The 143,798-nt window shown below is 45.6% G+C and overlaps 5 protein-coding genes across 9 annotated transcripts; 2 read left to right on the forward strand and 3 right to left on the reverse strand.

The window, feature by feature from the left end:
- Positions 1–5,473: 5,473 nt before the first annotated feature.
- trappc1 (trafficking protein particle complex 1) lies at positions 5,474–9,424 on the reverse strand. Its single transcript, XM_035410506.1, has 5 exons — positions 9,269–9,424; positions 8,477–8,575; positions 7,728–7,798; positions 7,214–7,352; positions 5,474–5,909 (listed from the first exon to the last, which is right to left on the reverse strand). Exons 2-5 carry the CDS (start codon positions 8,573–8,575, stop codon positions 5,781–5,783), a joined length of 438 nt encoding a protein of 145 aa, XP_035266397.1. The 5' UTR covers positions 9,269–9,424; the 3' UTR covers positions 5,474–5,780.
- A 401-nt stretch (positions 9,425–9,825) lies between these two features.
- Positions 9,826–12,921, forward strand: psmb6 (proteasome 20S subunit beta 6). Its single transcript, XM_035410505.1, has 6 exons — positions 9,826–9,984; positions 10,332–10,399; positions 11,198–11,329; positions 11,841–11,970; positions 12,205–12,349; positions 12,630–12,921. Exons 1-6 carry the CDS (start codon positions 9,892–9,894, stop codon positions 12,755–12,757), a joined length of 696 nt encoding a protein of 231 aa, XP_035266396.1. The 5' UTR covers positions 9,826–9,891; the 3' UTR covers positions 12,758–12,921.
- Positions 12,922–13,548: 627 nt separating this feature from the next.
- LOC118223665 (platelet glycoprotein Ib alpha chain) lies at positions 13,549–18,911 on the reverse strand. The gene is made up of 2 exons (XM_035410504.1): positions 18,764–18,911; positions 13,549–17,318 (listed from the first exon to the last, which is right to left on the reverse strand). The coding sequence occupies exon 2, from the start codon at positions 17,296–17,298 to the stop codon at positions 14,917–14,919; it is 2,382 nt and encodes a 793-aa protein (XP_035266395.1). The 5' UTR covers positions 17,299–17,318; positions 18,764–18,911; the 3' UTR covers positions 13,549–14,916.
- A 1,928-nt stretch (positions 18,912–20,839) lies between these two features.
- Positions 20,840–68,092, reverse strand: LOC118223453 (kinesin-like protein KIF1C). The gene is given in 24 exon segments (XM_035410003.1): positions 20,840–27,228; positions 29,014–29,211; positions 29,213–29,575; positions 30,722–30,820; positions 31,242–31,314; positions 32,007–32,187; positions 33,073–33,156; positions 33,911–34,005; positions 34,611–34,690; positions 35,015–35,090; positions 35,450–35,529; positions 35,667–35,920; positions 37,406–37,557; positions 37,979–38,057; positions 38,990–39,068; positions 39,714–39,779; positions 39,976–40,053; positions 40,489–40,600; positions 42,253–42,431; positions 42,821–42,886; positions 43,319–43,498; positions 44,130–44,206; positions 50,590–50,740; positions 67,365–68,092. Coding segments are annotated over 23 exon segments (3,972 nt in total). The 5' UTR covers positions 50,705–50,740; positions 67,365–68,092; the 3' UTR covers positions 20,840–26,022.
- An 11,576-nt stretch (positions 68,093–79,668) lies between these two features.
- camta2 (calmodulin binding transcription activator 2) lies at positions 79,669–119,973 on the forward strand. 5 transcript variants are annotated; one of them, XM_035409143.1, is made up of 23 exons: positions 79,669–79,810; positions 86,656–86,767; positions 86,877–86,980; positions 88,459–88,526; positions 89,332–89,467; positions 89,861–89,932; positions 90,998–91,148; positions 92,500–92,640; positions 93,447–95,845; positions 96,853–96,979; positions 97,366–97,500; positions 107,093–107,274; positions 108,721–108,899; positions 109,319–109,397; positions 109,524–109,815; positions 110,106–110,533; positions 110,907–111,097; positions 111,521–111,803; positions 112,429–112,500; positions 113,476–113,496; positions 114,155–114,348; positions 115,571–115,645; positions 119,781–119,973. In XM_035409143.1, the coding sequence occupies exons 1-23, from the start codon at positions 79,676–79,678 to the stop codon at positions 119,842–119,844; spliced, it is 5,640 nt and encodes a 1,879-aa protein (XP_035265034.1). In that variant the 5' UTR covers positions 79,669–79,675; the 3' UTR covers positions 119,845–119,973. The 5 variants fall into 5 exon arrangements, with proteins under 5 accessions (XP_035265034.1, XP_035265036.1, XP_035265037.1 ...); XM_035409145.1 differs by having other exon boundaries at positions 111,566–111,803; XM_035409146.1 differs by having other exon boundaries at positions 115,571–115,651; positions 119,781–119,918.
- Positions 119,974–143,798: the final 23,825 nt, after the last annotated feature.

Below are 143,798 nucleotides of genomic sequence, written 5' to 3' on the forward strand. Positions count from 1 at the left end.
TTCATGCTTTTTGCATCATATTTACGGGCATGTTGCCAGGCATGTGGTTAAAGAAACTTGATACTGTGTATATTACTCACACCTTCTGTGCAGTTAGTGTGTGGTGCTGCTGTGGAGGTTTAAATATTTGAACGATTGTAGCATGCGCTGCTCCTGCCAGCCCATTCAACTTGGCTATATGCATGCCTGCTGCCAGCTCTCCACAGACAGTAATGAGTCTCATTGCACGTTGTCACAGGGCTGCTTGTCTGTGTGAATGACCCCTAAGGGGATTACAGGACCTTGGTGTAAAAAAAAAAAAAAAACCGATGACCAATTTAATGGTTGGTTCTGTCAGTATTGCTTCCACAGGAGTGGCAGCCGGGTCAAGCTGAACGTGTGAAAATGTTCAGGTATATCATTTATTATTTATTGCATTACTGGGAAAAAGGAAGAGACTTTGGGTGTGTGAGATCCACATACTTGGTTAGTCTATATGTGAATAACCGCAGACAAATTCCTAAGAAATATGTATATGTAAATGGGGGTTATAATATTAAACATTTTTTTTTGCATTTTATTACCTGTAAAAAGAGGTAATATTAAATGTCGGTTATGTATATGCGTTTTTTTCTGTGTTCATACTGATCATACTGATTCAGTGTTCATGCTGATCAGCGAGTCCATCATGATTGCCCATCAAATCAGCGGCAGTATGTTTTCAACAGATTACGTGCAGCACAGATTAAATTACAGGCCTCTTCATCCTGGATTATGCCAGATAACGTGCAGAAGGCCTGGAGCATTGTAAGGGACAAACTTTATAAAGCTCACAAGGTCAAATAATTCTGCAGTATTGCGAGGCCTTTACACAGCTAAGGACTCAAAAGCGCTCTCATTGCCATCTCCACCTGTACCTGTTGGAGATGAGATGCTAGTGCAGGCCTGGAGCGGTGGCCCAGAGCAGTAGTTAACACTGCCACACTATTTATAGTTTTTAAACAAACAAGCAAAAACCTTCACCCTTTCCTTACACAGGTTCCGGGCACAATAACAAGCTAAAACAACAAAGACAAAACAAACCAAACGGTCGAAGCTTTTCAGGTTTCTGCTTTTCTGCCATCTAACTTTTCAGCTTGGTTCTTGTAAGATTTGTTTTGTCTCCTCCGTAGACTCGCTCTATCTCAGAGCGGTGTGTGGGTTCCTAGTCTTCCTAGCTAGTTCCTAGCTTCTTGCCGTGAAGAGTGAGGACACCTTTAAGCCCTAGGCTGACTAGTGAACTGGACTGAGGGACACCTGAATACTGTAGAGTCCTTTCCCAGGAGCAGTACTGTCCGTATCTTTGCAAAGATGAGCAGTGGTTGAGTAGCAATGCAGCTACTTAACCTAAATTGCTTTAATAAAATATGTGGCAGTGTACTTGTTCAATGGATGAGAAGAAGCCATTAGGTCCTCTGGTTCCAGGGCAGCCCTAAGCACATAAAAATTTAACATAACAAGCTGTATCAACAGGAAAGTAACAAAGAATGCAATGTGTTCACTTGGCAGAAATACCCTATTGCAGGATTACAGGAATGTCCTTGTTCTGATAGGTCAGAATCACAAATTTTGTGGTACTCCTGATTCCCTGTTTATGAAAAACTCCACTTAAAACTTTCCACTTAAAATTATATTGATGCCATCTCTCTAGAAACGTATTATCATACAAGCAAAGGACCCACTACTTATACTTCTAAAATGACCTGATGCAGGAAAAATGTTTCATTTCAGATTCCTCTTAACCTCTGATCTGCTTAAGAACCAGAACAAGGTTATACCAGACACGGTAATCTATGGAAATAATTCAGTTTTTATTATTCCTGATAAACCTTCGTTTCTGTTTTTAATTCTACACTTCTTTAAATGAGTGTGATGTTTAATGTCACTTATCTGTGAATATTGCTTTTAAAGATGCGAATCGTGGGATTAAGGCTTTCCCTAGTGTTGTGGACATACAGAATGCCTTGGCTATCAGGTCTTTTGATGTTTGGGGGCGTTTTATAAAATGCTGGTGTATTGTACACAAGCTATAACACAATGATGATTAAGATGTCTAGCCAAGCTTTATATTTATGAGAAGTGCTTGTTAAAATCACACCAATCCATTAGCAAATTTAATGAAACTAAAAAAAGGAAAGAAACTTAAACCTTCCAAAGCTAAGGCAATTCAAATTGGTTGGGTTCAGATATTGAGTTTAGTAACATTTTCATTTTAAATTGCATTGCCTTGCTTATGCAATAAGAATGGAAGAAATTCAAGCAAATAAAAGAACTAACTGATTTCTCTGCCTCATTTATAGAAGCATCATTTTTAATGGTTAGATGTTTTCCCACACATATGTTTCTTGAAAAATGAATGCATTACAGGATATTAGATATGATGGAAAGGAGATATACTGAGTGTCTAGGGGAGCTGGATTGGGTCAGATATTCCCTGATAGTAGTTACAGGAGGACATTACAAGTGCGGGCTCGGCATTGCTTATCTTTTCATGCTCATTTGCATGCAACCCATTAATGTGCTGCGAACTATCACACATTCTATGAATAAAATATGTAGTAGCAGATACCACTGAGGGCTGATGTTGCTGTCACAATCTGACGGGGGAGTGCGTGTAGTGCAGTGGATGGCATCTCTTCTTTTTTTTTTTTTTTTTTTTTTTTACATAATCGGGAATATAACACACAATTCATGGGAAATTCAAGTTTCCTCTGAAAATCCCACAGAAGTGCATATTGCCTACATGGTTTAGCTAGGTTATCAAAGTATTTTCAATGGCCTATGCATTTGTAATTTCTCCAGTTTTTATGCTATGGAACACATCCGCACAGACAGTAAGCACACCCAGAGTGTAAACATACAAATATGATTTGGCTGTGGTTCAAAGTTGTCATTGCCCCCTGCAATTTCACAGTCCCTCATTTATGTATGTAAGGGAGCAGGGTATGGTGTAGGTCAGTAATAAAAAAGTGCTGTGTGTGAGGGAGCCTGTGATGTCATGCTGGCAGTAAGGATGATGAGCATGTAAGTGTGGAAAAGGAGCACCACTCTCAGTACACAGACACAACCACACCAGGGCCTTTATGTAATTATTTGATGGGGCACGATATGGGCTGGGGCTAATCTGGCAGTTGCATAACAGAGACAAGATGTTCACAGTGCCCAGGGCCAGAGAACCCGTTCTCGCATGGATTAGTCCCAACAGCAATTATCTGTGCACAAAGTCACACACTCGCCCTCAAACACTCATGCATTACAAAAGACTCCTTTTAAAAAGTCCTTGAAGTGACCAATACAGGTACTGTGTTCGCACCCACTGGAGAACTTTTGGGGTACCCCAATTCTGTCACATTCAAGCAAAGACATCCACTCATTCTAATGGTATACAATCAAAATGGCCTTAGACAAAGGCAGACACACTACACACATATGTGCACCAAACATAGCTGCATATATAATTAAAAGCAGAACTGCAACCCCATATTCTACGCAACTCAGAATGCACACACAGGCTTCTCATGCCTGAACAGCAGCAGCCAAAAGCATCAGACGTCCAGGCCTATTTTAACAATCTTCTCTGTGCCACAAAGCCGTGTTGTCTGAGCATACATCTCTGTTGGCAACAACTCAAAAAGGCAGAGTTGATCAAAAGATTTCTTGGGCACGCTCAGTGATTTCCTTTGGGACGTCAAACAGCACACTCAAGAAAAGTAGCCAGCATCTATATTTAATGCACAAAATAGCAACAATGAGTACGCCAGAGCCTGAAATAATGCGCTACTGAATGTGCAGGTGAAAGGCAGGACATCAGCCTACGAAATGCACAGAACCGCAGTCCACGGCACTGAGGACGTCTTAATGCTGACATCTGCCGCAAAGCATGACACAAGACTGAACCCAAGTGTCAGTGTCAGGAGGGCAAGGATGAACAGAGCCGGAGAAGCTCAGAGCGATTCCCGGCTTTCGACACGCGCGATTATAACTGTCAGCGGCGGAGGGGGCTACAGCGCGGTTTACGCGCTCCGCTACTGCGTTATAGCAGGGGCGTCGAACGCATCGCACGGACAGACATGCAGGGGGCGCTTCAAGCTAATTTCCTGAAGGATAGTGACAGGCTAGTATTTGTCCTAACGTGTTGACATGCTGATCAATTTCACTAAGCACTGACTGTTGGAAAGTAAGAATTGTCAAGGGAAAAAAACTATATATATGGTTCAAAGTGCTAAATACCTACAAGATTCTCTTTTTTGGGCCGTGTGATAAAAAAACCGTCTTAGGGCAATACGACAGACTAATTAACATGCTTGTGAAATAGGTCAAAAATAAAGGCCTCCAGGGATTCAGGTTTAACACTGAGCACATCTGACATTAAACACATCCTGTTACTATTCTGTTCTTAAATTAGCTAGGAGAAGGTTTTATGCTGTCTATTTTAATGGAACATGCACTATACTTGGTGCAAAAAATGTGCCTGCGTTTTTTAATGTCTTCTATGGTGGAAAATATAAATGACCTAAATAACTGAAAATATATAATATATATTAATACACAACTTAGCAGAAAGGTGAAGAGACGACCTACGTCATTAGCTGGATTATGTATGAATTGATGGTAGTACCTCATCATTGGGCAATATCTGAATGGTATTTTGTCCAAGTTAATAGGCGCATATTCTACGGGATTTATGGTATTAATTTATCCTTTCTTTATTGTTCTTTGTACATTATTAACATCCAGGTAACAGCAACCAATGAAACCTTGCATGCTAATTAGTACACCAATACATTAGACTGTATAGTCTTAAGTTTATATCATCAGTGTCTGAGACAATTTCTAAGGATTCTTGAGGGATAGGATACATATAATATGCAGGATCTCGGGTGCTGTAATGGTACTGTGGACTGTGACAACAGAATCTGGAAGGAGTGTCCAAGATTAAATATGTACATCATTGGCTGAATTTTGAAACATGCATTGCAAAGGAACTAAATATACAATGGGGTAGTGATTGGCCTCAGAAAACTTCCTCTTTGCAGATATTTTTAAACATTGCTAATGCATCATAAATGTGTATATTTTCAGGAAATTATCACATTATCCAGGAGCTCCAACAGGACAATTTCTCCTTTTTGCCAGGGAAATAACCTCAACCCCAGATACAACTCATGCACATTACATTGAGTGCCGTGTCTGAAAGGGCCAATGCTTTATGAGTAAAAAATACCTCAAGAACAGAAGTGTATTTTACATATTTATTTAATGTTTTTGGGGAGGAGGGCATGTAAAATAAATAAGTACAAACAGTATGCCTCTGCAAATCCGTGAGTGCCAGTCAGTTCAACTGGCTCGGTGTTTCACTTTGTCTCTGTGTGTCACTTTCACACCATGTCCATCGAGTCCCTCCATCAGTGTAAGACAGCGCGTATGTGTGCATTTGTCAACGTCATGTGTTTAAGAAATGACAACCACCCCCCCCCCCCCCACCACACCACAAGAGTCTTTTCCCACTGGTAAATCCACAGTTCACCCACTGTGTCTCTCTTCCTCACTCCCTCCCTCCAAACCCCTCGGTCCTTCACTCCCTACTACCCTCAGCTTCCAATACATACCGTCACTCACAGTTCTCACTCACAGAAAATCACAGCTCACTGATCGCACAGGGTAGTAGGAGGCGAGGGTGCGAGCAGTTTGGAATTCCCAGCGCACCTCTCTCTCTTCATCAGCTTTTTTTATCCTTCCGCTTCCTGCTGGTCCTCCCTCCTTCAGCCAGCGCGAGCGCTGAAGAAAGGCAGAGCTCTGATGAAGGACTCCAGTCTGCTGCTGAAGAGCTCGCTCTGCAGAGTCTCCCCCAGAGGACACAGCGGGTTCTTCACTATGTACTCCACATACAGCTGCAAACACAAAGACACGGTATTAATACACTCTGCACACAGCACTGATACACACCAATACAGCGCTAACACACTCCACATACAGCTGCAAACACAAAGACACAGTATTAATACACTGTGCACACAGCGCTGATACACACCAATACAGCGCTAACACACTCCACATACAGCTGCAAACACAAAGACACGGTATTAATACACTCTGTACACAGCACTGATACACACCAATACAGCACTAACACACTCCACATACAGCACTAACATAGCACTAATACACCCCTTATACAATATCACTACACCCCACATACAACATTAATTCACTCGACATACTACTGCAAACATACAGACAGCATTAATAGACTTTAACAGTCATTGATACCCTTTATATAAAGTCTTTGAAATGGTCACAGATGCAAGAAAACATATTGCATTCATACAAAGGGAGACAATGTATAAATCGAAAACCAGAAATACGCAAATCTAAATGATCTGAGTTGACATTTACAAAACAGGGTTCCCATTTTTTGACAGGGTCAGGAATGCTTTGAAAATCAGGACAGTCTACTGATCCTAGCTGACTTTTAAATGCTCTTTAGATGCTGAAGTGAGAATAATGAAGTCCAGCAGTCACAGTAATGTTCTGTTCATTATGAACACTTCATAATTAACATCAGTTAGCATTTGTGTTTGCATAGTTCAGATGGGACACGTGGCTATTCAAATAATAAACATTTCACACTACAAGAGAGATATAGAGGCTCTGGAAAAGGTTCAAAAAAGGGCAACCAAATTGATTCCTGGTAGGAAAGACAAAAGCTATGAGGAAAGACTTAAGATGCTTAATCTCTTCAAGCTTAGTAAAAGGAGACTTAGGGATGGTTTGATTGAGGCTTTTAAATTCATAAAGGGGATTAACAAACTCAACTAAAAGGGGACATAAATGGAAATTAGTAAAAGAAAATTCCGTACAGATATTAGGAAGAATTTTCTCACGCAGAGAGTAGTCAATATGAGGAACAGCCTGCCAGGTCATGTAGTAGAGGTAGAACCTCTGGGGATTTTCAAGAGCAGGCCTGATATAATCTAGTCTGTAGGGAATCAGAGCACTAGGTACAATTAAGTCAGGAAAATGGCGAGCATTATTGGGCTGAAAGGCCTGTTCTAATCATTGTTATGTTATGATAGATTCCCTTGTTTTTCGGCAACAAACACACACACACAAGCACACATGTATACACAAACACACGAGCGCACACACACACACATACACATGCGTGTGTGCGCACACACACACACATCCTCACCGTGCTGTAGATCTGATGCAGGACGTCCCTGCAGTTGGGCACGCCCAGGTCAGTGTTCATCACTATCTTCACCCCAGTGGGCGTCTCATAGTAGTGAAGTTTGTAGCGGCTGGTCTGGAAAGCCAGAAAACCATCCTTCCTGCAGGAATGCGGGAGTCAAGGAGAAATTTGGAGGGGAGGGTACAGTCTCTCAAAATACACACACCGGTCAAATCAACGTAGAGATAAATGAGAGAGCCAGGTCTCTACATACGTACATCCAAACAGAAAAAGAAAGCACACCCAAAGGAGCGTTCTAGAGATAGAGTCCAACATCCATTACAAATATATACTCAGGCAAAGAGACAAATGAACACAAGTGGATTCCAACCAAAGCACGTCAGCCTGTCAGATTTAGGCTACTGAGAGGGAAACCAAAACATGATTCCCAATAGATTATTCCATAGTATTCCATGACATGGAAAATAAGCCACACCCATACTGAGCCATATGCACCAACAGGCTGCCAGGATACATGTCGAGAGGAGACATCTTGCTGACGAAAGAGCGTATGGAGAACAGCATCCCATACATCAGTTTATACTCCTGTGAAAGACATAGGAGAAATACATGAATCTGAACAAAATCCTCATTAGTCATCATCCTAACCAAAGTACTGTTCCTGATGCCACAAATACGGATTCTAAATGAGATATAGCATCAGTACTAGCATCTGTCTCACTACAAGGCAATTGTGCAAAATCAAATGTTAGATGAATTAAATGTTTCTGAGATAATAGTTAGGAAACCATTGCCATTTTATTAAACAAACCTTTGATTACATGCAGGGGAAAGAAAAGGGTATGTCATTTTACCAATAATCTTGCTCTTCAATGAAAAAAGGCTGGTTACCAACTTTAAGCTTCTGTAATGTAGATACAATCCAAGGTACCCAGCATTCTTACTGCTTACTAATGTATAACATATAACATAATTCACCAGCCAGGGGTCCACATTCAACTAAAGCACTAGTATTTGGTGCAATACCAAATTCTGATTGTAGCCAATTGGCCATAGTGCCACCCAGAGTCGGGTGACACAGTTTTGACTGCCTTACCAAAATATTTGAGAGAGATATGTAGTAGCATGGGTTATACGAGAAAGCATGGAATGGTAAAGGCAAATGGAAGAGAGCACACATGCTAATCCAAACGGATAAGGCCTGAGAAAGGGAAAACAGACAGGTTATGCACCCGTTTTACACTAAGGGTGCGCCTGTGCTACCTCCTCCTTGGAGATTCCAGCCTGCTTCTTCCGATTCCACTCGCTGTAATGGAGACAGGTGCCATTTCGGTCAAAGATGTACAGGTTGTGGACAGTCATCTGGTCAGAGTGAAAAAATTAAAGATGAAAAAATGGTCAGTTCCTTCAAGACATCGCTTCTAAATCTTAACTGTAGTATATACAATATTGATACCCTTTTTAAGGCCAGTTGGGGTAGATTGCAATTTGTAGTAGATGCTGATAAGAAAATGGTAGGTTGAGAAAGACACACATATAGACCAAGTTCTGTTCAACAGATGGGTTTGACAAATGCAGCAGAGGGATAAATAAAAACAACAACTCAGAACAAATAAACATTAGCGTTACTGTTACATAAAGTAACAAGACAAATAACATTAGAGCAATATTTTCCCAATAATAAAGGAAATGTTCAGTGTATACATACTGCTGTTTTCTGATTTCTGTTATCAGCCAGCAAACGTATTCGCATTGATGTCTCTAACCAGATGCCGTGCTATATAAATTTATATCTTCCATTTTACAGTAACTTAGCTTGGAGTACAAGTAGCTTAAATAGCGAAGTCGCATTTTGTTTATGCACCAGCTAGCTAGCTAGACAATCACTGTCGAACAGCCATCACAAATACTATGCTTAATACTTTGAAATTGATAGCTAGCCAACAAAGCGCATATCGTCTCATATTTGAATTCGAATTATTAATTAAACTTTTATTGTAGCAGTAATCAATAAGCCAGAAAAGAATATATATATTAGAGTAACGTTTACCATACCTCAGCCTTCCTGTTTCTCTATCGCTACCACCATAGCGGGGGTGTCTTCTCCATTGCCAGTACAGCTAGCTAACATTTAGCTGTCAAAGTCGTAGACGCCAGTACCAAGATAGATATATTATATCCAACAGCTTGTGTTAAGTAACAGTGCTGAGTGATTGTGAATAGCACAAACATTTGTGGCCTTGGTTATTCCTATGACAGGATAATGTATTCATTCCGACAGGCATTCAGGCGAACAGCTTAGAGCCAAAATGGAACAGAGAGGGTTCCGTTTCTACTCATCACAGTCGCACAATAAAATAAAATGGCAAAAAAAACGTATTACTGGGTTATGTGACATATCACTGTAAGTGCACCCCTTTTCTGTTTCCTGTGGATCATAAGCAATGTACAACTTTTGAAAAGTGTAAATTGGGATAGCTATAATATTGAGCGCTATGCGTATCTCCTGGTTGGTAAGATACTTTGATCACATGACATGACTCACAACTATACAGCGTAAAGCCCCAACGATTTTTTTACGCTATTTGCGTAATATGTAGAAAACGGGGGAAGATCGTGGCAAACTACTCCACAAAATAGAGATTCACTATGAAGTAGCTCACAAATAGGAAAACAAGATGGCAACGGCTATGGCAATGAATCGGATTCAGCATCTCTCTGGTTCCAATAATTTGGTCCCTGACTGGCTGAGCAAAGAAGTCAGCACTGGGGTAAGATATTTTAAGATGATCTATTTGGAACTAGCTTTTTACAATTTGGAAATAGCGTTTCACAAGTTGAGAAGGGAAAGGGGAAAACTGATTAGGGCCCTCCTGTATGAGACAGCAAATCTGCTCGTACACATTGCAGTAGCTAGCCTAACTTTTAATAAAATTAGCAGTCTTCATATGTAATGCGTTAACATATTTGAATTATGAATATCTTAAATATTCAAGATCTAAGAATCGCCGCATAGATAAAGTAAATATTACTCTAATGTAGCTAACTTAAGGTTACGTAGGTAACCGTAAGCATTCAACGCTATTGTAATTGTACTGGTGACTTTTCTGTCTTGTAGACCACGATCATGGCGGTGGAGTTCGATGGAGGCGTTGTGATCGGCGCAGATTCCCGGACAACCACTGGGTAAGAGTCAGACCCTAGGATGTGCACAGTCTTACTCCGATCCGTACTCGACAGGTTAACTCCCTAACTCGCTGATCACTAACATGTAGCATGTAGGTAGGTTCTGTGCATAATAAGTTGGTCTCTGATCGGTGCACATTGTGTTAAATTAACGTTAAATTATTAGCTCTGATCGGTGCACAATAGTTTAACAAAGCACGACGTAATTATGTCATTAGTAAAAATGGAAGCATTCTACATACACTATATGACCAAAAATATCTGAACAGCTCTTGGTCTAGGGCTGTTTTTCATGGTTTGCGCTAGGCCCCTTCGTTTCAGTGAAGTCTAATTTTAATGCTGCAGCATACTATGACATTCTAGACTGTTCTGTGGTTTCCAAACAGTCTGAGGGAGGCCCTTTCCTATTTCAGCTTGACAATGCCCCTGGGCACACACTGAGTTCCATATAGAAATGGTTTTGTCAAGAACGGTGTGGAAGAAGTAGACTGGCCTGCACAGAGCCCTGACCTGTTGGCCCTATTCAACACCTTTGGGTTCCAATTGGAAAGCCAACTGCACAACCTCACTTATGCTCTTCTGGCTGAATGGAAGCAAACATCCAACATCTAGTATAAAGCCTCCCCACTAGAGGTTGTTATAGCAAAAATAAGCTCTAAAATCAATCAATCAATCAAACTTTATTTATATAGCAGAAGTCATACATCAAATGCAACTCCAAGTGCTGAACATAAAAAGTGGAAAAAAGAGTAATGCATCTCATTTTATGTCTGATTTCTTCTCTCCCTTATTCTGCAGTGCCTACATCGCCAACAGAGTAACCGATAAACTGACCCCAATCCACGACCGCATCTTCTGCTGCCGCTCTGGTTCAGCTGCTGACACACAGGCCATCGCAGATGTTGTCACCTACCAGCTGGGCTTCCACAGGTGAGATCTGCATCACTGTTTCAGTTCATGACCCAAACGCCTGGGTCACCTGTTAGGAATCATCTTAGCATAAGTATTTATAACACCATGTGCTTCAGAGTTACATACAGTACCAGGTTTTCCCCTATCTGTGAATTAAGAGTGAATGGATATAATCAGAATTTGAGTGTACCCTCTTTTAATATAAATATGTATAAGACCTGCTTTGGCATTGGTTATAGAACCGTGTTTACCTCAACTACCATTGATGCATTGCATCCACCTGGGTGATAGACAACAGCTGTTTTGCAACATGAGTTCAAGGTCAGGACTTATCAGCTATGTGGAGAAGGAAAGTTGCATTCATATAGTTATACTTTGTGATGAATATGTGGTTTCATTTAGATTTGAATTTGGTTGGAATTTTTCTGGACCCCTCCCTAGTTGCAGTTGAATTGTATTTTAATGGCTCTCATAGACATAGGATGGAGTTTTATGTTTGTCTATAATTAATTTGCTCTCATTACTTTAGTATTGAATTGGATGAGCCCCCACTGGTGCAGACAGCTGCCAATCTGTTCAAGGAGATGTGCTACCGGTACCGGGAAGAGCTGATGGCCGGGATCATCGTGGCAGGCTGGGATAAGAGGAGAGGTGGACAGGTGAGTGATCTTCCTTTTTGTTTGACCCATAGTAGCTACACATTGCTTCTTAAAGCGCTTCTATGTTTATTATCAATTATCAAACACTTATATACAGTGCAATCAGTTAAAAAGTTAAATAGAATTTATATTTTGTGTTATCCAACATTTCTATTTTGATTGTGTGGTCATGTGTCCAGTGACTACTCGTCCACATGTTGTGTTACTAAATTAAGTGTAACCTCCGCCCTCCAGGTTTACACAGTGCCTGTGGGAGGGATGCTGGTGAGGCAGCCAGTGTCTGTGGGTGGTTCTGGCAGCACCTATGTCTATGGATACGTGGACTCAAACTACAAGACTGGCATGAACAAGGAGGAGTGCCTGCGCTTTACTGCAGGAGGTGAGAGATGAGTAGGAGAATGGTTAGGCTGTCACTTTTTGAGCATACAAATCATTCACTTTGGTATGGAGAGCAAGAGAACTCCACACGCATACATGCACATGCACACACACACACACACACACATACATGTTGGCTGCCTAATTTAATATTTTCAGAATGTCTTCATAATGATGTCATCAATGTATAATATAATGAGTGAGTGTTCTGTAAGCTGCCAGATTCATTTGAGCTGTTTTGGCTGAATGTTTCTTAAATTTTCTGTGCCCTCTCTGCGCAGCCCTTTCTCTGGCCATGGAGAGAGACGGCTCCAGCGGGGGGGTGGTGCGCCTGGCCTCCATCTCTGAGGAGGGGGTGGAAAGACGGGTCATTCTGGGGAACGAACTGCCCAAATTCTCCACCGCTTAGCTGCAAAAGTAAAGAAGTTCCACAGAATTGCTCTGCCTAATGTGCTGTGCTTTCATTTTCCTGTGTAAACATACTGAAAGACCATTTAATTGTTTTGTAATGCTCTTTGATGAAAAAGAAGCAGAACAGTTTTTTTTTCAATAAAATCATTTAATGCAAAGGTATTGAGAGTCCTGATGATACTTGCAGATCCTATGGAGCAGGGCTGCCCAACCCTGTTCCTGGAAATCTACCGTCCGGTTGGTTTTCACTCCGCTCTTAACAAAGCACACGTCATTCAACAGCCAGTAATCTCTCTGAGCTGCTAACTAATAGAGTCAGGTGTGCCCAATTAGGGTTGAAATGAAAACCAACAGGATGGTATATCTCCAGGAACGAGGTTTGACAGCCCTGCAATGGAGGTTTTCTGTTCCTTCGGTTGTTGGGACAAGATTCCCCTGAGAGTTTGTGAATACATTAGCTTTTCTGTTTTTGGTAAAATATGAGTTGTTGTTGATGTTCAGTATTTTAGGACTGTACCCAATCCCCTGCAATAATGAATAGAGAATTGAACATTACAATGCTAAAATCATCCTTTTGATTTATACAAAGCAGGACCTCAGATTGCTTGGAAGGTGATACATAATTGGAGTCACAGTTAGATGGTTGAACACAAAGCTATCAACCTGGTCTTTCCAAAAACGTTTACCCAAATATAAACACTTCTTGACTTTAGCTTGATGCCAATTCTCGACATTTTGTATTTCTAAAATTAATCCATGTTGAAAAAAGCGAAAAGTAGACATCAAAACTGGAATTTCCTGGCTGTTGTATTACTTTTATTACAATCTTACAGAAATTGATATCTGATCACAACCGATGAAAGATTTACAAGATTAAATATATGAATACTTGATTTTTCATATCTTCTAAGAACAGAAAGCTTGGGAGCATACTCTAAGCTACATTGTACAAAACGGAAGTTTTACAATTTTTGGTTGTCAAACACCATATATACTGTATATGTTTAAAAGCACTTGGATTAATCAATAGTTATCGCCCTGATAAGAATGAAGTCGTTGGAGAGCAAGAAAACATCCTATCGCAATTAATTCCTTCAGAAAAACTGACAAAGCAATGCACAGGGCACAAAACAGTATACCACACAGCTACTTTGAATACGTTTAATAATGGTTTAAATCAGTGAAGCCCTAGCAGAGTTGGAAAAAGTTAGTCTACAGGGCGTAGAAAGACATCTGGCTTTGTAATGGCCAGTTTCAGCATCGATGACCTTGCTGTTGTTAAAGACATAGGGGATTACACAGACGTGGCCAAACGTGAAGGAAATATATTTGATCTGGGATGTCTGATATGTCAGATGCTTCATGACACCAAAGATTGGTAGCTCGTCAATATGCCATTAGTAACTCGCTGATTGCTTTAGACCTGTTTGATTTCTATACAGCAATGATACTGCCGAAATAGGCCCATTTGTAAAATAGAAATAATCAATTTTATTCTAACTTCCTATTACCATAACCTTTAATTTATCATGTGTCCTTTTGTTTATTTGTAAAAAAAAGAAAAGTTCTTGTGTTTATGTCTGAAAATGAACTGGTGAGTATATTTTTTTGTATAACAAATCAACTCAGCCTTCATTCAGGGATGCTCAGGATATTTTAATTATGATTCTGAAGCAAACATCAAGCTATTCTTTTATTATTTTTCTCAAGTAAAATGTACACATTTATTTTCTAGATAATGCTGATATTGCATAAATGCAAGGATTTAGCAGGAGATAAAACAAATTCATATGAATGTGGGACCCAAAGGCAAAGGAGATGAAAGATCTCATGTGCCAGCAGTCAGAAGTAATGGGCAGAGCAGGCTGGGAAGAATGTCCAGTACAGAGCTCTACAGCAGGGTTCTACAACAGCATCCATGATTCACTGAAGGGATCAGTAAGTACTATTCATGATTCAATTCTGAAAAAATGTTTCATTTGCATTCAAATTCAGACATTTAGCTTGACTGACATCAAATTATGTTGTTCATTCGTTCAATGTATGACTTAATTTACAATTTACAACTATTTCCTGCATTTCCAGGCTTGATATGTGACCCCTGCTTTATATGTGTCTGGTCAAACACACACAGGCAAAATGCATACGTGAGGATGTTTAGAGACGAGTCTCTGAAGTGATGTCATTGCTGGTGGTGGAGCTGTCTCCACCTCTTGGTTCAAGGTCAGTGCTGCTTGCAATCAAAGGCATCAATGACCACCAATCCTCCTCTCTTGTATCCCCTGCTGCAGCCTCTCCCCCTCTGTCTCTCAGCATCCACTCTCTTACAACCCACTCATTCCCAATGGAGGGCTCCCTGCTCCTACTCCTTCCCCATTCCTCCCCTTCTACTCGCTCTTCTCTTAAGATCAAGCTGTACCTCTTTTTGAGCTCACTGCTTCTCCTGTTTCTCTCTGACCATCCTTGCATCACTCTCTCCGCTTGCTCATTTTGATTTCCTTCATTAGACTTCTGGCTCATATCCACATCACTCCATCCTGTTATCTCTTCCTCTCGGCTGATCACCTTGTATAATGTCTTCCTGTGCACCTCCCCCTTTCCTCCCCCTCCAATGTCTATTCTTCCAATACCTTCACTTATCATACATTCTTGACTTGTAGTAGGTCCATCTTTCCTCGCTGTATCCTCAGATTTTACTGCCTCACACCCCTCCTCCCCCTCCCCTTCTTTCTTTTCCCCAGTCTTGTAGACAAAAAGCACAGAGCGAAACAAAGCTTGCACCCCCTCAGCACCCTCCAAAGGCAGTGAAATTGTCCCTGCCTGATCACCCACCTTCCCTCTCCACCCAGCATTCTCTTCCCTCCCTTCTGTGTCCTTTCCCTGTCTGACATGATATCCCAGCAGCCTCGCTGTGTTTCTCCTCTGCTCCTGTTTCTTTCGCACTAGAGGCAAATAGACTCTGAGGTAGACTCGAAGGGACCAGAGGGAGATTATGCACAGCCAGAAGACCAGCAAGACACACAGACAAAGGTAACCAATGAATAGCCACCAACAGTAATACACCACTGGTCTCTCCTGTATCCTACTGTCCAAAACCACAGAGCGAACAGTGAGAGACTGCTTTGTGGTCCAAGGAAAACCAGTCGTGGTTTGATGATGTTCGGTTGTGGATGGAGACGTGGACAGGGGTTTGGATGTGGGTGTGGATGTGGATGTGGATGTGGGTATAGTTGTCATTTGAAAAGTGGTAGACATAGTGGTGGGTGTGGGTGTGGGTGTGGGTATAGTTGTCATTTGAAAAGTGGTAGACATAGTGGTAGGCTCTGATTCCATCCCCTCCTCAGCTACCATCTTAGACGTGGCAAACTCTGTTACATAATATTTATACCCAGTCCATGTTCGGTAATAACTTGTTATTGCTGTTACAAACCAAAATGTGTAACCAGTGGTGTGAGGCTGGGTGGGTGTGGTTGTTCTGATAAAGGTGTGTGTGTTGGGAGAGGTCTGGGTGGACGTGGTGGTTTGGATTATTGTGGGTGTGGTGGTGGTTTTGGCCTGGTTAGGAATGATGGTCGTTGTCTGGGTGGCTGCAGCGGTTTGGGTTGATGAGGGGATATACGCAGTAGAGAGAATCCTACGGATGGCCGCGGTGGTGGATGGTGAGGCTGTAGATTGGAAGGACTCTGTCCGCGAGATGGCTGCAGGGGCTCCAGTGGAATCCATGTCACCAAGGGGGGAGGGAGGGCAGTATTCATCCTCTTGCAAATCAATGATGGCCCGATCTTTTAGTGAACTCGGGCTGTCACACACCACACTCTCTGGGTCATTTACAATATTGGATGGACCTGTGTGCACGTAGACGTTGTGACCCTGATCCTCTAGCCAGCGTGACAGATAAGCCACCTTGCAGTTGCAGACCCAGAGGTTCTTGGACAAGTAGACATATGGGATGTCAGGTAACTTGGAAAAGAACTCGTCTGGCATGACCTTGAGACGATTGTCCTCCACATCAAAGGTCTTGAGGAATTTGGTGTTAATGACGGCCAGCAGCGACAAAGGCAGCACCTGGATGAGGTTTTGGGAGAGGTCCAGGACCTCCAGTTTCTCCAGGTCCTTGAAAGTTTCCTCGTTCAGAGTGCGCAGCTGGTTTGCACGCAGGAAGATCTCCATCAGCTTGGATGCAGCAACAAAGGCAGATGCTGGGAGTTCCTGGAGCCGGTTACCCGAGAGACGGAGGATGCTCAAAGAGGGGAGGATCAGGTCTGGAATGTTCTCTAGTGATGACACTTTGTTCCGGGAGAGGTCTAACTCATGCAACTTATGGAAGCTCTGGTAAGAGGTCCAGGACAGGGACGCAAACTCATTGTCTGTAAGAACTATGACTTCAGTAGCTGGATCAATTGCAGGTGGAACATTGCTCAGAGTCATCCCGGTGCAGTTGACACGTGGTCGGTTATCCGGATTCCTGTCACTACGGCAACAACTAGTCATAGTCAAGTATAAGTTATACAAAATCAGGAGAGAAACGGTGAACCTCATTCTGATGACAGCGACGGCACCTGCCAGGTGAAAAACATATAAGATTGATATAATGTAAGTTATTATTTTTTATTAAATAGCAGTATATGATTTTTTTTCCGGGCCACTTGATATTAAACAGTTAATTGGGGGGGCACCTCAGGGAAGTTGTGTGCAATCACCTGCACTAGATTTCCTTTCTTCAACAAACATAATCAAGACAAGGCTTAGATTTAAAATGATCATTTGAAAAGCAATATTAAACAGAAGTACAATCTTTAGCTTTAAATGTGTGCGCCAGGTTATTAAGTAGTTCCTTCGAAGCAATGACACACATACATTGTGCTTTAACCTGTTCTGGGTTACTGTACTCAAAATTGCAACCAAGAAATTTGGAATACATTTCTGATACTGATCATTTATAATATAATATTTACTCATTTCAAATTTCAAATTCAGAAATTTGCAGTTGAGCTATTTTTTGAGAGAGTATTTGAAGAGATGTGAGTGGGGACCTTGGAATGCGATTTGAATTTACCACACCCATGGCTTCACCCTCAATACCAAAATTATTGTACAGTAAGTCACCCTGGGACAGAGCATCTGCTTAATTACAATTATTAGCAGTGCTGTTTTTGCCCAACGATGGATAGTCATTTGAGCTTACTATGTTGTCAAGCCTAAATATTTTAAACTAAGAAATCATAGGATAAGCACTGTAACGATCAACACAACTTCTAAGACAAGTACACCATCCTTATATCCATCCATCCATCCATCCTTAAACAAACGGAAGAATCAATTTTACTTAAATAACATGCTTCCCTGCATAACTACTTGCAGCTTGAGTAGAATCCACAAAGCCCACTATAAATCTTTCTTGTCACAGAGTGTAATTTGTATTCATCTAGAGTTAATAATTCATTAAAACCATCAGAATGTGTGAACTGTTCTATTTGAAAAAGGATCTGTGGAAAAAGTGGCATTGTGTCCACAATATAATTTATGTATGACTAACTCTCTGCCAGAGATTGATGAAAGACAAATACACATATTATTTATAAGCTGAACCTCTGATTGTATTGTGCCAAAAAACTGTTCACAAGGATTTCCAGCAAATACTATACTTATTACTGGGTATCAGCAAGTGTAAGATCTCCCGGTAGCATTGGTGTAGATTTAACGTGACACCAACCACTGAAATTAATTAGTCTGCTAAGTGTTGGCTTTTGACTAGATCAGCTTATAAAGCCATATTTCCTCAATTAATGTTTCTGCTTTTAATTTATTTGGTCCTCTTATGTCAAGGTGATAAATGCATATAGGTAGAAGGCCCAGTTCTGCTCTGCATGGAAAATACTGTGCTGAAGTGGAAACCACTTAATTTTCCCAATTTTGTTGTCACAAAAGCCTGAAATGACCCTACAACATATTCAATGTTTGTTTTGACAGGATGAAAGTAGAAAATAAGATGAAATGTCCTTACTTTATTTCTCTTCAGTTTTTATCAATCATGTCCCCACAACGTTATTTGTCCATGAATCTGCAGTCACTTCTGTTCTGCTTACTTCTATGCTGCCCTAAAATGTCCTTTAAAGGGTGTCTGTGTGGTTATTAGGGGCTGTGTGAGTGGGTGTGTGTGTAAATACAAAAGATCTTCTCATAAACAGGTTTCCTTATGTATGCCATGGACTTGTGTTCCAAAATGGATTATCTCAGTTCCTCCCCATGTTCCCATGTCACTCAGTCTCCCTGACACAGCTCTAAAGAGCCCAAACCCAGGATGAGAGTCAGTGCACAGCGGAAAAACATAAATAGCATCAGCAAATTTGCCAACAGCCCTGAGGCGAGAGTGATATAGCCTATCTGTGCCCAGCATACCAACTGTATGGGGCTGCATCATCATCAGACATACGGCAGATAATGCAACCACACACACAGACTGCTTGGAAAGTCAAATGAACTACGCTCATTAACATCCCAGGAACTCCTGGAGACAGTGACAGTATAGAGACGTGTGTGGTTCATGTAGTAGGTGGAATTAATTTACCTGTGGGTTTTTGTTTTTTAGTTGAATCCATTTCAAGGTGTAGAAACAATGTTACGAATGTTAACAGCAGCTAAACCAAAAGTGATTACCATTTTCAGGCACACAACTAGGTCTCAAAGGATAAACCATGAGAAATGAAATCCATAAAACAGAATTTATACATTGCACTGTAATCCCCAGTGATTTTCGTCCAGCTGTAATGACCATGCATCTTTTCGCCCTAAATCCTATCCAATAATCCATCACACAGAAAGATTTTGCATGCACATTATAGTGTTTTAAAAAAAACAAAACAATGTACTGCCCAAGTATATACAAAATGTATGAGGGAGTGAGACTGTATGTGACAGTTCTCAGGACTTTCCCATAATACCTTTGTACACCAAAACCTTTCTGTAGTTCTTATGACCTCTGTTCTCAAGCTTTGATTAAATTCCAGGTACAGATAAAGATCTAAGCAATGGAGTAAAGCATTTTTCTTCCTGGCTCCCTGGTCCTGACTGAAATAATCTTTGGAACACTGGAGAGTGAGCCTCATTTAAGTAAGAGTAACAAATGAAGAATACAGGAAGTATTGGCAGAAGTGTGTAACTGTATTTAATCATTAGTATTGTTTTTATTGTGCATTACAATTCTTACTGTATAATTTTGTGTTGAGCTGCTGGTCAGGTCTCCCTTGTACAAGAAATTGTGTATCTCAATATGTCTGCCTTGTTAAATAAAAGGATAAAATTTTAGAAAAAAAAGAAAATTTAGTTAATAAGCTAAAGACATGGCAACATTCCTAGCACAACAAAGAAGTCACAGTACACTGGTTTGACTGTAAAAATAAAGACTTCAGACCTTGCATCACAGAGCCAGCATGCTCCTTCTGAATGTGGACACAGCTGACCATGTAAAAACATGACCCAAACGTGACCCACTCTTAATATCGTAGCACATAAAAGCTGTATTATCATTACGTCCACTGAGGAAATGCACTACAGTCCAACAAATTAAACGTATCTAAACAGGCAAACGGATCATGCGTCCCTGCTTAGATAAAATACACATTTAATCCAGGATGAGACCTTTGGCCTCTTGAACTGCAGCTGCCTCTCACTTGCTGGTAACGGGAGCAGCAGATGGGCTCTTCCCCTATTTTTAATGTCCATTATTCCTGCCGTGATGGAACGCAACCAAGTTAAATGATGTTCACAAAGCTGGTTTTCTGGGGCATTTAAGCGCAAGGGGACCACAGTCCTCATTACAATCTTTTAATCTCCCTTTCCACACTGCGTTCTACTCCTACGGTTACTCTCGTACAACAGGGAGGAAGGCACCTCTTCAAAAACACACCTTTAAACTCGAAATAACATTCCTTTACAGGAACAGTCATGATTTTCAGTGCGAAATAATGGAAGGTCAGTTCTAATTTGGAAGAAAATTTCATTCAATAGTGTGCCCATCTAGGAGAAGGACAAGGCATTCTGAACATGGTCTGGAAATACAAAAACACAGTTCATCATTGGCCATTTTTTATATTCCTTTATTTAAGTTTCATGTTTTCAAGCTCGGGTTACCATCAACTTATACAGTTGTGCCTTTCCCAGTCTTTCCCAATCAAGAAAAACAAATAAGTGAAAGGCCAACTAAAAAAAAATAAAACAAAAAATAAAAAAATGAAGAGAGCGAGACCACTTTGTGTAGGTTCTGTCCACGAGAGGTCTGGTTCAAGGCTTAGTACAGGTTAGGCAGGAAGGAGGTGGGGTTCGCTGGTTCCATTCATAGTCTAGGAACGCCAAAACAAAATGGCTGCGAGCAGACGAGCTCAAAACGTCGCAGAACTGAGAGGGAGAAATGATTCAGTTCGATCACGAGCCAGGCTTTCAATCAAAGACCTGAAGCCAAAACCATCAAGGCAACTGGTTTTACACTTGAATCCTTCTTCTGATCACGTGATCCTTTCATTTTGCTTTAAAACCCAGTTACAGGCATCCCTCAGGCAGTCAGCACCCAGGCAGGGAACAAAGTAAGGAAACGGCGGTTTCCGTAGCAGCTTCCCATGCGCTGGGGGAGCGGAGCACTGACACCACAGCATTATGGGAAATTACTGGAAAAGCAATGACACAAAATGATCATAACATGGAGGTACACTGGGTAATGGAGAAGACTAATATATTAAAAAAACATGGAAAATGCACACACGGTAAATTGGGGGTCGAAGCAGATATTAGGGTGCTGCAAGTTAAACAGATATAAAAGCAAAGTGAAAGAAGAATCCAAAGGAAGAAAAAAAAGCACAAACCCAGAAATTCAGAAACACACTGTAATAGATTGTCCTAAAATAAAAATGTTTTAAAAAAAAAAAAAACTGAAAATTTAAAAGAAAACTCACTTCGTTCACTGCATAATAGCAATACATTAACGCCCTTCCTCCATTGCATCTATGAAATTGCATTTTTATGTGGGGCAGTCCATTTAATTCTGAACGTTTTCCCACATCCATTTATTTCTCCTCCTGTTTTTTTTTTTGTCTCAGCTGTGCGTCTCATGCACCTGGTAACAGCACAAGCCCATGGCCTCAAGTCAAACCAGTCACTCTCATTTGGTTCAAATGATCGGATCAGTAAAATTGCATTCTTGATGGAGGGGGAAAAAAGAAAAAAAAAAAAACTACTCTACTCCCAGTGGACCCTCTTTCATCCAGTCAAAAAGTAAATGTTAAAATCCTTGTAGAGCCTTTAAGGAGCTCACTGTCCATCTCATTCGGTTCTGCCGGATGCTAGTTTGAGGGCCAGTAGCCAGTTACTGTGTAATAGAGTAACATAATCCCAGCTGAGCCATCAGCAGCCAGGTTGGGCAGGCTGTGGTTACACAGTCCTCCTTGATTCCACAGTCGAATTAAAAAAATGGGCACTTCTTAAAGCCTCCCTGTCCCACAGAGACTTGGTTCAGAATTGAACCTGCTAGAGATGCACACCATGGGGTCACAGAAAGCTCTGACCCTATGGGTGTGTTCCCAGGTTAGAATTTCACAGTGGTGGAGATTTTCTGAACACTTCTTCGCTGTGCTGCTGCAAGCTACATTTTTCAGCTCTTATGCGGTCTAATCCATGTGACTCACGAGGCCATGGGACTTTCCAGGTTGTTGGAAACAATAATCCATAAATTCTTGATGCCAGGCCTACCCAGGCAGGTAATTAAAGTATAAATTAAGATGAAATGCTAACAGGATTAGTAGCCCCAGGAGGATGAAAAATATGACTTGAGGATTCGGACATAAATGCGAAGTCTAGCTCGCCTTTCATTGCTGTGGTTTAACCGAGACTTACTCCATCGTTCCTGACATCTGTGACTAACGGGGACTCAGTGTGTGTGTTCCTAAAGTAAAACCTCTCCTACAGCAGGAGGACTTGCACTCCTGTCGCTGGTCCTGAATCAAGCCTCTGCACTCACTTTCAGTTCCACAAACCTGACACGGGCAAGGAACTGCACTCTTACAGAGATTATCTAAAAGAGAATACTCCTGCATGGAGCAGCTTGGGAGAGAAAAGTTCTCCCACGGGTGTGAATAAAGAAGTTTTCACGCCCTCGCGTCAACGCCCACATCAGCCCCTCTCCTCCATACGCCGCGCTTTCAGATTCATTTCACGTTCGCTGACCAATAAACTAACCTTGCCTGACACATTCTACCAGCTATCCAGCTTATGCGTGCACCTAATAAACCCCTCTAATGGCTCCATTCAGACCTGCAGGCTGCCTCTGGTTCTGTCGGGGATGACTGACAGACCTAATGAGAACCCTATTGCACAGGGCTGTTTGAGCTCGCACGGGCTCCGCTCTCAGCCCTCAGTACTGAAATCTTTCTTCTCCAACCACGTTCCCAGCCTCTTCCAACCCGTCCTGTGCCAGATGCACTTCGGTGGCAAAGATTTGCTATTTAAAAGGCACCATGAGGACTATCCTGTAACACTGACAAACACCCCATGATTTCAAGCTAAAAACCATGACGTCATATTGCATGGCGGGCCATCAATCAATTGAAAAGACAAAACTGAATTTAAATTATACTCAACAGCCACTTTCACACCCCGCATCTACTTCCCTGTGTATCTACGGTCTGTAGGTCTCAACCTGGTGTCTACTTCCCCGTGTATCTATGGTCTCTCGGTCTCAACCTGGTGTCTGATGCCGGTACAGATCATTGCCATCTGCTGCTCAGACTGCTCTCCATAACGGCACGTTTTCCACTCCGCACACGCGGGTGAAGCAAAGGCCTAGCTTGTGCAGTGCGGCACTGTGCCGCTCACTGCCATCCTGCCTAACGGAGCACAGTTAGCCAGCTCCCTGTGCAGAGTAGCACTCTGGTGCCCTGTGCCTGCTCACACCTCCTCAGACCAGTCAGTGAATAGCACAGGCTGCTGCATTCAGACAGTGTAAAACGCCACTGCCCCAGCATCTGTGAGGTTTCATAAAATAGACGTTTAACTTGGCTTGTGACTAGTGTTTCTCTGCATTCTTACAACACCCCCTCCCACCTTAACCAGTAACCGCTGCTGCGCTCTCAAACAATTATCTACTTACTCAATTCTTCCTTCAGCTGGCAGTGAAAGCAAACGGCAGAGATAATCGTCTCTTAAAGAATACGTCGGTCATTACTGAGAGGGGAAGTCCTCTCCTCGCGGTGTCTCCCATTGTAGTGTCCAAACGGGGAAAGAATAAGGTAACGGCGAGCAGCGTCCTGCTCCAGTTAATCTGACCAATAAAATGAAAGCACGACGCCCCCGCTGTGAGAGGGGGGACCCACATGCACACCACAGACACACAGTAAAAGGCCCCCCCCCCTCTCACACGTCTGTCAGTCTGCTGCTCCTCTTCCTCTCCAGATCAGCTTCGCCACTTTCGTCACCTGTCCATTATGAGACACGACTTAAAACTCGACGCAAATTCATTTCCATTTGAAAAAAAGAAAAGAAAAAATATATAGGGTTTACAAATTGCTTAATTTATCAACACCCTCAGCCCACAAATTCAATCCAGCAACATAAAAATGAACAGCTAATAGTGATGAAATCATTTATGGATTAAAAAAAAACAAAAAAACTAAACAAAACAAAACACTTCATCTAACAGCAAACAGAAACGTTCCGAGCTTAACGGCATTAGTGTCGTGAAGGAACCCAAGGTGCTTTTGATGGGTTGAGGTCAGTCACACATGACACTTGTGGGTGTGCAGCTGAACTGACTGATGGGGTCGATGATGTAAAAACACCTGGGCTGGAAAGGCACCCTTTTTTTTTCCTTTTACCTCCACCCAACACCCCCATCTTTAACTGTCACCAAATACAGTATGTCTAGACCTCCCATAGCACTGCGGAGGCTGTGCCACTCTCAAACATCAGTCTAAAAAACTTAAAAAAACAAAAGAAAAAAACAGAAAACCTAAAATATCAACAGCAACTCAAGAGTAAAACAGCATCACGTTACAGTTTACAGACCGTGTACGCTCTGGTGCCGAGGCCGACCCGGGTAGCCACGCCCCTTTCGGGGGGGGGGGGACGGCCAGGTTCCTCCGACACAGGACAAACATTTCTTTGGGTGTCTCAGTAGCTAAATGTTAATTTGCCCACCCGTCCCCATTTCCTCCCCTCCACAGCATTCTACAGCAGCTTGCGGTAGACTCGCACATCGCACACAAACGCATATACAGACACAGCACTCCGACAGACGCAAACACCAGTCTCCCATACTCATTAGCTATATATATATATATATATGATCTGTGCACGTGGGGGGGGGGGGAAGAAAAAAATACATTTGTCAAAATACACCTGCTCTTCTGTGTGTCCTCTCTACTTAATTCATAGAGTGAAATATAATGTAGGGTTCTGAACGGTTATTGTCAAGGGCATGGGGAAATGAGAACGGGGAGGAAGGAAGTTGTGTGTTTGTATGGGATTTGTAGTTTTAAGGGCCAGCATTTTCTATACATGATTACTGTCCTCTGCTCACTGTGCATTTCAACACTGACCCTAACGCAGGGCGTTGACAGAGTAACTGCCAGTTCTTGTTCCGAGACGTTCCACATGTGAAGCATGTCTCTGTCTTCACTGGAGCCTTATTCTTGTGTAGTGATGAACCTAACCCTAACTGAGGATTTCAGAATTCCGTATTAAATTAGTGTCTCTAGTGTAAACCCTGTAGTGCTCCACAGGCCCTTTGAAAGCATGGTACTCCTGCATTATTCAGCATTAATGCCCCCGCTAAGGGGATGCAGTTCTTCCACGTGTCGTTGGAAGGGCCTGCTCACTTGTTGACTCCTTTACCAGCTCGGTCTTAAAACAGACATAAACACTGTCATGTCCTCTTCAGGCCAGCATTAATGCCAATTAATACAACAGCTACCTTCCCATGTGAGCCATGCCCTTACTGTGAGCCACAGCTGGGCCCTAAACAGAGAGAGAGAGCGGGAGAGAGGGAGAGACATAGAGAGAGACGTGCGTGTGTGTGTACGTGTGTTTTTGTGCAAGGAGCACCGAGAGGAACAGAGGGGGAAAGACACACACAGTAATCAGGACCTGGATGAATAAGGACAGTAATAACGGCAGGTGGAGAAGGACGTGGCCCGTGCAGGGACATAATCGGGGGGGTTCGAGCGTCCTCCCCAGAGGACCAGCGCTGTGGACGTGCGGCGGCAGAGCAGCCCCCCCCCCTCAGACGGGCGTCTCCCTGCTCTTCAGGTCGGGGGCGCTGAACTGCCGACGCATCCGCGGCGGGGTGGTGTAGCCCTGGAATTTGGGGTTGGGTCCCCAGCCCCCGCCTCCCCCGGGCCTCTCCTGGGGGCTGTGGTGGCGGTGCGGGGGCGGGTCTCCGTTGGGCTGGTAGCGCCCCCCTGCTCGCGGGTGGCCGTACTGCGGCTGCTGGCTGTAGTAGGGGTGGTGGTAGTGTTGGTGGTAGCCGGGCTTGCGCTGGTCGGGGTAGCCCCCGTCCCGGGGCTGGGCGTGCCCCTCCCTCTCCTGCCCGGGGTTGGAGGACTGCCGGCGGTAACGGGGCCGCCCCTGGTGGTTGGAGCCGTTGGGGGAGCCGTTGGGGTTGCCGTGGTTGTTCGGGTTGTTGGGGCCAGTGGAGCCATCCAAGGAGTTTCTCCGGTACCTGCGTGGCTGCTGCTGCTGCTGCTGCTGTTGCTGGGGGAAGTGGTTGCCGTGGTTGCTGTTGCTGTAACTGCGCTGTTGCCAGGCCCGGTGGGGGCTTGGCGTGCGCATGCGGTGGCTGCCGGGGCTCATGATCACGGGCACGTGCATGGGCAGCGGGAAGGGGAGGGGCAGCAGGGGCATCGAGGGCATGGGGTTGGGGGCGGAGGGAGGGGGCGGGGGCGAAGGCGTGTTTTTCCCACTGGCCTGGCCCTGTGCGTCTCCGTCTCCCTGCACCTGCTCACCCCCGTCTCCTTCTTCTCCTCCATCTTCACTTCCTCCTCCTCCCTCCGCCTGGCCCTCCTCGCCTCCCCCCATCCCCAGCATGAAGGCGGTGGCGGGGCCCCAGGAGTAGCGGTGCTGGGGGTTGCTCTTGAAGGGGAACTTGAGCTTGCAGTCCTGGGGCGGGATGAAGCGACCGGTGCCGGGCAGGTGTGGCCCGGCCCCGGCCCCGCCCCCGGCCGCGCCCTCGGCCCCGCCACCGGCCCCGCCGCGGCGCAGGCGCTTGGCGATCTGCTGCTGCTGCAGGTTCTGCAGGCGTGTCTGCTCCTGCTTCAGCCAGCGCAGCCGGCCCCTGCGGAAGGCCGGGTCCTCCTCCATCAGCTTGCTCACGCGCACCTCCTTCGGCAGGTCCTCCTGCGAGCCGCGCCCGTCCTCGCTCTCCGGCCCGCTCCGGGGCGCGCCCCCCTCCCCGTTCTCCAGCAGGAAGTCCTCCAGAGAGCCCTCGTCCTGCCGTGGGGGGGGGAGCGGGGGTTAGAGGTGAGGAGCAACAGGCCAGCAGCCTAAAAATCTATCCCAGTATTTTGACCCAGTCATCTGGATTTGCTAATTAGCACAATTAAAACTAAGTGAAGTCAGCCGGCTGAGCTCATGGGTGGAAGAAACACATTTATACTATATGACCCCTGCACTTTCCACCTCTGGGAGTTTCAGCTGTCTAATGCTCTAATACTATAAGAGATTCAGTCTGTAAAGAGTCCAGATTCAAACCTACAACAGACAACGCAAGTCAGATGGTAAAAATGACTTTCTACATACAAATAGCCACTTTCTACATTTGATTTGGTGTCCATCTTGTCTTGAAGGTGCTGCCCATAATCAACACAAAATGTCCTGGTGCCTCCACTCTGAGCAATTCAGAAATGACTGTATAAATGAATGAATACAAAGTTTCATCCATTCATTCATTTATTCAGGCAAACAAGGTAAAAACAAGGCCAGGCAAGGAACCACGCACTGAACTAGGGTAGGAATTCATTAAATCCCTCAAGGAAAACAGGAGAAAAAAGATCAATACCCCAGTGTGAACAGAGCATGGCTTCATCCATCTTGTTTTAATTTTCGTAGAGTAGTCCGAGCATTTGACAGGCTTGCTATATAGATTTGGAGGCTTTCCCACTTAATGCTATACAAGAGTGTAACATTAATTGCAAGCCAGAAAAAGCATTGTGTAGCACATTTATGAAAGAGCGCGGCAGCACACTTAAAATATAAATTTAGGTCACCATTTTGGGACAAAGTTGGTTGCCAATTTATCACAAAAGGCAAAAATACACTTCTGTAGTCAGCGATTCTACAGGAGCTGAGAGGAACGTGTTGTGCTCTGGTAATGTGCTTTCAGTGCAAACTGACACGGTTGCGTCTGGCTCCTGCCCAGATTGTTGTTCTCCTGAGCTGACCTTGTGCTTCTCAGCCACGCTGTGTGGTGACCTGTCCACGGCCCTGGAGAGCCTCACTGCACTGCTGTCCTCCTCCTGCAGTCTTCAGCACACAGACGGGCTAGTAGACCTCGTGCTCTTACCATAGACCCCCTAAAGCAGCGCTGCCTTATCCGAAAAGGGCCGGTGAGGGTGCAGGTTTTTATTTTAGCCCAACACTATGACACCCGATTCACCTGAATAACTAACCATGAACTTCAATCAAGAACTTGATAAATAGAAGCAGGTATCTTCGTGCTGGGCTAGAACAAAAACCGGCACCCACATCGGACACCCCAAGATTGGACACCCTATTCTGAAGCCTGTTACGCCTCTTGCCTTCGTGAGTTTTGCTCCCCTCCTCTGAGAACCTGCCCCTGAACCACACTGTCCCACCAACCTGCTAAAACCACCACTCATTAAAGAGCAGATCACACTCTCTCACACACACACACACACACTCTCTCTCTCTCTCTCTCTCACACACACACACACACACACACACACACACAGAGCGCAGACAGGCACACACACACACACACACACACACTCTCTCTCTCTCTCTCTCTCACACACACACACAGAGCGCAGACAGGCACACACACACACACACACACTCAGACACATATTTTGACACAGTCATGGATGTCATCTGACAGTGAAACTAACAGATGCCATGTCCATGACTTGCGCTAAAATGTGTGTCTGTGTGTGGGTGTGTGTGTCTGTCTGTACTCTATGTGCGAGTGTGTGTGTGTACTGTGTGTGTGTGTGTGTGCGTGTGTGCGTGCATGCAGTGTGTGTGTTTGTGCGTTACCGGCTGGCCCACGGCGGGGATGATGCTCTCCATCTTCACCATGCGGTCGCGCAGCGCGCGGATCTCCTCGTCCTTCATGTTGTTCTGCAGCTTCACCTCCTGCAGGATGTCCGTCAGCTTGTCGATGTGGGCCTTCAGGTCGTACACGCCGGCCTTGCCCCCCTCGCCCTCGCCCCCGCCCCCCCCCCCCCCCGCCCCCGCCGTTCCCCCCGCCGCCCTCCTCGCCCGGGCCGCGCTCCTCGCCGATGCCCACCGTGTCCCAGACGTCCTGCGCCACGCTGCGCCAGGTGTCGCGCTCCTGCGCGTCGCGCTTGGCGTACATGCGGCACAGCTCCTTCATCTTGACGATGGCCAGGGCCTCGATCTCCTGCCGCGAGTGGCGGAAGTCGCCCAGCGCCACCTCGTAGCAGATCTCCTTCACCGCCTGCATCTTCAGGTCGGCCAGCGTCAGGCGCTTGGGGTCCTTGCTGATGCGCCGGCGCTGGGGGATCTGGTAGACCCGCAGGGGCTCGCGCTTCTTACCGCTGCTGGGGAGCCCGCAGCGCTTCACTATGCACTGCACCTGAGAGAGGAGGACCAGCGCACGCGTCACACTGCTGCTCCTACTGCTATTCACAGAGAACCAAGACCTACAGCAAAACCTGTTAGCACACGTAGCGCTTCACTATGCACTGCACCTGAGAGAGGAGGACCAGCGCACGCGTCACACCCTGCTTTCCATAGAGAACTCATAGGGTCTAAGTCCATTAGCGTATGCAAAACCTGTTAGCACAAGTAGCGCTTCGCTATACACTGCACCTGAGAGAGGAGGACCAGCGCGTGTCACACTGCTGCTCCTACTGCTATTCACAGAGAACCAAGACCTACAGCATGGCCAAAACCTGTTAGCACACGTAGCGCTTCGCTATGCACTGCACCTGAGAGAGGAGGACGAGTGCACGTCACACCACTACTTTTCACAGGGAATTCATAGGGTCTAAGACCATTAGCGTATTCAAATACCTGTTAGCGCAAGCAAAACTAATAACACAAACAATGATTGGTGCGAAACAAATACCATAACCAATTACACAGCGTGTGCTAAAAGGTTTTGCACATGCTAAAGCTCGAACACTTTAAAGACAATGATCTCACGTTAAAGTGAAGCACTTTTTCATTTACTGAAGACATTTTTTGATTGATAATTCAGTAACCAGTTAGGAACAGGAGTATCTGGACCATAGAAAACATGTGGCAAACGCAGCAGAACTACTACACTAGGTTTGTATTGCAGATAGGATAGGCGCTGTATTTCTACGGAGAGTGTAGTAGAGTTTAGCAAAATGGAAAAAAACCAAGAGAAAATCAAAGCATCTTCTGGCAGTCTGCGAAATGAATGTACTTTCACAACTTCAGAATTCTCCATATTTGAAATCTGTGCAAGCTGTTTTTTGTGAGACAGACGGGAAGGCGGGCTGTGACATTCGCACGTTTGTGAGAACGCAGACACAACATGGGCCCGGGCGCTACACTCTGAGTGCTGTACTGTGAACGTGTGTGTGTGTGTGTGTGTGCGCGTGAGCGTGTGTGCGTGTGTGTCCGTGCGTGTGCATGTGTGCGTGTGTGTGTGTGCGTGTGTGTGCGTGCGTGCGTGCATGTGTGTGTGTGTATGTATGTGTGTGTGTGTGTGTGTGTGTGTGTGTGTGCGTGTGTGCCTGTGCTCTCTGACCTTGTTGGCCGGCAGCTTCTCTCTGAGGGAGGAGATGAGCCTCCAGCTCTCCTCACAGGAGCGCTTGTCTGAGTCGTCCCCGCTGTCCGAGTCGGCGTACTGAGGAGGAGGAGGAGGAGGAGGGGCACAGAACAGAGCTCACACACTGAGGGAAACCTGCCTGCAGACAGCCGCCAGAACAGCCTGCCAGGGCAGGTAAGAGTGAGTGAGTGAGTGAGTGTGTGTGTGTGTGTGTGTGTGTGTGTGTGTGAGTGACAGAGAGAGAGAGAGAGAGAGAGTGTCAGTGTGTGTGAGAGGGTGAGTGAGAAACAGAAAGAGAAAGAGTGTGTCAATGAGTGTCTGAGTGTTTGTCTGTGTGTGTGTGAGTGAGAGTGGGTGAGAGTGCAGAGACAGAGAGTCAGTGTGTGTGCGTGAGTGAGTGAGTGAGTGAGTGAATGAATGAAACAGAAAGTGAGAGAGTAAGAGAGACAGAGAGAGAGAGAGAACACTCTGTAGAGAATGAGACAGGTGAATCTCTCACCAGTCTGTGTTGCTCCAGTAGTAAGTCAGCGTCCTCCTTCTCTTTGCGGTACTGAGTCTCCATGTCCTGCAGCCTGAGAGACAGAGACCACAGTGCCTATGAGAACAGGCCCTTCACCCCAACACAACTCACTGTGTGCCTTTAAGCTAGAGTCACCCTTTAAACTAGAGCAAATCTGTCACTTAAAGCATCCCCTCATCTCTGACATCACAAATCACAAGTTACTCCATGCTTACTGAAAAAAGTATGCACATTAGTGTCAGTCTGAAATGCAACAAACTCATTCACACTAGTGCATTCTGGTCCGGCTCAAAGACCAGCTGTCTTAGCCTCCTTTATTTAACTTTGCCTCTTATTCGTTTGTCATCTTTGCATCTCTTTGCCCTAGATCATCTAAATTACATAAGAGACAAAGCTCCCCATATCCATGTAGGATTCCACTTTCTTTGCAGCCCTATTCCAATCCAGTCACTATTATTCACTGTACATTCCATACTACAGAAAATGATGAACTGTTTGAGAGAGAGCCAATTTAATTAATCGGGCCAGGAACCACTTTTACACAAGCTGCATTTAAACACTGAAGAGTCTGACAGAAAAACAAACCTGACATTAAAGGAGGATTTCTGGGGGCTACTTTCAGGAAAAAGAGGACCCTGTCGGCAGGCAGGTCACAGATCTGATGGGTTTGGTCTGGATCTGGATGACAGGAGCACAAGAAGCCTCTCCTTCCCTCTCCCTCCTTTCCTCCCCCTCCTTTCTTACCTCTTCTCCATCTCCAGTTTGATATCGATACCCTGTTTCTCCAGCAGCTCCTTCTGGGCGTAGTTCCAGTCCACCGTCTCCCCCTGCTGGTCCATGCTGGCGCTGCGCTCGCGCTCCAGCCGGGCCTGCTCCGGGTGGTTGAAGCGGAACACGTGGTTCTTCCCCATGACGATGCGGTTACCTGACGCAGGAGACCCAGGAGGAGAGGTAGCGTCACACAGAGGGCGAAAGAGATGGGCTGTTAAGCACTGATCTTAAATAAAAAGGCCCTTTATGGTACCACTGGTTTGCTGAGCGCTAATGGCTGGCTCAGCACAGTGAACTGAAGGCTGGAGAATGGAGGCGCTTTGGGGCCTTGTCCAGGTGCGCTCCCACCACTGACCAGGTGTGTGGAACTGGAACACTCAGTGCCCCAGGCGCACATTTACACTGTCTGTTCTGAGAATGTTAAACAGCACATTCCCACTGTCAGCAGGTATATTTATGCAATGTGTTGTGAACAACTTCCATTGCTCAACCACCCCACCCCCTGCCACATACTCTCACACACAGACAAACGCACAGACACACACACACACACGACGCGTGCGCACACACACACACACACACACACACACACAAACACAAGCGCATGCGTGTGTGGCAGTGTGTTAATGAATCCAAATGACAGAGAACAAGAGCTGGCTCTGGGCACTGACCAATGAATCCTCTAGATTAAAACCACTCAATTAAACCCCCACAATTAGGGCTCATTTTAAACAGGAAACCCCCAGAAGCTGTGCGCCCTGGGGACCTGAATGAGGAGCTCCTGTGGCACTGAACTGCACCATGCTCAGAAGGGCTTTGTTGAGAAATTGTACGAAACTTTCAAAACAAAGTTTGGCTCTGTTCAGAAGATCCATGAACACGTGCTTTTGATCCTCATTTCTGTGGAGACGACTCGTGCAGCGCGATACAGAGTTATGCAAGTCAGCAGCTCTCTGCTGGAGCGGGCTGCTGCGTGACCGTGGCGGCGTTCGCCTGCGTTCGGTGAGGTAACGTCGCCCCCTGGTGGACTGAGGCGCACCTTGCTTGAGCACCAGGGGCTCGGTGATCTGCTTCCCGTTGACGTAGGTCTCCGCTCCCTCCAGGGGCTCCAGCGTCACGTCCACTGAGGAGAGGGGGGGAGAGACGGAGCGCGTTAAAGAACGGGGGAGAAAACGGGCGGCTCACAGGCACGAAGGAACGCATGGGGGGGTTAGGGTGGGGGCAGCAGTATCACGTCCCGAGGTCCAGGCTAACGCACACAGCGGGGGGGACACGGGCTGGACAGGATAAGGGGCAAAGCACAGTTGCACCAGACACAACGCCGAAAGAAGGCTCACACTCAACAATACCTGAATTATTTCCTGGCAAGCTTTACCAAGAGAGCCAGAGAGAGAAGAGAAAGAGCATCAAAACACACAGGCTTGGAATCTGCATTAACATAGTTCTTATGGACAAAGTATAAATGCTGAGCTGAACTGTACTGAGTGACAGAGAGAGAACGACATTAATAGATCGAACAAAATAAAGACCATCATGGTTCATGGCCAATTTCGTACGTTTTTATATTAGATGTGGAATTCTCTTTCTTTGTTGGGCATGTTTGCTGTAGATCAATTTGTTCTTGCTTAGTGGTTATCTGTTGATTATGTCAGTATGTGCTTTGGCAATGTAAGTGAACCCTAGCCATGCCAATAAAGCTTATTTGAATTTGAGAGAGAGAAAGGGAGAGCTGACCTTGGGTCAGTTTACAGAAGCAGCTCTTCAGAACTGTCCTTCCTTGCTGTGTGGCCGCACACACATTTAGCTCCATCGAGCACTACTAAGGGCAACAGGAAGTGAGGGGGGGAGGTTTAAAATGGCTCCCCAGCCTTCCTCACCCTCTCCGCTGTCGTTGGCCTGGCTGTAGAAGATGCAGTGCTGTTCTTTGATGAACTGGCCGCTCAGCCGGATGTCCACGTCCTTCTGTCCCACCCTGGACAAGCAGAGAGAGAGGACACGTCTTCAGACACACAGCTGGGCGGGGTCCACACCCACACACACACAAACACACACCCACACACCCTGTGCCATCATCCCTGCTTTTGTATTCAGTAAAAGCTCTTGGACACACTTACATCTGGTCTTTCATTTTGTGTAAGATTAAATTAGGTGTTCAGTTCCAGTACGGGAATTAACAGCTGGCCAGCAGCCGGCTTACCCCACCCCCCCTTACTTAGCGCTGTTATAGCCAGAGCGAGACATACTTTCACTTCATAAAAATAACAGTGGTTTCAAAAAGCCCCATTTCACCATGCTATTTTGAATCTTGCCCAGTCTTAACTGATATATTTAAGTTTCCCACACTCCCCCCCCCCCCCTTAACCCTAACACACGTACATCATGTTTTAGTCCAGGGCTTTTCCTTTAGGGTCTGTGTGAGTGAGGCGTGTTCTTTATACTACAGCCTAATTCAATGCAAAAGGTGTTCTACAATTCAAATGAATTATAACGTTGCCATCATCATCACATGACATACTGAAGGCGGCTCTACGGCACGTGCTGTCAGATGAATGACAGCCAGAGCAGCGAGTGTCTGACCTGGTCACGCCCTCCTTGATGTAGTACAGCAGGCACTCTGACATCAGCGGGTCCTCGTTCAGGTTCACCAGGTGGGGCGTCTGAAACGGGACGGGAAGAACACCGTCACCCGGGCGGGCGGGGGGTTACCCAACGCTGGAGGTTACCCACCCGGGCAGGCGGGAGGTTACCCAGCAGGAGGTTACCCACCCGGGCAGGCGGGAGGTTACCCAGCAGGAGGTTACCCACCCGGGCAGGCGGGAGGTTACCCAGCAGGAGGTTACCCACCCGGGCAGGCGGGAGGTTACCCAGCAGGAGGTTACCCACCCGGGCAGGCGGGAGGTTACCCAGCAGGAGGTTACCCACCCGGGCAGGCGGGAGGTTACCCAGCGCTCGGCCAGGGAACCAGCGGGCCAGCCACTCACCCCTTTGGGAGAGAAGACTCCCACCGTCCCTCCATCTTCCTTTATGGACACTCCCATCTCCGCCAGCAGGGACTCCCTGAAGAGAGGAGAGGGGCGGAGAGGAGAACGAGTGAGGAGGTCATAGAGGGAGAGAGGAGAAGAGAAAGAAAGAGTGTGAGTTTAGTGTGGATAAGGACAGTCAGGTGGCATCAGGGGCAGAGCTAACGGGGTTGAACAGGGAAAGCTTTCCCAGGCACTAGTGGGTCCAGGGGGACTCTAGAAGTGCGCGTGCAGGGGTAGGGGGCGGAGCTTGGCTTGTGGGTGGTGCTTCGCTCATATTTTTTCCCCTGCTCAAGTCATTTCTAGCTCCATCCCTGGATGGCAATGGAGGGGACTTGGGCGATTCTGGGGGATTGTGGGTAGGAAGAAGACAGAGAAGGCAGAGCTGCACCTCACCTGTCCAGCCGAATGGACTCGGTCTTCCTCAGCTTCTCCTCCCACGTCTCGTTCAGCTCCGCGATGATCTTCTCCGTTTCCTGCAATGGCGGGGGGGCGAGAGGGGGGGCAGGTTACACACGTGGCCCAGCGAGGGCTTTGAGAGGGCGACACACGGGCAGGACGCGGCAGCGACACAGAACGCCGATCAGACGGGAGGAAACCGCCAGAATCGCACCTTCAGCCGCTCCACGGCCTCCTCCTTGCTGATTGGCTCCTCCGGGGCGGCGAACTCGTCCTCCGGGGTGAGGGCTACGTCGGCAGCGCTGGGGTCAGAGCCGGGGGCGTGGTCAGAGCCGGGGGCGGGGTCTGACCCGGGGGCGGGGGGCTGCTGGGAGGGCGGGGCCTGATCGCCAGCCATCGCGGGGCCGAGGGGAGGGGCTCCCGCGGCCCCGCCCCCGCCCGTCACGCGGTTATTGTTCACCTCGTTGCCTGAGGGAAGGAGGAGACGCAGCTCCGATCAGAAAAGCGTACGCCCTCTAAGGATTACACAAACGAGTAATAAAACACAAAGCCTGCGCGTAATGGATTGGATAAAAGCGTCTGCCAAATGAATGTAACGTAATGTAATGATTGTCTTCACTGTGAATCATGTATTTTGATACGTGCGTAGTTTAAGGAATGTGTAAACTGTACATGAGTGGGTAATTCAGTGTGTGTTTTAGACAGCTGAGGGCGAGCATGCACACACAGTGAAGTGCATATTTGTACTGTACAGATCACACGTTTGCATGCGTGTGCTGTGTGTCCGGTGGGTTTCCAGTATAGAGCACGCATGTACGTTCGCATACATTAAAGAATGTGCGTAGAACAGAACACTCTTAAGAGAGTGTACCGTTTGTGCTATAGGGAATGTGTGAGTGAGTGTGTGTACATGGGTATGTGTATGAGAGGCAGTGCGTTTGAGTGTGTACATGGTGGGTGTGTGTACCTGGGTGTGTGTATTGGGTGTGTGTATGAGAGACAGTGCGTTTGAGTGTGTACCTGGGTGTGTGTATGAGAGACAGTGCGTTTGAGTGTGTACCTGGGTGTGTGTATTGGGTGTGTGTATGAGAGACAGTGCGTTTGAGTGTGTACCTGGGTGTGTGTATGAGAGACAGTGCGTTTGAGTGTGTACCTGGGTGTGTGTATTGGGTGTGTGTATGAGAGACAGTGCGTTTGAGTGTGTGTACCTGGGTGTGTGTATTGGGTGTGTGTATGAGAGACAGTGCGTTTGAGTGTGTACCTGGGTGTGTGTACATGGTGTGTGTATGAGAGACAGTGCGTTTGAGTGTGTGTATTGGGTGTGTGTACCTGGGTGTGTGTATGAGAGACAGTGCGTTTGAGCGTGTACCTGGGTGTGTGTATGAGAGACAGTGCGTTTGAGCGTGTACCTGGGTGTGTGTATGAGAGACAGTGCGTTTGAGTGTGTACCTGGGTGTGTGTATTGGGTGTGTGTATGAGAGACAGTGCGTTTGAGTGTGTACCTGGGTGTGTGTATTGGGTGTGTGTATGAGAGACAGTGCGTTTGAGTGTGTACCTGGGTGTGTGTACATGGTGTGTGTATGAGAGACAGTGCGTTTGAGTGTGTGTATTGGGTGTGTGTACCTGGGTGTGTGTATGAGAGACAGTGCGTTTGAGCGTGTACCTGGGTGTGTGTATGAGAGACAGTGCGTTTGAGCGTGTACCTGGGTGTGTGTATGAGAGACAGTGCGTTTGCGTGTGTGTATTGGGTGTGTGTATGAGAGGCAGTGCGTTTGCGTGTGTGTATTGGGTGTGTGTATGAGAGACAGTGCGTTTGCGTGTGTACCTGGGTGTGTGTACATGGGTGTGTGTATGAGAGACGGTGCGTTTGCGTGTGTGTATTGGGTGTGTGTATGAGAGGCAGTGCGTTTGCGTGTGTGTATTGGGTGTGTGTGTGTTTGTGGCGCTACACACCGGCGGCAGTGATCAGCTCGGTGCTCAGGCCCTGGGAGAAGAGCAGGTCCCTCAGCCGGTTCACCTCCTCCTTCAGCTCGCGGATCAGCCGGGCGTTGGGGTCCTCGTTGATCACCGCGTTGCAGCGGATCTGTTTCGCCCGGTCGGCGTACCTGAGGGGAGGACACAAGAGCTCGGGGTGGACACGGGCGGGGGGCGGGAACCAAACCCCTCTGCCAAAGGTGGGGATATCTGCAGTCCAACAACGGCATTTCGTTGGCTCTACTGGAAAACCCACAATGCAACTCAATATCAGCTGTTTAATAACAGCGTTTCTTTGGCTGTATTGGAAAACCCACAATGCAACTCTGCTACATCTGAATTCTAGAACAATGGCAGTCCCACAACAAGTTCACCCACAGATCTGCCCACTGAAAACATAACTACCTACACAAAGCACCGATTTACTTCACCATAGGTAAGAAAGAAGCAACACATTCCCATCTCTGTTCTGACAAATCGCTTCTGAACTGAGCCAGCGTATAGAGTCAGGCCTCCTCCATGTGGAGCAGAGGGGTTCAGGGGTGACTGTACCTCAGAGTGCTCAGGGTTTCCTCGTAGTTAATGTCTGCTGGGCTGAGGGCTGCGATCATGGCTGTGCGAGAGTTTCCACCTGCAGGACCGACAGGCGCAAGGTCAGACGTAAAGACACAGGATCAAACGTAAAGACACAAGGTCAGACGTAAAGACACAAGGTCAGAGGTAAAGACACAAGGTCAGACGTAAAGACACAAGGTCAGACGTAAAGACACAAGGTCAGACGTAAAGACACAGGGTCAGACGTAAAAACACAAGGTCAGACGTAAAAACACAAGGTCAGACGTAAAAACACAGGGTCAAACGTAAAGACACAAGGTCAGACGTAAAGACACAAGGTCAGACGTAAAGACACAAGGTCAGACGTAACGACACAGGGTCAAACAAAGACACAGGATCAAACGTAAAGACACAAGGTCAAACATAAAGACACAAGGTCAGACGTAAAGACACAGGGTCAGACGTAAAGACACAAGGTCAGACGTAAAGACACAGGGTCAGACGTAAAGACACAAGGTCAGACGTAAAGACACAGGGTCAGACGTAAAGACACAAGGTCAGACGTAAAGACACAGGGTCAGATGTAAAGACACAGGGTCAAACGTAAAGACACAGGGTCAAACGTAAAGACACAGGGTCAAAAGTAGAGACACAGGGTCAAACGTAAAGGCACAGGGACAAACGTAAAGGCACAGGGTCAAATGTAAAGACACAGGATCAAACGTAAAGACACAGGGTCAAACGTAAAGACACAGGGTCAGACGTAAAGACACAAGGTCAGACGTAAAGACACAGGGTCAGACGTAAAGACACAGGGACAAACGTAAAGACACAGGATCAGACGTAAAGACACAAGGTCAGACGTAAAGACACAGGGTCAGACGTAAAGACACAGGGACAAACGTAAAGGCACAGGGACAAACGTAAAGACACAGGGTCAAACATAAAGGCACAAACGTGGAACAGTGAGAGAAACAGGACGACCCTAAAGAGCTGTGTCCCCCTTACCCAAGTTCTCCTTCAGGAGCCAGGTCAACACAGAGTCTCTGTAGGGGATGAAGTCAGACTTCCTTTTCTTGCTGCTTTGCTGTAAGTAGGAGAAGCAGGGGGAGGAAGAGGAGGAGGGGGAATGTTTATGTAATTTCTCTACATCTGACACAACAAATCACTTTGGATAGAAGCGCTTGTTACTTGAAAGCCTGAAGTGTTTTACTGGATTTATAACTCAGTTCCAGAATCAATACCCTGCTGGCTCTCGTTACCTTATGAAACAGACCCGTCTGATACAGAGAACTCACTTCAACATGTATTTGCTCTCTTGAAAATTAAATCACAGGGAGCTCTGACAGGACACAATTAAAACACTCGTTTCTGAATCTCAGCCTGGTATGGCCATTTCTGACCAGCTTGGCTTGACGACCAATGTTGTTATTTGCCATAACAGGTCTTCTTTTTTTTACTGGACAGAAGATATCCAAATTCACAACAGAAGGACAACAGAAACAGTATTAATCTGTGTGTGTGTGTGTGTGTGTGTGTGTGTGTGTACATACAGGCAACTGATTTCAGGCAGTATGAGAATTTTGGGAACATCGCTTCATACTCTTTTATTATTGTGTACAGAAGGCTTTCAAAAATAAAATTGCAGGTGTTGTGTGTGGAAACGGGGATATGCAGGTGGGTGTGTGTGGGAGCCGTGTGCAGTCTGAACGAGTGTGGGGGGGGGTCTCACCATTTCAGCCAGTGCAGAGATGACCTTCCCCAGCGTGGTCAGGGATTTGTTGATGTTGGCTCCTTCCTGCAGGGGGCGACAGTGTACACTCTCAGTCAGATCATGTCACATAGTTCTGACGGTCAGGCATGCGAGAACCTCTTCAGCTCACTTTAAAAACACTGATTTAATGCATTGCTACCTAAATCTAATCACACGTTATCAAATGAGCTGACAGGCATTTTGTCATTCTCCGACCGAGATCGTCGATCGCTCGGCTCACCTTTAACCTCATGCCCTTTGCCCCCGAAGAATCGGCTCTCTCGCTTCCAGCCAGGTCCACAAGACTAATCTTACTGACCTGAGTGTGAGAAGAAAAAAAAAATCAAGCAGGCAGAGTTAAGGAGGACCAAACTCTGAGCACCAAGAACACATTAGTCTCAGTTCACACTGGCAGAAAAATAGAGCTTCACACGGTGTTCTGTGAACCACATGGCAGTCGTTTCAGAATTACACCACCAGAGGGCAGCAGAAAAAAGCAGTACCTTTGAGCTTTCTGGGGACAAACGCCATGTGACAACATACTCCACGTGTGTGGACACACAGGGCCCTTCGAATGTACACACAATTAAGAGCAGAACCACGGCCCAAAAAATCCACAGCTAGCTCTGAGTAAACTGGAACTCACAGATAAGCTAAAATAACAGGGCAGCTGAAGCTATCCTAAAAACAGCGTAATTTGATTGACGAAATTGGATTTTGGTTCCATTTAAAGAATCCAGACGCAGACACGCACCTTCTCCGTGTCCAGATTGGTCATCTGGTCGTGTCTCCGCTGGGTGAAGACGATGGTGAAGACGGCGTGAGAACGGCTGCTCGTCTCGTTCATGTTGGTCGCCGCCACCGTCCTGAAACCCCAAAGAAAAGGAACGACGACTTCAACGAGGTGTACGACTGCCTTTGATTTCCAGAGGTGGACAATCCAGGTTCAGAAAGTAAAACATCCGCCCCAGTACTTTGTACCAGTCCCCTGGATTTGCTCATTTGCACAACTCTTCAGCCGGGAGGGAAAACTGCACTTATTTCATTTGCAGTTGAGGCGAGTCCAAAACCCTCTCCATCTCCTGAAGCTTGGCTACGTGCAATGTGGACTGCTTAAAGTTGTAATGAAGTCCTCCCGAAACTTCTGCATTTATGGTGCTTTCTCTGCTGCCAGATTAGGTACAAGTGTCAAGGGGTGAGCAATAGCACAACGTAACGATGTTCGCCCCTTTCATACCACTAAAGAGTACCTAGTGCTGGGTTTACCTACAAACTAGACAGTGTCTAGCACCGGAACTCAGAGGTGGAAGAAACACATGGCAGGACTTTTATTTTCTGACTCCCTGGACTTTGCAGCTCTGTTGATATCTTACCTCTGGCTATGAACATCTAAAATGATCTTACGAAAGAGTGCTCGGTAGAACATCAGTTATTATTAGAAAAAATGAAGGATTTAGTCAGGGCGTTTAGTGTACATGCTATGAAAGGTGGGATCTCCCTCGCAGCTGTTTTTCTGCCCCCTGAGCTCCTTGCCAACACACTGACCCCAGATCAGTGCTCTTCAGCTTAACAAGCCTGGGTGGCATCAGCTTTGGGCAAGATGCCCATGGGTAAAGACTCACCTAAATCCCTGGCAGCTACTAGCCAGCTTACTAAACTAGTTAGATTACCAAAGCTGCCTGAGGTTCAGGTGCACAACTGATACACACATAACAAAACTTGTATATTTTAGTGTCAATCTAGAACACAATTTAGAATAAAATATAAAGAGGATGTTCAGAGACACACAGTCATGAAATTCCTAACACAGTGCTTTGAAACTAGTGCTAGTCCAGTGCTCTCTTAAATGATTCATAATCGTGATGAAGATGAGGATAACAAACATCTACTGGCCCCAGGGCTCTTGTTAAGGTCGATGGAATCGTGAACTCCAGCAAGCGCCAAAATATTTGGGCCAAGAATCTGGCATCTACACCAGGAAGCTCCAACATGAACGCAAAATAATCTTCCAGCGAGACACTGACCTCCAAGCGCATCCCAAACTCAACAGAGAAATTGTTAGCGTACCACAAAAATACTGTGGTGCAAATTAGCATCAAACGAAAATGTTTGGTTTTAATTACAGAGGGCAGAACGCAGTCCAGAACGCAAACGCGGAATGACTGATCTGAAGGATCTTGAAAGATTCCATATGGAGGAATTGTCAAAGGTTCCACGCCCTCCAATAAGTTCACTCAGAGTTTTCCTTGTGAAGGGAAAGTGCAAAAACTTCTTAAAACAACAGCGTGAATTGTGACGTTATCTATTTTAGGGAAAAAGACTATGAGCTAAAATATTTTTCTCTTTGCCTAGCTCAAAAAAATATTATTTTTCCAATTTTTAAGCATACAATATACCTCATTAGCTGAATTATGTTAAAAGGCTACTTAGATAGGCTACTTGGTCCTTCCTTTGTAATTCACCTAACTAATCACCATTCTTGCGAAGCGAACACAGTGAAATAGTAGCTTGATGTTACCTGGCCTTGTTGCCACAGTCCATGAGGTCGGCGATGTCGTTGAAGTTGGTAACAGCCAGCTTGGAGAGGTCCTCCACATAGGGGCCCATGATGGGGTGCTCTCTCACCCTCAGGGAGCTCTTGCTTTTGGGGTTGAGCAGGTCACGTACGCGCTCGCAGTAAATCTCCATGTATGACACCTGGAGGACAGGTACGGAGACAGGACGTTACGCAACCTGTAGCGAGAGCTCAAGCCAAATTCTTCTAATCTAAAAACAGTCTAACCAACAGACACACCCATAAAGTAAAGAAGGACGCAATGGGTGCAATTAAAAACATAGTAGTGTGGAAATAAAATCATAGTATGTGTTTACACATCCTGGTATGAGGGCGTGGCAGAGAGAGATGGCACACAAACACTATAGGAAAGACTGAAAACAGATTCTGGGTGAAGTGCTTCAAATCTTTTGGTCTAAAGAGTCGGACAGCATACAACCAAAATGATGAACAACCGTTCCTCGTGATACAGGAAAACTGACAGACATCACCTCGTAGGCAGCGGATTCCTTAACTGATGCTGTGACCTCACCTCCACAGAGAAAGACAAGTCTGGGCTGGCGTTGTCCAATGTGCGTTTGAATAGATCTTCACAAAGCTGTCCGATTGGGGGAGGAAAAAACCCATGTATGAGGCGACCACACGTACATATTCACACATGCGCAAACAATAAAATGCATTTACGGTATGTACATGAACAGACACTCGTGCATACATTTTTTGAAGGACAAGGTTGTCACTACCCCTTTAACTGGTGACCAACTACAGTCCCCTCTGCTTCCTCAGAGGCCACAGTAGTTTAGCTAGATGCAAATCAAGACTGTTCCAAAGGTCTCCTCTACCGCTGATGTTAAAGTATATAGAAAAAACTATTTCGGGAGCAGTGAATTTACAACGCAACACATATTGTGAGTAAACAATCTCTACATGCAGGCAGGTACATTGTCTCCATTGTTTCTCTCCTCATTTAGCCCAGCGTAAGCACTGAGAACTACAGTTCCCATCGTGCTCTGCCCACGCCATGTTGTACCTGTGGGATGATGCCCTGCTGGCCAGGCTCCTGTTTGCCCATCATTGTGTAGGACTTGCCAGCGCCAGTCTGCCCATAGGCAAAGATGCAGACGTTGTAGCCTTCAAAGGCGTGCAGCAGCATCTCCTCCCCTATGTCCAAGTACACCTGCCGCTGCGAGACAAAGCTTGGGTCCTCGGGCTAGAAAGAGAGGAACAGTCACCCACAAAACCTTACAAACATGAAAGGTGCACCCACATATTTCATATTACATTTGCAATAACGTGTGTATATATAGACATCTTCATAAGCACTACATAAACGATCCATAAACGCTTATGTCAGGTACTGAAAATGTACATAGCGTGCTGTGTCCCCACCGATGTAGCAAGTGATATTACCACAACATACTGAGGAGCACACATCATGTGACTATTTGCAGTCACGGGCATAAGAATTTGTCTACGTACTGCACATCAAAGTGTCACATTGTAAGAAGTGTGTTGCCATTTTGAAACATCGACTAACGAAAGTGTAACATCGTATGAAGTGCGTTGCACTTTTTTAAAATCAACTACTCACTGCCCTCAAGAGGACATGACTACAGAAATAATCATCTTTATCATCGGTTGAAATGGAAGAAGTGATATGGAATGTGGCGTCTGTCCAGTCCCCAGAGAGCTGCACTCGGGGGGAGGAGCTCTGCGATAGAGCCCGCGTGTGACATCACCGCCCCCTTTCAGTGGCAGGTCATATGGGGCAGTGGCACCTGACTGTCACAGGGACCGCTGGTGTCCGGGGTAAAGGTGGAATGGACCCGCAGCGCCCTTACCGTTGTGTGTGACCAGTACGAGTAGTCAAACGTGAAGTTCTTGGCCGCATCTTTGGGTTGCTTGGGGTTTGAGATGCCTGCGACAACATAAACCAAGAATGATTAGGGACTATACGGTTACAAATATTACATCGGTAAGGGAGCCTCCTTAAGACTTGTGGACACACACACACACACACACACACACTCCCTCTCTCTCACACACACGCGGACACACACACACACACACATACTCTCACACACACGCACAGGATCTGAATGCAACTCTGCCGTAACCTGAGTTCGAAGACCTGAAAACAATTACCCATGCGGTCAATATCAGATCAACTGCAACTGTAAGCTAAGGTTTACAAAAGGTTTAGCCAGGCAATTGAGAGCTTGGCAGGAGAACAACCAGGAAACGGTAGAATAGAGATCAAGCAGCAGAACGGGGGGTTTACAGAGAAAGAAAAAAAACAAAAACAAACAAAACAAAAAAAAAAAGGAAACGTTATTTGCTCTGCTCATTCCATTCCTGTAACGTTAAGGAAGTGAGTCACTGAGGCTGTATCAGTGAGTCGTTTACAGGGAGGTTGATGTAATAAGTCCTTGGAAGAGCAGCGGTATTCACTTCATGGGACCCAGGACGGGCATGAGTGTGTGTGTGTGTGTGTGTGTGTGTGTGTCTGTGTTTGTGTGTGTGTGTGTGTGTGTGTGTGTGTGTGTGTGTGTTTGTGTCTGTGTTTGTGTTAGTGACCTGCTGAGTGTGAGAAACTGTCCCCATATAGACGGAAGATCACTGACAGAACCCTCACTGAATGTCTTCAGAGTTCCAGAGCTCATCATCAGAGCTGTCCCACAACCTGTGACTCAGGTCTGAGAGGAACTGAGTAAGGGCCCCCCCCCCCCTTAATAAAGAATAAAGTTACAATCGGAGCGGACGGGACGTTCTCAGAAATAGTGAGAGACAGTCAGTCAGAGATCTGACTGCAAGCAAAGTAAACAAACACCGCCAGAGTCAATGGAGAGCGGTGGGGGAGTGCAGAGGGCCAGAGAGTGAATATTTCAGACTCATACGGCCCCCTGAAAGGCATTCTGGGACGGCGGTGGCTCCTTTCCCAGAGCACACATGTGCTGTGTTGAGGGCCGTTTGCATGGCGACGGGACAGCGGCACGCACCGCCTCCCCCCCCCTCCCCTCCCTCCTCCCTCCTGCCTCCTGCTATTTTTAGACAGGGGGGTGCAGCTGGCCTCTCACTCAGCTCTCCTCTCTGGGGCAGACCAGCAACGTGGTCTGGCGTCGACGCAACCTAGCCCGCTCTCCCTCACGTCTCGCTGTCTCGCGTACACAAACACGCACACGCACCCGTGCGCTAGCGAGCTAATTGGCTCGACACTTCGCCATCGTGCACGGCTGCAGTTTGGTGGGGCACACGCACAGACACGCACAATTTATGTGTTAGAAATATCACACGACTCCAAATATCACGTACGCTGAAAACTGCAACAAATGTCAAACGTTTCCTTATTTTTGTGCGTTTACTTTTCCCACAGTTTCCTGGTGGGAACAGTGAAACAGATGCCACACTAACCCAGATGGCTCCTTGCTTTCAGCTCATAAATACTCTTCAAACGTAGGCTGCCTGCTCAACAACAAAATCATCCGTCAACTCCTGGCTGTCAGGGACGTTGGCTGTGTGCAGTTAAATGCTGAAAAATGTGTTCCCTTTGGCCTGGTGTTACATAAATCTTGGCAGTACAGTGGCTTACGGCACTTGGGTTTTAAACCTGGATTCAGTGATTCACTGAAGTGGATGCCACAAGGCCCTATACATAGCACCTCCACTACTGGACATGCCCCGGCTCCCAGGCTCATTCACACTGTGCACCGACAGTTGATCTTCAAGTGACTGCCAGTGCCTCTCATTCATATGGACAAAGTCCCACAACATACAGCCCCGATGGCAGCAGCTGTCTCCATTACACGCTGGTGGAGACCACAGCTGCAGAAATCGCGCACCTGAATGCAAATATAAGCAGACTCTGGACCTCAGCGCAAACACATTCGGGGAGGGGCAGGTTCACCCTGCTCACAGGCATTCACAAAGCTGACCTCCTGACCCCAGCCAGCCCTCAGGAGACCACACACTCTGCACAGAGGGCACAGCACCGACACCCACTCGGTCCTCGACCCTGATTGGTGGAGCAGGGTGCTCGTTTTTGGCGGAGGGAGGGAAGACGTGAGGCAGATGGTGTGGATTGCACGGCTCTGAGAGTGCCCCCCCCTCTCTCTCTCTCCTCCTCTCTGGATTCCTGGTTCCTCCCCCCCCTGTCCCGCACGCAGGCCCAGGCCTGTCCCCGTCCCCGGCCCGGGACAGGACCGTCGGACAGGCACGTGGGGAGCGGGGCGGGGGGACGTGTGCGTGCACGCACAGCCGGGGCGGGCCATGCAGCCACGCCAGGTATGCGCCCCCCGTCCTCCGTCATCCACATGCTAACAGCATCACGTTACATCTGACGCATCTGAAGCACTCAGCACTGCATGAGCAGGGCATTGTACCGCATCCGTGGGGCCTAGCGTAAAAGGCTGCATCTTCTCCAAAACAGCCATTTAACGCAACAGAGTCCAGTTCACCAGCTATCCGCCAGAGCTTAGCTATCCTTGGCCTACGATAAACGTCTAAAAATACTCTGCAATGCTGCAGTCTCTCTTCCTCCTACATGGAGCCCTGCCGAAATTGGTTTCTGCAGAAGCCTGGTTCTGCGAACTGCTGTACAGCTGGTGTGCTTCATTCTGGATGGCCTGTTGCCGGGTGACCCTGAGCTGTTGTTTAAGACAAGGTTTTACAACATGAGGCAGGGCCAGAGCTTCCCCCTCTCTTCCATCACCACCTCACCACTCCAGCCTGCATGTAACCCAACTGTTGTGCTTGGCACATGCATGTACATACATGCACAAAGCACGTCAGTGTTCACAGTTCAACCTCGGATCCGATTTTAAGAAACAAAGTTGGCCAACGGCCTTCGTGGCTGCTATACCATATCCTTGCATTCAGACATGACGCCAAGACATTCAAGTTTGTTTCTGTGCCAGTTATGTAACCCACAAAATGGTCTAAAAGAAATGAGAAGAAAAAAAAAAAAAACAAACAAAAAAATGTCTAGATAAGAAGGGTTTGTAATTGGAAACACTATGCAAATTACTGTACCGTGAAAGTATTTGTTTTGTACTGGAGTCAACTGAAACCTCAGCTGCCTCCAAAGAGAAGCTGATGCTTGGGGATGCCAGAGGCACAGATTATCGGGGGAAAGAAATCCTCTGGTTCAACTGGCCCGAGACTCTCGAGATGAAAACCGAGACAGCGCGCTGGCAGCAGAATTAACCGGTAAAAAAACACAGGCTTTTCAGGTGTGCTTTCGGCCCGTTCCCCGTAACTGTGAAAAGTGTCAAAGTAAAGGCGGATAGAGTTCATTCCGCGATTGTTTTCCTCAATGGGCACCCAGATCAGGTGTCTCTTCTGCTCTTCCTCCCTTTCCCATCAGCACAAAAAAGAGCCCAGAACAGACAGGGGAGGGAGGGAAACACAAAGAGAGAGAGAGGGAGGGAGGGCGGGAGAGCGGAAGGATGAGTCACAAAAGCAGCAGGACAGGTCTGCAGGTCCTGCCCCTCTTTCAGCAGCCGCTAGCCTCAGTCCCTGAGCTGCAAGCTGGTCGGCGGACTGTAGTTTCCATAGACTCCAGGGATGCATGAACCAGGTGTTGCATGTGTGTGTGTGTGTGTGTGTGTGCGTGTGTGCGTGCGTGTGCGTGTGTGTATGTGTGTGTATCCAGGCACAGATGGGTGATGAAGGGACAGAAGGCCAGTGGCCTGGAGGAAATGCCGTTGGAAAACACAATGAGGAGGAGGAGGAGCAGGATGCAAAATCAAAACAAAATTATGAAAATTCAATTTCAGCAGGAAAAGTAAAGATTTTTTACAACTCAAACTCTATCAAACATAGTCAGTAGTAAAATATTGGCTAAAATATTGATATTTTAAAATGCCCATACTCTCATTTGGACAAAAACATTTGGGCTAAATCCAAGGAAATACACTGTGGGAAAAGAAGGAGAAAAGAAAGGAGAAACTCGAGTTGGGAAAGTCCAGTGAGACAGATGAAGTAAATTAAAAACCGAAATAGGAGGAGGAAGAACAAAACAAAAAAAAAACAACCAAGAGGGGGTAAAAAAGGGAGAGCAGAAAAGCGTTTTCTGCACCCGCTGCCTGCAATGGCCTGGAAAAGGAGCTGAAATGTCAGGATGAATTTAAAGCCATAGGAGTGTACATTGAATCATAACATATAATGTCGTGAAAAAGTATTCACCCCCTTCCTGATTTCCTCTATTATATTTGTTACACTGAATAGTTTCAGATCCTAAGACATGTTGTTTTAATTTGATTCCCTACTTCCCTAGCACTTCTGTTGTATAGCACTTTTAGCTGGAGTGTTGGTTTGATTTGAGCTTTATTGTTGTGTATGAAACTACTGGAGTCCTACTTGGTCAGGTCTCTCCTGGAAAATAGACTTTAATCTCAGTGACAATATAACCTGGTTAAACACAAATAAATAAATAAATAAATAAATAGTTAGTGATGAGGGAGGGAGAACCTTAATTTTTTAAGTTGAATCATTTCCATATCCTTTAAGATTTTGTGACTGCTAAGTTACAGACAATGAACAGAACACGATTGGTTCGGCCAAGACAAAGTGTAGTAAGAAGTTTCAGCGCTGGATTGACAGCAAAGAGGAGAGAAGACAGAATAAGCAGAGCAGCATGCCGGGAATGGCAGCCAGTTATCAGTAACATATGAAAGGGTGTAGGATTTCACTGGGGTGTGTCACTCAAAGAGCGATGGTCGAGAAGGAAAACGTGTCTTGACCAGAGTTGCGCCATCTGTCTCCTGCTATGTGGGGTAAGGGGAGCGTCAACATTTCACCCATAGTCCACGAGCACACAAACACAGACGGACAGAGAGACGGAACACAAAATAGACAGACAGAAAAACACAGACAGACAGACAGAAAAACAAAGAGAAAGACATCCAGACACAAAAACACAGAAAAACAGATACGGAAAAGCACAGAAAGACAGACTCGGAGAGTCAGAGTCATATCCTGTGTCTAAGTTAATTCAGAAAGCACAGGGGTTTGTGTATTTAGGTCATACCTCAGCTTCTCAAAACTATTAAGGTGCAAGACCCTGATGAGGGATGGAACCCTACTGCTATTTTCCCTCTTCCAGAAAAATGAACATAAGTCTTTTCTTGCTTTTTATGAGCTTTAGCCAGTAGGCCCAAAGTCATACCCTCACATCAATTTTGATGCTCAAAGTCTTTAAGGGGGTGCAAAAACAAGCAGTCAAAGTCAAAACTTTGAGAGGCCTTAACTTTTGAACCGTCTAACAGAAACAGATGTTTGTAGTGGTCCCTAACAAGTTTAAAAAGGAAAAGTCCCTACATCAGAAAACCACCAAGCGGCACGCAAGTTAATCAGTACCATAAATATCTACATATGCAAATGAAGCAGTGCCAATCATCATTACGTTAATCATTCTCAAACTTGGTGTGAGTCAACACAGAGCTATGGCACAGAGGTGCACCAGGTTTGAACAAAATCAGATAAAAAACATGGCTGCCAAAAGTGATTCAAGATTCTGCGTTCTCTGGCCATTTTTAAAATATAAAAACCGATGTCATGGTAATTAAAGCCAGGCTTGGTCTATTGGCTTAAATCGTACTCTGAATGAAAGGGCACAACATTACGAACAAGATAAAACGGAATTGGTGTCAATTCCCAAAAAAAAACAAAGCTGTTAAGAGTGGCTGAAATTTCAGCCTTTACACCCAATGTTCCACATTGAAAGATAATAGTTAAGGATCTTCTTCTCGTGAAGTGTATTTGAAACTGATACGATACGTGGCACAGATCAAGTTTTTACTCATTTAACTCATTTAAGTTGCTTCATGAAAAAAAAAAAAAAACATGGCCAAGGCAAGCACCACAGAATGCTCCATAGATGTCAAGAAGAAGCCTATTCCTAAACCCCAACGCCACATTCCCTCCCTTTCCCCTGTTGGTCTGCTGAAGGATTTGGACAGCAAGCAGGGTTTGATGAACACTTATCCCCACTGAAGGCTGCTTGGTGGATAAAGGAGGAAGCCTGAGAGAGGAACTTATACTTATATTCAGCTTCTGAACTTGGAGGTTTTGGGCATGAGGGATGTTTTACAAGTCCTAATAAAATGCCAAAAAAACCTCATAGCCCAGGCTAGAAAGAGGACCACATAAGCTCTGTGAATCCAGAGTACGCAAAACCCAAAACAAGGATCAAAACACTGGCTCCATTTCCAGTATGGTTCATCATACTACGCCCTCCTGATCATCCAATCCCTGTCATTCATCCAGTCGCCCTGTTCAGCGATGAGGCTGTGTGTCACTTACAGGTGGAGCTGCCCTGCATCTGGATCACACACTTGGCATCGCGGCTGGTTTCGCGGGAGTTGAAGGGCCGGACCCTCACCGCCACCTTCACAGAGGCGGAGGCCATCTTGGTCATGGGGCGGGGCGATCAGAGCGTCGTGATGATGAAGACCTGGGGAGCAGAGAGAGGAGGTACATTCAGACGCTCAGCAGTGACAGGAACAGCGAGAACCAATCAAGGTCCGACAAACAGAGAGAGATACAACACCAGCGATGGAAAAGACTTCACACAGCTCAAACTACAAAGAGCACGAAACAAACAAAACCTACAATGGCATGTTTTTTTCTTTTTTATCTGCCTCTGCATTCCATCCATGGTAAAGATCAATCCCGATTCCAAATTTTGCAAGTGCGCAAGTAGAAGATGTGATTTAACCTTAGATACTGAATACATTAATGCAAGGTGAAGGATGGGGTACAAACAGACAGCCAGGAAAAGCAGCACTGGTGCATCACCAATCCACTGTGTCACAGACCCAAGGGACACCATAATGAGGACAACCTAAAGCAGCCAAACAGCACGGGTGCAGGAGAACCCACAAGCGTGTCCGAGCGGCAAATCCGTGCCCCCCCCCCCCCCCCCAGCTTCTCATCCCGGCGCCTCCCTCAGAAGCACAGGTATCAGCTTCAGCCATTTCAGGTTTCGCCAGGTGCAGGAGGAGGAGGAGGAGGAGGAGGAGGAGGACCGCACAACAGGCAGCAGTATCGAGCGATGAGCTGCAGACACGCAGACAGCAATGTGGACAGGAATGTCACTGGCGTGACGACAATGGCGGCATTATGTCCACGGAGCACGTGGCCCGCTGGAGGGGGAGGGAGTGGGGGAGTCATGCACTGCTGCAGGGCATTTGTAGCTTTCGTGAGCAGCGATATGCTGATGCCACAATTCCTGATGCCTGAGAGGAGCACTTGGAAAACTCTTATTTGGGACCACTGACTGCTAGAGACGATTACTGCAGCCATTAATGTTTTTATGTGTGATTATACAGTATTTCAACTGCAGCAGGTCCACCGTTATATGCACTCAGCAAGAAAGATAGCAGGCTAGTCTGCATATTAGCATGAGCCCCAACACTGGCTGACTGTTGACACAGTATATTGACTGGGACTGTCCTGAGAGTTTCGGTCCAAGGTTTCCAGGAGATAATGGAAACAGCAGAGAACACCTGCAAATGAACAGAACCATTTTCCACATGACACACAGCTCATCCAGCAGTGCTGGGAACTTTTTTTAAATTTTTTTTTAGGGCAAGACAATTCACTAATGCACCAATGCCAAATCAGAAGGCAAATCTAAATAGGCACAAGGGCATGAAGGCCAAAACGATGACTGTACAATTAGAGAAATATTTCTAGAAGGGTTATGAGGAAAGGCACAATCAGCTGTGCAGGTATGCTTCTTTTTTATTTTTTATTTTTTTAAAAGGATATTGTGATAAAGAGCAGGCCATCCACGGTAACGGCCAGATGGCTGGCTGCTGTGTCATTTATCTCTGTTGTGCACCAATCAGGGCCCACAAACAGAGCACTGTCTCTGAAGCAGCAGCCACGTTTGGTTAATGTTCTTTGGGGCTCTGTTTCTGTGAAATATACACTGGCTACCCATCATGGCCTAACACAATCAGGTCACCAGTCCACACAATCACCACCATCACAAATGATATCCAGAAAATGAAATGTATAGAACAAAATAATAGAAATGCTATAAATGATGAAACAAGGCATACTGTCACTGGAAAAAGAGGAAGACATGGGGAAAAAGGATAAAGGGCACAGGATCACAGAGGAGAAAGGTGCAGAGGGGAAGGGTACAGGGCAGAGGGGAGAACGGTGCATGAGAAAGGGAGGGAAGGGTGCAGGGCACAGGGGAAAGGGTGCATGAGAAAGGGAGGAAGGGGAAAGTGTACAGGGCATGAGAAAGAGTGAATGGGCACAGGGCACAGGGTCCCAGGACCAGAAGGTAGAGACACTGCTACTGCTGTGTGACACTGCTGAAGCTCTTGTCCTCGCTCACAGTCTCCCCAGCCTTGACAATGAGAGAATTGTGTACACAGAGAAGGGGGGGGGGGGGGCAGGGGGGGATGGAGGGAGAAAAAGAAAGAGGGATGGTTAAAAAAAACATCCCTGTTCCCTTAGTAACACCAAAAGACAAACAGAGAGGTGCTACTGTAGGGAGCGAGGAGAGACAGCTGGAATGTGCAGCTCAAACAGAAAGGGGCAGGAATGGAGATGTGTGACTGGGGGGGGGCAGGGGGGGCGTGAGGTCACATGAATGGTGAGGGGAGCGGGGGTGGGGGTAAGGGCACGGGCAGTCTGTACTGCTGCTGCTGAGTCAGGCCTTGCAGTACAGCTACAGCTGTGGTGCAATAGACTACAATGCCGCTGGCACACTGGCATGCAGGCTTAAGAACCTGGCTTTTGGGTACCCTGCACGAGAGAAGGGATACCCACTACTCGCCCAGTGAGGCCTACACAGCTCTGCCTCCCTCCTCCTCCCCAGCACTGCACGGCTGAAAAGACCTGACTCATTCTGCCCTTGCCCAGGTGTGTAAGAATGCTTACATATGAAAAAAATGCAGGGGGGATGTTACATGCTTGCTCTCAATCGAACTCTTATCTTATTCAAACATAGGCCATAATCCAAACATTCCTCTACAGGCTGCCATCACCAATTATACCTGGTCAGGGTCACAGGGAAGGGGGGGGGGTCTGGAACCAAGGGGCGAGAGGCAAGAATACACATTGGACAGGTCGCCAATCCATTGCAGGGCACACACACATTAATTCCCATACCTACAGGCAATTACTGTATATTCTCCCACTGGCCTAACCTGCATGTCTTTGGACTGTGGGTGGAAACCTCGAGCGCCGGGAGGAAACCCATGTGGGATAACATGCAAACTCCACACCAAAGCAGAAAGAGGATAAAGTTATCGTGTACGCTTACTGGCCCAAGTGCGTGCGCACGACGTGGTTGGCGGTATCCAGCCCGCAGCGCCCACGTGCGTATCCGCAGCGACCGTGAGCACGAGGTGCCGCTGGCAGTCACAACATCTGCGTAAACAGCCAATAAAAGGCGGCCGCTACGGTCCGCAGCAGCACAGCGCAATGGGTCAGGAGCCAGCTCTTTCCCCCCCCCCCCCCCACGCTCCACGCTGAGTTAGCTGCAGCGGTACGACCCTGGCTGTCAGCGGGGGGGCCGTGACCCTTCAAGTGCTCGGGGGGTTTGCTGCTGTGAAAGCACTTGGCACGGGGTCACGAATCCACTGACCCGTGGACAGCACGGACCTGAGAGAGGGGCGGGCGGGCGTGGGGCCTCCCCGCGCGACTCCGCTGGTAAAGGCGCTATAACCGCCAGGACCGGCTGGGCCAGGGCTCTTCCTGTCGTGGAGTATCAGTTCCTCCAAACAAAGCGCCGCGTACCCGCAGGGCACCTGCTGACATCAGCAAAAGAATCCTCTCTCCTCCAATCAGCAGGCACTCCGTTGCTAACGTGAGGCCTTTAACGTGGGAAAGGATTACTGGCTTGTTCCGCGAGTTTTACAGAGGTGTGTACGTACGGGGGGTTACGAGGGTCAATCGCGAATAGCGACACAGGCGGCTAAAATTCCACCGCAGAACCGATCGCGCCACAGTGACATCCAGGTGTGTCTACTGGGCCTTTTGGGATGAGCCTGGAGATGCCTAAGATTTGTGCTGGGATGGTTACTCACGGCTGCCATGGCTCGGGTTAGTCACAAACAGAAAAGGTCTGAGTCATGACTGCGCAGGTTTTAGTGCTGACCAACGCACACCGAAGGTGTTTGGCAAACACGGCTGACGACGTTCCTCCTTTCACCGCCCAAGTTTCTTCCACCGCCGTGGCTCGCAATGACAGGCCGCCACTGGTCAGCGAATGCTCCATAACCCCGATAAACGTCCTTTTGTATCGTTCGCTACACAGTATTCTTCGCCTGTGCTCTTCCCTCAGACTCCCTTATTTTCTCCATGGGAGACGCTTGGCAGCCGAGCCGAAAAGGAGATTAACTGCTGACAGATATTTAACCTCAGGGAGCAGTCACAGACTGCGGAGTACAGACTTGTTACTCTTCCCTCAAACCGTCTTTCACCCAATGGGAGGAACAGCCACACCGGCCCGGGTGAATGACAGAGAGGGGGAAAAAAAGGAAAAGAAAGAGAGAGAGAAGGAGGGAGGGAAGGAGCACCGGCGAGGGAGAGGTGCCAGCGCAACGCGGCCGGCGGCAAAGACAGGTGTTTCCGAAGCGCGAGGGTGAACAGGTGAGCGGCGCTGGCAGGCTGCCCGACGTGTAATTACAGAACCACAGGACATGCAGACAAGCAAAGCTGTCAAACGCACACAGCCGGATGAGGATGTGCGCACACGCACACACAGGCACACGCGCGCGCACACACACAGACTGAGAAAGAGCAATAAATACAGTTTGCAAAGAGACCCGCTGGGTAGTCTCAGATATGCCGGGAATAACTCAGTTGCTCACACTAACCCAACTCAGATATGCCGGGAGTAGCTCAGTCGCTCACACTAACCCAACTCAGATATGCCGGGAGTAGCTCAGTCGCTCACACTAACCCAACTCAGATATGCCGGGAGTAGCTCAGTCGCTCACACTAACCCAACTCAGATATGCCGGGAGTAGCTCAGTCGCTCACACTAACCCAACTCAGATATGCCGAGAGTGGCTCAGTCGCTCACACTAACCCAACTCAGATATGCCGGGAGTAGCTCAGTTGCTCACACAAACCCAACCCTCAGGCACTCCCAAGCGCAGCCTGAGTCGAGCGTACACGCATCCCCTGATCTATTCTCAGACCCATTCTGCCCCGGCATCGCTTGCGTAACGCACATAGCAGGCATAGCTCTCGCGCTTGGGAGCGAATAACAGCGCATGCGATGCAGCGGCCGCAAGAGGAACATGAGCAGGGGGCTGCTCTCAACCTCGTGCGCTGCATCCTTCTGTTTCTTTCCTGTCATTAGACGGGGGCGGGGTCATGATTAAGCAGGGAGGGGCAGGTGACAGATTACTCCGGAATGGTGGGGTCTAGTACCCAAGGGCACTCCGTCATTTTCAGAAGATCCGGTTGAATTTTCCCGTCCTCTCGTGGAACCCGGTTGCCCGGTTATGGGTCAGGGCACTCCAGTATTTTAGGAGCATGCCCACTAATTGGGATGCATTAGTCTGCTCATAAATTTTTCGACACACGTGCTCCTTGGACAAAATGTTAGCGTAGAGCCCTGTGGGTGTCTGATTAAAAGGCTAGGCTTCTGTAAGAAAGGACAGGAACACTACTGCTGTGACTTCACAGCAAGGAAGGGCTTCCCAGACAATTTCTCAAGATGGGAGAGAGAACAGCATGTCGCAAGCCTCACACAGTGTGAGGGGGTTAGCGCGCTCCCATCAACTGCCGTTCTGACTCTCCCGGTCCAGTCTGGGACCTACTGATCACTTTCAAACATGTCCGATATTTTCATTGCTGTTCCTGTAGTGTGGCAGGTATAAGGCGATTTTTTATGTTGGCCATTGAGAATTAAGCAGTATACGGAAACAATGCTACCAAAATGTTAATGACAGATTAACATTTTCATAAACCCACAATTGTACCTGACGATAACATAACGTACTATACAGGGCTGCTACCTGTAACATTTTAAAGCTAAAATAAGAATAGTTATAGCTACAATGTGACAAATGAACCCATCTAGTGCCCCGATTACTATGAGTATTTCCGATCTCTCACAACTCTCTTTTAACTACGGAGAGCCTGTCTTGCCCATGTCCACCCCAACTATCAAAGTGCCCTATTTCTTCTTAGCACACAGAGGCTCAAGGCCCCCAAACTAAAACTGGCACCAGTTGCTCCACATCCATGGCAACCCTCTAGTTCTAGTTGGCAGCCAGCGCAAGCAAAAGTCACTCCCGTGTCACTGTCTCGCAACACGCGGCCTCGCCTCATTGGCTCATCTTACAGTGTGTGCGCAGTCATGGCCAGTATACGCGAGACGTCATGTCCGGTGATGTTAAGATGTAAAACCTCGCGTCTACCCTGAGATAAAGGGCACTACGTCACCGATCAGCACACAGGCCAAGCCCAATATGGGAAGATTGCTGAACACAAAATACAGTTTAAATCATGAAAATGGCGGTTCTTGTTCAAGCAGGAACAAGCCAAACGTTAGCCTGTCCCACAGGTATTTGTGACACCTGTATGCTATAGCCCTTGAGCTGAGCCAAAGGGAGGGGGTCTGAGAAGGGGTAAAACACTCCATGGTAAATTATGAAAATCTTAAAATGTATAGAATACCAGCAGGCCTATATTAAGTCTATTTCAAGTCAAAAAGATTTGAGCGTTATTCTGGATTTTCATACTTGACTACTGAAGCAAATGAAAAGTAAAGGTAACACCTGACTGCACATTTTGCACATACACTGTTTCAATTACAGCATGTGCAATATGTATGTTAATGAATTTACCGTCATTTATTCATACCACTACATAAAAGAGCTGCATGAAATATTTTCAGATAATATTCTCAAAAGAAATCATGAGGCCACGTTGAATATTAATGGAACCTCTTTAGTGAAAACATAGCCTTGCCAGCCAAACGTAATTATCAATAATAATAGCCTAAACCTTACATGTAAAACTTTTTTACAGCCAACATTTTCCATGCTGAAAAAAGGTCAATGGAAAAATCCTACAATTCCAAAAGGTCAGACATCCATCAGTTTGAAATACGCCAAACATTTATACTGCCTGAAAACCAGAGCCTGGAGATAAACCATAAAGTCTGCCCCTCGCTCCCAGAATTATCTTATTAACATCACAATGAATGACTCTAGCAGCCTCACAAAATGAAGGTTAGCAAGTCTAACAAATGGGATAGCACACTTATATGAAGCTTTCAGCAGGCTGTATAAAACAAAAACATTATTACATTTTTATTTATTAATATACTAAATTAGGGCCACTACTAGGGACCTTGGCATATACTGTATAATACTGAAACACCAGAAGGAATGGAATACAATTAGCCATGCTAATAAAATAAAAAATGTTTTCATCAAATAGGAAAAAAGGAAAAAATGTATATTTGTGAACAAAAACACTAGAACAGCTTGAATGCTTTGACCTCTTGCAAATGCACATGGAAGGACAAGTGCCATGTACTCACAAGGACCACTTATCACGCCTTTCTGTCTTGCATCATATAGCTCTGCTTAAATGGAGATGTGCACCTTTCCTCCAGCCTAGCTAGAGTTAGCCCTTACAACCCTCCTCACAAGGAAATGAGACAAAATGATTCAAGGGGGCCTCATTAGTGCCATTTGAGTTGAGAGATCTATTTAAAAAGGTGGCGAGCACCACTTTCTGCAAACAGTGAAAGGCATTCCTGTTAGCTTGGCATGTAAAAACACTTTTGGATGTGTTCCTAATTGATATACTGGTCTGCTAGGCGAGGTATGACTATACCATAGACTGTATAAAAATATAACTATACACTAGAGGAAATGAACACTAGACAAGAAGCACTGATTTTAAAGGCTGTCCTTTCATTTCTGCATAATTAACAATTAAACTGTAACCAGCACTAAAGTTCTTTAATCAAGCAACTTGCATAGAGGATCAGTTGAAATTACATTCATTGACAGTTTAATGCTTTTTCTGGATTTGGTAAAATGTTAAGATTTCGTATTTTAGTTTAAAACTGCTGAGGAGGCAACAGCAGGAAACATCAAACAGCACTGAACTTTGAAAATCACAACGTCACAATAAGCTCCAGTGAAGATCAAAGCATAAGACTGGCATTGGATGTGACAATACCTTCCACCATTAATGCAATGTGACCTGGTTCACCACCAAAAAGAAACTTCTCTATCTGCATGTATATCCATCACCCTGTGACCGAAGGCCAAAGGCTGGAAAAACAAGTCTTACAGCTTTGAATATAGCTTCCATGTTAGACTGTCCAGTATAACCCAAATGTAATAAGGTCTAGTTTTTTAACACCATTCTAATGGCACTAAAACTGAATGGACATTAAATGAGAAATAGTATTTCAAACTTTCATCTGCAGATGGATGAAATCCCTGCATTAGCCTAAGAGTTGCACATTTTTTAAATAATTATTTTAAAATCATGCACGCACTGAAAATATTCCAAGTTTAAACATCCTCTTGCTTCTGAATGACCTTTTTACCCCACTGATCCATAGCAAATCAGGTTTTGAATTTTAAGAAAATTTCCATGGCTGATTCAAGTTCTGCAGTGGAGGTCAGAACAGCTGAGACCCTGACTCACTTCAAGCGACAACTGAAGACTCACCGCTTCAGGCTGCACCTCTCCCCATCCCTCCCTACCTCCCTGTAATCTCTAAATTGACTGTAAGCTTAGTGTTAGAACTAGGTAGCTGTGTTGTAGTTGACTTAGTTAATGCACTTGTGTCTTAACTACTGCTTGTATTTTTGCATAGACTACGTTGTTGCTGTTCTTGTTTGTGTTAGTGTTAATCAGTTTAAACTACAGGGTCCAAGTTAATGCGGTTGTTCCCTGCACTTGGAACGGTACTTCTCTCTAGGGGTTTCGTCATACTTGTTCCTGGTTATGGTTATACACTTTGTTGTATGTCGCTCTGGATAAGAGCATCTGCCAAACGCCTGTAAAGTAATGTAATGATGAATGACCATACTAAATGTGTAATAAATGCCTATTTTTAAGGGAAAACATTTTTGTTTTATAATTGACGTCAAACATATTATTTTGCATTTGGATTATTGTATTCATGATATTTACCTTGATTTCGATCCATTTCAAATTGTTTTTTTTGATGTTTTCAAAGGTACCAATGGCTTCAAATAGGGTTTAGGGCTTAAACTAGGGTTAGGGTTAGGGTTAGGGTTAGGGTTAGGAAAACGGTAAGTCTGAGGGTAGAGGCGAGTTCACGGTTGTGTTCAGCAGCTTGAAGAAAAGTTAGGACATGGGTTTGTTAATGATTTTGAATGAATCAAAAAATTTCTCTGGTAGCATGTGTGCCTATGACCATACAAAATGCGTAATAAATGCATAATTTATTAGGGAAAACATTTTTGTTTTTTAAATGACCTCAAACATATTATTTTGCATTTGTATTAATGTATTCATGATATTTACCTTGTTTTCAATCCATTTTAAATTGGTTTTCTGATGTTTTCAAAGGTACCAATGGCTTCAATTAGGGTTTAGGGCTTAAACTAGGGTTAGGGTTAGGAAAACGGTAAGTCTGAGGGTTGAGGCAAGTTCACGGTTGTGTTCAGCAGCTTGAAGAAAGGTCAGGACATGGGTTTGTTAATGATTTTGAATGAACCAAAAAATTTCCTGGAAGCATGTATGCCTATAACCATACAAAATGTGTAATAAATACATATTTTTTTAGGGAAAACATTTTTGTTTTTTAAATGACCTCAAACATATTATTTTGCATTTGTATTATTGTATTCATGATATTTACCTTGTTTTCAATCCATTTTAAATGGGATTTTCTCAGGACATGGGTTTGTTAATGGTTTTGAATGAACCAAAACATTTCTCTAGCAGCATGTGATGATGACGATGATGATGATGAAGAAGAATGGAACGGAAGTGGTAGAAAACCTCAGGCTGTAGGAGGTTCCCTTAAACTGCGCAGCAAGTGCACAAATCCGTGAGAATTCCTGCCACAGCTGTTCAAGAAGAGTGCATTTTTTCCTCAAACAGTAGGAACAGAAAAAATAAAAAATGCACAATGCTTACTTTGATCCCAGGGGATGTTTTAGGAAAATAGGCCTACTCTCTAAAAGTATCCCTTTTCTTCCCAACCAATTTTGTAAGTTAAGCTCGTTTTTACAAACAGTTATATTCTCAGTCAATTCACCCACAGTCAATAAGGGTTAATCAATCCTGGTTTCTGTTCTGTCACTATCCGCCCACAATTTAAGCAAAGATTTACAGTGGAATGTATAACAGGAGGTGCCTCGGTATATAGTATACAATTTATGGCAACAGAGTAGTGCAACCTTTGCAATAAATTTATGAATATAATGACATATGACAGCACAGTTCACTAACCGATGTAACTGCACTAATTAAAAACAGCAGCTGTTTCTTAGTCACAACTAGAATTTTATGACTACAGTAGAAATCCCATTTACTTTTTCACAGCAAATTCTGAAAAGTACATTCTACCAACACCAAATCTCCGGCAAAGGTATGACCCGTTTTCAATATGCATGTAAAAATTAGAGTAACAAATGCAAAACATTCATCTTTGACCATTTCAAATTTCAAACCGACGGGTAAAATCACAAAAAGAAGAACCGAACTGTAGCATATGCTACAAATACAACAAAGTATAAGATGTGCCAGATATGAAGATAGTTTAACAGTTTGTGGTAACCCGCTTTTAACTGCAATTTATGGCAAAGGAACAAGAAAAATCAGCAATTCAAAGAAAGACAAACAGCGCCAAAACATCATAAATATGGCCCGACTTTTCAGACCCTTCAAAGTGAAAATATGAGTGTAACTGACTAGACTGTATACTTTCAGGACTCGTGTGTGGACAAGCAGAGAGAGAGAGAGTAGCATGACACACAGGCGGCTGCACTCGCATGCAAAGCCAGGGTTCCGGCTCTCATCCATACAGGAAAAACAAGCCCCTGTAGGTCACATGAGAGGAGAAGGGAGGAGGTGAAAATGCCGGACTCCGCTTCTGACAGGATGCGTAATTATGAACCATCTGCTTCAAGCGCGCTCTGACGAAGAAAAACAAACGAAAAGTGTGAAAAACGTTGTTTGCCTGAGGGGGGAAGGAGGTTATGTGAACAACGTGGTTTGAGGCCCTTATTACAACACCTCAGTGGACTACAAAACCCAATCTCGGTACCGCTTGCAATGGTGGTGGGGAGATCGGCCAAGTGCACCTTAACAACAGCATCCATGTACAACTCAAAACAGAAGCTATTCCCAAGACTTGGTTCACAGGGTTCCCGCTCATCCACATGAACAGTCAAGCATAAAGTTACTGTCCTTTTCAGGGTCATTAACCCCAATGATATCCCTGTGATCCAAGCAGATGGGCAGTGTAACATTTGTACAGTACCAGCATAGCAGCAAGTAAACAACTCTAGCGTATCATGGCAGCCATACCTCCTAACAGTGAGAAAATATAACAGGTGTATTTGTTACTTCTCACTGAGCAAGTTTCAAGTGTTTTGTGTGTGAGGACCAAATAAGTGTCAATGCCAGTAAAGCAGGAAGTCATGATGAGGCTAAGAAATCTGAATAAATCGGTCAGAGATCAATATAGGTATGAGAGAGAATTAAGGAATGTTCTTTTGCTGTGTCATTTGAATGTCCAGAGGGACAAATCCTTAAGACCTGTGGATAGCCTGTGCCCAATGAACATGAGGTAGGGTTTACCAAAGGAAATGTCCCGCACAATGAGTGTATCTTTTTTTAAATTAATAAACTGACAAAAAAAGACAGAACATTTAACTGGGCCATAATGGCACTGCCCATTTAACTTCAACGGAAAGTTTCCTCGAGTGTGCTTTCAAACATCTGTGGTCAGGTCCATTTCTCAGGAGGCGTGGGGGTGGGATCCTGCTGACAGTGCCTCTTGGTGAAGAAGCACTGGAATGCACCTCTGTAATTAAAAATGTTTCCCCTGTAATGAGGTCCCTGCCTGTACACCCTTTAAATGGAGTCTTCCTCAGGCAGACGGGAAATTCCGTCTCCTACGCACTTAAAGGCCCACACTGCAGTGTGCACAACCCAAAAAAAACCCCTCAAGTCTTCCAAGTGCCTCTGGCTCTTTAAAGGGGTTTTAATGCAATTTAGCTTCCTGGAGCTGTGGGGAAACCGTTGAGGAGTCACCACTCAGATTTAAGAATTGTTCTAACCAGACACAGCTGGACACCTTTCACCATTTTGTACCTGTGGCTAATTACACAACCCAGATAGAACTATTTTTCCAATTACCAACTTCACTAATGGCTCAGATTAAACCGCAAAGACTTCAATTCATATGAAATATTTCGGAAAATAAATCATAGTTTTCTTGCTAGGATTAGTGACAGAGTTTAATGTTCAGGTTCCTGGCTAGAGATAAGAGAAACATTTTTCATTACTTGACAATGAAATTAAGAATTTTATTATTTATTTTTAATTTTTTTCTATATACAATTTTCAAAGACATAATTTCTGCAATAAGTTTCACATGAAACAAAGTTCATTTGAGGGTGGGTGGAATTAGCCTAGATTAAAAATATTTTTGTACGCCCAGAGCTGTCAAAATACTTTAAGGGTGACAGTTCCAAAGACCCTTAATTGAATGCATTTCAAATTTTAAGATTCTCTAATATTTCATGGTAAATAATATTGCAATCAAGTAGTTTGCTAGCAAGCTGGTCATTTGTATATTTAAGTTTTACTCAACACGTACTAAATACGATAAGCCTAGGCTATATGTTTTGCTTCGTGAATTTATAAATGCAGTGATGCATTACCATTTTAGACAACAGCTGAACTCATTTACATTTAAAGAAATAGTTTATGCCGCTTTCTTCTTTGAGAAATAGCCCACAGCTATGCCTTCAGTTCCTGATTAGGTATATTACCATTCAGCAGATGCTGTCTGTGGATGGACGTACCTAGTATTTCACAAGATGATGAGCATAGCATCACATTAGGGCCAATTAAGCTACATGCTGATTGCAACATTCCTACTCCAGCTGCTATATTTTACATTTGGAAGGTAGGTGTAATATTCCTATCTTATGTAGGCTACTGTAATACATTAGTGTAAAGCACAACAACCATCTCTTCAGTGGCAGCTCAGGAATGATATGAACCTGAGGGTTACAGGAAGTGCTACTGAGACAGCATCCTAATATTTACTGTGAAAATAGCAAAAGGGCTGTTTAAATGTATTGTCCCAAGTTCAGAACAAACTTTGAGTTGATACCTTGATACCTCACGAACCCCACACATACACTGGGACAAACCGGCTCTCAAACAAACACGCAAAGTTTTAGTTCACGCAGAATTCAAACAAACGTTTGAGGCATTGAGTGAATGCATTACTGACTCCACCTGCAATATATACATATATATATAGGCCTACTCATATTCATCACGTTGAATATAGTGTAAGCTGTATTAAATACTGTATGACCTATTAAATACTTAGTTGAATATTTAGAACTATAGCTTCAACACTACAAAAGAAGTTGTGTTGATATACACAAATTATACATTTGGGCTTAATTCTTATTTAATGAATAACTCAATTCAGATGCATGTTATTTGTTCAGTGTTTTTCAGAGACATTGTCAGAAGGCAGCTTCACAGAAACCACCACACCCAAAAAAATTGGGAAGAAATCTCAGTAGGAATCTGGCTATAGAGGGGGAGCTGGTCAGCACGGAGCCAGTAATTAAAGTTTAATTAATGCTGCTACTCAAAACACAAAATCTAATCTCTGAAAGGATCATTACTGTAAGTACTATAAGTCTTACCCTCACTGGTATTTTATCAAGTGAAAGTGCAAGAATGATTGGTTTAATGTGTTTCAGTTTGCAATACTGCAGATACACTGATAACACACAAAAAGACGCAATACATTTTAAATGCACCATCACAGTAAATAAACACAATTTAAGACCAATCAGATGGTGGCACATGGAGTTGATAATAGGTAAATAGCCTACTGTGACTAGTGTCTATGGTGTTCATAATGTAGAATTACTGCTAATTTGCTTTTAAATAAGATCATCTACACCATCGCCATGTCCAGTACTTAAATGAGACTGTAGTATACAATATGCATAGAGCAGTACAAGATTGAGATGAACAGTTGAGAGATTACATCAACAGATGGCCCTTTAAACTAAACATGGCACCTTCAAAGTCAGACAGAGTTTTCAAAGCACTGAACAGTATTCATCAAACTGAACCGAAGTCTTATCGGTATAATGTGTCAAAATGGAGGTGAAACGGAAACATGTTGAACTGGACGATGGAACCCCTGCACATACTCGAGGGCAGATACTCTAGTCAGCTACCCTGCAGAATGTGAGCCAATTCAGGGGGAGTCTGATTTCGAGTCTGTTTATGTTAGAAGTGTGTCTGATGTTGGTGTGGACAGGTCAGCCACAGTTCAATGGGACTTGTGTACGGTGGGACCATATGACAGGTCACATGTTACTACCCTCACACACAAACACATGCAGAGCACAAAAACAAACAACAAAACAGTTAAGAAACAGAAAAACGAACAAAAACAGTATGCAAATTAAACAATGGTTATGACAAACATAGGAAGACAAAACAAAGAGGCTAACTCAGTAACTAATGGCATCACTGAGCCTCACTTTACTTCTACATATCAGAACCAGAGTACAGCAGAAGGACAGAAGGACTCCGTTGTGAAGAATTATCTCATGCCGTTCGAAATGTGAGAAAAGATATGCTGACTAGATCAATACCAGCTTGCCTCAGACATGCTTAATCATTTAACTAATCATTTAGCTACATCATGGGTGTCAGACTCAGGTTCCAGAGGGCCACCGTGTCAGCTGCCTTTTCCTGCATTTCAGCACTTAAGTGATTCATTTCAGTCAGTGATTGGCTAAAGAGTTCACACACTTTCTTCCCCCACAAGGCCTAAGGTCCTGCCGATCGAAAGGAAACCACAAAAGCCTGTGGACACTGAGAAATGAATCTGAAAACCACCAAGCTCCATAAAGCGAAATAAATCATCTTCATCAACAGTCTACCCATCTTAACGCCACAATCAAGCAAACAGTGTGAAGCTTGTTTGGCAGCAAAAGTCAGTTTCACAACAACCGGACAGCAGCTGACTGTGACCCGTCAGTCACAAACTGTAAACACATACTCTGTCCCGAGCTAATGCCCCCTTTGTTTACAGTCAGACCAGTGCTGGTTGCAGCATTAAGCACTCCAAACTCCCTCCAAGTTTGGCAGTACAGATATCAAAGACAATAGACTGGTTTGGTTTACTTTTCATAAGCCACTATGATGAACATTGTTAAAAAAAAAAAAAAAAAAAAACCTTTCACCTTCGCTCAAGTCTCTATGTCAGGATCAGATAAGAGACACCACCCAAATATCAACAGCAGTACAATAGCAGCATGCTTATAAGTGTGTGTGTTGACTGTAAATTTCCAGTCATCCCTTCACACAATCTTTGGGCAAAGAAAAAGACTGTACTGCCAGGAGACATTGGAATGCTACTGCTGGGGGGGGGGGGGGGGGTCGTGCTTACATCACAGGACAGGCATTTTAAACAAGACCAATTTCATGTTTCTTGCTCCGTTCAGTAAATTCTAGTTTTATCTTGCATCTCAGGAGCAGACAAACTTGACCCTGAAATGCCAAACAAGCTTTTGGTTTATGGTCTTCCCAACCCCTTCGTTATATAACCAGAATTAGTATAAGACTAACGATAATCTAGCATCAGAGTAGACATCAAATGTGAAAGACCAAGACTATGACGCAACTAAAAGTCATGGGTGATTGGAAATTTGAGATTTGAAACACAGTGGCGTTTTAATTTGCAGAGAGAGAGAGACAGAAAGAGAAAGAGAGAGAGCCCGGCTATGGAATGTGAAAATGAATGCTCTTCTCTCCGTCGGCCGCCGCTCCAGCTGTCACAATGCTGGCCCAGTCAGTCCAGAATCCGCCTGCGGTCTGTACGCCCTGCGCTGTGCACACAATCGGGAACTCGTCACTCCACCGCATACCTACACCCTCTCTCCCTCTTCATTTGCTAAAGATAGCGGCAGACTGCAATGCAGCCTTTAAAAAAAACCCACCACCACAAAACATACAGACCTAAAATAAATATTTTGCTTGCGGCCGAAGTGACCAGCAAATAGTCAATACGAAGCAATCGCTACCAAACTACGCAGCCAACTATCCGTGATAGCTTCAAAAGTCGCAACTCGACAACCTTTTTGCCAAATAAAGTCAAACGACAGTTGGATGCTCGAATGAACAGATGGCACAAGGAAAAAAGGAACGTGTCTTCCAATAGAAAAATAGCTCCACTTCACTTCTCCATTACAACAGGCCAGATGTAGCTCAGCTTGTTAGCTGGCCAAGTTAGATCATTTGATTTAACTAGCCCAAACACCAACGGCAACTACGAAGTGATCTTCACATTTTCTAATCTAGGGACCCCACAAACAATTTATATCACCCGTGCGGGACACAGAAATTAGCGGAAATAACGTTACATTATTGGGATCGCACCGTACGGAAAACATTAGTCTATGAAAGTTAACACGGCGCAAAAACCACATGGACAATTTGACTTCGGGGCTTCTGTTGTCGGTCGAAAGTTGAACCTGAACCACAAGTTTTATACTCGATATCTCTCCTTCCCAGCTTTGACCAGGCTGACCATCTGAATGGGGGAAAATTCACCAGTCGGCTACTCTAGGCGCACCTTGAGATATTAACATAGCAAGTCACAAGAAAAGGGAATAAGTGATTTTGGTAACGTCATTGGGTTGATATTTCCATTAGTAACTTTTCATGTGCGTTTACCCGTGGAAACAAATAGTCTTAAATGAAAAGCTTGTTCACGTAGTTTAACCATAGTTCTGCTAGCTAGGCTACCTGTGGTCCGGCTGCTAGCTAAGCTAACTTATTAGCTTGGCAAGAAGTCGACTTACCTTCTCAGAAATGGAGGACAGCCTCTTTTGTTTGACTTTTCTTCCGACACTCAATCCGGTTTAATAATGCACATGTCCAGTACTGTTAATTGAACACATCTAACCAGAATTAAATATAGAAAACAAAAAGTTTACTTATTACTATTCCCCCTTTCCGCGACCTGGTATTGACCCCCTCTCATCAGATTCGGACGGACGGGACACGGCAATGCCAGCCTTTGAGGGGGTGCAGAGGGTAGTAAAAAGGAAAAAGTTGGGTGGGGGCGCTCTGTCCTTAAAAAATAAAACAATCCTCGCAAATAATACTTTGCTAAAGCCAAAATGGTTCTTTAAAAAAACTATTTCTCGGATTCGCGGAGTATAACAAAGTTTAAAGCGAAAAGGGGAAAAAACAGTAAAAGTTGAACAACTGTTGACAGGGAGTCGAGTCCCTGCTAAAAACTAGGACGAAATCTTCAATCTCCGTTTCTCGCTCCGGACAGGATAACGCAACTGGTGACCTCGCCTCCTTCTATACAAGGTGGACAGAGTAACAAAAAGTTTGGTGAATGAATTAGGGTAGTTTTGATTATAAATGGAAATAAAAATAAAAAATAAAGTAAAAAAGTTGCCGGCAGCCGCAGTGTCTGCGTGCGGCCCGTCTGTCTCCCTCGCCTCGCGCCCCCCCTTCTCAACTCAGCGGCTGAAGCCGGACGCCATCTCCCGCGTGACGTCAACCTAGGAACGAAAGGATCAGGCAGGATTCTTAAAGGGAAAGCGTTCACGTTACATGTGTTCAGCTAGTTCTAACTATCCTCCTGGAGATATTTGAATTTGCAGGACACTGGGATAGGAAGAATTTACTGACGTGTGGTGAGAGGGTTTGTGTTATAAATGTAAATGATGTGACATGAGGAGTAAGATATTGATAAATTATGGAATATTATATGAATATTTTTTGGAATAAAATGTGGGAATGGGAAACTATGATCATTGTTTTTTTTAATTTTTAATTTTATACTACATTTAGAATTAATAGGGGCCATGGTTATTTTTCTTGATTTTTGTGAACTTGTGTGCGCTGGACAATTTTATTATAGTAAACATGATAAAGGAACCCACTTAAAACCCACTGATTTGCTCTAACATATGTGTGAGCAAACTATACTATTGTAAGTACCGTTGTGATTTCGCAGATTGGCATGATTGTAAATATAGAAATCCATTCAAAGTTATGATCCTTTTATTCGTACTGTTTCCAGGAAGTTAGCCGATACATCAATTAGTCTTCTTAAGTGCTCAATGTAATATGATTAAACACAAGGCAGACTATGACTATTGAACACAAGACAGACTCTCTCTAGGACAGGGGGAATGGATTTAATTACTGACAGGGATGCTTGTGTGGCCCCGCTGCAACATTTCTCTCCCCAAATCTCAACGTTACCTGTTCCACAATCAGCTGTAGAATTTGGAACAAATTCCATTTCCTCAGGAATTTGGCAGTAAGGGTAGGGACCTAAATTATGGAAACCTTGCGTCAAGTGTACACGTGAGCGAAACACTGACTTGCTAAGCTTATGAATTTATGTCCTGTTGGTATTGTTTTACTTCAAGTTATAATAGCATCATAGATTTTAGAAAGCAGAATACGAAAGTCTTGTCGATATATACAAAAAAACCTAGCTGTTAACAAGGTTTTTTTTGTCTGTAGTACTCTAGGGTAAGTCTCTCTCATTATTATGGATACTGCTTTAAAAATGTTACCAGGATATGTGCAGACCTGATTGAAAGTCAGTGATTGTGCAGACCTGGCCCTGTGCAGGTCTGAATGTCTGTGGCTGTGTGGGGGCCCTGGGTGTGCAGGATACCAGGTGCTTCCTGACCCGGTTACCCACCCTCTGCACTCCCCTACGCCACTCCAGCGCCGCAGAAACAAAAGACCCCGTACAATGACCTGCGCATTCCACTCTACTGCCAAACCTGCGCACGAGTCTGTAACCCATTAGGGGCCTGCCAGAAAGTGGATGAGTTGCTGTGCTTACATTTAAAGCCATTCTAGAACAGCGCCATCTCTGTCCAAGCCGGTGTAATAATGCAAACAATGTGCAAATCCAGCCACAGAGAAAATGGGATATGCAAATTCATTGTTTGATCACTGTAATACTTTCCGCACTCACCGGAAAATCTCCTCCCTCCAATTCAGAACATAGCTTAAGGTTTCTGCAGTAATGCCGTAGTTTTAAGAGTGGTAGAAAGGCTCCATAATATCTTTGAAATTGAGGTAAATGTCTTGATGTTTTATATGCACAAATAAAACTACGCCATGAAATGACGTAGCAAAGATTGGAATGTTGGCTCTCAGTGTTTTTGTTTTTATTTATTTTTTATTTTTGTTCAGTTCAATATACATAAATTAATTTGTAAAAAAAAAAAAACTTTTAGAACATGTAGGCACTGAAATGTGTTTGAGTTGCAGGGGAAGAGAAAAGGATCAGGAAGCTGAGCAGCTGTGGCAACAGGACATTACCTGAGACTGAAGCAGTAAAGAAATTAAAATAAAGATAACAGAATCTTAGGCAGTAAAGCATGAACTAAAAAATCATCATTTTGATGTGTGGTTTTAATATCAGCTGGATTCTAACTGTGGAGAGGACAAAACCCTTGGCTGATGTATTTTCTATGACTATAAAGTGGCATTGTCTCTGTTTCATATTGTACCATGTCAGTGAGTACCTGACCCAGTACATCTAAACATACAACACAGTCTTCTAAAAGCCTCTGATACCAGAATGGCAGACATGCGCAAGTCTCTTATTCAAGAATTGCTTACATTTAATCACTTGTTCTATGGACTGAGGTTGTAATACTGGACACTCACAGGTTGTCTTTACTAGCTTCCAGTGCTGGGGGGTCAGTTGGTGTTTCTCTGTCGCCCCCTGAGGAACTGCTTCTGTCACTGCAGCACCATGGACAAACAACATTTCGGCAAAAACAACTGGTGCAGTGAAAGAATTGTGGGTGAACATAACATCATTTATCTTTCTTTCTGAATAAGGTCTTCTCTCAGATTTTTAAAGTTACTATTCCTTCTTAGAAATAAAAAAGAACCTGCACGTCTTGGTATTGTCCTGCCAGAAGTAAGATACTTTCTGCGGTTTTAATCGGCCTACAGTGGTACAGTAACAGTGTTTTGTCCGGAAATTTTGTCTGGAAAGGGATGTTTATTCTGGAAAATTGTCTATTCCAAGAAATACACATGAATTTGGTATTTTGAGCATATGCCCAATTTACGACATTTTTTGTGTCATGTCTGATAGACAAATAATTTTATTTGATGCATGTGAATAATTACCTATTGATGGTTTTGGTATTGGGAAACAAAGAAAGCTGATTTTGTCCTCTAAGTTAAAACAATAATCATATAAATCAGAACACGATTTAGCAGTCATTAAAAGCTACATGTTTAGAGACTAAAATTTGTAAATGCTCTCCAGAATTTAGAATATCATAAGTTTAAAAAATCTAAGAGATTTCCGCTGTCCACAGAACAGGTTTGACAAGTTCCAGACTCAGATTCCCACCAGCCCCCTCGGATGGCCTTATTTTGGTGCTTTGCCAGTTGAAGGCATCCCAAGTGTTCCAAATACCATGAGTCAGGCAGGAGGTGGCAAACAAGCCAGCAGCCAGTTCACCAACCTATCATCATAACCTGGCACCAACAGCCAAACTCACTGATCTGGGCTATGTCCAGGTTACAGAGCAATGCATCAAGGGCAAGCATATCTCAAAGATTGTTTTGTTACAAAGCTTTGCAAACTGTTTACACAGTAGATTAAATGTCGTGTTTAAGGCAAACCTTAGCAAAAATGTTGTAAACCTCAAACATTTTTCATGTGTGGCTGTACTTCCTTGTAAGGAATAGGGCTCCTGCCTCTCAATTATATATAATTGCCTCATTGTTTCTTCACTATTTCAGAAAACTGGAGTCTTAAAAAAAAATAATATGTGCAAGTTTTAAGTCACAGGCATGCAGCTCCTGTTGGACTTCACATTACTTAAATGTTTGAGAGAAGAAATGTGATGATGTACCGTTTTACAATGTTCTGCAATTGGATTACTGATGTGTTTTGTTCACATTGTTTGTACAGTATACTGATGTTTTATAAGTGCCCTACTTGTTTAACGAATACATTTAATCCACAGGAATGCTTTATCATATGTACCACATTTCTTTTTTTTTTCTTTTTTTACTTAATTCTGTTCACTTTATTTTACAAATAGAAACTGGTTTTGACGGTACGATAAATCAAGGTAAAATGAGATCACACTCAAGAAACCCCATGATAATGACAGGTTCTGATACGCAGATCGGCAAACTTGTAAATTTAATATGGAAACAGAAAAAGGTGACACAGTACATATGATTTATTAGCTTTCAAAGCAGTTTAAATCTGAGTTTTCATGTCTCATTACAGTAGTCTGGTGTCACACTGTAAAATAACTAAGTTGCAGTCGGCAAACATAGGAAATATGGATTTAGTGATGATTTGTTCATTACAGTTCAATTTGTGACCTGAACTATGTAAATAACACCAGTGGCCTGTTCACAAACTTTTTTGGGAGATACACATCTTTCAACTATGTTAAACTGTTCAATTTCATTTTTTCATGTCTTTAACGTTATGGATCAAAACTGAATGTATATTCATTTTAGGTTGGGAATTCAGCCAACAAAATTCATATTGGTGTCTTGGCACTGCGGTTACTTTTAAAATCACTTTCTGTTGCACAACTCAACATGACTTGATAACCCTAGACAAAATTTTCAGTTTTGCTCAGTGCAGAAATCTTCCATCTAGTGGTCATCAAGGGAAACGAGCATATATAAAAGGAGCATATATTGAATCTGAATAAAATTAATTTTTCTCTTTAACAAAGCGAGTAAAGCCTTGAGTGATATTAATCAAATCTAATATGAATGTCTTATGAATATTATTTTAAATGAATATATGGTATATTAAAGAAAAAGTCAGACCTACATCATCTGAATGTAGCAGCGGTGTGTCTAGATTCTGTGGTTCAAAGCTCAGTAGGGGGAGACATTGCTCAGTGAAAATCAAGCTGAGAGCAGCATGACGTTTATGATTTTGCTTAAGACTATCTGACATACCCCTGATGAGTGATGTAGACAATTAGAGTAAAACTAGAACATTGGTGTTTACAGCATTAAGCTGAAGGGCGCATGCTGTTCAAGTTGTGTGTGCGTGTGTGTCTGTGTGTGATGGTGTGTGTGCGTGCATGCACGTGTGTGCTTCTGTATGTGCGTGCATGCACGTGTGTGTGTGTTTGTGTGTGTGTGCATGCATGCACGTGTGTGTGCACGTGGGTGTGTGTGTGTGTGTGTGTGTGTGTGTCTATGTGTATATGTGTGTGTGTGTATGTGTATGTGTGTATTTGTGTATTTGTGTGTGTGTATGTCTTGTGTGTGTGTGAGTGTGTGTGTATTTGTGTGTGTATATGTGTGTGTGTGTGCGTGCATGCACGTGTGTGTGTGTGTGTGTGTGTGCATATATTCCCTCTCAGATCCAGGTTCAATGAGGAAATGAGGAGGAAACATACTCTCATCTGCCCTCCCCGAAGGCCAGTATACACAAGAGCTTTGCAACAAAACTGTTTGTTAGGCTAGGGTAGCTTAGGAGGAGCTTTCTTAGTCTCTCTCTCCTTCTCTCTCTCTCTTCTCTCACAGGTATATAAACCCCCTCCCTCAGACACACCTCCTCCACAATAATAAAAACAAGAACCAAGCTTACACAATAAACGTTAGGATTTTTCAGGTGAAAAACATAAATTTCATCAGGTTTTCTCTTACAGGCAGACCAGGGCTGGACACACTGTCCACCCTCCAGTCTCAGGATCTAGCCTTCTATTCCTTTTTTTGTCAAGCTGTGTGTCATGCCACCTGCTATTTCCTAGAACTTAATAACACCTTTAATGCTCACCCACAGGAATAATTCTTTCCTCCTTGTCCTTGAGGGTGAGAATGCCAATTCTGGAGTCTGGGAGCTTTTGTAGCACTGCAGACTGTTCCTTTACGCCAACATTTTATTCAACCAAGCAGTCTTTTACAAATGTATTAAAGCTTGGCATTTTCTGCACCCATATAAAGTGTTTTATTGCCTTGATTCAGTCACACCCCTGCCATCAAACTGTAGCTAACAGATGTGATGTACTTTGATCAGAGATAGCGCTGGCTTCTAAGGGTCACCTGTTTGGATTTTCTGTGATTGGCTGCTGTCCACACAGGTGGATGACATCACAACAAACAGGCAATAGTCAGTCCATAAAAGGCAACGGTGGTGGACCTGGAGTATCTGACCAGCTGGAGGAGAAATGGCAGTGTGGGAGTGTGAGATCACACAAGAGTGATGGTAGCCATCACAGTGCCAGGAACCAGTGGAGCTACAGCACATCATCAATCTCAGCAGACAGGGGACTGTCGAGGTGTGCTGGTGGAAGATCAGGCAAATTTCACTTGTCAGCTAGCCTAAGGCTGACATGGCCATTTTTTCATAATCAGTGGGAAATATATTTGATGCAATCTATAACAGATCCGAAGGTTTCAACTGATGTAGTTACAGAGATACATGGACATGATGTGGGCAGTGGTTGTGTGTAATATTTTGGCAGCTGGACACATTTCAAGCTCAGAGTTGAAATACAGTATGTACTGGAAATTTGAGCAGTGTCAGATTATACAAAATGTAGGCTATTTGGAATATGTGTCAGCATTAAATGTAGTGTCAGTAAATATTGTGAAATATTTGTATATTCTTTTTGGATATAAAGGAAATTACAGAAGATAAATAATCTAAATCAGCAAAGCTGAAAGTGGGGAATTCTATAAAGCAACAAATTAAATTGAAACAATTATTAATTATTAAGACACATGTCTGCTTATCTTAGTTTTTATCTTGGAGATGATACAGAATAGCCTCTTTATCACATAAAGCTTTGTATTGATGATATTCATGTCGTATAAACTATGGCATTTCCATGGAAAAACAAATCTCTTTATAAAGAAATGTATCTGTAATCTTATTACAAAACCCCTCACACACACAAACACACACATACATGCACACACACAGGCATGGACACACATATATCAATTAAACATCATGTGTTGTATTCATTCGCTGTATAGAGTATGTGACAAAAGTAATCACTTTAGCTTACAATTTTGGCATTGAAGACATTGTGCCTGTAAACTAATTAGACAAATCTAATGACCCTTCCATGTAACATTTAGAGCATGACACTTGTGCACTGACACACAAGCTTCTGACTATGTGCACCATGCAATCACTGAAATGATATTCAGATGATACTGATGTCCATAACCCATTTAAGAGATAAATTAGTCAAGATTTCAGGCAGAGGAACCTTTTTTTTCAAATGACACTGCCTAGTATCAGTTTGTGGAAGGCAGAATTATGAGGGGGTCCTTTTTCATCACCATGGTGATGATCTCAGCATTTGCATTTGAACGAATATAGCAGGTTACACAACAAAACATTGCGCTGTCCTCCTTTTAGTGGTCATTTACCTGAACCAACTTTGTGTGCTCCATGCGCATTAGAATACAAGATCATTTGAATAAAACTCATTGTACCCAAAGCTGACAAGACAGATGGCAGAGTCCTTAAATTTGCCCAACTGCATTTCGCACAAACTGTCGTGCTGCTTATGACATTGCACTGCATATTTTTGTGTCCTTCGAAGCAGCACATTGACAACTGTCAGCTCCTAACATGGCTTGAAGTGTTTGGAAGAATACTTTTGTGACTGGCTCCAAAATATACATATTATGGATATATTCATAATAATAATATATACATATGTATGAATATTAATTCATTCATTATGCTTTACACAATTATGCATTTTGACAAATGTTCTACAAAAGCTATTTTAATATACAATAACACAGTTATCAGTATGAAATGGACATCAGCTTTTAAATCTTTTTTGAAAACATGCTGTGTAACAGTTCATGTTGTTCATGTATTGGAAGTGATCTTAAATAATGTGGCTATAGACTGAGCTGGGTGCCCAGCAGCTAGTATAATGCTGATATCATGAATAGCTGTTAATCTACACAGATGAAATGAATGTCTTGAAACAAAGACACCAAAAATCAAATAGTGATAAATATTGCTTGAACTTGTAGTAACTGTGTGGTCAGGGTACAAGAAGGGTTGATCGTGGCTCATAGTGGAGGTCTTGAATATGGGTTGGTGGGTGCAGGAAGACGGTAAGAATAGAGGATTATGTGAATCTGGTGGAAAGGAGGTTGTGTAATTAATCACTAGTTCTGCATGTAATACAACCTCGTGGGCTTGTAATCTCTTATTTTTGGTTTAGACTTATGATTTAGAGAATCTGGGTTTTCACAGAAAGATCTTTCTGAGTAAGCCAAGGCATTACATGGTATCTGGGGTGCCTCCATTTGATAAGGCTGCCCTCTGCTTTTTCCTCATCTTCCTCCTCCTCACTCTCCATCTCACTATTTAACAATGCCTCTGCCTCATTGTCTCCACTGAATTCCAATCTCCAAACTTCCAGCTTCAGTAAAAAAAAAAGGAACACAACCACGCAGGTAGCAAGCTGAGATGGAATTACATGCAACTAATGAACCATCACAATGTCAAAGAAGAAAATGCAACTAAGAAAAACAATCTTTTTTTAACTGACCTTAATCCACCTGACAGAAGTCACATAAATATCATCACCCAGTAGGCACTGATGATACTGACCCTGATTTTGTGATGATGAGCCAGAAAGCACTAAAGGGGTAAGCCCCATGATGTTATTACATAAAGGCTAGTTATCTCAGCTACTCAAAAATCACTTTAACAGAGATGGAAGGCACACTCCAGCTTTTAATACAGAACTGATAAGAAATGTTATGCTCACCCTGCAGCGAATGTTACTACAGCAAACAATGTTGCTATCATATGCCAAAGCCAACTGTGACACATGGACTTTTTTTTATCTCATGCTTAACTTAGAAGCCTCAACAACCATTACATTAAGACATTTAATTGATACACTCTTTTTATTTTATTTTGTGTTCTGGATAATCTTCAGCATAATGTTTGTCTGAGCTGTCAGAGAAAAACATAAACATTATCTCAATAAAACAAAGTAGATCTATAAACCATGAATTAGGAAACAATTATCTTTAAATATATGCAGGTATTTATACAAAGAACACACATGAAATCTTTTGCTAGAAAATAATGCCTATGAATGCGAAACACTCCATCAACAAATATTTTTTCAGCACTTGCTGGCAGCTTTAATGTTGATTTTACATTTGTCAGCTGTGCACCATTTTAGGACTTGACCATTGGTTCACATCCCATAAAACAGGGTTTAAATAGAAGAAAAGAACATAAGAGAATGTGAGAAGAAGGATAGGGTGGAAGATGAGGGGTAACCTACACTATTCCAATGCTGTCTGTTTTAATTGGCGGGTGCAACCCAATGGTGACGTGTGATTTCCAGGGTGTGACAGGTGACACCCAATCAGTCAGCACTGGTTGCTAGTCTCCTGTAGTTCCTGGGATGGGCTTTCCTATCAATTCCATGCTCATATTACTTCACCTGTCACAGACTGTTGACAAATTTTGTCCAGGGGAAAGAAGTATACCCACGTCCTGCTTGGTCCCATCGTCAGTCTTCAACCAAGCATGTAATCTGTCTCTGGCTTTGTTATATTGATATGGATCAGACACGATAACTAATCCACAGGTTCTGACCAACATTTGTCTCCAGTACCAGCTACTGTACACAGCCGTAAACATAACTTACTGTCCCACTCAGTTCTCTACGCATCTGTTCTCTGTGCACCTGTTGATCATGCTGGATGTGAGGGGGTGGGGGTACAATGACCGTACTCTGCTTTCCAGGATGCTATGTGAAGTATCCATTCTTTTTCATTTCAATTGACCCCCATCATGTTGTGTGGATTGCATTCTTGATTGCACTCACATGTAGCAGAGTTCAGAGATGAGTAAACGCAAGGGACGCCATGCAGAAATTGATGTCACCTCATAGAGCATCACACTGAAAGTATGATTAGTTCCTTTGCCCAGTGACATTGGGTCTGCAGCTTGGTGAGTTACTCATCTCCCTGGTTGTATACTGTGGATGGTGGGGGCCTTGGTTTGAAACCTGCAGCAGGCCTACTCTTGTTACATATCTACCGAAGCAAATTTTTATTACATTTTATTCATGACTTTGTCATGTAGCTGAAAAGCCAGCTCTGTTTGCTGTCATACTATCATGTCAACATTGTGGTTTATTCATTATGCCATCCAATTCATCCAACTTAAATGGACTGTAGGATTTGGATGATTCCTGAATAGTTGAAGTGATTTGTTTTTTGCTTTGGAGGTCAGAGTGATTAATTCTCCTCAATGATGACCATGGCAGCTATGGCTAGGTGACCAATGGGGTAAAAGTCTGAAAAGACACAGATCATTGTATCACCCGGGAAGGGAAGGTTTCAGTTGGTATTCAATTGAGCTTATACGTGCCAGTAGAGATTGCTCTGATTGGTTGTGAACCTGCATTACACTGTGTCAACAGCTGCTGTGCCAGCTGCACAGTCCTCCAGTCCAATGGCTTCACCGCCCAGCTGGGGGATTGTAAAGTAGGAAAGAAACAGTGACTGAGTGAGGGTGCCAATGCCAGTGTACTCCCAAACTGATGCCGTGTTGCCGCAGTAGTACAGGTTTAGAATTGTGATTTATAAACTGTGGATTAAAAGAAAGTGGCATGGAAAAGTAGATTATTATTTATTGGTGATGTTTTTGTTTATATGTGTCTGATCGTGTCCAGAAGGTTGATGTTGTTGGATTGTTTTAAGCCGGAATAGGGGTTATCTGTAAGAAAGTGAACATATTGGTTTCACTATGTCACATTTTATTTGTAGCCAGATGGTGTGTGTGCGTATGTGTGTTTTATGTCGACCAAATAAGGATTATTGGGCCAGGGATTCAGAGCTGTTTTTAAAAATGGGTTACATTTTTAAAAACTTAGTTACACAGACATTTGCATTGCCTTCTTCACCACAACACACATTGCAGGTGAATCAGAACACATCAAATGTTCAGTCCAGCAGGAAAGCCAGAGGTCATTCCTGAATTTTGAATACTCTGGTCAAGGTTATGCAATCATGCTCCATTATCCATTTGCATTTACAGCACATTGGGTATAAATGTCTGCAGGGTGAAACTGTGCACCTACAGACAGTTTGGCACCTACAGACTGTACTTCAGAAATTAATCATAAGCTAAGTTTCCTGGATCAGCAGGGTCCCAGCTAACACAAAATATTTTCACAATGCTACTGGAATGTTTTAACGCTACAACTACAATGCAGAAATATTACAAGAGCATTTTGTGTTAGGTGGGTTCTCAGCATTCAGGGTAATACTGTTCCTCTGACACACAGGTTTCTTTAGATTACACAGGAGAAATAATTGCGGTTGTCTCTGCCAGTCACTGGCTAGTGGTCACACTCTAAGCTTTCTACTTTCGCAACTTAGCAGGTCATATACAATACAGTTGTATGAACTACAGTAGAGTTCATGGAAACTACACAAAAATAATTACAATCACACAAGACAATGAAATCGTTACAATCACACTAGACAAGAAAATGTCACAAACCTACCGAGGTGACACAGGACCTCCATTATCTTTTCCCAGCAAAAGGCAAAAACAGAACACCTGGAAACCGAGTGAATGCTTAAATATGAAAAATAATTTAAAAAAGAAAAATTACATAATCATTTTCAAAATTAATTAATTAATTAAAATGCCCACACATTATCCTTGCCAAATAATTATATGCTGAAGTCTTGGTCATGATTCATTCATCTATAAAATATGTGGTGGAATTGGACAACCAATGTTGCTAAAAATTGAGGTTGGGGGGTGATGTGTTCCCTGTTAAACAGATAAAAAGTGATCAGTGCCCTGAATATTGTGCAAATTTCTGAGTGTGGTTTAGTTAGCAATACGAGAGTCCACGGGGATATGATCATATCTATGTGTTGTCATCAAAATAGCTTGTTTTATTGAAGGCACAAATTTATGTTGCCTCTTTTCTGCCTCCCATCACTTTCTTTGTCCCCATAATTTTGTCTTTTCTTTTTATTAATCGGTCCCACTTTAACTATTCCCAAGTACATCTCTTCCTCATAACTACTGTGACCTGCCTCCCTCTAGACTCTTCAATATCCCTTTATGGACCGCATGTCTCTTTCTCTATCCCTTTCTTCTCACCCTAATCCGACAATCTCCCTTTCCTACCTCTCTCACTTCTGTCACTCTCTCTGCGCTGTGACGTCAGTCTTCAGAAGAAGATGGCGGCGTGTAAGAAGGCGGAAGGTGAGGAGGATTCAGGGTTTCTTAGCGCTTCTGTGTTTGTGCTTTCCATTTCCATTTACTTCCACCATTACCATGCCCCTTTCAATCAAGGGTTGGTCGTGTTTGTATGTGTGTTTATATTCCGCCACAAGGGAATTTCCGTGCGATTTCGCTTTACTGTGAGACATGCTATAAAATATTGAATATGCTAACGAGCTAGCCGACCAGCCAGCTATTTAAATAATGAAATATGATAATTTCAACGGGACAATCGGAGTTGCCTCTACAAATACATTTAAATGTGGTGTATTGTTATATGCATGTTCTTCGTGTGAATTATTTTACTAGTCCCCGTGCAGACCGTTGTCAGATGTATCTAGCTGTGGTCGCTAATACTTAAAATGGTTTCTGTCAGTCCACTGTGGGTAGGTAGGTGAATTGATCCCCTCTCCACCAGGGATGGGGGCTTCGGACGGTGGGGCACAGCTCACGACAGGCGCTGGATTGGGCCTGCGTGAACGACTAGCAAGACTGACAGTTGCGTGTAAACGAAAATGAATGTTAGAAGTCACTTGCAATGTTTGCTAGCAACGCGTGTAAATTATCAGACATTATTACAAATAAACTGGCTAGACGCTGACATCGTTTTATTCTGGTCAATTTTTCGAGTACACTCCACAGCTTCTTTGCTTGCTAATAGACAGTGACAGTGAACTAGTTGGTATCATGTAGCTAGTTAATGTTAATGTTAGATATCTGGTAGTCTATACAGACAACATAATCACCCCGTGATTTACTGTAACTACTGGTTAGCGAGCAAGCGAATCGTAAATTAATTTGGTATCATGCTGAAGTATAGTTAGCCAGTTTGCCATTTAAGCTACATGGCAAACATGCCATCTAAGCTACATGGCAAAGTATATTTTTCTAATTTTGTGAATTAACCAAGTTATGCCGCCTGTAAACAATTACGTTGGATAAACGGTTCGCTAGTTAAGCTAGCTAGTTAAGCTGGCTAACTAACGGGCTGGGCGACTAACGTTAGCTAATGTTCTGTCGCTTGCTGAATGGAACGTATTTCCGCACTTTCATTAATATAATGGAAGGGTCGCTTGCATATGCAGACTAACGACGTTGAATTATATTATGCCAGCCAAATGAAAAACTCGAAGATTTGACAGGTTGACTATGTTCACTAACTTATCCGGTTTAGTAATCACTTCTAGGAAATGGGTAATGTAACGTACAGTAGCTACTTCGCTGTAAATTACACCTGATGTTGTCTAGCAACCGTGTTTTGGTGTGTTTCTGCGGGCTTAACATTTAAGAGCCATTTTTGTGATCTGTCTGAAAAGCAGTTGTCATGACTGTGACATGCAATGAGACTTGAAGACGAGATCGCACGATCTTTTTTTAGCCAGTAAGCAATAATGCATTACAAATGTATTTATCACGATTATATATTAACTTGTGAGTTGAGAGCGCACAGAAACTGCACGCATCAGTGATAACAGCAGTTGTACAGCCTTTTTATTTATGTTTTGTGTGTGTGTGTGTGTTCGTGTTCGAGTTGCCCGTCCTCAGGTTGAACCCACAACCAATTATTGAAATAACCACTGGTTCAGTTACTCTGGTTACCAGAGTAACTGAAAAACAGTCAGTCAGATGTTTTTCAGCCAGAAAGTTATGAATGCTGACAGAATGGGAGTGTAGGTTTTTGAGAGAGTTCTCCAGGATTGCAGAAATTTCTGCAAAAAAAATTGACAACTGTAGTTAGTTATTTTTGGTATACCTGAAGAAGGAACACAACCAACAGTTGGGAATGTCATGTTTTGAAATCTTGCAAATATATTTGCTAGAGTATGGGAAGATGTACCTTGGCACAACAAGCTTATACCCATCAGAGTGATAGGTGGTTGGCAAAATGAGAATTGCTGGAAAAGAGATTTTCCTGACTTTTGTGCAGTAAGACTAAAACACAGTTCGTAGCAGAACAGTTTTCTAACTTATATTACAATGGTAATGTATACAGTTGTACAAATATGTTGGGCATGATTAATTCCGTTGGATATTGATGGCAAATGTATATGTGTACGGTACATTAGCTAATTGAGAGTGTTAAGTTACAGAGCTGTGAAGCAACCATTCTGTGCGCTGGTCATTGTCGTTTGGTGTCGGTGCAGATCATGTTCATCTTTCATTAATGATTCACACCTGTACAAGGCTGCAGTGCTATCATGGTTACACCTGTGAATGCCTCCTCTGCTAAATCCATCTCTTGTAGCTACTCTGTATTAAGGCAAGCTCCTTTATCAGGGCATGGTACTGCTCTTAATACTCCATAAAGTGAAGCATTCACACACAGACCTGATACAACATTGAATAACCAGTGACATTCTGTGTTATTGACTCTTCAGAGAGAAGAGGTACTGGGGAAAGTGGGCTAGCACAACAAGGATGAAGCATCAGTGTAGCTAACAAGAATATTCCAAAATCTTAGTACCCTTAGCACCAACATTGTTGTAATATTTGTAATTCAGAGTGAATACAGGAGATAGAAGTAGACTTCTCAAATCCATCACAGTCTTACTTGCACCTTCTAACAGTGCAGTGCGTGCATGCTACTGAGAACACATAGGTTGCATTCCGTGGCATTATAGTTCTGTTAATTGGACACCAAACTTAAAAATATGTTGCATTACACGTTTTTGTAGCAGGTACGCTTGTTCATGGCGACTCATCCTGTCACCAATTTGCTTAGCATGGATTAGGTTGAGGGGTTGAACTGAACTGCCTCACCAGTCACAACAAGAGCAGTGTCCCCTCTGGGAGTTGTAGTCTAAATCCTGTGTCCACCTCTTTCCTCCATACCCCCTCTCGGCTGAAGCGTCTCTGAACCGCTGCTCGCTTTGACTCATTTCCACCCTCTGTCAAACAGCAGCGGCGAAGGGCTCAATTTATTGAGATGAAAATTGAATCTAATATGGAAGCGGGTGTGTGATGCGGTTAGCTGGCGCGCGCTTTGCCGTGCTATTTAAAGAGGCGCTTGCGCTGCGGATGAAAAATGAAACGCATTAATAAATCCGGTGGCAGCGGAGGCTGGGAAGAAACCGGTGCCCAAAAAAAAAAAAAATGTTCAGAGAAAAAGTTGCACTCACGCTATGCATGCGTCTTGTGTGAATGAGGCTGCCCTTTTTCTGTGTACGTGTGTGTACACACAGGTGTGGGTAATTAGAAAGTGATTTTGTCGTGACAGAAAATAGGACTAGGTCAGGCTAAAAGGATAACACTGCCTTTGAGAGAAGGTCCACACTGATGATGATGAGTTGGATCTTTTCTTCCATGTTATCAAGCCATCTCGCTTTCTAAAAAGGGCCTCACATTGTTTAAACACCAGAACAAATTGAAGGCTAATTAGGCATACTTCTCATGTTCTGTCATTTAGAAACTGGGTCATAGAGTGTTGCTGCTTCCATCCAGGTTGAAGAGACCTTATGAATCACAGGTGCACACGTCTGGCCCTGGAGGTTCTCTGACCTGAGGTTCCCTTCCTCCCGGGAGCCTGACTACCCAATGATGTCACTCGCTGATCTGATTGGTCAGATTTCAGTTAAGGAGTGATGCCTTTGCTGCTAAGTCTTTTGCATGAAAAGAAGAACTTTCCTGATTTACATAGAGCTGGAACAGGCCGAGGGTTGCGTGCCCTTGGTTTACATGGTCCGACGTGTGGAGTTCATGTCGCAGCGTATCAGCGGCGACGGTTGTCAAGTTGTGCTTAACGCAGGGCTTTTAGAGCAATCCCAATGCTGGAGTCAGACAGGCATCACTTGAGTTCCTGCGCTCATTAAAATGAACTAGCTGTAATACAGTGCCTGGCACGTGAATCGGCTCCAATGATGTGGGAAAGTTCTAAGTTTGTAAAAAAATGCTGGAGATGTGTGTAAAACATGCAGACGTTCGATAGAAAAGGCCTTGACCCTCCCCTCCTCCTCCCCACTGCCGAAAGGTGCACAGACAATGATTTAGACTCCAGAGCTTTGTTCAATACCAGTTAGAACGGCTAAACCGAAGTATGGGGTGGTTTTGGTGTTATCGTGAGATGTGTCTATTTCATATTTGTCTTCGAAAGTTTTAATACATTATTGTCATGATGTGTGGTAGTTTTTGTGAAACCATGAGGAGTTTGAACTTTGAAGTTGATGGGCGTAGCCGACCATGGTAAACGGAGCGGAGAGTGGGGAGAAGCGGAGTGTGGGAAGTGAAGATGGAAAGCAACGCAGGTTCTGCAGGACCCCCCGACCAAGAGGCACTTTTAAAGATGGGCTTTATAATTGATGAAATTGATTCATTATGGTCATAATGTGCCTGTACTTATTGTGCCTAATATACCCCACGCTCATCCTCCAGCTCAGGGGATCTAATTGGGTTTTGATGAATGACAAGCACGGCGCAAGACCTAATGTTCATGTCTCTGAGGTAATTGCACGGTTAGTGACAGCATTGTAATAATACGGGTAATTGGACCAGGGTGTATTATCGGCGAGGTTGGATTTCAGGTTCTGACTCAGAGCTTGACCCAGTTACCTCCGTGTCTGTGAACTGGCCTCATATTCTCCCTGTTATCACCCTGTCTTTCTCCGACTGACACCGCAGCTCTTTATTATTACATATATTTTTTGGTGAAAATCTCTTTCTCTCTGTGCTATTGACTTCCTTCTCTCGGTCACTTCGCTCCTTCTCCGTCTGTTGTCTCAAGATCATTCAAATCCATTCAAATTTCCGATAGGCTTCATCGGCATGGCGCCTGTGGCACCACCGCATCGCCAAATGAGGCGAAACGATAAGACTGCAAAAACGGTGACGTCACAGGGGAGATAGCAGGACGGCTGCAGCCTCTTGGAAGCCTCCTCCATCAGATTCCTTTTACGTTTTATGTATCCCTCTTCTGCCTCCAACTCATCTGTGTCTCACAGTCTCTTAGCCTGTGCTCATCCTTGCTCTCTTGTGTCTGTTTGAATTGCAAATGCGGTGCGTGGAGAGTTCTCAAGTTTGATTGCGGGTGCAGTTGCCCACACACGCACGCACCCTCTCTCTGAAACACACGCATTGGCTGGTAAAGCAAATATCAGTTGAAGAAGAAACGTTTTTTTTTTTTTTATGGAAGGAGGCTGTTGTCATGGTTATGGGTAAGGCTTTAAGCCCTGTTGTCTTTAGTGCTCTTCGGAGAAAGACATCTTTATGCATGTAGCACCAAGGCTACGCCGTAATGTTTTGGGTATCTTTCTGGACACTTCTCAATACAGTGACTGAGACAGAGTGGGATGACAACTGAACTTGTGCAGTGCGAGATGTTTTCGTCATTTTCCTTTTCATGGCCCATTTTTCTGCTAATCTCATTTTCTGAACATCGTTGGTCATCTTCAGACTGTACAAATATGTGTACACAACACGTATCTTTGCATTTACGAAGAGAACGTTCAGGTTTGGATCCACCCCTAATAGCTCCTTAAGGAAGAATGGTAGAACCGGTCTCTAACATATTGTTCTTCATTAGCCTACTTGCTATTAATTTCAGACTGTGCTTTCTTTTCAAAAGATGGAAAATTCCTTAAAAAATATAAAAATGTGTTTTTCCTAAGAAAATGTATATGAGTGGAATCCCATCACTGTGCCTGCACTGTATCTGCAAACCATAAGCATCTGGTGTGTGCAAGTAAACTACACACTGTCCTTACAATACTGTTTATGTTCCAAATGAGTGCAATTTTCCACTGAAAGGCAAACACCAGTACTTAAATACACATAGCTGTGATATGGACACTGATATTGCACATCGGTCTCTAAGGGTGGCTTTGTTGTTTAACAGGACAAAATACATAAATGACCACGTGAACACACAGATACCACTGTACCGTATTTTACATTTGTTCTGCGAGATTATGGAAGTATTTATCCTTTTCTCTCTTTTACTCTTTTCCTCTCTCTCGTTTTTTCTTCCCCAGCCCTCCCTGCGTTTAATTTTGCTATCTTTCTCCCTCGCGCTCTGTCTCTTGCAAAGACGTGGGAGAGAACTCAGGAAGATTCTGCACCTACCAGTGCGGTATCTAGGCAACAGAGAACGATGGAGAGGGAGTGGAGGGGGGGAAATATGTATAGAAACAGAATGCAGAGCTGAGTTGGCTTACTTCCACACATCTCTGGATTGGCTGGAAGAAGCTATAAATTCCCTGCATTTACATTCGCTGGATCAGTTCTCAATTGTTTGAAACAGAATTCTGCATGAGGCTGATGCAAATGAGAGTCAGTATAAAATGTTTTTTATGTATATTGTGCTTGTAGTACATATGTTGTGCTTATATATTTCTATGTGCATATATAAATGTAAATCATCAATTGTAAATTATTCAGTTGTTGGGCAATTATTTTATTATTGTTATTATTACTTTATTTAATTAAAATGTTTATTTTGGGATAATTCTTGTACTACATCGATTATTGACAATCTTTTATAGTGAGAGGGTGTGTTTTGTATGTGAATTTTGAGACTGTGTTTGTTTGTCTACAGTGCAACAAATCCCTCTCAGTTTTCACTGTGAGGGGCAATAAAATACCTTCCTCTTGATCTTGTTATGCAACCTTTATACTGAGTTTCTTTACCGTATTGAATTTATGTCATAATCTATTGCGAGCATCTGCACATCTTGTGTAACATGGTTATTTTGGGTCCAGACAAGAGCATCACATAGAGGGAGGGGAGTTTTACAGGAGCACATTTATTTTCCCTTTAGCGACATGCTAAAGCAGTCTCCTGCTCGGAAAGGTGCGCAGGTGAGCACTGACCGTGTCTCGCTCTCCGTTTGTGGCAGTGTCGGTGTGTGGGCCACCCTGGAGTGTGTGAGCGCCTCCTGCTGCCTGGAGGAGCTGTGCGTCGCTGCTGCAGCTTCACCATGAACAACAAGGAGAGCACGACTGAGTCCGGTGAGAGAGCCCGTCCGCGTCACCCGCTCACAGATGGAAGCGCGTCGCCGTAGCGACAGCCACGTAAACAGTGACACTTTCTCTTTCTCTCCTCTGTGCTCCGCTGCAGAGAATAACAGTCAGATGAAGGTGTTTCTGCCCAACAAGCTGCTGGAGTGCCTGCCCCGCACCTCCACCCTACCCAAGGAGAGACTGCGCTGGAACACCAACGAGGTGAAGGGCCGAGCGACGAGCGGACGGCTGGAGCGAGGGACGGGGAGGGAGAGAGGGAGAGAGGGACACGGAGGGAGAGAGGGAGGGAGGGACGGGGAGGGAGAGAGGGAGGGAGGGACGGGGAGGGAGAGAGGGAGGGAGGGACGGGGAGGGAGAGAGGGAGCGAGGGACACGGAGGGAGAGAGGGAGGGAGGGACGGGGAGGGAGGGAGGGACGGGGAGGGAGAGAGGGAGAGAGGGATGAGGAGGGAGAGAGGGAGCGAGGGACGAGGAGGGAGAGAGGGACGAGGAGGGAGAGGAGAGAGGGAGGGAGGGAGGGACGAGGAGGGAGAGAGGGAGCGAGGGACAAGGAGGGAGAGAGAGAGCGAGGGACGAGGAGGGAGGGAGGGACGAGGAGGGAGAGAGGGAGCGAGGGACGAGGAGGGAGAGAGGGAGCGAGGGACGAGGAGGGAGCGAGGGAGGGAGGGACGAGGAGGGAGAGAGGGAGCGAGGGACGAGGAGGGAGCGAGGGACAAAGAGGGAGAGAGGGAGGGAGGGACGAGGAGGGAGAGGAGGGAGCGAAGGAGAGGAGGGAGGGAGGGAAGAGGAAGAGGGTGATGAAAGACGGGCGGGGCCGGAGCAGGGTTGTGTGAGGACACGCCGCTTGGCCTTTATGGTCCTCGAGGGATGCAAATGTGTGTTCTCCTGCAGATTTGCATATTAGCGGCTAATTCATGCCCTGGGCCCCTGGAGATCGGGCTACCTGTCCCACGCGGGAGCGTTCGTTAGGCAATTATCACCTGAGTCGGAATGAAGAGCAGCCGTGCCCCCCCCCCCCACCCCCTGGGGACAGGTGCACACGTGGGTCATAGTGTTGCAGGCAGTCGGCTGTGCTTGATTTGGAATGTGAGAAGAAGGGGAAGTGGATGTGCGTACGCAGCCCAGCCCTGATTAGAGAGAGCTGCGGGGGCGACAGAAGAGCGAAGGACGCAGAGAGAGTGAGATGACGAGGGTTGGCAGAGTGATATCAGGCTGAGGTGAATTACCGCAAAGTGAAGATAGAGAGCAGGTGACACCCGGTGACCTCCCAATGTTCAGTGGTGTGATTGGCTCGAAGAAAAACGTTGTTTACTTAATGACTTTGACATTGGCAATGGTCGAAATTATGCAAATCATTTTTTTAGATGTGGTGATATAAGCTTATTGCTGTTGTGGCGAATTGCTTCCTAGTTAGCTTCAGAAAAAAACTCAAATATCACATAATCAAATTCAGTGACATAATATGTTCCAAGGATAATGCATTTGCGTAATGACACATTGATGTCAAGGCCAAATTATGCCGATTATTTGTTTTTTTTGTGCTGTGATTTCCCCATTGTTGTGATTAATTGCTTACTAGTTAGCTTTAGCCAAAAGACACGCGTGTCACAGGTGGAGACGAAAAGGCAAGGAAATACGAGGGGAAAGTAGGGCTTACAGACTGACCGTTTTCTTTTGCAGGAAATTGCGTCCTACCTGATCTCCTTCGATAGACACGAGGAGTGGCTTTCCTGCACGCTCAAGACCAGGTGACTGCCCCCCCCCCCTCCCCCACCACCACCACGTCACTGTGACTGCCCCTCCCTCCCCTTCTCTTTCCCTCACACTCCATTAATCTTTAACGTCTCCTTGCGCAGAGTGATGTGACAGGGTTTCAGCATGATTCATTTTTAACGCTGTGCCCTAGCAGCAGAACGTGTTAGAGATTCTGCCGTCTGGCTCTGAATGGCTGCATCGGTGCAGCTAATAAAGTTACGCAGGGCTGGAATGCAACAAGCTGTGGTCTGCTGTGGTCTGCTCTCTGCAAAAGAAGCTTGTGCTTGACACAGTGCATTGACGTCTTAACGTGCAGCAGGGTAGCATGGCGCACCTGTGCTCTGCAGAAGGCGCACATTGTGTTCTTTCACCCGCAACAAAAGCAACGCTCCATTAGCAAACCCATACTCGTGTGCTTTAACCTAACCGTGCGTGGAACTGTCTTATATTACTGGAGGAGGAAAAATAATGTGTGTGTGTGTGTGCATGAGCTCACATGAGTAAGTGCTTGCGTGCGTGTGTGAGTGTGTGAGTGCATGAGTGTGTGCTCTCTCATGTCCATATGTATTTATGTAAATGTGATTATACTGGCTCCTGCGTAAATGAATTGCAGATAAGAATCGTTCGTTGCTCTCCGTCTTGGAATAACACATGCAAATTGCCGAGCTTATTAGAATCCAGTCCTTGTAAGAGTTGCATTATCTACACTTGATGAGGCTGATTCTTGTAAGATGAATGTTTCCCGCTGTGCTCTTAGGATGACGTGCATACTGAAGGCCTCTCTCCCTCTCATTCCAGGCCCCTCAATGGCTCCATCATACTGTACAACAGGAAGAAGGTGAAGTACCGAAAGGACGGGTACTGCTGGAAGAAGAGGAAAGATGGCAAGACTACGAGAGAGGATCACATGAAGCTGAAGGTTCAGGGCATGGAGGTGAGCACCCCCTGCTGGACAAGTCTGGTGAAAATTAATTTAGTCGCACAAGTACTGAAACACAAATAACCAACTGATAAAACACAAACACAATTGATGAAACACTTTTTTTCAGCCATGGAAAAACATTTGAAATAGTTTAAATCTAGGATAATATGAATATTAATGTCATTCAGAAATTTCAAATGGATATTTCCCTGACATTTTCATTTACAGAGTAGTTTTGACTGTGTGTATAGTAGAGTCAACTGGTTCATTGAAATAAATGGAAATGAGCCAATAAACAGTGATGAAAATCGCTCCTATTGCAGTCTTAACTAATCTTTTTTCTCTCGCTTCCTCTCTCTGTCCCCCTCCTACACTCCCTCTATTCCTCCCTCTCCCTCCCCTCAGTGTCTTTATGGTTGCTATGTCCATTCCTCCATCGTCCCAACATTCCACAGGAGGTGCTACTGGCTGTTGCAGGTTTGTACTTAAGTCACACGTCTTCTCACATTTCTGTTTAGCCCGCATGTGAAAGAAACATACAAATGCTACTGAAATCTGAGAAGCGTGTCAATACTGTCTTTCTTCCCTAGACCAAAGTAATAATAATAAACGAACAATTCTTCCTACTATTAGACTACGTGCTCCATGCGGTATTGCAGGATTACGTAGTGTGCTGGTGTAAGAGTAGGGTTTTTTTACAGTTCTGCGCATGCACAACAATATGCTGTTTTACAGTATCTGCTAACTATGACACCTAGGCTCTGTTTCACGGAGCAGGATTACTGACTTAGCTGGATGACTGCACTGAGTAAAACCCGGAATCCTTCCGAATCTGGAACATGGACTGAAGTATAAAGAGCTGTTCTGGGTTTTACTCTGGTCAGTTATCCGGGTAACTCTGGAATCCTGTGTCATGAAATACCCCCCTGTAGTGTAGGCAAGTGCATCACTTGTATCACTACCTTTCGTTCAGTACTGCATTATAAAATATGCACTTTTAGTGTTGCTATAAAACAAAATCTTAATTTATGGATTTAATGTAGCCTAACATTTTATTTAGGCTGATTAGGTTTTTATGAACAAATCCAATTCTTCTGTAAATGTAGGGCTCTTTATCATAGCTTAGTTACTTCATTTGTTGGTCCTGGTTTATTTATAGTCCCATTATAGAGTAGAGATATTGAACAAATATCAAACATCAGGTCTGTCAGATCGTTTAGATTTCATTTTAATGAGGCATATCTAGAAATGATGTGTTCTGGGGAAACCAGGGGGCTTTATAATGACATTTAATACAGAATCTATTCGTGTAGACAGACAATAAAAATAAATGAGATGATTATGAAATTCCGATTAATGAGGAGTTTAGTGCAACATTGATTGGCTTCAGACACATGGTTTATTGAAGAAGTGTTTTACTGTTGTCTGATTGTGTCTGTCTGTTGTGTGTGTGTGTGTGTGTGTGTCTGTCTGTCTGCGTGTGCGCACATGCGCGGACATCCATGTGTGCATTTTTTGTGAACGGTGTCTGCGCTGCCCCAGAATCCCGACATCGTGCTGGTGCACTACCTAAATGTGCCGTCCCTGGAGGATTGTGGGAAGGCGTGCGGGCCACTGCTGTGTGCGGTGGCTGACCGGCGGGACAGTCTGCGCTGGACCCGAGAGGAGCTGCTCTCTCAGCTCAAACCCATGTGTGAGTGTCCCCTCTCAGGCGCTCGCTAACTAGCCCTGACTCAGGTGCTGGCTAACTAGCCCTCACACTCAGGCGCTCGCTAACTAGCCCTCACTCTCAGGCGCTGGCTAACTAGCCCTGACTCTGGCGCTGGCTAACTAGCCCTCACTCTCAGGTGCTCACTAACTAGCTCTGTCTCAGGTGCTGGCTAACTAGCCCCCACTGTCAGGTGCTCACTAACTAGCCCCCACTGTCAGGTGCTCACTAACTAGCCCTCACTCCCAGGTGCTCACTAACTAGCCCTCACTCCCAGGTGCTCACTAACTAGCCCTCACTCCCAGGTGCTCGCTAACTAGCCCCCACTGTCAGGTGCTCACTAACTAGCCCTCACTCCCAGGTGCTCGCTAACTAGCCCTCACTATCAGGTGCTGGCTAACTAGCCCTCACTCCCAGGTGCTCGCTAACTAGCCCTCACTCTCAGGTGCTTGCTAACTAGCCCCCACTGTCAGGTGCTGGCTAACTAGCCCCCACTGTCAGGTGCTTGCTAACTAGCCCTCAATCAGGCGCTCGCTAACTGACCCTCACTCTCAGGTGCTTGCTAGCTGACCCTCACTCTCAGGAGCTCGCTAGCTGGCCCTGTCAGGCACTCGCTAGCTGGTTCTCTTTGTGACAGGACCTCATTCTCTTCAGATTCTTCACTGAACAGGGTTGTATTCTGTCCATTTCCCACAGTACCGGGGCCTGATCTTCTCCAGTTCTTTTTGCTAACAAGATCCAACTGTACATACAGCTGTTTGGATTGTAGTAGTCATAATCACTTTCATCTTTTCAAGAAACATTGTCATGTGAACACAGGAGATATCACCACATAATTTCCCCATTTCAATTATTGAATGCTCATATTTTCTAAAGCTATCCTAAGCTAATACAGTTCAAACCAGTGTAAGCCGTGTAAATTGATCTAGATTAGAGCATCTGTTAAATGTCTAAAATGTAAAATTATGTGGTTTAGGGAAGGTAGCTAGTGCTATTTGAGATTTTTTTCCAGTTGCTGTATTTGTTCAACTGTTTGGAAGAATTCTACATTCTTTCATTTCGTCAGTAATTTATGAAAGATATGTTTATTTACAGTGTGCAGTACTCTTTTATAAATATCTATTTCACTATCCTGCTCTTCAAATTTTTACACTCCTCTTGTACTATTTTTACGATTGAGTTTTTAATTCCTGTATGTTTATTATGTTTCATGTAGTGCTCATAAAGCATATAAAACTGTCTCACGCCTAGCATTTTCATTGAGAATAAGCGGTTTATGGGATGGGTTTACATTGAGACCCATGTGGTCAATGTGCACGTGCGTCTGTGTGTGCAGTTCACAGCATTAAGTGGTCCTGCAGCAACAGCAACGGCACCTCGGAGTTCTCCATCGAGCAGCTGGTGCAGCACATCCTGGACTCGCAGCAGACCAAACCCCAGCCACGTACACACGCCTGCCTCTGCAGCAGCACCCTGGGTGAGGGGGTGGGGGGGGGGACGGGGGGGCGTCTGAGAGGGAACGGGAGGATCGGAGCGATGAAGAGGGTAGATGAAGTGAGTGAGAGATGCTGAGGCAATGGGAATGAAGGAGAGAGAGATAGAGAAGTAGGGAAGAGAGGTCACCTGTGTTAAGTCAATATTTCATTTGCCACGTCAGCCATGACAGTTGTTGAGAATTTGTTGGAGTGCGCTCGCAAAGACAAGAATACACAAGACAGAACATAAGACTTCTAAGCAGACATGGACCGATCGTATCTAAGCAAACAATGAGCAATACATTGCACAGAGACTAACAACCAGAGTAAAGCTATGTCGCCATAGGACCGCACCTGTCAGTTGAAGGATCTGGAAGTCTTCTTCTAAATCCTTTTTTTTTAAAATTATTTTTTGCTGATATTTTGTTTATCAGGTGCGTTCCTTTGAGTGTAATGTACAGTTGAATATAGTAACAGAAACAGCACATTGAAACAAAAAACCTAGTTTGTGACTGAGTAGTAATCCGTTGAAAATGCGTTTTTGCAGTGGGGTGGACAGAGAGATGGGGTAAAGAGATGAATGAGGGAGGAGAAGACTGACAGAGAGAAGGTCAGCAGGCCTAACCGCAGACCTTCGTTTGGTGGAAATGATTGGAGTTGATGGAAAATGGGAGAGATGGGTATTTTTCAGGGGAGTGGAAATGACTGGGGTTAATGGGAAGTGTGAGGGATGGATACTTTTTTTAGGGACGGCAGACTGACTCCTCCTCCTCCTCCTCGTCTGTCTCTTCCCCCTCCTCGCCTCCAGCTTCACCAGGAGCCAACATTCCTCACCGCTGCAACAGCACCAAACACCGCATCATCTCCCCAAAACTGCCCACGCGGCCCTCGCCCTACCCCGCCCTGACCGAGGTCCAGAACCTGGCCGCCGGCGAGGGGGGGGGCAGCGGGAGCGGGCAGGAGGGGGGCCGAGGCGAGGCGCACGGAGGAGGGGGAGGGGGAAGCGGAAGCGTGGGCGGGGACAGGAAAGGGCCCGCCCCCCTCTCTCAGCCCCAGGCCCCGGGGCCCGTGGTGACGAAGCTGGCCATGCGGAGCCCGGGCGTGTCCCAGGACAGCGCGGGGATGACGGGCGTCTCCTCCCCCTGCTCCGCCTCTTCCTCGTCCTCCTCCTCCAGCCCGCCCCAGCCCCATCGCGCCACGCCCCTCGCCCTCAGCAACGGGGGCACGGCCTGCAACGGTTTCTACGGCGACCAGCGGGGCCTGGCTACCGTCGCGCTCCCTCAGAACGCCGTCATCGTCATGACGACGGCCATCGGCCCGGGCGCCGAAGACTCCAAGAGCGAGCTGGGCTTCAGCGGCAGCGGGGCGGCCCCCTCCCACCTGTCACTCACCCGCTCGGGCCGCCTGGTGCTCTCCCCCATCCCCCCCGCCCCCGAAACGCCCTCCCCCCCCACGCTGGCCGCCTCCGCGCCCCAGACCACCATCACCGCCGCCGGCCCCCTGCCGCCCGCCAGCAGCGCCCCCGCCTCCCACTCCATCTCGCCCACCCCGGGCGTGGCCACGCTCAGCCTCACCCTGCTCTCCAGCCCCGTCATCGGGGGCCTGCTGCTCACCGACCGGCTCATCTCCGGGGCCGACCCCCCCACGTCCCTCCTGCTCCCCCCTCGCTCCTCCCCCCCGTCCGCGTGCCCCTCCCCCTCTCTCCTGCCGGCCCCGCCCCCCTCGGCCCCCTCCCCCTCCCTCGCCCCGCCCTCCCCCTCCGTCTCCTCGCCCTCCGCCCCGCCCGCCTTCGACCCCGACTCCTTCCTCAACAGCCCCAAGCGGGGCCAGACGTACGGGGGCCCCTCGCACCCGGACTCCCTCTCCCTGTCCCTCCCCCTCTCCGCGTCCTGCTCCTCCCACGGCCACTCCTCTCCCTCCCCGCCCTCCTCCTCCTCCCCCCAGGGCCCCTCCCTCGCTCTCTCGCTCTCCCCCACCTCACCTCCCTCCTCCTCCTCGCCCCCGTCCTCCCTCTCCTCTTTCTCTGCCGAGACGGAGCGAGGGAAGAACGGAGAGAGAGAGGCGCACTCCCTGGCCGTCCCCTCCACCTCCACGCCCTCCTCCGCCCCTCTCTCCCCCTCTCTTTCCTTCTCCCCCTCCCACTCCAGCACCGCCCTGTTGCCCCTGTGCTTGGAGTCCACGCTGGGGCTGGACAGCCTGGGCGTGCTGGGGCCCGATGGGCCAGACCAGGGGCCCGGGGGGGTTTCCCCTGGCCCGGAGAGAGAGGCCCGGAGGCACAGCCCCACCCCGCCGCACCGCGACCCCCAGCCGCTGCTGACGGCCACGCCCCGGCCCGCTAACGGACAGCTGCTGCTGACTGCACAGGAGCCCCAGGGTCGCCTGCAGACGCAGCGCAGGCAGGCGGCGGACAGCCCGCAGCAGCAGCTGCTCGTCCTGCAGAGCAGGCTGCAGCCCCGCCCCGAGGCCCAGGGTCCCCGGCAGCAGCTGGTCCTGGTCCCGCCCAGCGGGGCGGAGCCGGGCCGGGAGACGGACAGCCGGCAGCAGCTGCTCCTGCTCCAGCACAGGCAGCTGCAGCAGCGCGGGCAGCAGCTGGTCCTCCTGCAGCCCGAGCAGCCGCACGCCCTGCAGCTCAACGGCGGCCTCCTCTTCATGGCGGGCGGGCCGGAGGGCGGGGCGGCGGCGCCTGCGTCTCCGGAGCCCCACGTACGAGTGAAAGAGGAGCAGTCGTCCCCCTTCTCCCCGTCCTCCTCCTCCTCCTCTTCCTCCTCGTCCTCCTCCTCCTCCGGCCTGGGGTGCTACGAGGCGGAGGAGACGCCCATGGACACCAACAGCGGCGGGGAGGGCGGCGAAATGGGCAGGGAGGACCCGGACCTGTCCGTCATGATTCAGAAGAGCGCGGGCGGGGCGGAGGAGGCGGGGCCGGGGAGCACCCCGCTGGAGATCTCCTTCGACAGCCAGTTCCCCGACCTGATCTCGGAGTTCATCGCCGAGGACGAGCGGCAGGGCGGGGCCAGCTCCGCCCAAGCCCCGCCTCCGCCCCTCTTCCCCACCGGGGTGCGCTACGTGGTGCCCCCCCAGCCCTCCCCCGCTTCCTCCTTCCTGCCCTTCCCCACCCTCACCCCCGCCTGCCCTCCCGCCGGCCCGGGGCAGGAGGTGCGGCGCCTGGCGACCATCACGGACTTCTCCCCCGAGTGGTCCTACCCAGAGGTGAGGCGGGGCCCCGAGAGGGGCGGGGCTTCTGTCACTCTGAGTGACTGATGTCCCATTACAGTATTATCTTAAGTCTACAAGAGTGCAAATATGCATTCTGGATATTTAAGGTTGCCTTATTTCAGGTTCTTCAGGTTCTGATGCAAACTTGTCCACAGTAGTCGTTGACACGTGTAGGTTTTTCTTTGACCAGAAGAACAGTCGCTACACATCGTACAGGCCCGTAAAGCTCCACAGTAAACATTTTAAAACTCTGTCAAGCAGGGAGTGCAACGACAAGGCAGTTCAACAGGAGATTAAGTTCTGTCGTAGCCTCCCTGTTCAACCGCCAAATTTAAATAACTGCCTTTGCATCTGAAGGACAGTCAGCAGGTTTTATTGGTCTGTGTGTTGTGGCTGTGAATGCGTGATGTCCAGCTTGGTGTGTAATGGCGCAGGGAAGTGCGTGTGTGTGTGTGCGCGCGTGCGCATTTGCGTGTGTGTGTGTGTGTGCACGTGCGTGTGCGTTGTGTGGTTTTGCAGGTGCTGTGTGTGTATGTGTGTGTGTGTGTGTGTGTGTGTGCGTGTGCGTGTGTGTGTGCGCACGTGCGTGTGCGTCGTGTGGTTTTGCAGGTGCTGTGTGTGTGCGTGTGTGTGTGTGTGTGTGTGTGCGTGCTTGTGTGTGTATGCACGTGTGTGTGTGTTGTGTGGTTTTGCAGGTGCTGTGTGTGTGTGTGTGTGTGTGTGTGTGTGTGTGTGTGCGTGCGTGCTTGTGTGTGTATGCACGTGTGTGTGTGTTGTGTGGTTTTGCAGGTGCTGTGTGTGTGTGTGTGTGTGTGTGTGTGTGTGTGTGTGCGTGCTTGTGTGTGTGCACGTGCCAGTGTGTTGTGTGGTTTTGCAGGTGCTGTGCGTGTGCGCGCGTGTGTGTGTGTGTGTTGTGTGGTGTTGCAGGAGCTGTGCGTGGCGCGTGTCTGCGTTATGCTGGCCGCTCTAAAGGGCCTGTGCTCTGCTCTGCTCTTCCCCAGGGCGGGGTGAAGGTGTTGATCACGGGACCCTGGACGGAGGCGACCGGGCGGTACTCCTGTGTGTTTGACCAGAGCACCGTCCCGGCCTCGCTGATCCAGCCTGGGGTTCTGCGCTGCTACTGCCCTGGTGAGACCGCAGACGCTGCCGTTCAGCTTCATATCATTTCCATATTGTCGCAAAGGGACAGGCTGCACATCCATTTTGGTATAATACTTCACTGCGTTGTAGCAAATGGCTAATCCAATAATATACGACACGGTTCGCTCTGCAATAATCATCATGCCCACAAGGGGGCATACATGTCAAGCAGTAATTCAGATGTAACTGTAAAGCTGACTTTCATCGCACGTTGCTTGTAGTTGCATGCTTTATTATTTGATTTCTCATAGATTTCTAAGTGTCTTAAGGCCTACCTACACAAGCTTTAAACAACGCCTGTCCTCGCTTTCTTTTTCTTTCGTAACTCTCTTCCTGTCTTCCTCTCTCTTCCTCCCTCTCTCCGTCTCTCTCAGCTCATGAGGCCGGGCTGGTGGCCCTGCAGGTGCTGGAGGACACGGGCGGGGTCTCGTCCTCCGTGCTGTTTGAGTACCGCGCCCGTAACGCCTCCTCCCTGCCCAGCTCCCAGTTAGACTGGCTCTCCCTGGACGGTGAGTGGCTCCGCCCCCTCCCCGCCCCCATGCCTTCCGTCCGGCGCTGAGCTCCAATCAGTGTCCACTGGGAGCTGCTCAAGTATTAATGCTCAAAGGTGTGAGATCACAAATGTGATTAGAATGTTCTTAACTGAACATTCTAATGCTGATGTCACAGTCACTACTGGTAATCCACAGCACTGGAGTTTTAGAACACTGGTTTAGAATTTTGAATAAACATTCCAGAAACCTACTCTTCAAAGGGTTAAGCAGGACACACATGTTGGCCCAAATTGACCGCCACTCTACTTGTCCCTGTTTCAATGAGCCCCACTTTGTGTTTAATCAATGCCGATTTCATCAGCATCTTAAATTCTTGTTTATTATTGTCATCGACAAACAAAAACCATTTGTGCGCACAATTCAGGAGTTCCGTCTCTACAGCTGTGAAGTTATTTATTTATTTATTTATTTATATATTTTTTTTGTGTTGAGAAGGCTTGCCTAAAGATCCAGTCACCTTTGGTAGTAGGCACGCAAGCCACATGAAGGGACGCTGCATTTGATAAAAGAGTCTATCTGAAGAGCCTATCTGTAGAATAATATTTGAGAAACGGCTTATACGTGGCCTTTAGGCTAAAGCTGGTGTGTAACAGGGATGAGCAAACAGCAGAATGGATCCAGTGGCCTGTGTGGGCCCGGTGAAAAGATTTAGATTCAGCAGATGAGCTTCTCTGTTCCTGCATTCACACGATGAAACAATCGCTGCAAAAAAACTGCAGTAAAACCTGATTCGTTACCCCACTAAACATAGTCTGATGACAGTGCAGCATTACCTTTACCCTTTTTAGGTTTATATTATTCAGTACAGCATCCAATTCTGTCTTTTTACCACTTCAGTAAAACGTCTAGATCCCGGTTGGAAGAGCACTGTAATATAGAACCTCCTTTAATGTAATTCTGTCTTTAATAGTCACTTCCCTCAGACAATTTACACCCTGTTCTGACACCTTTCCTCTGATCGCAGTTCTATCCTGGAGGCCGTGTTGGACCCATTTGAGATGCCTCACTGTAATTCACGCTGATCTCCTTTTGATAACGAGTCACTTAATGGGGTGCTCCAAACGTTGTTTTTTGAAAGTCCAGATATATGTGATATTCTAAGCCCAGTATCAGCGCAAAGTATTTAGTCACATTCTTGAAGGAGTCCAGAAGATTTGCTGGGCCCATTCTCCATTTCCCTGGACTAAACTTTAGTATACTGTCAAGCAAGAAAACTAGCACCGGAGACAACATTGTAACTCTTCTTATATATTGTTACATTCAGTGGCTGGCAGGTTTATTCTATAGATGTCATATATTTTGTCTTCTTTTGTGACGTTGAGTTCCCTGTCCAATAAAAATTATTTTTAGCTGTGGTATACTGTGGACACACACTACAACACTTGTCAACTAGGTGCCAGTCAGCTAGCTGGACTGAAGCTCTGCAGCTTGTTAGTGGAATATGAGTAATCGTTTGAGTATGCCTGAGTATGTGCCATCCGGGTCTGTTGATTTATTTTGTCTGTTTTTTTGTGGGGTTTCTCTCCAGTATTTCCCCAGCCCTTATTTGAGCATATCTTATTGCCTGGATGTCACAAATAATTTTGTTCATATTTCTTAGCTCAACCTTTCAAAAAAATGGAACCCTTAAATATTCTCTTTTCTGATGTATCTTGAGGGTTTTATTCTCTAAGTCTGTTTTCATTTCCTTAAATTTTGTTTAAAATGCTGACAGCGCTCTTTAAATATATTTGTAAAATTGCTCTTTCAGTCTTGGACTCTTCAGAAGGAATTTTTTCATCTTCCATGGAGACCATCCATTCAGAATATCTTTACTAAATTTGATGGCATGCCAAGTCAAGAATATTTTTTTTGAATTTACAGCACATTGTCGTTCACAGGCATGCGATCTAGAAGTCTACTTCATTTTTCTCTCGCATTACCAACATTAGCTCATGTAAAAATGACTGGCTTGGATAAATCCATACGGCAAGTCCTATAAGGATTACCACAGACGGCAGGGTCTAGGAAGAGAGGTAACAAATTTATATGGAGCAATCATTTCATACATTCAGTAGCTGCTGATGAAAGTGAATTTGTCCAAATAGATTTACATTATTCTACAAGAGTAATTCACATTTTCCATTTTTATATCTCTCCTTCCTGGTAAACCTTTTTGGTGTTGTCTTGGAGTGTGGAGGTCTCCATCTACAACTTGTGGAACAGACCTGGATCTGTGTGCTATTAGGGCTAAAGAGGTGCATATACTTAAGTCATGCTAATGCAGCGTATCAATGTCCCTGTCAGTGTATTAAACAATTTTGAAGGGCTTGCCTAGTGATTCATGAAATCTCCATGCTGAAATGTTTACATGCAGTAACTTTAAGCAAGTAAGGATGTTGCTTTAGTGAATTGGTTTTGCCCCAGAAAAACTCCACTTCCCAGAACCCTGTCCCCCGTCCCCTGTGCCCTCCCCTTGCTGCCTGTCTCCTGAAGGCTGCTGGGAAATGGAGTGCGTTACGACTGCTATTGAATCGGGGTGGAAATAGAGTTGTATAGTTGTGTGTGGGGTGGGGGCATTGGCTGAGAGAGCGGTGACTGAAGGCAGGATGGCTCCTCTCACAGGCCTGTCAGTCACCTCAGCACCCGCCCCCGGCCTGTCAGTCACTTCAGCACCCGCCCCCGGCCTGTCAGAGTTTGCGGCTGTGGAAGAACATCACTGCCTCTTATCTGTGCGTGCATATGCCATTGAGCTTGGGCTGTGTGAAAGGCAGGGTGTGTGTGTGTGTGTGTCCCTGTCTGTCTGTATGCATATGTATGCCTACGCATGTCTGTCCTTGTCTGTCTGTATGTGTGTGTGTGTGTGGCTATGTGTGTGTATGTGTGCGTGTGACTGTGTCTATGTGTGTGTTCGCTCACTACAGCCCTGAGTGACCCAGTTGTATTAAGCTCAGTTCTTGCCCTTTTGTCCCCCTGATTAAAGTGGCTGAATTAGAGCTTATTATCACATCAGCTTCAGATTACCTGACTGCTGCTGCCACAGGAAGGATTACATACACACACTCGCATTCACACTGGCGTGCTGACATTCACTCCCTCAGTTACCCTATTCACATTCACACATGCACACACATACATGCACACTCACGGACAATACACAGCATGCATACTCACAGACACACGCACACGCACACACGTGCACACACATACGAATGCACACCCAAAGGCATACTCACGCGCACACACACACACACACACACACGTACACACACACACACACACACTTACAGACAACTCTTCATTTGAGACCGGAGTTAAATGCACGCACTCTTGCAGAACTTCACTCTCCTGCCACGCTCACTCACCAGTTCAGTCATTCACACTTGGACCAGGGTTCGAGAGGCTTCCGGAGAATTCCACTGAGCTGCACTGAGCGGCCCCGCGGACACAGATACGGCAGAGCTGCGGTGGTAGCCTTAGCTGCCGCCGACCCTCCCTCCCTTCCCCCCTCCCCCCTGGCAGAGGGGCTGGGGTGCAGCGGGGGATTAGAGTGCCAGGCCCCTGTATGGAGCGTGTGGAAAGCTGGGGGATAAAGTGGGATTCCTGGGAGGAGAGCAGAGGGCAGGGGAGAGGGGGGCAGTTATTTCAGGCCCCCGCTTTTGTTTCCTGTCATCTCTCCAGCTTTTATTAACCCTCTCTCTCTCTCTCTCTCTCTCTCTCTCCATCTTTCTGCTTCCTTCTCTCGCTCCCTTTGCGTGTTGCCAGTTCAAAACCAGTCTGGGACATTGCCACCCTGTCCTGAAGTTGGGCACTTCAGTGCGGACGCTCGGTTCGGCCAAAAAAGGCGCCTCGGGTTTCGTTTTGAGTTTTTTTGCGCGAAGTTCCTGGAAACGAGATTTATAGATGAACCCCGACGGTGTTCTACCAGGCACGCCCCGAGTACACGGTGGACCCTGCGTGGCTGCCTAGTAAATACTTGGTATGGCCAAACGGGACCGATTTAGCTTCCCCTCAGCTAAAGCACCGAACGCCAGCCGCGTTTACACCCTCCTTTTCTGGTCCGAATTTGGTTCCGCGCGCCGGGCCCCTCTGTCGGAGCGGCCCGTGGCATGGCCGTCTGGGCCCTGGAATCACGGGCGCCGCGACTTCCCCTCCAAACATGGACTGAGAGCGGGTTCGTCGACCGATGAATGCGGAGCGGGGGAGAGATTGACAAAATCTGAGAATGTTGATGAGCGAGCGAGCGAGGGGGGGGGGGGGGGGGGGGTTCGGGAGGGATTACATTTTCCAAAGCGTAGTTTAACCCCCCCCCCCGTCCTCCGTGATTGATGGGACAGAGCTGTTTTCCGCTGTCATCGCCCCCTCTGCCACACTCACACACAGCTCGCCCTCACGGTTTATACAGCTATCCTTACTGGGAATTCCCTCCGGCTCCTGTTACATCAATAGGCACCTTTTACCTGATTTTCCAAACGGCTGAAGTGAGAGGAGAACCTGAGCAGGGGCATTCGGTGCTCAAGTGTAACCCCATTTCAGAAAGAAAGGCCCGAGTGTTGCCTGTGTTTTCTTTGTGTGAAAGGGGAGGAGGACTGCTGTGTGCATGGGTTGATCATCTGGGTGGTTTTTGTTTTAAGAGCCATTTTACCTCAGGAAAGATAATTGTTAATGGAAACATTATTCCAGGTAAGCAAGCAAAACTTCATTTTTTTTGGTAATAGTGTAACTATGACAATGGCAAATGAATGCATTTAAACGTTGTTTAAAGCCATATACTTTTCACAGCTTCAGAGTTGCTAAGTTACATCTAAACTATGATTGGACTGGAGTGAATATATAAGCACTAGCTCTTGGGGTGTTTGCGTTTAATTTGGGATTGTGTGTGTGCATGTGTGTGTGTGTGTGTGTGTGTGTGTGTGTCCGGAGAAGTCAGTGAGTGTGGCAGGTATGTTGGTGTGTGAGTGTTGAAGTGTACAGCTCAGCCTGTTGCTATTCCTGACCCACTGCTAAACCTATTTAAACCCCAGAGAAAGGGGGGTGGGGGTGTGGGTGGGGGCCAAAGACGTCAGTGTCTAGTTTTATCTGAATGCACAGAACGCACCATAGATATCCTTACACTTCTCCCTCTAGTTTTTTTCCCTTTGTCACACTCTTGTCTTTACCCAACCTTTCAGTTTTAAATCACTGTACTCCTCCAACACCTCCTCGAGCTCCACTTGGACGAACCGCCCCCCCCCCGGCATCGTCCACTGCGTCTTTCTTTCATGATCTCCTCTTCCCTCCTCCTCTTTCTCACCCTCTCTCCCTCCGGTTCTCGCACCCTCTCTCTCTATCTCTCTCTCTCTTTCTCGTGCTCACTCTCTCTCTCTCTTTCTTCCTGTCTTTCTCTCGTGTGCTCTCTCCCTCTCTCTCTATCTCCCTATCGCTCTCTCTCTCTATCTCTCTCACTCTGTCTTTCATCCCCTGCTGGCTGTCCCTTGGCTTGTTCCTCCCGGCTCAGTCTGTGCACCAGCTGCCAGGAATGTCAGATGCATTAGAGGGTCAAGTTTGAGCCGGCCCCGGGACAGGGACACACCGACCTCAGGGCCAGGGGAGTCTCCAGTTGCCTCCGGAGTCGGGACTTTCCGATTGGTAGAGCTGTCGCCACTGGATCCAAGCTAACGTTTCCTTTGGATACCAGCTAGCAGGACTGCCCTCTAGAACCTGCTTTTGTGGACCTGCTGCTTTTCTTACTTTGTTCTGGAGCATTTTTCTTCTTTTGGGTCCCCTCCTCCTCCTCCTCTTCAGCTGTTTCTTGTTCTCCCTCTCTCCCTCCTTCCCTCGTTCTCTCTCTCTCTCTCTCTCTCTGCTCGGTGAGGATTCCCGGGCTGTTTTTTGCTGCCCCAGACCCCCTTTAAGCCGTGGGATTTGGCGGGGTTGCCGGGTCTTGTGTTGAGCCGCGCCGGTCGCGTGCGCTAGCCCCGCGCGTGCTAGCTGGCCGTGACGTCGGCGCGCATGTTCCTCTTCCGCGTCTTTCCGGGCTGAGGGAAAGGGGGCAGGGCAGGTCTGAAGGGGATATCACGAGTTTTCGGGGAGGCGGTCGAAGTCGGTCCGTTCTTTGTTCCCGGGCGTTCCTGTCCGCGCTCTCTCCGGTCCCGCCGCCTCTCACTCTCACGCTTCACCTCCGCTCCGTCTTTTCTTCACCTCCTCCCGCTCTGTCTGTTCCTCTTTAAGCTAACCCTTCCTTCCCCATTCCTCCCCCCGTTGCTAGGAAGCGTTAGCTAGTGTTAGCGCAAGCAGACCACGCTAACCTTCGTGTGCTAACACCTTGCAGTTGCGCACGTGTAGAACAGTTAGCGCTGTGAGGTTCTGAGATGTGCACTAAGTCCCATGTATGTTGTGGACTCAATAACAGGGGCTTAAGCTTTCGCCCCCTAGCTAGTTGTTAACAGAAGATCCATGTGCCTTTTCCCTGTCCTCTGCTTTGTGCCCCGTCATCTCGCCATAGAGATGATCTTCACACGTTTCAGCCTTCAGAAACGGTGAAGTGCTCTCGCGAGGGAGAACAAGAAAAAGACTGAGGAGAACGACAGAGAGGGAAGAGACATGAGGTGGCGATAAACGGAAGGGCGTATTTTTGGGACTGCTCTGGGATTCCCAACCCCACCCCGCCGTCCACTCCCTCCCTCCCACTTCACTTAAAACACTCGATTAGAGGAGTTTGGGGGTCAGGCGGCTGGATTGTCATTCAGCTGAGATGGAGAAGGCGAAAGACAAAGATGGCGTAGGTAGGCATGACCAAATGTCAGTTTGAGTGACTTTGTCCAAGTGTGTGTGCAATGAAACTGTCCAGAAAAGCAGACTTTGTCTGAGTCTTTGTGTGAAGTTAGTGCAAGTGTTCTGAACACAATGGTCTGCAAACACATTCTGCATTCTTTGCCTAAGAAAACCTTGGCCCAGAAGAGAGTAAGCGGACTCGATATACGTTCCATATTCTGATTTGACGGTCCAATCACGAGACACTTGGTCGTGGGATGTTGTTGAGTGCCGTACTGGATGATGGGGTTCTGTGTTCGTCTAGAAGATTCCAGGTTTGGTTTTCATGTTGGGAGTCCCCCTCAGATCTTGTCTTGTGTGGCAGTGGATGAGGAGTGATTGAAGCTGGGACGGGTGGTGGGGAGGGGGGGGGGGGGGTTGTGGGGTATTTTCCGTATCCGTGCTAGAGAGCGGAGGAGGGAGTTTGAGTAGGGATCTGAGAGAGGAGCTGTGTTTGGCTGCTTTTGGGTCCATTTCTGTTAATTAGGTGTTCGAAGCAGCAAGCGTCTCTATGCTTTATACCACTGTGCATAACATACACCAGAATGCATCCGTCAGTGTTTTAAGGGGATCCCCATGTCTTGGGTTTAATATATTCAAACACTTTCCTCTGGCTTAAGCAAAGACAACACCCCTGTCTTGTTGTCAAAGGGACAAAACCATCCATCAAGTGGGTCCTTGTTATACAAATGTGCATGGCAACCCAAAAATGAATCGATGGTCATTTCAAATGACCTCTGGCTTTGTTACTGAAACTACTGATGTAGTTTTGTTACCTATAAAATACTGTCTCCCCGGTTGCTATTTAATTCAGCCCCGCATCCACATCTAACAGCATTTCCACCACACAGCATTAGTACATTATTCAAGATTTGACCTTCACTCTAAATTCAGGCCTAGAGAAGCCTAGAGGATGTCTGCCAGATCCCAGAAGGACAAGAATACTGTTTCCAGGTGCGGCAAAGCCATTGTACCCCTTCAGCGAGGTAGTTAAGATCAGCGGCTTCGGTAAATATCCAGCTGTATGAAAGGATTATACGTAAAAGAATGTAAGCTTGTGTGTAAGTCTCTCTAGATAAGAGCATCTGCTGAATGTAAATGTGTTTCCACGAATGGGAAACAGCACCGCACACGCACTGGTGTATATATGGGGAATCCCAGCCAGTGCCAATAGGCCAAGATGTTTCTCCAGGGCTCGGATCGCATCACCTGTTATTTTTCCGCAGCCTGGAAGGTCACATTTTATCAGATGTTCTACCTTGCTGTGATCTTTGAGCGGAGGTTCCTGTTTTACATTTTCCACTTGTGGTGAGGTCCTCCGCAGATGCCCCTGGCAGCGTCGCGGGGCGCAGCGGCGTGCGTGCCAGCTTGCGCTTGGCATGCGTACAGGGCACTGAAGCGACACACGGAGGAGAGTTAGCCTCTTGGTTCGGTGGTGTGCAATAAGAAGCATGGGGGGGATTTTGGAGACGGGCTGCGGCGTACGGCCTGTAGCATCGAGCGCTCTGGAGCGCGGCCGAACCGCATCGGTCACAGAGCGGTCTTGTGTCCCTCATCCCCGCACCGTGACGTAGCGTCCTTTGACCGTGACCCTGCTTTAGCTTCCCTCGGTCTGTGACCGTGCGGTCCCTGACTGGAGCTCTTGGCTGGCGTCCCTGACTGAGTGCAGCTCTGCTGTTAGCTCTGTGCTTTCTGACTGGGACCGTGCGGTCCCTGACTGGAGCTCTCGGCTGGCGTCCCTGACTGAGTGCGGCTCTGCTGTTAGCTCTGTGCTTTCTGACTGGGACTGTGCGCTTCCCTCGTATCGTGTCAAAATGCCCAAACAAAAATGTGGACGACAAATTCTGTGAATTCTTCTTTGTGATTTACCTGCTTAAAATATGGCAGTAGGCAGTGTGAAGGCAGTAATACCAAACAAAGTAACATATAATAGTTGTAATGAAAGGAAACTCTTAATATGCCCCAAAGCATGTACAGTGACTGTGACCATGTACTAGTGCGACTGTGACTAAACACACCGTGACAGTGCACTCTGACAGTGCGCCGTCTGTCTGTAACTCTGGGGCGTAGCTACGGCCGTGAGCCCTGCGTGCTGCGGCTGTCGCGCGCTCGCTTCACCGTGCGACTGAAACTGAGCGACTGAGTCCGTCTCTTACTGTGTCTCTGCGCTCTCTGTGCCAGTGACTGTGCCCTTCCAATGACAGAGCTCTCATAGTGCTTAACTCCACACTCTGTGCCCATTAGCTCTGTGCCAATGACTGTGCCCTTCCAATGACAGAGCTCTCATAGTGCTTAACTCCACACTCTGTGCCCATTAGCTCTGTGCCAGTGACTGTGCCCTTCCAGTGACAGAGCTCTCATAGTGCTTAACTCCACACTCTGTGCCCATTAGCTCTGTGTCAGTGACTGTGCCCTTCCAATGACAGAGCTCTCATAGTGCTTAACTCTGCACTCTGTGCCCATTAGCTCTGTGACTGTGACTGTGCCCTTCAAGTGACTGAGTTCTCATAGTGCTTAACTCCACACTCTGTGCCCATTAGCTCTGTGACTGTGACTTCCTTTCCAGTGACTGAGCTCTCATAGTGCTTAACTCTGCACTCTGTGCCCATTAGCTCTGTGCCAGTGACTGTGCCTTTCCAGTGACTGAGTTCTCATAGTGCTTAACTCTGCACTCTGTGCCCATTAGCTCTGTGTCAGCGACTGTGCCCTTCAAGTGTCAGTGCTCTCAGTGGTGCTCAACTCTGCGCTCTCTGACTGTGACCCGACTCCATTTCAGATAACCAGTTCCGCATGTCCATCCTGGAGCGACTGGAGCAGATGGAGAAGAGGATGGCGGAAATGACGGCGGCCAACATTCAGCAGCAACAACAGCAACAGCAGCAGCAGCAGCAACAGCAGAGCTCCCAAAACACAGCCCAGCACCCAGCAGCTCGGGTAGAGGACCGGCCTCAGACTCAGGTACTCAAACGAACAGAGCGCGGGGTGCGCGTGGGACGGGTTTGGAGGGGTCAGGTGATATTGGGGAGTCCAGGCGCTTGTGGAGATGGAAGGGGAGAGTTGACGAGCGGAGACCATTTCAGGTACAGGACTGGTATAGGAAACTCCATATGGACAGAACAGAGGTGCAGAAGGGTTATGCCCTGGCTATAGAGAGCACTGAGATGCTTTTTCCATAGAGATAACACCGCACCGGTTCATCTGCGCTTTATCTTCCTGTCCGAGATAGCGTTTCCCTCTCCGTCCCCGTGTTTTTCCACCTAATGTCACTGCAAGCGAGCGCTACTGGACCTCAAGTGGAAGTGTTAAAATAGAGCTTGAGAGAGAGAGAGAGGGAGGCTGAGAGAGGTCAGTGCCCAAGCGTCACTGACTCCAGAACAGGGCTAATTTAAACCCTTTCAAATCCCTTAATAACCACCCACCCCCCCGTTTCAGTCCCCATTATATTTTCCGTCCTTTCCCCCTCCCCTCCTGGCATTCCCTGCCCTCCCTCTGTCTGCGTATTTGCCCCCCCCCCCCGTGCCACCCCTCCGCTGGTTGAACATTTATAGCCGCCTCCTCCTGCGTCAGAGGTGAGGACGGCAGGACTGAGAACACGGAAGAGCCGTGTGCGTGTGCCAGAGCCGGGGGGGGGGGGATGAGAGGGAGGGGCCAGAGCGGGAGGCGGGGGCAGGGGGGGGGCAGATGTGATATTTCCTATCAGGTTGTCTGCAGTGGAAAACTTCCTCCGCTCCTCCAACTGCGGGTGTGAAAGAGGAGCAAGTGAGAAAAAAAGACAGCGGCGAGAACGCGTGGGGGCTGGAAATAGGGGAGGGGAGGACGAGAAATGAAATGATACGAGGGCGAATGGAAAGACTGAGTAAACGGGGATGAGTTTCACGCAGCCGGACGCCGAGGCGTTTGCCTTAGAGGGAGATCTCTGAATGGCGGCACCGGTGCGGCGGTGGTTCTGGCGTACGATCACATTACGGGCTCCATCCCGATCTGTGAGCCGTGCTGTGTGTGAGCGATCTGCTTGCCTTCTACTCAGTAGACTTTGCAGGTTGTCCTACACTATGTGTGAATTCCATCACACGTTTTCACCCTCGTGTTCACATTTTCACCTCAAGTTTGCTGTTCTGAGTTTCAGCTTCGTATGTACAAGATTGCATGACACATCACACGTTACGAAACAATTATGTATAAAACTTGCAAAACTGTTTAGCACACTTAAGACTTGGTGTTGATGTGTGAACTGGTTTGATTGAAATGATCTGTAACAGTCCCCACTATACCTGTAGTTTTGATACTGTCCTCCATTTTGTGTGTTAGATGTGTTAGATGTGCTCGTTTGATGTGTTAGATGTGTTAGATGTGCTCGTTTGCCTGCCTGTGTGGCGCGCGCTTCACTGCTCTCTCCTCTCTCAGTCCGGCCCCTGGTTCGAGCGGCGCATCGTGGGGCTGTGTGAGCGCATGATGGCGGGAGGCCGCTGGGGCGGAGGAGGGGAGCGACTGCTCCATTCCGTCCGCCACAGAGGGATGACCCTGCTGCACCTGGCAGCAGCGCAGGGATACACCCAGCTCATACACACCCTCATACACTGGAGGTACGTACGCTCTCACACACACACACACACACGCACACGCTCACACACACGCACACACTCACACACACACACAGAGGGATGACCCTGCTGCACCTGGCAGCAGCGCAGGGATACACCCAGCTCATACACACCCTCATACACTGGAGGTACGTACACACTACACACACACACACACACACACACACGCTCTCTCACACACACACACACACACACACACACACATACATTCATATACACACCACACACACAGACATACACAGACATACATACGCGTACATAGACATGTACACAGTCACCGGCACAAACACATTAATTCTTACGTATACGCTTATGTCAAACCGGCGAACTCAGCTTTTGTCACGACGGAGGAAGCTGTGAACTCAAACAGTACGTGTAAAGGATGTTTTTCTCCCTGTCAGAAGTGTGAACGCAGACAGTTTGGATCTGGAACAGGAGGTGGACCCTCTGAATGTGGATCACTTCTCCTGCACTCCTTTGGTGAGTTCACTGGCTTCACTCCAGTTATATCCATGCTTTACTCAACATCAGGAAGCGTGCAGTGCTAAAAGGCATTCTCTCTTTTCTCCCTTTTCCCCTCATTTCTCCCTGTCCTGTCTGTGGTAGATGTGGGCGTGCGCTCTTGGCCACCAGGGGGCAGCGGTGCTGCTGTACCGGTGGAACAGCCTTGCCCTGGGGATCCCAGACTCTCTGGGGCGGCTGCCGCTGGCCGTGGCTCGATCCCGGGGCCACACCCGCCTGGCCCGCTGCCTGGAGGAGCTGCACACCCAGGGCGTGGCCCCTGAGGGGCCGGGCCGAGCCGAGGCGGAGGGGACCGACTGGGGCCACACCAACACCCAGGAGCGGCCTCCGCTGCCGCACCTCCCCCCCTCCCCTCTCTCCACCAGTCCTGACACTGGTAAGGGGCTGTAGAGCTGACACAGGCAAACATGGGTACTATATGAGCTGTTTGGGGGTTTATTTAAGGGCTATTAATGAAGTGGGTTCATTCAGTATTCACATGCTATGTGTCTGGAATATAGTGACCCAGTACACTTTTGGGATGTTTTAAAATGAATTATGGACAGTGCGATAATTTTCCTCATCCCCTTTCTTGCCATATATCCCTCCCTCTGTTTTTAATATCACTACTTCACACCTCCCTCTCTTCCTTTGCTCCATCCCTTTATCCTCCTCACTATATTTCAGGCCTGAGCTCCTCCAGCAGTATCCCCTCCCCCAGCGACCCCCCATCGCCGTCTCCAAGCTCCGCCTACTCCAGCGGCTCCGTTCCCCTGGGCTCCCCCCTGTACAGCCCCCCAGACCCCATGGACACCTCCGACCCCTCCCTGTCGGCCTCCTCGTCCCCCTCCTCCCTCCCCCTCTCCTCTCCGTCCCCATCCCTCCAGCTCCCCCTCTCCCTGCCCTCCTGGGGCGAGGCGTGCGAGGGGGGCGACCCCAGCCTGTCGGCCAGCCCCCACGAGCCCACCTTCCTGATGGAGTACGAGCCCACCTGCTCCCCGTCCCCCCCGCCCGGGCCCCCGCTGTCCCGACACTCCACCTTCGAGGCGGAGCTGCTGAGCTACAGCGAGAACGCTGAGAACGAGGACTACCTGCCTGCTGTGGAAGACCTGCAGGTGAGGTGCACGCGCTCCTGTACAAACTAATGCACACCTGTACAAACTCACACGCTCCTGTACAAACTCATACAGACCTGTACAAACTCACACGCTCCTGTACAAACTCATACAGGCCCGTACAAACTCATACACTCCTGTACAAAATCATACGCTCCTGTACAAACTCATACAGACCCGTACAAACTCACACGCTCCTGTACAAGCTCATAAAGACCCGTACAAACTCATACACTCCTGTACAAACTTACACACTTCTGTACAAACTCATACACTCCTATCCCAAATTGCCATAATACTGACACATAAACACAAATTTTTGGTACCTGTATGCTGCAGCTGCATGAAGCAGTGCTCTCTGCGTCCATCCCAGGTTGACATGGCAACCCTTGCGGAGCAGATAATTGAGGCCACACCTGAGCGCATCAAGCAGGAGGAGTTCCCCAGAGGGGCGGAGTCTCCACTGAGGGAGAGGAGGGACAACACTGCCATACATGACACCATGCCCTGGCTGGCCACATACCTGGACACAGTGGACACCCTGCCTGCCCTGTCCCCGCCCAGGTACTGCCCATCTGTTGCTGTATCTCCAGGTGTTCATGTGCTTCTCCCTATTTCTCCGTCCTTGTGTGACTTCTGTCTCCTCCTGTGTTTTTCTCTGTGAATGCATCAATCCCTTTATCTTTGTATTTTGTCCTGAAATATTATGTTATGTCCTCTGATAAGCTTGTTGCCAAAAAGTATGAGGTTTTTAATGTGGGGTTTGGGGTAGTGGACATAGCCATTTTCATTTGTTTTCTCTGCAGCATTGGTTCCACAGGGGCCTACTTTGGGCCCTCTGATTATTTCCTCTTTCCTTTTTCTGTTGCTCCCTTGTGCATATTTTTCCACGTTTTTGTGTCTGCATATGTGTGTGTATGTGTATGTATATGTGTGTGTGTGGGTATGTGTGTTTGCGTGTGCGTGCGTGCATTTGTGTGACACTAGGCACGTAACCAAGCTGGCCTCTCTCCCTCTCCCCGGGCGGGGCAGGTGCGTGTGCCCGACGCCGCCCCCGTCCTCCCGCTCCCCCCAGCCCCCCTCGCCCCTCAGCGCCCTGGCCCTGCAGCGGCTCCGCCCCCCCAGCAGCGCGGCCTGGGCGGAGTTCCTCAACGCCTCGGCCAACGGGCGCATGGAGCGCGACTTCGCCCTGCTCACGCTGACCGACAGCGAGCAGCGGGAGCTCTACGAGGCCGCGCGCATCATCCAGAACGCCTTCCGCAGATACAAGGTACGGGCGGCGCGCTCCGCTTTCAGCAGGCCTGCTGGCGGGGTGATGTCATAATCATCCAGTCGCATGGTTCCCACGAAGCACAGGCCGCAGGGCTGCTGCCCAGTCCGTTTGCCACAGACCTGATAAAGTGCTGAAATCACACAGGCACCCTATGTTATTTGATTTAGCAAGGCTGTCATCTAATACCCTGCACAGCCATGTGAGCAACACATAATCTCAACCACACCTTGATACTCGTGTTACCCCAAAAATATATCTTATTTCAATAGGGAATATTGTGTATGCTGTATCAATGTTATATGTGTATTTTTAGTATTCGCACAACTTAAGCTTGGTTTCAGTCTAGTAACAATGCAAGATAAAAGTCTTGCTTAACCCTTTAAGGTGTGAGATCGCAGACATGGGATTACAAGGTTCTTAACATTCTAATGCTGATGTAATAATCACTACCGGTAATTGGAAGAAAAGTTCTAGAACTCTGACTTAAAATTTTGAAAAAACATTTGAAAAAACCTCTTCAAATGGTTAATTATTACAGTGAAAGTATTAATGCACTGTTTCATCCCTCATCCCTCTCTCTCTTTCTTTCGCCCCTCCCTCCGCTCCCTTCCCCCTGTTCCAGGGCCGCAGGTTGAAGGAGCAGCAGGACATGGCCGCTGCGGTCATTCAGAGATGCTACAGGAAGTACAAACAGGTGCAGTGAGATTAAAGCTCTTCCACTCACGCTCAGGAGCTCTGAGTGTTCCCTGTCCCCCTGCTGGCCACAACGCAGCACTGCGCCCGTCCTTTCCCCCGGACCACTTTCAGCCACTAATGATTCCGCAAGGTGTCTGTCGAAGGATTACTTTTCCTGCAGTCCTTTGTATTTTGACGTTTTCTTTGAATTCTCTTCTGGTGCTGTTAGCAGGGCTTTGTACTAGTTAGCATTGCTTAGTTGTTTAGGTAACAGGCAGGCTTAGGGTATGAGTGTTTATAAGAGGCTTAGTTTTGGCATAAAATCTGTCAGGACATAGAAAATTTGAATGTTTCTTTTGTGCAGTGGTGTGGGAATGAAGGAAAATCAGGACACTGGCCACTGCTTGTCCAACATAAAGAATAACACTTCTTCCCTGTTTATCACAGACTTGCTAAACATTAGATAACCACCCCCAATCCACTGATATTGCTAGTTAATGACCATCGCCTTATCTAATGAAACCCTCAAGACACAAGCAGAACTTTGCAGGTTTCTCGTTCTCTTGATAGCGTGACTCAGTACTGAAATGTGATGCAGTCCTAATCTGTGGCAGACAGTTACTCACGTGGCTGTTTGAGGGTTTCCAGCTGCGCTTGGCTCAGAAGACGCATCTCATAGCGTTAATGTGTTTAGACAGTGGGGAGTTGCAGTTGGAGATGCATTAGCTGTGAAAGCAGCCATGTTTGTACGGCCCAGTGCACTGTGCCTTTTATGTTTGACGGACATTAACCTCTTGGGCTTGTGTTTCTTCGGTCGGGCGTTCAGGTGGCGTTAAGGTCGTCCTCTGGCTGCATGCTGCGGGTTTGCCTGTGCTGTGTGTCTTCGCTTGCCGACGCCTTGTTGCTCTGCGCGCGACTAACCCAGACTAATACTCCCTGTCTCTCTCTCTCTCTCTCTCTCTCTCCCCTCCACCTCTTTCATTCCTCTCGCTAGCTAACATGGATAGCACTGAAGGTAATGTCTAACCTCTGTAGCTGCTTTTACTGCCTTCTCAGCTGTCTGTGGACTGCAGGGTTAGGGGGGCGCTTGGCTGAAGGAACAGCACTTAGTCACACAAAGTGGTGCAGGGAGCCGCACACTGCTCACAGCAGTGGACTGCTCACAGCAGTGGACTGCTCATCACAGTGGACTGCTCACAGTGTCCCTGCTGCGCCCCATAGCAAGCTCACAGTGTGAAAGAGTCACTGCTCTGGTCTCTTACAATGTAGGGCCTGTAGGAGGCTACGCTGCCTTCTTTAGCATCTTTTGCAGTGGTTTCCACTGGCTCTTATACATACAGTTCTATGTATAAGAACTCTTTTTAGTTCAGTATGCTCTTAACGCTAGTCACCTACGTGCACCTGTGTTGTTTATTGTCTTGATGCCCGTGTGGCCTTTTTCAGTGAGCTGTGCGTCTGCCTTCGCATGAGTATAGGTGTTGTTTTGTGTGTGTGTGTGGGTGTGTGTGTGTGTTGGAGCAAGAGAACGAGAGGACAAGAGAAAGAATGGCTGAGTGTGTTTTGTGTGCATGCGTGTGAGGTCCTAGTGTTGTGTAGGCATCGCATGGTGTGCTAAATAATGATTTCCCTCTGAAATTCCTGCCTCCCCCCCCCACCTACCTCCCTGGCCGCAGTACGCCCTGTATAAGAAGATGACTCAGGCGGCCATCTTGATCCAGAGCAAGTTCCGCAGCTACTATGAGCAGAAGAAGTTCCAGCAGTCCCGGCGGGCGGCGGTGCTGATCCAGCAGTACTACCGCAGCTACAAGGAGTACGAGCGCCTGAAGCAGGGCCACCGCGGGACCAGCGCCCTCAACACCAAGATCAAGTGAGGGAGAGCCACAGAGCGCGCTCAGCACCGGCAGGGCGTCACAACGAATGGGGCTGCGAGGGGCGGAGTCACACAGCGAGGGGTGGAGTCACACAGCGAGGGGTGGAGTCACACAGCAAAGGGGCGGAGTCACACAGCAAGGGGTGGAGTCACACTGAAAGGGGTGGAATCACACAGCGAGGGGCAGAGTCACATAGCAAGGGGTGGAGTCACACAGCAAGGGGTGGAGTCACACAGCGAGGGGTGGAGTCACACAGCAAAGGGGCGGCGTCACACAGCAAGGGGTGGAGTCACACAGCGAGGGGTGGAGTCACACAGCAAAGGGGCGGCGTCACACAGCAAGGGGTGGAGTCACACAGCAAACGAATGGGCCTGCAAAGCGGGGGGAGGGAGGGGAGTCACAGCAAAATGGGAGAGGGAGAGGGACGAATCAGAACAAATGTACTGAGAGGAGTCAAACACAATGAGAGCAGGAAGGGAAGTCACACAGTGAGCACACCCAGTGAACAGAGAGAACAGGGGTTTTTCCTGGCATGAAAAGGGTCTGTGGTGCTCCCAATCATTGGGCTAGCTTGCGGTCACCTGTAGGTCATCCCACAGTGTTCACCCTGAACCATTTCCCATTTTCCCTTTTTTTTTTTCATTTTTCCTCTTTGGTTCTCGTAAATTCCGTTTTTGGTGCGCGCCAAAGATTTTCCCTGTGCAGTAAAAACCCTTGAGAAGGAAGAAGGGATTGTGGGAAAGGGACAGCAGAGGGCAGGTGGGAGTGGAGGGGGAGGAGGCTGAGAATGAAAGCCGGCCAGGTTTAGGCCGCAGCTGTGTTAAGCAGATCTTTCGGTGTGCACTTCAGAGTCTGTCCATAAATCCCGCACATAAATCCTCTGGCGTTTCATCTCAGTCCAGAGATTTCACAGGCGCGATTAACGCACGGGTCGTTAAAACCAGGCCAGTGATGCTCCCCCTGCACTGGTCAGAGGGTACCCAGACAGCTGAAATAATCTCTTTGTGTCTCTCTCTCTCTCTCTCAAATTCAAATTCAAATTCAAAATGCTTTATTGGCATGAAATACATTTGTACTTATTGCCAAAGCGTACACACAGAAACAGGAATAGGAATACAAACAACATGAAATACAAACAACATTGTGGTAACGACAACAATGCAATTGTTCTCTCTCTCTCTCTCTCTCTCTGTCTCTCTGCCTCTCCCCCCTCCTCAGGGGATCGTTTCTGACGAAAAAGCAGGACCAGGCGGCTCGCAAGATTATGAGGTTCCTCCGGCGCTGTCGGCACAGGTAACGGTTAGTGTACTTCTGAGGACACGCACATTCAAATGGCTGTGCTTGTGTGGGACTAGTATTTGTAAGCAGGTTGTTTCTGTGAGGAAGCTGGTTGGTGTGTATGTGAATAGTAAGCAGGTTGTTTCTGTGAGGAAGCTGGTTGGTGTTTGTGTGAATAGTAAGCAGGTTGTTTCTGTGAAAGCCAGTTAGTGTGTTTGTGTGAATAGTAAGCAGGTTGTTTCTGTGAGGAAGCTGGTTGGTGTGTTTGTGTGAATAGTAAGCAGGTTGTTTCTGTGGGGAAGCTGGTTGGTGTGTTTGTGTGAATAGTAAGCAGGTTGTTTCTGTGAGGAAGCTGGTTGGTGTGTTTATGTGAATAGTAAGCAGGTTGTTTCTGTGAGGAAGCTGGTTGGTGTGTTTGTGTGAATAGTAAGCAGGTTGTTTCTGCGGGGAAGCTGGTTGGTGTGTTTGTGTGAATAGTAAGCAGGTTGTTTCTATGAGGAAGCTGGTTGGTGTGTTTGTGTGAATAGTAAGCAGGTTGTTTCTGTGAGGAAGCTGGTTGGTGTGTTTGTGTGAATAGTAAGCAGGTTGTTTCTGTGGGGAAGCTGGTTGGTGTGTTTGTGTGAATAGTAAGCAGGTTGTTTCTATGAGGAAGCTGGTTGGTGTGTTTGTGTGAATAGTAAGCAGGTTGTTTCTGCGGGGAAGCTGGTTGGTGTGTTTGTGTGAATAGTAAGCAGGTTGTTTCTGTGGGGAAGCTGGTTGGTGTGTTTGTGTGAATAGTAAGCAGGTTGTTTCTGTGAGGAAGCTGGTTGGTGTTTGTGTGAATAGTAAGCAGGTTGTTTCTGTGAAAGCCAGTTGGTGTGTTTGTGTGAATAGTAAGCAGGTTGTTTCTGTGGGGAAGCTGGTTGGTGTGTTTGTGTGAATAGTAAGCAGGTTGTTTCTGTGGGGAAGCTGGTTGGTGTGTTTGTGTGAATAGTAAGCAGGTTGTTTCTGTGGGGAAGCTGGTTGGTGTTTGTGTGAATAGTAAGCAGGTTGTTTCTATGAGGAAGCTGGTTGGTGTGTATGTGAATAGTAAGCAGGTTGTTTCTGTGAGGAAGCTGGTTGGTGTGTTTGTGTGAATAGTAAGCAGGTTGTTTCTGTGGGGAAGCTGGTTGGTGTTTGTGTGAATAGTAAGCAGGTTGTTTCTGTGGGGAAGCTGGTTGGTGTGTTTGTGTGAATAGTAAGCAGGTTGTTTCTGTGGGGAAGCTGGTTGGTGTGTTTGTGTGAATAGTAAGCAGGTTGTTTCTGTGGGGAAGCTGGTTGGTGTTTGTGTGAATAGTAAGCAGGTTGTTTCTGTGAAAGCCAGTTAGTGTGTTTGTGTGAATAGTAAGCAGGTTGTTTCTGTGGGGAAGCTGGTTGGTGTGTTTGTGTGAATAGTAAACAGGTTGTTTCTATGAGGAAGCTGGTTGGTGTGTTTGTGTGAATAGTAAGCAGGTTGTTTCTGTGGGGAAGCTGGTTGGTGTGTTTATGTGAATAGTAAGCAGGTTGTTTCTGTGAGGAAGCTGGTTGGTGTGTTTATGTGAATAGTAAGCAGGTTGTTTCTGTGGGGAAGCTGGTTGGTGTTTGTGTGAATAGTAAGCAGGTTGTTTCTGCAGGGAAGCTGGTTGGTGTGTTTGTGTGAATAGTAAGCAGGTTGTTTCTGTGGGGAAGCTGGTTGGTGTGTTTATGTGAATAGTAAGCAGGTTGTTTCTGTGGGGAAGCTGGTTGGTGTGTTTGTGTGAATAGTAAGCAGGTTGTTTCTGTGAGGAAGCTGGTTGGTGTGTTTGTGTGAATAGTAAGCAGGTTGTTTCTGTGAGGAAGCTGGTTGGTGTGTTTGTGTGAATAGTAAGCAGGTTGTTTCTGTGAGGAAGCTGGTTGGTGTGTTTGTGTGAATAGTAAGCAGGTTGTTTCTGTGGGGAAGCTGGTTGGTGTGTTTGTGTGAATAGTAAGCAGGTTGTTTCTGCAGGGAAGCTGGTTGGTGTTTGTGTGAATAGTAAGCAGGTTGTTTCTGTGAGGAAGCTGGTTGGTGTGTTTGTGTGAATAGTAAGCAGGTTGTTTCTATGAGGAAGCTGGTTGGTGTGTTTATGTGAATAGTAAGCAGGTTGTTTCTGTGGGGAAGCTGGTTGGTGTGTTTGTGTGAATAGTAAGCAGGTTGTTTCTGTGAGGAAGCTGGTTGGTGTTTGTGTGAATAGTAAGCAGGTTGTTTCTGTGAGGAAGCTGGTTGGTGTTTGTGTGAATAGTAAGCAGGTTGTTTCTGTGGGGAAGCTGGTTGGTGTTTGTGTGAATAGTAAGCAGGTTGTTTCTGTGGGGAAGCTGGTTGGTGTGTTTGTGTGAATAGTAAGCAGGTTGTTTCTGTGAAAGCCAGTTGGTGTGTTTGTGTGAATAGTAAGCAGGTTGTTTCTGTGGGGAAGCTGGTTGGTGTGTATGTGAATAGTAAGCAGATTGTTTCTGTGGGGAAGCTGGTTGGTGTGTTTATGTGAATAGTAAGCAGGTTGTTTCTATGAGGAAGCTGGTTGGTGTGTTTGTGTGAATAGTAAGCAGATTGTTTCTGTGGGGAAGCTGGTTGGTGTGTTTATGTGAATAGTAAGCAGGTTGTTTCTGTGAGGAAGCTGGTTGGTGTGTTTGTGTGAATAGTAAGCAGGTTGTTTCTGTGGGGAAGCTGGTTGGTGTTTGTGTGAATAGTAAGCAGGTTGTTTCTGTGGGGAAGCTGGTTGGTGTTTGTGTGAATAGTAAGCAGGTTGTTTCTGTGAGGAAGCTGGTTGGTGTTTGTGTGAATAGTAAGCAGGTTGTTTCTGTGGGGAAGCTGGTTGGTGTTTGTGTGAATAGTAAGCAGGTTGTTTCTGTGGGGAAGCTGGTTGGTGTGTTTATGTGAATAGTAAGCAGGTTGTTTCTGTGGGGAAGCTGGTTGGTGTGTTTGTGTGAATAGTAAGCAGGTTGTTTCTGTGAGGAAGCTGGTTGGTGTGTATGTGTGAATAGTAAGCAGGTTGTTTCTGTGAGGAAGCTGGTTGGTGTGTTTATGTGAATAGTAAGCAGGTTGTTTCTGTGAGGAAGCTGGTTGGTGTGTTTGTGTGAATAGTAAGCAGGTTGTTTCTGTGGGGAAGCTGGTTGGTGTTTGTGTGAATAGTAAGCAGGTTGTTTCTATGAGGAAGCTGGTTGGTGTGTATGTGAATAGTAAGCAGGTTGTTTCTGTGAGGAAGCTGGTTGGTGTTTGTGTGAATAGTAAGCAGGTTGTTTCTGTGAGGAAGCTGGTTGGTGTGTTTGTGTGAATAGTAAGCAGGTTGTTTCTGCGGGGAAGCTGGTTGGTGTTTGTGTGAATAGTAAGCAGGTTGTTTCTGTGAGGAAGCTGGTTGGTGTTTGTGTGAATAGTAAGCAGGTTGTTTCTGTGAGGAAGCTGGTTGGTGTGTTTGTGTGAATAGTAAGCAGGTTGTTTCTGTGAGGAAGCTGGTTGGTGTGTTTATGTGAATAGTAAACAGGTTGTTTCTGTGGGGAAGCTGGTTGGTGTGTTTGTGTGAATAGTAAACAGGTTGTTTCTGTGGGGAAGCTGGTTGGTGTTTGTGTGAATAGTAAGCAGGTTGTTTCTGCAGGGAAGCTGGTTGGTGTGTTTGTGTGAATAGTAAGCAGGTTGTTTCTGCAGGGAAGCTGGTTGGTGTGTTTGTGTGAATAGTAAGCAGGTTGTTTCTGTGGGGAAGCTGGTTGGTGTGTTTGTGTGAATAGTAAGCAGGTTGTTTCTGTGGGGAAGCTGGTTGGTGTGTTTGTGTGAATAGTAAGCAGGTTGTTTCTGTGGGGAAGCTGGTTGGTGTGTTTATGTGAATAGTAAGCAGGTTGTTTCTGTGAGGAAGCTGGTTGGTGTGTTTGTGTGAATAGTAAGCAGGTTGTTTCTGCAGGGAAGCTGGTTGGTGTGTTTGTGTGAATAGTAAGCAGGTTGTTTCTGCGGGGAAGCTGGTTGGTGTTTGTGTGAATAGTAAGCAGGTTGTTTCTGTGGGGAAGCTGGTTGGTGTGTTTGTGTGAATAATAAGCAGGTTGTTTCTGCAGGGAAGCTGGTTGGTGTGTTTGTGTGAATAAGTACACAGGTTGTTTCTCTGTGCAGGACCTCTGACAGCCAGCTGATGATCTCCTCCCTCTGTCTTCCCTGCAGGATCAAGGAGCTCAAACAGAGCAAAGAGCTGGAGAGAATGCAGAAGAGAGGCCTAACCACCTAGAGCCCTCCTCCTCCTCCTCATGCTCCTCCTGCTCCTCCTCCTCCTCTTCCTGCATCCCTCCATCCTCACCAAGGGAGACAGAGGAGAGAGGGATGGTGAGGGCTGAGACAATACACACACACACGCACACGCACACGCGCACACACACACGCACACACACGTTCACACAAACAGACACGTACACACACGCACATAAACACACACACGTGCACAGACATGCTCACGTACACACACAAACACGTACACACACAAAAGAACTGCCCACATGCGTCTGCACTGAAAGTCACACCGACACGGCCCTCTCTGCCTCTGCACTTGTCTTTCCGCCTCTGCTCTCCGTCCCTCACTCCCGAGAGGGCGGGACGACACGTCAGCCCCGCCCCTCCTTCCAGTGGACACTCCCTCACCCGCCGCCGTCGTCCGCCTCACTCCCGCACGCCTGGAGGGAGGGCCTCGCGCCCGCGCCCTCGCTCTCTCCCTCTCTCTCTCTCCTCCTCCATCACCGTTGCCTTCATGTCCGCGTCCTTTCCTGAGGAGGGAGAGAAAAGAACGGAGGGAAGAGACTCCCAGCCTTGTTTTTCGTCTTTGGAACTAGAATGGAGCGCAAGAGCGGGGGGAAAAAAGGCTGACCTCCTTGCAAGTTGCGTTACATTTTGTTCATTTCTGGGATTTCTAACAATTGTTTTTTATTTGTCTTTTCCTTCGCAATACAAGATCAGACTGCAGCTTTTTCAGAATGTATTGTACTTTTGAGGTATACATATACAAACATATATATCCATATATTCTATAAATATGAATTATTGATGTCATTATATATTTATTGAATTGATTTTTGAGGCATGTTTTCTAATACTACTCTACTCTAACAAGGAAAATACTCCCTTTTGGTGAATGACACACTAACTAAAAGTTTGACGCAGTAACTTAAATTTACTGAAATACAGTCTTAATTATCATAAAAGAGAAAAGTTTTAAGGCTTCCCGTTTAGCCTTTTTCTACGGGCATTTTATACGATGAGCGCTAGTAAGATGCACATCATCTACCCAAATCTGAAAAACGACCTTGAATCCGTTCCTCTGGCGAACGTGTCCATCGCTCTGGTGTCTTGGTGTGGAGGTACTCGTTTCCACGTTGTTTAAGATTATTTTTTTCCCGGAAACGGATAGCAGTAGTTAGCAAGCACTTTGCTGTTGCTGTTTGGGGATTTCTGCGTAATCGCGAAACGGGACAGTAGCTGTTTTCCGCACAAATATTCAGCACTTCCAAGACGGGCTTTCTGTTTGGGAGGGTCCGGGGAGTAACTGTCAGTCCTCTCGATTGCAGTACGCATTTTATGATGTATAGATTTTGAAGCATGAGGAACATCTCAGCCGCAGAGCAGTTTGACTGCTTACAGAAAGTCCCTTGCTGTTTCTTTATGCTGCTTCCTGTTAGCCGCTTCCTGTGTGGCTCCTGCTCGAAATGCATGGGAGATGCTTTCCAGTGATGGCTGTTGTCTTCTTCGCTTAGGTGGGCGTGGCAGCCCTTAGAGCCCACCGCTGTCAGCCTGGGGACGGCCGGACATGCGGCAAACTGCTCTGCCCTGGGGAGGACTCTGGGGCTCACAGGGGCGTACCATTCGCGGGCAGCCGAGAATTCGGCTGTAGGTCAGCGGCAGGTCTACCAGAACTGCCTTTTTTTTTTTTTGTTTGGTTTTTATTTTTGAATCTTCCGTAGCCTTGTGTTGGGGGACTGGAGATCAGTGCTACCAGAGCAGGGTCAGCTACCCTTGGTGCGGAGTCAAATGAAGAGGGTTAGAGAGTGGGTCGGGTCAGTAACAGAAGCTCTGTGGGTGTGCACAGGGGACAGGGCTGCTGAGGGTACTTCAGCGTCAGTTCAGTTTTTCTCTTTACCTCATCCTTCCCCGGAGTTCTTAATTTCATTTTTGGGTGAACTGCCCCTTTAAAGGTCTTAGTGTCTTAATCTCCTTCTCAAGACTCAGGACCAATGGAACTCACGTTATGGAGGGTTTCACAAGCCCCGATTATCCCCAGTTTTAAGCTAAATCACGTTTTTGGATGTGGTCGTTGGGAACTTGGTCCTTTTTCAGGATATGGAGGGGTCTGTCAGACACCCTCTGAGAATTGGCACAAGAGCCGTGCTCAACTTCCTGAAACAGAATGGAGAGCTAATGCAGTTTACTGGTGTTGCTATGCCAAATGCCCATGGCCACAATCTTTCAAAGTGCGGTCATGTACATTTTTTTTTCGGGGGTGGGGGGGGGGGGGGGGGGTTGCGATTTAAACTTGGGGCTGTTCAGAGCAATTGCCCAAATCAGGCATTTTACCATTCCTCCTTGCATGAGGATGTGTTGGCTGCATGTAACTGTAACAGCTTTCTCTTTGTAGCCCAGTTATACTGTGTGAATGCCTGTGGAACCTTGTTTTTATAGAAAAGAAAATATTTCAAAATGTGCGGTTTGGGTCTGGTAGGTTAGGACAGGATCGGATGACGGGCACGTAGTCCCGGGCCCGGAGTTCTGGGTCATACTGGGTTACCGGTAAGGTCAGCTCTTCTGAGGACAGCGATAGAGATCGTCCAATCGGATTGCTAATTCGTAACTGCGTGATTACAGACGCATCAATGCGAAATCGAGGTATCGTTATGCCAGGACTGGAGCAGGGCGCCCCTGGGTTCGGATGCACTACCGCCCAGCCTAACGTCTCCATTATCAGTATAGCGACGATATCTTATGGCAGCAACTTTGTGAGGGTATTCTGCTAGCCGGTCATGCACTGTCAAAATGGGCCCTAGAAATTCTCTTAACTATTGAAACTGTAGCCTGGTGCCCAGTTGTTTTAGGAGTTGATGGCCCTTATAGCAAATGAGTAAATGTTTTAATTTGCCACTAACACGAGGTCCTTAATGTTCAGCACTTTTGCAAGCCCACATTTCCTAGTTGGCGCTTCGATAGAGGGACTCAACGCTCAGCCCCTCTGGAATCATTAGGTTCTGATGTGTAATGCACATTTGAGGATTAAAAAGGGAGCGATTTTTACAAAGAAATCATTTTAGTTGTTTTTAAATGTGCAGTGCCTTGCAAAGCTCTTGCTCATGGCTGGCATGGATGTACTTAACCAGTAAGAGGAGACGCATGTCATAAATATTCGCTACATAAAGCATCCAAAAGACTCTTTTTAAAAAATAAAAAAAAAGTTGTACCAGATTCTGTTTTAGATTTGGACTGTTTACACTATTAGGCATCGTGTGGAGTCACATCACTTTCCTATACCAGGTATTTCCAAACCTAGGTGGGGAAAATAACTTCACAGCAAAAAAAAGATTAAAAAACAGCATCCCTTGTTTACACACAGTCCACAGCCAGATTCTGTAAATATAAATTTGTGTTCAGTTTATTATTTATTTTTTGTAGGGGGGAGGGGAGTTCATGGCGTTCACTTATCAAGTTTACAGTCTGGCAATGCAAGAAAGAAGGCACTGCACCTTTAAAGAAGCCAAATATATGAAACTAAATTATACTGTAAAAAAATATTGAACGTAGGACTAGAAGATTGTATGATGACTGAATTTTAACTGATATGCATTAACCTGTACATAATGTAAAATACGAAGACAGTTGAGGATATATTTAAGATAAAATAAATGATGTGCTTGCTTTATTGAGAAAATACTGTTCCTTGTTTTACCAATTATATACTAGTGATGATGAAAACGCATGTTCATATCCATAGTTTGTTTTGAACTTTGCTTTTCTGAGAATGAGTATGAGTTTATAAATACAGTTTAATATTTAAAATGCTTTGCATGAGTTTGTAACAGTTTGCATTGGCTACAAAATATCAGTAATCACGAAGTCTATCTTTTATGCTGGTGTTTGAAAACATCTATTTATATAATTTAAAAAATATTTGGTTGTTTCTGTAAATTGATTTTTTGCAGATGATTGTTCAAACTGTTTTAATATTTCATATTGATGATCATCCTAATTAAAAAATAAATAAAATGAATTAAAACTGTTGCTTTGGTTTGTGGTCAGAGGGTTTTCAGTAGTGTTTTATGTGGATGCCGAACTCTGCAGATGATGTAAATATGACCCCTTGTGGCAAGTTAAATATCACATGTTCTGCCTTCAGATTCAACTTGGATACAAGGCTTTTGTTTTCGTTGGACGACATAATTATTTAAAGATCATTAGAATTTACTTCCAGTATGTAAAAACAAAACCACCATCTCCTGTGCAATCTTTAGCCTTTTGGTTTCTGTGTTCTGTTTTTTTTTAAGCTGGTGTCTCTTCATCTGTTGATTACCTCTGGGTCATACGTGCAGAATTTAATACAGATTATTAACCACAAATTATGTTTGGAGCCAGTTTGGAACTAGTTTCGCTGGAGAACATTTAGGCCAAGCATTTAGTAGGGACTCTGTTATTTTTTCTCCAATAAAAAGTATCTGTAGCTCCAGATATCCAGTATCTATCGCCCCCCACTGCTCCGTGAATACATATTGGACTGATGATGGTGCAATAATCCATACGTTTACTTTTTGTCCTCAGCTTTCATACTGCAAGTACAATTACTGCCAAACTTAATACATTACATAATTCCAGTGTTCCAGATCTACAACTTTGCCATTGTCATGCCATCTTCATTTGCTGCCATTTTTCTTCATACGCAAGCTGATGTATGCTTTTGTTGATTCATATACATGTCAAAAGTTCGTAGCACAAAATTAGCCATAACTTACGAAATGCCTGTTTTTCTGTCTATCTTGTCTGTGTCCTATGTTTTTGCTATTTGTGCATGGAACCCTTGTGCATGGAACCCTTGTTGCTAATATTATTATTATTATTATTATTATTATTATTATTATTATGTACAATACCATGCAGCTGGAAGCTGGTGTTTGTATGCAAAGCACCATGGGAAGAGTGGGCATAGGAGATCATTAGTGATAGCAGCCTGCTAAGCAGACTCCAAGACATTTATTACACCTGAACTGTTATTTCTGATTGGCTGTGGCAGCTCCCTCTGCGATCTGCTCAGTGTCAGTTGATGGTATGAAGAGTCCTACACTTGTGAAGACTTTATACACTCAGCCCTGGCACAGATAGGATTCAGCTCCAGACTGTTGAGTGCTTTACTGCATCTGGGGATAGTGTTTCATCTCAGCTTGCTGCAGTCCTTGAGCCATGTGCTGATCATTTTCTCCAACAGGGTCATTCCTGGAAAAACTACTCATTTTGCCAAGAAGTTAATACACAGACACCCCTTAGCAGAACCTTATTGCAATTATGTTAAATCAGTGTTGGGACAAACATGCAAAGTGAATGCTGGAAACAGTAGGGTCGTGAACCTGACACAATGCTCTATCATTGTAAGAGTTGGCCTTGAACGAAGTGAAAAAAGAGACTGGCTCATGAGGCTAGAGTTGGCCTAACTGCAGAAGAGGTTTAATATATTTGTTATTCTCACAATAGCACACATAGAAATGCACAAATTAAGGCCTGCAGTGACTCTAGTGAAAATACAATGGTGCTTTTAAACATTTTCCAAGTCCTTTGGATCTGCTTGTTTTGCGAAACTGCTAGGGTCAGCCTTGTGACATTAGTGGCAGTGTTGCCAGATTTGCGGTTCACCCGCCCAATTGGGATACTTTAAAGATTGATTCATGGGTGAAAAAAGCAAAGCTGCAGGTTACGGTTTCTTTGGGCTAATATTAAACTGTACCATGGCCACAGTGTATGGCGCAAGAAATTAGTTTTCGGAACCCTTGCCTCGCAGTTCCAGCCTCCGGTCTCCCATTACTCAACCCCTGCTCGGCTGAGAATTCCTTCAGCCCTCCTGGTTGACATTTCCGTCTGGGGGCTTGTTTCTGACCGTTGTGGCCAGGTTCCGAGAGACTATTGAGCTGTAAATGTTTCTCTGACCTGGCAACACAGATTAGGGGTAATTCAAAATTGGGCCCAGGCTCTCAAAGTACTGTGTGCATGGAAAGCACTGCAATTTCATGTGGTAGACCAGAATGTCAAACCATTACAGGCCTTCCTGCTCGTATCAGTTTCAGGTATAGAATCGTAGTCTGATGGAGTCGTTGCACTAGCGGTGCAAACCACAAAATGGCTGTCAGCTTTGGGAGTATGCACGGAAAAGGGCTGAAAGGGTCTGCTGCAATCCTGCTCTTTTAAAAAGGGGCTCCCTAGGGCATGGCACCCCAAAAAGGCAGTTGAGCAGAACATGCTTGTGGTGGCAGTGTAGTATACTGGTTAGGAGATTCAGCTGGTAACTGCTGTTTAGTAAAGGGCCAACTGTTTCAATAGAGTGTATGTGATAACGTACGCTGTGCAAGTTGCTTTGAATGAAAATATCAGAAAAATGTTTTACACAAAGGTCTTTGGCTTACTGTTTTACATGCAAGGGGCGGGTTTCGCAAATCCAAGAGCTTAAGGAGGAATCAGCCGAGTTGAGAAAGGTTTATCTCCCCATTGTGTAGGAATGCAATTCTCCATATATCCTGGAGCATTTGTACTAGCAGTGAGGTCTTTCAGTGGTACCTGGAGTGGAAGCCAGACATGACATAATCATTGGTGATAACCTGTTCTGTGAATGCAGAAACCAAATACAGACAAATGATCCTTCTGAGCCAACTTTTCCACCTTTGCCGCATTCTTAGGGATGAGGGGGTTGCAGCTGGATCCAGACCAAACATCTGACAAGTACTGTGCTAGCACCGGAGAACAAGCACAGCCTGTAGAATTTACCAAGTGCAACAACTGTGGATTCCTCCCATACGACTAAACATGATTTATTGTTGCGGTTCAAGTCTTAAACTTAAATGACTCCTTCTGGATGTTCGGAGTCCTCAAGTACCAAAGTTCCAGTATATTAAAGTACCGAACTAAAATCTTGTGAAATGAGCAACATCGAATACATTTTCTGTGTTTCTGTACTTTTTGTGAGGATCATTTCTGAAACCTCTATTGAAGGAGAAGAGCAAACAGTTCAGATAAATCGATATGTTTTTCTGTGCTGGACTGTTCAGTTAGCATGAGCTGTCCAAGCACACCTTGAATGATTCTTTTAACACACTGCTCTGGTTCTATACATGCATCTGATCTTGTGCTTAGAATGGCCCAGCCCCTCAGTGCTTAATATGAGAATACCTTCATAATACACCAGTTTCATGCTACACCAGTGTGTGCATGACAATTCTGTGCATAGCTTTATAGTTTTTTGTTTTGTTTTGTTTGTTTTTATCATTGCATTATGAAAGGGGTTCTCGCCAAATGTGTTATCCAGTATGTCTGGGCGCATGCCCACTCCTCCATGCATTTCACATTAAATTAGAAACTCTACCTGTAGCTACAGACATATTGCCCTATTAAAGTATACACTGTGTCAGGGTTGCCAAGTGAAAATGGGCCCAGGACAATAATATTTACCACAAGCTCACAGACCATTGGCCCAATTTATCCCCCCTTCCTCCAGGGCAGGGACAATGCTGAACAAGGTTACCCTGAACATGGTTACCCGCCCCCCCCCCCCCCCCCCCCCCCCCCCCCAACAAGTGTTGTGACACCTAATGTACAATTCTGTCACGGTGAGTCTTTTTGGATAGCTCAACCTTTGTTACAACTCACTTATCACTCCTGTTTTAAAATAGATTATTTGTACAGGCTGTGTATTAGTACAGGCAGTATTCAATGTTATTCCAGTTCCACGTTCTAAAAAATAACATTTCAAAAGATGTTTCAAAAAGATTTATTATTTTGTGAAATTGTAAATCTTTCATTTGGCTGGTAAAAAGTGTTAAACATATTTTAAAAACATTCAAAAACATTCAGCCATTAAGATGATCTATTTCTCCTTTTTTGCCAAAACCTAAACAGCGCTTTGAATATTTTTTGGAACATACGAGATATTGAATTACCGCCAATAATCCATGACTGGAAAGAATGATTTGTACCTAAGATTAAATTTTAAAATGACGTGCCATCAGAACACACACATCTTGATCTTAATATATGATTAAGAATGTGTGATTAAGAACACAATATACCTGCCATGTAAATAGATTTAATTGAGGAAAACAAATGACAAACAATTCATTATCTGTTTTTGTATAAATGACACACAAATATGTTTCTGAAGTTGAATTTGTGAATTATTGGTTTCTGTAATAGATAAAAACGATTATGACCATTTCAAAATGAGGTAAAGTTTAATTATATTGTCATTAAAATTTGATTTTTTTTTTTTTTTTTTTTTAAATGGTTGCTTAAAATGATTTTCAAATTAATATAGTTACGAAATCTAGTGCTAGTGCTATTACTGTTCAGTGTTCCACTTTAAGGATCTGTGCAGTTTGCGGGGAGATATACCTGTATTACATACAGAATTATTATGAGTTGCTTCGTAATTATTTTGAAGCTACTGTCACGATCACACAAAAATCTTAACTAAAGCCACAGTCTTATGGTCTGTGAATTTGAACAGTTGTAAAGTTAAGTCATTGTTATTGTTATAATTGTATTAGTCTCCGTTTTTTTTCCTAAGTCACTTAGCATCTGATATTTGAACAATGCACAGAGAAAATGTGTAGCAAAAAAAGGGAGATGAAATTGCACGGCAGTATCAAAGAGCATATGAATACATCAAGAACACATTACGTATAGTATTGCTATGGTAATGTGCTAAATAAGGTCTTGATTTAGTTGTAATGGTAATAACGATATATAAATACAATGAAAGAATCTGGACTTTATTAACCCTCATTACTTACTGATACCGTAGCGTATGTCAGAAGCATTGCTAACAGCGCGACTATCAGATTTTGTGTGGCATTCGTGTCATTCGTGACCTTTTCCCACCACAATGAGAGGACAGAGGGAGCCGCAATGCCTTGCTATCGCATCTCACACTGCTCTCTTCCTCTCTCAGGCCGCCAGACTGCAGGAAGCAGGGGCTCGTCGTCTCCGTGGCTCTTCTGCCAGTCAAGCCGAGACGTGGCGGTTAGCGGAACTAGCGCACATTCGCACACAAGTGCGGCCTGTCTGCTCGCCGGCCCCAGACGTAAATCACTGAAAATATCAAGGTGTGTTTTTAGTGCCTCCCAATCTGCCTGCAATAGCAGGGAAGTTATACAGGAAGATGACCGGTGTGGTTGAGGGAGAGCGAAGTGTGTCCATTTGACCCAAGTGTTTTACAGCTTGGATGCCTACACTACCCATGTCCTGATAAGATGGTCTTCTTAGAAGCTTACAATAGACAATAAAGCAATGATACACTGGGTGATCGCACAAAAACAATAACTAAGTAAAACAGGAAGGATAGGGGTTTTATATATTTGTAGGATGTCACTATTGTAATATGGTTTTGTCACTTGTTATCTCAGGAATTTTTATTGGTGATTGAGGATGGATTGTTTTCATAAAACTACCACTGTGTGGAAAATCGAGTGATTATGAGGTTGATGGGTGACGGCACAGGATGAAAAATTAGTGAAAAAATATAGAGATTAATACACAACCATTATGGATAATTGGATGCTGTTCTGTCAGTTTTATTGACTGATGAATATGTTTGATATGAACGTTTTATTAGGAAGTCTTTTGACCACCCACCACATGCTGCTATGCTACTGATAAAATATCAAAATATCAGCGACTAACCAAGTCTTGACCAAAACATGACACAATATTTACCACTGTAGAAGTGCGTTAATATGTGGAAATACTGATATATTTTGCTCACAAATTTGATTTTGTGTCAAATATAACATTTAAATATTAGCATTTTTTTTTTAAATCTGATGTAAGAGAAGCATTTTGACCATCATGCTTCATCCGGATTAGGGTTGATTCTATTTCAGTCCAGACAATTCTGGAAGTGAAAACCTGCCCAGTAATTTTATAGAGAATTTTTCAATTAATTAATTAATTTCATTTCTGTAATTGGCTGAATTGAGCTGCACTGGCTTTAATGCTGGCTGTGCTTGTGTAGCGGCTCTTCCTACCTCCACCCACAGATCAATGCTACTTTCTGAGCTGCTATGGTTTGCTAATATATCTCTTAACAAGAGTGAGGTCTGAAAAAAAAACCCAGGGAATGTTTTTATGTTGGCCAGCTAACGACCCTAAAATGTGCGGTACTCCATATCTGACTGAGCACTTTGGTGTATTTTCAGAGAAGGAGCCCCAGCTGCCCTTGAGAGCGTCTCTTGATGCAGTGACACAGGACGTTTGCAGGGGAGAATGAAAGTGGCCTCTTCCTTTCATTTACCCGGCGCGGTTTGGAAACGGGTGACCCCCATTGTTCGCCGGGTCGCTCCGGCGATCAGGACGGGGCGCGGGGAGGAGCGGCGGCATTCCTCGGACCCCCAGCGCCGAGGGTTTCCGCGAGCGCCGCGCTGGCCGCTCAGCGTGCCGCCCCTGCCCCGCGATTGCCCTCTCCCGCCTGTTTACCCAGCTGGCCCGCCGCCAGGCCGCCATCCTGCCTCACCTTCAACCGCCGCACTTCTGCTGCCCCGTCTGTGAGCGTACGCGAGCGAGCGGGGGGGTGGGGGGTGGGGGGGTTGGGGAAGGGGAGCGAGGGCAGGAAGGGAAGAGATGAAGAAGCGATGAGTGAAACGGAGAGTAGAGGGTATTTAATATTCACCTCAGGACCACTTACTGTTAGGGCGCGGCTGAGCGAAAGAGAGGGGTCAGCGTGGAAAAAGAGAGGTAAATGAAAGATAGAGAGCTGGGGAGGAGGGCAGTACAATTCAATATCCCCGCTGCGGAGAGATTGTTGAACTGGCCACATGTTGCTCTGCCCCAAAGCCTGATTCTGATGACAAAGGAGACGGCCTGTCACGAGACTGCCACCGCTCAGTCTGCTGTAGGGAAGGGGTCACAGTCATACTGATGCCTGTGATTATTCTCAATGGCTCTCATCCTTTCCCACTGAGCACCGTGCCAACATTGTGACTATTTTACTTACAGTGCAATTCAGCAGAATTGAACACAATGGTGCTGGGCAAGGATATGAATGCAAAAGCACAAACACAGACACACAGGGACACACACACACACACACACAGGTACTACTCCGCAAAACCCTCTAGGCTAAACAGGAGACAATGGGGAGGGTTGAGAGTTCACAAAGCATTCTGGAGACAGTATGCTGCCTGTTTGTGCTCTTAAGAGAAACCCGGAGACAGTGGAGAGGCTTGACTTGTTGGCAAAGGGCCTGTTTCCATCTGCAGGGTTCAGCAGAGGTAGCAGGCAAACTCGAGACAGATTGAGAAGCCAGTGGGGTCCTGGATCCCAGAGGCCAAGAGTCTTTGGGGCTTTTCACCAGTCACGCACTGTCCTGACGCCACATATTTTAAAACAGCGTTTTAAAATGAATTAATATAAATCTTCATCTTGTTAAAACCCCCTGCATTGCATTTTTTCACTAATTCAAAATGCACAAAAATTCACTTAAGTGGATGAGACATGTAGTTCAGTCCTTAGAGTAGTGGACTCGAGCAACATGTCAGCCCCCCCCCCCCCCCCAATTCAGAAATGGGCTTAATTTGTGCCATGGCAACTTAAGAATTTCTGTGTCTTCTCTATCTCTTACCCTTTCTGTTTGAACAAATGCTAAAATTTGAAAGGAGGGTGGGTCTATCCAATTTTCTTTAATAAAAAACAGTAAATGAACTGGATTCTGGAATGAACAGTGAGGTTGTATGAGGAAATCTTCTGTGGACTAAAGCCCACTGTACTTTTTAAGATTGCATTGTATTGTATTTATTTTGTGAGTTTATTTTAAGTATTATTTGTGCTTTTACAAACTTTTACATAATTTAAACCCTCAGCATGCTTGAAAATATAATTGTCTGTATTATTGAGGGAAGCATATTAATCCTACAAAATTCTCACAAATTGTACCGAAAAGTCAGTTTCCATTTGCTTTAGCGTCCTGTAATCTAGGCATGCTATGTTATTTGAATTTTTAATACTTCCGTGAATTGTAAAACCCATTTTTCCCCTACACATTTAAATAAGCGCTATCTTAATTTCCGTGGATAAATGGTGCCTGATTTTCAGTCTGCATATGTTCCTGACTGAGGAAACGCTAGAGGGGGCCATAAACTCAATCCTACAGTAGTCTGTCTTTCTCTGTTCCCTGTATTCTCTTCCCTCCCATTTTCCTCTGTCTCCATTTTTTTTCACTCATTCCCTTGATGTTAAACTTTGAGTGGAATTGAACTGCTATCCATCAGTAAAGAATGCTCCCCCCTGAAATCCCACACCGGTCTCGAAACGTGGCCCAAATGGAACCGGTTGCTTACCTCAGTGAGTCAGATAAAGAGAGGGATTTAGGGCTGCAGTCACATGGAACAGGACTGTCACTGTTATGATGTTCAGAGAATTCCACAGCATGTGGCAGCACTAGAGGTGTGCGTGTGTGTGTGTGTGTGTGTGGCAGTGTGTGTGTGCCTGAGTGCTGCTGCGTGTGACAAATGAGTCTGTAATTGATCCTTATTCTGAGCCATCTTAGAAGTGACAGGAGGACAATGAGGCGCAACAAAGCGCGGCAGAGAGAGAACGACAAAACAGCGAGTCGCTGAGAGACTGATAGAGCAGGAGAGGCTGAGACAAGGTGAGGGGAACAGGGCATAGCCAGGGATGAGACTGGGATGATTTGGAGGGAGAAGGAGTGTATGTGTGTGTATGTGTGTGTGTGCGCGTGTGCGTGTGTGTGTGTTTGTGTTTGTGTTTGTGTTTGTGTGCATGTTTGTATGTGTGTGTGTGTGTGTGTGTGCATGTTTGCATCTGTATGTGAGTGAAACAGAAATATGGAGAGAGACCCATATGCCTATAAGATCCTAAAATTCATATAAATGAGTAAAACATATACATACATTTTCTCGAATTGGAAATAGCTTCATTTTACACATAGAGAGAAAAACACATATCCTGTGAGATGAAGACCCAAGAACCCTGCTAGCAGCACTGCATATCTCAGCCAGAGGAACAGTGAGTAACCACCCTGCACTGACTAACAGATTATAAATTACTACATATACAGATAAACATGACATTAAATTCGATAAATTGTGGCTGGAACTCCTCTTATCCTCCTATCACATTTTTGCTGCGATACACTTATTATAATTCAACTTTTCTTTTGATTTTAGATATTTCTTTGCATGTATTTACTACTGTATGTCAGGGTTCTGGGTTGGCATATACTGTAGTTAACTTTAGTTCTTTGATCCTGTTGCATGTGCACTAGGCTAGCTGGTCAAACATCTATTGCTAGTTTTGGCACCGTTGCTCATATACAATAAGTAGCTTAGGAGGATGCATTTATATTATTTTACATTTGAAGTGGCTCTAGATAAGGACAGCTGTGACACTAATATAATGTAATGTAAATAATTATAATATTAAGACCTATACATGTTTTCATTTATGTAAATGATTATTTTCCTGTTTGGCAATTTATGTATTTCTTGCCATCAATCACTCGGTTAAATTGAAAAAGAGAAATTTTAGAGAAAAGGCATGTTAAAAAAATTTGGCATCCATGTGAACAGTGATATGGGTACCTAAGCATCTTTAAATACATGTATATCTTCTTTACTGAACACGTTTGAATTACGAAGCAGAATGGTTTTTATCCATAATATCCTAGTGAGCATTTTTACCCTTTAAACTGTATAATTTTTTTAAAAACATGCACACAAAAAATTAAAAAGCAACTTTTTTTCTTGTTTCATTGACTTCAAGACAGCATTTGATTTAATTTGGCTTGACAACCCATAACAAATGCAAAGTGCTGTGTGTGGTAAAGTTTATGGCATAATAAAATAAATATATGAGCGAAGTAAATGTCAGCAAATATGGGGGTAAAACTTGGCAAGGAAAGGACAGGATTCTTCACGCAAGGGCACAGAGTGAGGTATGACTGCAGTTTGAACCTTGCACTGTTCAGTTCCTTTGTCGTGGATTTTGCAGTGCTTCTAAAACAATGTCCAGTTCCTGGCATCAGTCTAAATACTGTGGGAAATTGCTGCACTATGCATATGATCCTGTTCTACTGCCACCCATTGAACAGGACCTGGAGCACTACTGTCAGTATTGCTCCATGGAACCTGGTACATTTATAAACAATACAGGGATTATGGTCTCAAAAAATGCCAACGTTGCTCTAGAATATGCCTTAAAGCTAAATTTTTAAAATGTTTTGTCCTTTGACAGAGAAACATAATTCAAGCTAAAATGAATGTAAAAACATGTTTCTCTCTAACTTCCTGTTAAGCTGACTAACACTACAATCTCCTATAATGAATTTCATTCTTTTCTCTTTTATATCACTCTCCACCTTTTGTAAAATGTAATTGAATATTTTTGTTGCCATTGCAATATATAGGGTTTAATACAACCAGGACAACAACATTTGCATGCCACAATACCCCACATTACAAGTAGGTCAATATGATTTTGTAAAATAATGGAACACAAATGCATTCTGTGCATTTTTGTATCATTTCGCTGACACTTTTTCATTTGTGAAAAATACTCTTAATTTTCTGAATTCACTTTTTTTGGTCATTACAGGCTGTAGAAAGACGAATTTGATTTATGAGTGAAATTGTACTTTGATGATTACCTTGGATTGAAAATGAGTGTGCAGGGCAGCTTTGGTCTGGCTTTCAGTACATTCAAAGAGAATGCCTGCAGAGCTATATATGCAATCAAAAAAAAGATTGCATAAAATAATTAAATATTCTCATTATTTAGTCAGATGTATATTGATAGGATAGGGTAATCCACCCAATTAAAACTATGGAAGTGAAATGTGGAATCCTCTCCACTGGCAAGATTAAACCAAATAGGAAAACATCTTACGAACAGATACATTCAGCCCAGAAAACAAACCCCTCTCTACCTCAAAACACACCAATAAAACCTGCTTCAAATCTATACACACGAAATCTGAACAGGGAAAACAAACTGGCAGACAGTATCCTCCAGGTTAGAGATACAATGCAGAGACAAATTCTAACCTAGTGCAGGCTCCGTGACATACCCGAATAATGGAAAAAAACCAGAGTGTGTTACCGGAATACATGTCGTATATAGTCACTGTAAAAGATGAGGTAAAGGTATGTATTTTCTCTTACCCCGTGAAAGACATTCCAAAAAGTATAAATTATTTTTATAATGATTTTCTGAAATAACAGTAAATAACAAATAACAAATGTTTTTTTTTTCTCAATCATTTTCCATTTAAATTGATGATTGTTTGTTTGTTTTATACTGATTATTATTCATTGGCAATACTTACAAAACATATTTCACACCAGAAATCACACTGAAAAGAGAGAGAGAGAGAGAGAAAGAGAGAGAGAGGAAGAGGGAGAGAGAGAGGGAGAGAAATGAATGTGTTGAATGTTGTCAGATAGTTGGATTTATCTCTGGTGATCTGATTTTTTATTTATATTTTACAACAAAATATACAACAGAGGGCCATCAGCAATGATATACAACAGTAGGATCATTTAAGGCAACCAGAAAAGGAATAATGAGGAATGACAATACTGTACCGTATATGCCATATGATTCATTTTATGTAAAATTAATTTAAAGATAAATATCCTGCAAGGGATAGAAAGAATTTGGAAAGTTTGGTTTGAGACATTTTGTACCTTACAGTTTGAACTTCAAAAAAATCTTAAACTTGACAAATTACTTTCAATTGCTAACTTTAAACATGTGATTCATGACTGTGTTACTGAAATATGCTCCTGCTTTAAACCTCTGCTCTGCTTTTTAATTACTGTTACACTGCTATCTCACTCCCCAATTTGTGTTTGTAACTGGTAACTGTCATGTGTAGCTTTGTGTTTTATGTCAGGTCCCCCTTGCAAGAGAAATTTTGATCTCAATGGGGTTTTCATGGTTAAATAAAGGTTAAATTAATTTTTAAAAAACTACAACTAATGCTACTGCTGTATGCCAGAGATAACCCCAGAATAATTAAGAATTGCCCCCACGCAATTATAGGCAAAAATAAATGCCAAATATTTCTAAATGTCTCCCAAACTGAGACAAAGATCTTTTTGATCACGTAATTGGCTGCTTTATAACATGAGTACAATGTCAATGTTCAGTTCACTTATGAACAACTAGTCCATTCTCAATCCTGCATACCTGCTTATTAGTGATCACTGCTGCGGCAGCTAATTGTCGTACCTTTCCCCTACACTGCCATTATCAGGAGCTGTGGGACTGGTAGAAAATCAAATTTGGATTGGCTGCAAAGACGATCAAAGCGTGCGCTGTGATTTATTTTGGACTCAGTCGCGACCTCTCCTTCAGCAGTTTGCCAGCATGTTAACTAGGTGTTGTTTCCAGTTTCAATAGAAGTCGAGAAGTCATCCGTCCAGCACAAATCCACCGTCCAGCGGAGTGTTTGTCTTCCTGCAGGATACATTGTGGAGCGCAGAATCCGCGCGGATGTGGGGCGCTTTGATCTTGCCCTGTTTGAGCCCCTCGCTAAAGCATTTCCCCCTGGCTGGATTTCATACGTTGGCAGCTATGGCGCCTTCATCACAGCCAGCAGCGCGTTAGAATTCTGTCATATATTTTCTGAACAAACGGAATGGATTTGTTCTAAAAACGAAGAACGTGCCAGAAGTCATTTTCGACCAATTTACTTTCTTTCCTGACGGTCCTTCATTTGAACAGTTGTGTAAATGCATGTAGAGGTCGAATGACGCTCGTGGCGCAAGTGCGAGGGTGTGGGCCTCCCGGCTTCTACAAGACCGAGCACGGGGGGTTTCATGATACGAGGACTGTGGCTGTGCACGTGCCAAGCCGATACAGCTGCAAAGCCTAAGTCACATGATCGCCTTACTAGTGTGGCAGGAACCCCGTCCACTTTCCAGGCCAGTGTCTTGCAGCAGGACCCCCCCCCCCAACCCCCCCCCCCCCCGCTGCTGGTGACAGGCATCATTGTTGATTGTCATCCCCTGATATCCCACCCCCCTCAGCTCGGAGCACGCGGGGCTATCTCACACTCTCTCTCTCCCCCTACAGGATGACGGAAACAATTAATCCAGCCAAGAAGGTGGGAAAACAAACTTCTCTCTGTGTGAGTCAACAGACTGAGAGAGAACAGCTGAGAAAACAGAGGGAGGTAGAGAGCGAGAAAGTGTGTGAGAGAGAGAGAGAGAGAGAGAAAGAGAGAAAGAGAAAAAGAGAGAGGGTTTGTGGTGATATTCATAGACACGCTCGGACAACAACGTAAAGCACACATGGAGGGGAGCCTCAAACTATGCATATGGTTTGCCCATAATGTGGGCTTAGTTATGCAACATTATCATAACATTCAAAAAAGATTGATAGAAAGCATCGCCCCCCCCCCCCGCCTCACCATTAGTTCCAGACAGCATAGGGAAAAGCCTACTCTCTCCCAAGACCATGCTCTGATGGTTAAAAAGCAACGCATCAGCAGTTGTTGGTATTAAAATTTTCTGGACAAACTTCTATAAACTGGCTCTAGGGATGAGGAATGCATGTAATGAAGGGTAGTTTATCCCACACCCCAACCCACTGCTGACACAAAGTAGCATTTGTTATTTGATAAAGGCAAGGGAAATATGAAAATGTGAGCCCTCTTTCTGTGATGTAAGATATTATGATCTAAAGGGCATCTCTTTTTTACTTTATCCATATTTTGTCCTTGCCTCTTCAGTATCAATCTTTTTTCCTATTACATATAGTGGGCAAAATAGGCCATTGTGCTGTAATGGCAACTGAATTCTGGAGGAACTTTGCTGGGGGCTGTAATATTTAGATGCAGGCTTATTTGTTTTTATGATTTTTTACATAAAAGGGAGTTGAAAGTTATAAAGACAGTCTTTCATTCTGTCCCTCTCCGTCTCTCTTTCTCTCTCTCGGGAAATTTTCGGGGTCAGGTACAACCAACCACAGATAATAACACCCCAATTACTGTCAATTAAGCCACATCCGCAGAGAGAGGTTTGGGTGGAGGGGTAGAAAGGGGGGGGGGGGCAAGCAAGAAAGGGAGGGGCAGAGGTACAGGGCCAGGCTCGGTAACAGATCTGAAAGAGGACAAGCGAGGGTGAAAGAGAGAAGATGGACGGGAGGGAACATTTTCGAGGTGTGATTGGAGAGAGGAAGAGCCCTTAAAAAGGGAAAGATACCGAGTGGCATGACGTTTGGGAGAGCATGCGAAGGGTAGGGAGAGGATGGACGGAAGACGGGAATAAACTGGGGAGGAATGGAGGGAGGGAAGAAGCTGAGGAATGAGGAAAGGCAGAGATGGCAAAGATTGAGAAAGAGAGAAATTACCGCACAAAAACACCGCCTGGCTCTGTGGTCTAACTCCCACCCAGTATCCACACAGACCAAGCCCCATTAATTATGCAGCCGTGTCTAATTGCTAATTGGTCTGGTAAAATCACTGGCATATGTGTGTGTGTGTGTGTGTGTGTGTGTGCGTGCGTGTGTGCGCGCGAGTGCATGTTTAATGTAGTGTAAACTTTCAGAATGTAGAAATAGCGCAGTTGGCCAAGGGACCAATTAAAAGAATAAAAGTTTCCGTATGACAAGATCTGTATGGTTATGTCGCAAAACATGCCTAAATATGCAACCAGGGATTTTCTGAATTACATCCACAAGAGAATGTAACAAAAGTACCCATATGAAAAAGGTTATATAAAATGAGAACAGGCCTCTCCTCTAATCTAGCCTCATTGTGTTGATCTAAAATAACAAAAATACATTTTAATTAACACACACCTGAAAAAATAAAACAATTAACGACAATTCATAAAGTAACAACAGCAAATGTAGCAAAGGGTGGTTAGTAGAGAAAAATACATTTTTAATTAAAACTATCTGAACAATAATAACTGCAGCAATAATGAATTGAAAACACATTTTTTTAAATTAAAGCAGAATAAAGCACTATAATTCCATCAGTTACATCAGTCACACAGTACCCCTATGCTCCAGTTAGATTCCAATAACAAACTATTAACTGTGTGAATAAATAAATTATACTTATTTTATTTTATATATATAATATAGTATAATATCATATAATATAGACAGACAGATAGATAGATAGATAGATAGAAAAGGAAACAGAATCATTTTTCAGCAGTTTCAGCAATGTGTTCGTCTGTCAGATATGGTCAAGTATTTTATTAAACTGGACTGAGGTTAAGTTAACAAGACGTGAATCTAGTGGGTCTTGTGATTGAACCTGGGGTGCTGCCCTCACCCCCTCTTCCAAAATTTAAGCCCAAGAAGAGAGCCACAGGCTTTCAACAACAATTTAGGTTTTTTTGCAATCAAGTAAGTAAACATAAATCAAGAGTAAATCTGCCTGCCTTCATCGCCGTGGACTTCAATGGACTGACAAAATGTAAACAGGAAGTAATCATGAAGTGTGGAGGAGGGGCTGGGAAATAGCCATTTTTGTCTTTTAAGAAAGCACCTTGTTCTTGCATCACAAAAAAACATTGCTCAATTCTTAGAAAAATATTGACCTAAACCTCCCTGACTATAAGGACTTGAGGTCGTGAATAAGTTAATACCCCCAACTTTCGGATTAATTCCAATAGCTTTGCACTGTGACCCCTCCAGCATTTCTTTTGTATATTCTAGTTCTACACTTTTGTGATGTCCATATTTCACTTTGTCCCCCTCTGCCACGGCCCCCCACAAGAAAACACCGAGAAAAATCTGAGGTCGTCGCTAAATAGCAATAAATCTCAATAAAATGCAGAATTACATACCTAAAACCTTTTTGTTTTCAAATGAAACAGAAATCAAACTATTATCAAATGTATTGCAAACAACTCCTAAACGTTTTGTTTTACAGCTGCTCGTCTGCTCATGTGTGGTGGGTGGCTTTAGCTGGAAGGTGTGTAGTGAGTCGCCCCCACGCACAGTTTTCTGGCAGTAATTTTCCTTCTAAAACTGCAGGTGCCACTTCTGTTTATATTTTAAAGGCAATTGGAGGAGATGCTCTTCCTTGATCCCCCCTGTCTTGTTGTGATGTCAGACGTCTGAGCTCAAAATTTGCTCCCCAGGACACTCATACCCACCCCAGCTACCCTTCATTCAGCTGTGGTTCCATAATTTTTAAGCAGCTTACATCCACCCAAATAAAGAGTCAAGTTCTAAGATGGAGCACAACCTTCACTAATATAGCAGCAATTGCATTGTCACTGGGCTACAACATAGCAACAAGAGTGAGAATATTCTGTGCATGTGTGAATCTCTCTGAACCCTGTTCTCTCCCAGTACATTACATACAGTGTCTCTTTCTTAAACAACAATGCATTTGATTAGTTGTTTAAAACAACTTGCCATCTGCTTATTGACAATGGCTACCCTTAGCTTCCCAAGCACTTGTGCGGTTGCGGAAAGTGTCAGTTCCGGCTGAGAGAATGGAACTTAGACGAGGAGATGCCAAGTTGTGTGCGTGCCATTGATGTTCAACGGTGCTGACACGAGCTCTAATCACAGTTTTGGAACCAAACCCGTTTCCCTGCAATAAAAAGCATCGCTCTCTTGGAGAACATTTGACAAACACACGTATCGCTGTTAGACAAGCATACCTTCGAACATGAGATGGATTGAATAATATTGTTTCAGATTTGAGGGAGGTGGGGGAGCATTTTGGTTTTGGGAGGTGGGGGGTGGGGGTGGGGGGGTTGGTGGTGGCAGCGTGATCTGAGCATGGATCTCGCTGCAACGCCAATCTGGTTTCCATCAGAGGTTCTGTCTCCATCTTTCTTTCCAAACCCCTTCCGTTCTGACTTTTATTGAATCCTCGTATTCCTTTGAGACTGAGCGAGAACTGTTACAATCTTTCTTTTCGGTAAACTATCACCTCCTCCCCCTCTTCCTCCTCTCTCATTCTCTCCATTCCTGGACAAATATCTCCCAGATGTGTCCCGCACAGATCACAGGGAGGAAAGGGGGGTGGAGGGGTATGTGTGTGTGCGTGGGGGGGTGACACAGACAGAGATAGAGACTGAAAGAGAAAAACAGAAATGAGAGATCAGGCTGACATATAAAAAAGAGGCACAATCCCAAACACATGCAAACGCACACGCAGGACACAACCGCGTGCGCAGACACGCAGACGCCATCGCCCATGATTTCAAAGTGCCCCTCTTTGCCGTACTGCCACTTGTTTGTTCATGTTTTCCCAGAACAGACAGGAGTTCCCCTCTCAGACTGCCCCCCCCCCCACCCCGCTCTCCCACAGGGGTGGTGGGATAGTCTGGCCTTTCACACACCATTCACACCTCTCCACCGAAAGCACCACGCGGGTGTGAGCTCTGCTGCGCAGGTGGCTGGGTCATGTGACTGATGCCAGAACGCGAGAACGCTCCAGAGCTCCATCACACATATTATTTGAAAAACTCCCCTCTCATAACAATATACCCAAAGCTTCAGAGTACATCCACTATATTTAACAGAGTGTAGCTGCAATGAACATTCATTGGATCACGTATGTGGTTATCAGGTGAATAATGAGGACAATTAATCACATTTCCATATTGCCTTTGACTCCCTTCCGGGACTTAAATGCACATAAGTTATGCAGGTTCATTTGTGTCCTCCACCACCAATGTGTTGAATAACATTGTGTCCTCCACCACCTGTGTTGCGTGTTGCCCTGAATTAATGTGGCACCAGAATATCCACCTTAAAAAGAAGAAGGATTTAAAAATGAACAGTCCAGAGGGTCAGATCTAGAGAACCCAATTGGGATATTCTGTACGGACACTAGAGACTCCAGTTTTTAATGACTGGAGACTATCAGCCCTTTATTAGCCAGTTCACGCTACTTCAGCTAACAACTTGGTTTTCCCGCGATATTTCCCACCCATGCGCTAAGTTAGCCCAGCTTCATCTGGAGGGTTGAATGACTGCTCCCATGAAAGGCAGAACGTCCTTTCTCTCCATTTCTCCCTCTTCTTTTGGGACTATTTTTCCCTTATTCCCCCATCTCTCTCCTTTTTTGTCCTCTGCCTGAGTTTGGTTCTTCATACAACAGTTGGAAAACACAAAACAAGAAATGTTTTTTTTTTTTCTTTTCTTTTTAAGTAGGCCATTAGCAATCCCTGAGATAATCCAGTGATAAACTGCAGGTTCTGAGGGAGAGCGTGTTCAAAGGGATCTTAAAAGGGATATGGAGGTGGGGATTTTGCCTACGGTGGTTGGCGAGTTACTCCAGGCCTACTTGCCCCGGAACTACACCGACAGGGGGCGTGGGAGAGCCAGCGGTTATTCACCCCCCAGACAAAAACGCGTGAGTAAACCAGGTCATTTAGGGGGAGGGAGAGGCAGAGGGAGCGAGTGAGGGGGGATTTATGAGGAGAGATACTGAGATCAGACATTTTGAGAAGGAGGAGGAGGAGGAGGAGGAGGAGGACGAGGAGGAGGACGATATCTTAATCCACTCTCTCGCATTATAACGTTGACACCAAAGCAGAGGCGGGGCCCCGAGGAAGGAGCCGGCGCGGGTAGGCCGGAGCCGGGCGCACGTCGCGGCGCTCGAGCCAAATCGGATCGCCCTGCGAGGCGGGTTAAGCCGAGTCAAGCCGCGGGCATGCCCTCGCTGGCACCGCCGCGCCGGAGAAAAGGCTTTTCCCACTTTTCCTCCCCCCTCTCCTCCAGCCGTCCGCAGGCACGCCCCTCTCCCGCCTCGCCTGATTATCTCAGGACAGCCCGCGCGGTTGTAAGTCGGGCTGACATCACGCTTATGTTATGTGTCTTATCTTGCGTGTAATTTGTCGCGTTGTCTCTCGTTTGAGTTGTAGCTTTGGCAAGGCTCGTTGAGCTATTAAAGAATTTGAACTTGACCTTGAGAGGGGAAGTATGGGGAGAAGGGAAAAAAAAGAAGCTGAATTCTCTTTCTATCTCTCTCTCTCTTGCTGTGTGTGTGTGCGTGTGTGTGTGTGAGAGAGAGAGGGTTTTCATGCATGCATACGATAAATGAAAGACACTGTGTAAAGAACATTGGGGTTGACCAATTTGTTGCTTTAGCTTGCTGTCTGACTCGATATTTAGGTTGGATACGCAGGCCTCGAGTCATGGGCCAAAATTGTTTGTGTTTTTTTTTTTCTTTCTTTTTTTTCCACTTAAAGGCGTGCAACCATTTTTTTTATTTCAGTGAACCTTGAAACGATTTGGTTGAAAAAACAAAACAAAACCATAAGTTTCCCATGAGCTATGTTACGCACATTTTAAACCACATTGCATTTAGGTTATGAGGGAGGGAAGGGTATAGAAAGAGACTGAAAGAGAATGAAAACAAGGGAGCCACTCACACCCACTCAGCAGCTCTCACTGAGACAGGAAGTTAGAAACAGGAAGTCAGAGGCAGTGTGCACCACGCTCAGCCGGACATGAAAGCCTGGGCCCCTCCCGGTTGGGGTCGAAGGTCAGAACAAGGAGAGTGACCTTTCACCTGTAATCTAACTTTTTGTTCTGCAGGTGGGCTTGGTCACAGATGTAGGGAGAGATGTTATTTTTCTCTCTTTCCCTCAGAAATATAATTTTTGTTTATTGTTGTAATTGTTAACTCTGTTTGCTCTGGCATTGTAAATTTATTTGTGCCATGCCAGTAAAGCAATCCAAATTTAACTAGATGCTGAGAGATGGAGACTGACAGAGAGCGAGAGAGAGAGAGAGACAGAGAGAGAGAGAGAGAGAGAGATCGTGCCAAATGTAAATATTTAAAGTGAAATTAGGTCTACAAATGCTGTTTAGAAATGCAGATGTTATATGTTATGCCAATAAGGTTGGCTTGAATTAAATTAAATAGAAAGGAAAATGTAAACGTCTCCTGTACAAATGGATGGCGGTGCAGATGTTGTCGCACTAATAATGCACAGTCTGTGCTGCTCTTAATGA

The sequence above is a fragment of the Anguilla anguilla genome, chromosome 3, assembly GCF_013347855.1.
Source record: "Anguilla anguilla isolate fAngAng1 chromosome 3, fAngAng1.pri, whole genome shotgun sequence".
Lineage (NCBI taxonomy): Eukaryota > Metazoa > Chordata > Actinopteri > Anguilliformes > Anguillidae > Anguilla > Anguilla anguilla.

Coding starts and splice junctions, on each gene's coding strand:
- trappc1 (XM_035410506.1), bottom strand. CDS start 8,575: ATGACTGTCCACAACCTGTACATCTTTGACCGAAATGGCACCTGTCTC. Junction 7,353..7,727: donor AAGATGTCTCCTCTCGACAT/GTATCCTGGCAG, acceptor GCATTCCTGCAG/GAAGGATGGTTTTCTGGCTT. Junction 5,910..7,213: donor TGCATCAGATCTACAGCACG/GTGAGGATGTGT, acceptor TTGTGTTTGCAG/CTGTATGTGGAGTACATAGT.
- LOC118223665 (XM_035410504.1), bottom strand. CDS start 17,298: ATGAGGTTCACCGTTTCTCTCCTGATTTTGTATAACTTATACTTGACT.
- psmb6 (XM_035410505.1), top strand. CDS start 9,892: ATGGCAACGGCTATGGCAATGAATCGGATTCAGCATCTCTCTGGTTCC. Junction 11,330..11,840: donor TACCAGCTGGGCTTCCACAG/GTGAGATCTGCA, acceptor TCATTACTTTAG/TATTGAATTGGATGAGCCCC. Junction 12,350..12,629: donor CCTGCGCTTTACTGCAGGAG/GTGAGAGATGAG, acceptor CTCTCTGCGCAG/CCCTTTCTCTGGCCATGGAG.
- camta2 (XM_035409143.1), top strand. CDS start 79,676: ATGTCTCTTTCTCTATCCCTTTCTTCTCACCCTAATCCGACAATCTCC. Junction 89,933..90,997: donor GGTGCTACTGGCTGTTGCAG/GTTTGTACTTAA, acceptor GCGCTGCCCCAG/AATCCCGACATCGTGCTGGT. Junction 92,641..93,446: donor CCTCTGCAGCAGCACCCTGG/GTGAGGGGGTGG, acceptor CCTCGCCTCCAG/CTTCACCAGGAGCCAACATT.